This window comes from Lytechinus pictus, chromosome 16 (assembly GCF_037042905.1).
Source record: "Lytechinus pictus isolate F3 Inbred chromosome 16, Lp3.0, whole genome shotgun sequence".
Classification (NCBI taxonomy): Eukaryota; Metazoa; Echinodermata; class Echinoidea; order Temnopleuroida; family Toxopneustidae; genus Lytechinus; species Lytechinus pictus.
In genome coordinates, this window is record NC_087260.1 from 4,953,458 (window position 1) to 5,079,805 (window position 126,348).

At 35.7% G+C, this 126,348-nt stretch overlaps 3 protein-coding genes and 3 long non-coding RNA genes across 7 annotated transcripts; 3 read left to right on the top strand and 3 right to left on the bottom strand.

Annotated features, from left to right (window-relative positions):
• Positions 1-438: 438 nt before the first annotated feature.
• On the bottom strand, positions 439-5,950 carry LOC135157114 (uncharacterized). The gene is made up of 2 exons (XR_010296150.1): positions 5,822-5,950; positions 439-3,038 (listed from the first exon to the last, which is right to left on the bottom strand). It is a non-coding gene; the product is annotated as an uncharacterized LOC135157114 (long non-coding RNA).
• Positions 5,951-10,471: 4,521 nt separating this feature from the next.
• LOC129279052 (uncharacterized) lies at positions 10,472-14,474 on the top strand. Its single transcript, XR_008586294.2, has 3 exons — positions 10,472-10,656; positions 11,597-11,690; positions 12,257-14,474. It is a non-coding gene; the product is annotated as an uncharacterized LOC129279052 (long non-coding RNA).
• Positions 14,475-17,447: 2,973 nt separating this feature from the next.
• On the bottom strand, positions 17,448-29,821 carry LOC135156924 (uncharacterized). Its single transcript, XR_010295975.1, has 3 exons — positions 29,631-29,821; positions 21,851-22,170; positions 17,448-18,855 (listed from the first exon to the last, which is right to left on the bottom strand). It is a non-coding gene; the product is annotated as an uncharacterized LOC135156924 (long non-coding RNA).
• Positions 29,822-34,208: 4,387 nt separating this feature from the next.
• On the top strand, positions 34,209-72,353 carry LOC129279364 (uncharacterized). 2 transcript variants are annotated; one of them, XM_064110828.1, is made up of 11 exons: positions 34,209-34,339; positions 43,609-43,678; positions 49,969-50,196; positions 52,825-53,075; positions 61,016-61,281; positions 61,552-63,217; positions 65,030-65,324; positions 66,312-66,405; positions 66,935-67,117; positions 70,146-70,400; positions 70,759-72,353. In XM_064110828.1, exons 3-11 carry the CDS (start codon positions 50,092-50,094, stop codon positions 70,806-70,808), a joined length of 3,165 nt encoding a protein of 1,054 aa, XP_063966898.1. In that variant the 5' UTR covers positions 34,209-34,339; positions 43,609-43,678; positions 49,969-50,091; the 3' UTR covers positions 70,809-72,353. The 2 variants fall into 2 exon arrangements, with proteins under 2 accessions (XP_063966898.1, XP_063966897.1); XM_064110827.1 differs by having other exon boundaries at positions 34,219-34,363; positions 43,623-43,678.
• Positions 72,354-85,271: 12,918 nt separating this feature from the next.
• Positions 85,272-101,375, bottom strand: LOC129279362 (uncharacterized). The gene is made up of 9 exons (XM_064111238.1): positions 101,168-101,375; positions 99,933-100,165; positions 99,050-99,240; positions 98,092-98,208; positions 95,506-95,695; positions 93,667-93,847; positions 91,671-91,867; positions 89,877-90,040; positions 85,272-88,722 (listed from the first exon to the last, which is right to left on the bottom strand). Exons 2-9 carry the CDS (start codon positions 100,145-100,147, stop codon positions 88,580-88,582), a joined length of 1,398 nt encoding a protein of 465 aa, XP_063967308.1. The 5' UTR covers positions 100,148-100,165; positions 101,168-101,375; the 3' UTR covers positions 85,272-88,579.
• An 11,658-nt stretch (positions 101,376-113,033) lies between these two features.
• LOC129279360 (arginine and glutamate-rich protein 1-like) lies at positions 113,034-123,599 on the top strand. Its single transcript, XM_054915455.2, has 4 exons — positions 113,034-113,599; positions 115,061-115,286; positions 115,668-115,751; positions 119,579-123,599. Exons 1-4 carry the CDS (start codon positions 113,184-113,186, stop codon positions 119,750-119,752), a joined length of 900 nt encoding a protein of 299 aa, XP_054771430.1. The 5' UTR covers positions 113,034-113,183; the 3' UTR covers positions 119,753-123,599.
• The last annotated feature ends 2,749 nt before the right edge of the window (positions 123,600-126,348 follow it).

The following is a 126,348-nucleotide window of genomic DNA, read 5'->3' on the forward strand; positions in this document are numbered from 1 at the left end:
AAGAAAGAAAGAACGAAAGAAAAGAAGGAAAGAGAGGATCCTTTTTAAAAGTTTATTGGAGTTTTGAGTTTAGCATGTTGTTATTCTTGTGATATTCCTATCCCCTTACCTTCTCTCGAAACACATCTCTTCCTATGTATCTTTTTCTCCATCTCCTCTCACTCTCCACTTTCCGTTAATTTTTCTCTTAATACCTGACCCCCCCTCCCATTTCTCCTCTCTCTCTCTCCCTCTCACCCTCACACTCTCTTTCTTTCGTATTCTCTCTTTTCCCCTACTTGTCTCTCCCTCTTCCTCTCTGTTGTTCTCCCCTCTTTTTCCCTCTCCTTTTTCATTTTCCCCATCCACCCCTCATCTATTCTCCCCTTCCCACTCTCTAGCGCTCTTTCTGTCTCTTTGTCTCATTCTGTCTTATGAATAAAAAAACAAACAAGAAACTTCACACTTTAAATATTGATTTTATTAAAACTTTAAAAAAGAATACAAGCCATATCACCAGATGCATTCATAAATAAAAATTCAAAAATCCAATATCACAAAAGAAAATTGATAGATAAATATATTCTACTGCAAGTAGTAGCAATGGGATTGGTATTAATAAACGTAACCTCAGCCACCTCACTAATGGAAATTAGTTTTGATATCACAGATATCAAAGACATTAATTCAAAAATGAGAAAGACAATGGCGATACAGAATGTACTAGAAGACCACCGAGTTACATTTTCAGGAATAGTACGAAAAGTAAATACACCGGGTACATATTTACCAAGAATAATATTTTATAATTCAAAATCGCATTGTATGAAGGGGTGTTTTGTACATGAAAATCCTAAATTTTGATAATCATTTAATAGCTTCTGATGACACACAAAAAAAATGTCTTTGTAATTTAGATTCGAATTATAACTTAAACCCTAACTCTGTATGTACATGTATGTCAAATCGATTGCTTAAACCTTTTTTTCTGGGAGACGCTTTTGAATTAGATCAACGTTATCATGGCATGATGATAAGTTCACATTTTTGTGTAAAGTCAGTTGCATACGTTTTTTTCATGGCCGTACGCAAAAATTGGCTGAGGGCAGGACGTGTAAACTTTTTCTGAAAAGAAAAATGAAAGCGAGCATTTTGCATTTTGTAAAGTGATATTGAAGGATTTCATCCATACCTTTGGTGAATTTTGAAAAAAGAAGAATCAGTAAAAACAACCAAATGTATTCAAATTTTTTGACGGGTAATTAACCCTGCCCCCACCGCTGCGTACTGCCATGATTACTCCCATTAATGTATTTCATGTAAAATCAATAACAACTCTTTTCACTTGTACTGTAATATAACAACCTACGATTTTATATCACCTTTGTACGATAAATCAAGCAAATTGTTAGTATCTTGAATAAAATAAATCTATATTTAACAATCACCGATATAAGAAAATGAAGATTCTGCAAATAGATATTTCAGTAATTTTTCGATTGTCTTTATCATCCATCCAGAATGACTTATGTGCGTAAAAGTTATCAACTCAAGTTCAAATATCACAAATTTAAACCGCGTTTTTACGGTGTGCATAAACGAGTTGCTGAGGATGCAAACTGATTTCTTCATTTAGATCTTTTAAAGTTTTTCTCTGTGGAGAGTGAACTGCCCCAAAAGTAAACAAAATCATATTGTTTGAAAAATAATTTAAATTTTATGTCCTAGAAAAAGTTCATTTCGATGTTATCAATTACTTTCTAAAAGCATGATGCATGGATTTCATTACACGTTATGATTATTTTTATTTCCTCCCTTTCACATACTACCGATTCAAATTTACAAAAGAGCCTAATAAAAATGGAATATAGCCATAAAGTCTTAGAGTTTCATATATATTCCACTATCAAGGAATATCAATACACTTCGACACGTTTAAAGATTCATCATGAACAATACCGTTCCCCTCAACTCATTTGTAACTTGGTCAATAAATCAGGTAAAAGCTGACATAAAAAAGCTACGTATTAAAAGCTAAAATCAATAAGAAAATAAACCACAGCATGGCTCTATTAAACGGTTTTCAAAGTGGTGGGGGGGGCTGAGCCAAAAGTGGGGGGCTGACCATGCTAAAAATCACAATCATATGGTCATTTTTACATTTTTGTACACGGTTTGGAAAAAAGTGGGGGCCGAAGCCCCCCCCCCCCCCCCCGGTTCCGCGGCCCCTGTTAAATGTAAATTCAGATTACCAGCGGGGCTCACTCCACCCATTTCGGATTAGACACAGTTTTGCTCCACTTGATTTAAAAAAAATATCCCCCTAGTTTCATGGTCCCAAATTTAATATCTGAAGTTACAAAAGCATTATCATTGGGATTAAATTTTTATAGAAATGAGAACAACAAAAGACAATCGTGCAATGAATAGATTATTTACTCTTTATGTTTCTAGACTAGCAAGATACTTCTTGGTTGTTTTTGTGTTTGTTTTACTTGAGGATCAGACGATTTTTGTTGTCAAAGGAGTAATTTTTTCTCCGCCTGTTTTTCTTGTATTAGATTGAATCAGGAAATACAGAACGGATCGTATATATACAGACCTATATATTCAATTGAACTTAAAGATTAGTTGATTACAATAGTAAAGGTAAATGAAAGATGAAGAGAAAGTATAGAAAGATAAGTCGATTATACGTGATCAGACTCAATTGGAGTAATATGGTCGACGTATCAGGTTCGTCGCTTAATCTTCATCAGTTATCTCTCTCTCCGAAGTAAGTGGTTTGCCGACGACGTAATATACATATACAGACAATTTCCATTTTCCTTTCTTTTCTTTGGCGTCAGTAATATCGACTTTCACTGTGAATTTTTTAGGATCTTTTGATTCACCTGATCTCTTTTGATGAAGGAATATGGGTGGTGAGTGTTTACCCTCGCAGCTGGTAACTTGGGCCATCACATTCTCTCCAGTATAGTAAAAGCCGTAGAATTTTATCAGTCGCCGATTACCTTGATTCAGTATTTTATTGGCCTTTCCTTTGAAATATGGCTTGTCTGTAAAAGAGGACATAAAGATAGGTCACTCGCTTGCATCATGCAATTTGAGATCCGAGTGGCTCTGAAATAAGGCAGAAATAAAGGAAACTTGAGAGTATTACAAATTGTGCAACTGGTCAATTAAGTATTTAACTCAATCTGTTGAACAAATTTCAACAGATTTTTTTTATACAGCAGTTAATTTTTTGAGGTCCCGTTAGTACTTGGCCATGATATCCAAATAGAGGAAAGGCTTCTAACTTGAATACATCCAAGATGGCCATCAAATCAAATATTTTCACTTGGGGGTTCTTATTGAGCTTATTTTCATCAATTCATTCATACACATCTATTCATTCATACCCTACACGTAACTATTCAAATTATCATTTAATCAACCCTATAGGCTTATTCCACACAGATCTATAAAGGCCACCGCACACCTTACGACTGTTCGCGATCCGATTTTGGAATAAATCGCATTTTGCTCATTTTCTGAAAATGTGAATGGAACATATCATTTTATTTGAGGTTAATATTAATTGAAAGAATACTAGTATAACCATTTTGAAAGATTGCAAGCCTATATTTTGGAGTAAAAACCAAATTAGTTTCAAATCGTAGCCAATCGTAAGACTGCTATGACGTCATTACGACTAGATATTAAATTTGCTTTAATTCTAAGAAGGATAATAGCATAGTCAAAGATTTGAAGATATGTTTTCGTACGATGATTTCGAACACTACACAGTAAGATATTTTAAGTCTCAATATTAGCATCAAATTCTACTACGTTTATTCCAAAATTGAGTCGCAGACCAATCGTAAGATGTGCGTCGCCTTAAGACATAATGTTTCCGATTTATGGAACTCCCTATCAGAGTCAATAAAAAGATGCCCGTCTGTTCATTAAGGCAGACGTTGTATCCATGTTATTATCAGAACAATTGAAGTAAATTTTCTGTGTCAAATGTTTTCGTTTATCACGGAGGCATTCTTCATTTGATTTAATCATCACCATTAGCTCCACCCGCATACATTCGTAATTCCGAAGCTTTGTTATTCCGAAGATGCGGATATTCCGAAGGTTCGTTATTCCGAAGGTTCGGATTTCCGAAGGTTCGTAATTCCGAAGGTTCGTTAGTCCGAAAACGAAATGAGGTTCGTAATTCCAAATGTTCGTTAGTCCGAAAACGAAATGTAAACGAACCTTACTTCATTTTCGGACTAACGAACCTTCGGAACAACGAACCTTATTTCGTTTTCGGATTAACGAACCTTCGGAACAACGTACCTTATTTCGTATTCGCATTATCGAACCTTCGGAACATCGAACCTTATTTCGTATTCGCATTATCGAACCTTCGGAATAACGCCATAAATGATTAACGAACCCTTTTACGTTTTCGTATTAACGAACATCGAGTTATAGGCAATTTACGTGTTTCGGAATTACGAACCTTCGGAATTACGAAGTGTAACCAGCTCCACTATCACCATCATCATCTCAAATCGAAATGTAATGTTTGTTTTGTTTCGTGCAAGATTATTAATCATAATATGTTGGCGGCTACAGCAGGCCAAATTCCGTTCAGTATATTACTATATAAAACAATTCGTTTCTGCTGCTCTATTTTCCCTTTTACACACACCTCTACTTTCTATTAGTCAGGACAATTCAGGACCAAAAAAGGGCCTCTAAATTGGATGATAAGAATTTATGGCGTTTATACTTAACCGTTCGCATTTTTTTATTATGTTAGCCCTGAGGTCCCATACTAAAAAAATGGATTCTGGATTGGATTCTCAGTGACCTCTATGTATATATATATATATATATATATATATGTGTGTGTGTGTGTGTATTTATTTATTTATATCCCTCTTATCTTATGAATATTCATGAGTATTCTAGATAAACGATTGGTCAATTCGCGTTTATGTGACAAAATATAATTTCAATGGGAAAGCACATCACTGCAGTAGCTCTGTATATTTTTCTATATACTTTAATGGGAAGAACTGCGCATGCTCATGCTCGATATGTTCCCTCCTCAAGGTTGAACTGCGCACGCTCCCTGACCTGAGGACCGTTTCATCAACATTTTTGTCTGACAAGTTGTCAGATCTGACATCTTTCCTTGATTCTGATTGGCTGAGAGGCACTGTTACTATAGTAACTGTCGGATAAAATGGGACTTGTCGGATAAAACGTCCGACAAGTCCCTTCATGAAACGCTCCCCAGATATCTGCAAAAATAAATGAATACAATGAAATACAAGCTTTTGCTCAAATTACTTACCGACAATCTGGAAAAAAAACAGTGTGGAATCAAGTCTAGATCATCATGCAGAAAATGTAATTCCATGACGACCTTTCATACAGGATTATTCAAATAATAGGGCCTACCTAATGTCAGGATCAGATTTATAAGTTAGCCTGCGCGTTTACAATTTGAGTGCAACTGCAGCGGCGCAGCGGACTAGATCCGGCAACGATAGAATTGGTCTAGATTGTTTACACATCAGCAATGATGAGGTCTACAAGTCAAAGCGGGATATAAAACAAATATATCAGGAGTTTCTTTCGGAACGCCTGATGTGTGTGTGTGTGTAAGGATGTGTGTGTGTGAGGGTGTGTGTGTGTGTGTGTGTATTCATGTAGAGCAAGCATTTAAGGAAAACAGCATTTGGCATTTGACAAATAGTGACAAATCACAGCATTTTATGTACAAACTGACACAAATACTTCAACGAGTGCGTGAAATAGTCGCCCTATTATACTAATAAAAACAACCTACTCGCTCTTTGGTCAAGTTCGTCACGAGTCTCCAGCCATCCAGCAGGGCTATCATATGTATCCTTCCAGATAATTTCAAATTCAGAGCTTGTTTCACTTCTTTCTGCCATGATTTCAAATGTCAATTATGATCTATTTTATCTGCATACATGCATCTAAGTAGCACACTGAAAGACCTGAATAAAGAAATAAAGTAGTTCCGTTCCCACTAAATGTGATTGGATAGTTTGTTTTATTTACTGAAGTGTAAATGACGAATGGGGCAGTTCGTTGTCGTTAATTTTTTTTTCATTTCTTGCTATTCAGGAAAACCAACTCCAAGTAAAAACCCGCGAACAATTTGCAAAGGTTCCGAACATTATAAGCGCACGCGTGTTGCTGCGTACCCCATTCTCATGAAAGATACGTAGTTGGGCTTTGCAATTTGTTGACGTTCCGTCTATTGAAAAAAAATTCGCAACATTTCAGAGCTCCGAGAAAACTGGACCTTAATCATCCATTTGAAGCTTCAGAAGCTTTCCTTTTTCTGTTCCGTAGAGTTTTCGTTTTAATCATGTATCTAAATTTTGACTGATTTTAGATACACAGGTAATGATAAAGTAGTAACATATCAAACGTTAGCATAGAGCAGTAGGTATATGATTCTCTTTCGGCGCGCCAAGTAGATAGCCCCCACCCATACAATCTAAAAATATTGAGTAAAAATCTACCCAAAGTTGGGTATAAAGGGAACATGGGTGTCGATCACGGGGGGGATGGGGGGATATATCCCCCCAATATTTCAAGTGGGGGGGGATGGCCTGTATTATCATCCCCCCAATAATTCAGGGTAGAAAAATTGTAATAATGATGATGAAAAAATTCAAAAGTTTGAAAATGGTGATTATAATGATGATTATAGTATGCCATCAATCAGTTTGTTTCCCTCGCAATTTGTGTATATTGTTATTAAATAAAAACATTATTTTCCAGGACTTTTAAACAGATGGGTGGAGGTTCAAGATGAAAAAGAATGAAATGTTTATGTACCTGTTTTCAATATACTTCCTCGCACTTCGAATTATTATTTTATGTGCAATAGTATGCTTCTTTTCATGACTACTTAAAGTGATTGCCACATTTAAGGGTCTTAATATAAAAAATTTCTTGTCCGTGCTTATGTTCGCATTAGTGAGATATGTCTGCTCTCCATGAATTCCTAGAAACAGTCCTTAAAATGTCCCTTTTTCTGATCTCAATATAAAGAAATTTCAGGTCGCGCTTCGCGCTCGCATCATTTGGTTAATGAAATACGTATGGTCTTAGTGAATTCCTACAAACAAGCTATAGAATGCCCCTTTTCAGGTCAGAATTTCCTAAATTTTCAACTCGCGCTCGCAATATTTGATTATTGAGATGCGTAAATAATCATGATTACAATGACTTCAAGTGTTTCATGTGTAATTCTAACAAAATCAGCTAGCGCTTAGCACTCGCATTAGATGACTGTGGTGAGATATGTAGTGGACTGGATTCCTTAAATATAGTCTTTAAAATATCCCTGTTTGGGATCAATATATACAAAAATTTCAGCTCGCGCTCGCATTGTTTAGCGAGACAGGTACGTATCATGATTACAAAAAGTTGATTATCATGTCCCTTTTTACGTCCGAATATCAAAAATTTTAAGCTCGCGCTTCGCACTCGCATTATTTCATCTGTGAGATACATATCTGTTTAATATATGGCACTGTCCTTAAAATGTATATTAGGTCAGTATACCTGGCAACTGAGCGCGCTTTGCACGCTCATAAGTGACTCAAAATTTTTACTGGTGCCCCCAATTCCATGACCCACGGTACGCCACTGGGCTTACTTGTAACACAAATTGAATTTTTAAAAAAATTATATAAATACAGTACACTGCAACAATGAAGGAATTTCCAAGCATGCCAAGAGCACCATGCATATCAACCACTTCCAAATGTCATAACTTGTGATTTTAGTGGGGGTAATATTGAAAGATCCCCATCCACATGAATATTTGTGTCAATCATCCCCCCCCCCCCAACCAAGAATACCGATCGACACCCATGAAAGGGAATATGCATGTCTGCTGGATAGATTGTTTCAAGTTTACCCAATATTTGGTTAACTTTTTTTAGAGTGTACCGACTCCTTCTAAAGAGCAGTGGCGTACCTAGGATTTTCCACAGGGGGGGGAATCGGCCGCCAAAAAATGTGACAAGCAAAAAAAAGGTCTTCAAAAAAAAATAAAGGTTTTCGTACCAGAAAAAAAATGAAAAGCAAAAAAAATAAAAAAGGGCTTTAATAAAAAAATAAAGGTTTTCGTACCAGAAAAAAAAATGAAGAGCAAAAAAAAGTCTTCGAGCTCGTCAGGGGGGAATAAAGGTCTTCAAGCTCGTCGGGGGGGGAGGGGGCAATAAAGTCTTTTATCCATTATACTGTGATCCATTATACCATGAATATGTGATCCATTATACCATGAATCTGTGATCCATTATACCATGAATGTGATCCATTATACCATGAATGTTTTGTTATGTATATTTTGATGAAAAGGATCAATAAAACATGAATTACAAAAAAAAAATAAAGTCTTTTAAGCTCGTCAGGGGGGGCAGGTATATGTTTTTTGTATGGGTTGTGGCGCGTCAGGGGGGGGGGCAGAGTGCCCCCTGCCCCCCCCCCCCCCCCGTAGGTACGTTAGTGTTAAAGAGTGTTAGATTTTGAACACTGCTAACGCAGAATCTTAGCATGCAGATTGGAAGCAATAATTTCTATCAAATATAACGATTGTATGCCACAGCTTTCCAATGTGGGTAAAGTTCTTGCTGAAGGAAATCATGCCGTGGCTGGAACTCGAACCCACGTCCCTCTGATTAAAAGACGAGAATCGTAACCACTACACCACGACACCCCCTGTAATACCCTGTAAAGCTTGTGTAATTCGTTTTTGCTGCGAAACATGTCTATCGAATAAACCAGCGCTTCTCAACCGGTGGGCCGCGGCCCACTGGTGGGCCGCGAAGCTCTCTCAGGTGGGCCGCGAGAAGCTCCAGAGAAGAAAAAAATAGGGGAAAAATTATGGTATATTTAACATGTTCTATTTAACGTCCGAAAATAGTATGTTTGATCGGTCTCCGTTGGTCAAACAAAGCTAAAGGCACGTTGCGATATACATACACATTGTATGATGGTTTCGATCCAACTTTGATGTGAACCTCAGGCCTCATGTATGCATATTTTTTATGTAGTTAATTATCGCCCATTCACTGGACCTTTGAAAATGCATTTATTTCTCCAACTGATTGCTTCCAATGTGCTTAAGAGCTTTATGTTCAAATTTCATGAAACATACTTTCATCAAAATAGACCGTATTTTAAAGCGAAAGGGTGAGGGAGGAAACAAATCTACTGTTGAAAAGTCTTCAGAAGGTAACTAAGAAAATATGACCCTGAATACGTTAAATTTGTTTTTTTTTTGCAGTGATGCAAAACTAAAAGCAATGTGTGTAGAATGTGCTGAAGTTAATGCCAAATAAGTCGCTCAAACCGTCAGAGCTTCAGAGACACCTAAACACAAAACATCCGAAGAGTGCAGGAAAGCCAAGAGAGTGTTTCGGTAGGAAAAAGGCTGGATTTAATTCACAGCAGAACACTTGCGTACAGATAGGGGAAGGGGGCTCTTGGCCCCAAATATTTCAGGACCAAGAAAAAAAAGAGAAAATGGATAAGGGTGAAATATGATATTATTTTATGAATATTGTGTCAAAATCTATAACAAAATTTTGCTTGCTCGCCATGCTCGCTCGCAACATTTTATTATATCAAGCCCCCTCAATTTTCTGGTTCAGCCACTGCAGGAGAAGATCATAAAGTTACGCACTAATATGCTCTTTATTATTGTCGAGACAATCTTTGTGTCGAGAAAAGTAGTCATATCCTTTTTTTATTTAGTAGGTGGGCCTCGAAAAAAATCTGAGAGTCAAAGTGGTCCTCGAGTAAAAAAAGGTTGAGAAGCACTGGAATAAACCATTAAAAGATAATGAAATGGTATAATTAAAAACAAAATAGTGAATGATCATCGAGTGAAAATAGGTTTGCAATCAGTTTAGTGAGCCATCAATTCGTCTTCAAAATACTTTCTTTCTCAGGAACGGAAAGATTCGTAAATTAAAGCTGAAAAGAATACCTATTCTACAGAAAACATGAGACAATCTAAAATGCAATGCAAACGAATAGCCTTAAATTGTCCTCCTTTCCTGTAGCCGATTCGTCGATCGTACAGCGAAGATCGGGCATGTAATTAACATAAAGACTTTTCGCCCCAAAAATATAGTTCCAATTTTTCTCTTTAATGTAAATATTTAGTCCGCTTTATTTTGAAAATGATTTGTATTTATAGTACATTCCACGGAATTAGTACTTTTTCTGTGATTTATATTTATATTTATTTTTATATTCATTAAAAAAACCTTATTTTTGATGGTGATGATGGTGGTGAAAGAAATAAACCCCAGTAGATGAACGTCACCTTAAGCCACTCCCTTCATTCCTCGAATGGGGTGTGTATTATTTTCATCCAATTTGAATAATGATAAACAATACCAGCTCTAGGTATAAATACAAATATATTTGTCATTCAGTCATCACATGTAGCAGATGAGCGGGAATTGCACCATTAGTCAGTTATAAGATATATATATATATACTTTACGAAATTTTCAAACATGAGTGAGTGTCAGGAGGAGAAGGGTTGGAATGATGATTATTGCGGGCAGGATGACAGAATCGAGTTGGGCGAACCAACTCAGTCCTCCCCGTCTGCCTGCGGTGAGTATCCACGAACTAGAATAAACTGTATGCTATCTAATATAATATCAAATGTGGGGGCGTCGAGGTCTAGTGGTTATCACTCTCGTCTTTCAATCTGGGGGACGTGGGTTCGATTCCCAGCCATGGATAATGCCAGCTGTGGTGACTATTTCAAAATAAGCTGGTACAGAATCCAACCGAAAGACCGCCCAGATGTTTGTATGTATAAGTAAAGATATATGGGCCATAGTATACTGGAAGAAATTGAAAGCATGAAGTCGGGTCTTATACCAAGCAATATTGATACACTGTCCAACATGTGCTTAGTTATGTTGGTGATCTTCATTTTCTTTTCAGTTTAGATTTCATGATTCCACAAAGTTCGATTAATGCAACCATAGGCGGCGGAAGCGGGGGGGGGGGGCGGTCCCCCCTAAATTTTTAGTTGAGAACCTTTATTTTTCCTTGTCAATTACTTTCCTGCGCCCCCCCCCCATTCAGGTGGACCCCCCTAATTTTGCTTGATAACCTTTTCCTTTTTTGTCAAAAGATTTTGTTGCTCCCTCCAAAAATTTTGGTTTATAATTTTTTTTTGCTTGTCAAAGTTTTTTTTCCTGTGTCTATCCCAAAATTTGGTGGACCCCCCCCCCTAAATTTTTTGCCTTCCGCCGCCAATGAATGCATCTGTATATGATCTACTTTGATAATGTGACATTCAACCTTGGTTTTACAGACTTTCTCACGAAATGTGTTTAATGCAAATACCTTTATTTATCTTTAAACCGTGTTGTGTTTTAAGATTCATAAAAATATGATTGCAAATTAGGAAAATTGTCTGTTTCTCGATATCCGAAAAACCAACGACTAATTATTGAGGAGATTCGATTTATTTATTGCAGTCATTGGAGTTTTGGATGTGAAAAACTTTGCATTTCCATTTCTTTTCGTTTTCATGCAGCGTGTTCAAGGACAGAAAGGGGCATTGGGAAACCAGGCGATGGTTGGCTTAAACTTTTGATTGATCGGATGAGTGGTGGAGGAAAGAAATAAAGGTACACATTCCATATCTTTATCAAGTGAAATATCATGTCATTCCCATAAAATACCAATTGAATAAGATATAATGTTAAAACAAAACAATATAATATTTGAATCAGTTACAAGCTCTCCATTTATAATGCAAATCTCCTGCTTAATTGGGTTCACAACAATAAGGCAATAAATAATGTTTACGTTCGCACTTTTATGGATTATAAAAGTAAGTATTTGGCCGCTCATTGGGACTTTTCTTCTTGACCAGTAGAATATTGGCTCAGTAGGGCCTATCAACTTTTACACAAAAAAGAGACAATCTTCATCAACATTTTTTTATTTTTCATTTGTAGACAAGGGCAAAGTTTAGCAAACCGAATCAACTTATAGTAGATTTTGTTATTGAAATTGCTTTTATTGTCCCAGTTCTTGTTATTGCCATTTCCTGGGTGTCGTCGTCTCTAAACATGTACATTTAACATGTTTATTTTTTTTTCTCTCTCTTCATTATTAAAAACAGATAAATTTGGTGATCACGTTGAATCACAATTTAGATTAATTTTAAGGTGCCTTGTGTTTTTTTCAGATGGAGTTTCTTGGCCAAAGATCTGGACTCAGCTTTGCTATCCGTCTGTCCTGCTTCTGATCTGCATTGTATAGAATTATCATCTACCGTCCCAACCAAACCAAAGTATTCAAAGTGGAATCATAATGTCGTGGTAAATCAAAGAGGCCTTGTCAGTCGCGTGTTTGTATTATCTTACTGGAACTGAGAACAAGTTTCTATATTTCAATGTAGAATCAAGAGTAAAAAAGGGGTTAAGAAAATATCCGCACAGAAGACATCTTTGTTTTCTTCTTATTTTCTTTAAGGAAATATCAGCTTTAGACAAGGGGACACCAGTGGAGTGGTATGGGGGGGGGGGGGCTCAGCGCTCTCCATTATTCACCGTTTTCATCCTCAATAAATCAAAGTCTCTATCCTTTCGTTTACCGTTTCTTTTGGGACATATAGAAAATGTAGTATCCATCAAAACCGTGAATTAGTTTTTTTTTTGTCATTACCCTGTTAAACTTTAAACAGTGTACAGATATTTGATTTAAATCTTTCGCTGATGCAAGATTCTTTTTCAATTGATTTTTATTTGATTGAAATTGCCATTTTGCTGTCTTTACTACTTATTGTATAATATTTTTCCTTGAAATTCCGTTGATTCCGTGAACTACTCAGAAACCATCAGAATTGTCTACTTTCATTATTTCGAAATTGGGGACTCTATATAGTCGGCAGCCAAATGGCGTATTTGGTGCCGCATATACGGTACTAAAGACTGATGCATTGCAGGTAATTTTGAAAAAACTTGAATTTTTTTTTTTTTTTTAAATGATCTGTAATAGTAAAGTGAGTTTTTTTGTTATAAGCAGTATATATGATGATGTCACGATTATCTCTTAAAAAACGTTTGAATTTCATAATTAATTTTGCTATTATTTTAACAACGAAACCTACAGTCAGTTATGAGAACATCTACACAATATTGGCAAGTACAAAATTGTTCAGTCAATTTATCTTAAAGTTTGTTATGAAATGTCACTGAATTGTATGTATTATTTCGAACATGTACTTGTACTGTTACTTGATTATTTTGTTGAACGGAAATAAATAAATCTAAATCTGAAAAAAAAAATCCAAAATCGTCTAAGAAAAAAATGTGTTGGTACACAGAGACGTCGATCCTGGGGGAGCAGGGGGGGGGGCGATCGCCCCCCCCCCCCCAATGAAAATTCTTGGGGGCAAACATATCATTTTGCCCCCTAACGATTCCGATGTGCAAAAATAAAATAAAATTGTAAGGTTACACAGAAATCGACGAGCGACGAGCGAGATACAAAACTCGTTCTTTATTTAAATCTTGCTCATAATGTCCGCTTTTCAGATTGGAATATAACAAATTTCAGCTCGCGCTTCGTGCTCGCATCATTTCTTTATAGCAAAACTCCATACATTTCATAATTAAATAGGTGAATAGAATGTCCCGTTTTCTGATGTAAACCTCGAAAGAACTCCCACTTCGATTTGCAATAATCGCCCCTGTTGGTACATTAAATTTATCTGTGATATTGGACAATACAATTGGAAGGGTACCAATGTTAATACAAACTTTCAAATCTAATTTTGTTTGTATTTCCATATAAAGCACAAATGTACATGTTAAAATTGTCAATTAATATATTTTTTCATGTTGTATTGTAATCTATTTTATTTTTAATATTAATCTTTATGTACCGTTTAATAAATATGGGTACGTTTACCTATTTAGCATTGTTTTAAATTTGATTTTGATCAAAAAATCAAGGATAATACCTCCATAATCATGTTTTAATGACGTTAACTGGCAGTTGATTGTATGATTTGTCTTCATCCTTCACTGATTTCTAATGTATTTCACTATTTTTAAGTATTTCTATTTATTATGCTGGTGTTATTTGTTGTTGTTTTCTGGATTTTCGGTTGATTGAATTTTATCTGTATGTTGTGTTGTCTCTTTTATCTTGTATATTATTGTAATATGTTTGTATTTTAACAGGGTTCTCTTATAAAACAGTTTTGTACTGAAGAAACCACCGTGGGTAAATAAAACAAAATAAATAAATGAATATATCACTAATCTAATGTCACTGTTTGTAATTGTTGTAGGATCTAGATCTCACACCATCTGTTGGCCATTTTAAAATATCATCGCACAGAATATTTATCTAGTTATCAATAACAATCAATAAAACCCGTTGATTACTTTAGAATAGTTCCATGCTGATTCTTCTTGTTATTGGTGTATTTTTCTAAATGTATTGTGTGACTCTTGAATTAAAGTGAATTAGAAATATCACTAAGTTATCCATTATTTGGTAGTCTGATGACCACTGGCGTAAATCCAAGCTGCTAAACTATTGTTCAGGGGATGGGGATTATCTATTGTTTCACCCCACCCCCCCACCCCTTGAATAGTATAATGTCATGGAATTACGATGACAATGCATTATCGACACTCTTTTCTTTTACACTGTCCACGTTTGTGAGTATTTATTTTCCTATTTTTTATCATGCAACAAGTGGCAAATTGTGGCACATTGTGGGTGATCGTTTTGTCTATACTTGGATGCAAGTTGATTAGTACCATGTGTAGAACCGAATTTTATTGATTCTTCTGTAAATATTGCAAGTTTAAATCTACCAGTTTTACGAGTATTCATGCACTCAAATTACCCATAGTTCAGTGATCGTCTGTTTCATAATTTCCACACAAAATAATTATGAATATACAGCTTGAAAGAAGAATAGCATTGCAAAAGCAAATATATAGCGTAGTCTCCTATTTCATCTAAAATAACTTAGATTATTCCTCTTTCATGCATGAGTGAGCAAAAGCAATTCGAAGAAAGGATAAAAAAAAAAGTAACTCAGCTGGCAGTATCTGGGTTTGAAAAAGAAAATCACATTTTAAAAATGTTCAGTATCTGTACTTTGATTTGATACATCAATCACAGAAAATGATCAAGAAATAGCAAAGATCTGTCTATTTCATATAAATCCTGAATTTCAATAATTTCATAAAATAAAAAGGTTTTACAGGCTTACTCGATGCTCCTTTTTGTTGACGATCAGCCATGCATAAAGTCTTTTGTAAACATGCGATAGCGTCTGTGGGAAACCTGTGAGAATACGTTTGTTTCATGAAATTATGGAGATACAAGCATTGTTTCGGAGGAAGAGAACTTTGTTCTTTCTTGACCATTTTCTGTGATTGATTTTGGTATCCTTCTTTAATTTTTTTTACTCATTCATGCGTGAATGAGAATTCTTCTATGTCATACCAGATAAGAAAAGATACTCTACTCTTTACAATGATAGGTCGTTTGTCTATTGTATTTATGATTAAGTTATTTTAAATCATCAATATATATATATATATATATATATATATATACATATATATCTCCGTGGTGAGGATGTGGTGTGAGTGGGTGGATGTGTGTGCATGAATTGTGTGATTGCAGACATTCACTGTAAAGAAATCTTTTTTTTAATGTAGAATAATTGAAATTCTACATACATGTATCTGTATAATGCACGCACCCCCTGCCCACCCTTACTCTCTCTCTCTCTCTCACACACACACACACACATACTCTCTGTTTCTCTTTCCCCTCCAACACACATACACACATATATGTACAAAAGAAAAACCTTGACAAACCCATATACACACACGCCTAAATTAACAGAAGTACACCCTCACTCACAAACGCTGCCATCCACCCCACCCCACACACACACACCCTCTATCATACAGTTAAATACCACCTAGCCTACCCCAAACTGTTCATATACATAAAATACAACACACACGCGTGATATGTAGATAATCATTATCTCTTGTTTTATGTTTGTTTATGTATACCATACTGTATTCATTTTATGTTGCCCTGTATCTCGTTCGTCTAGAATTGATAACTTGGGCCCATTATTGTAACTGATTCTATTTTTTATGAAGAAAAGGTGATTTACTAAAAAAATATTCCTCATTCATGCATAAATGAGCAAAACCAATTTTAAGTAAGGATACCAAAATTCACTTGGTATGCTTGGCGGGCGGTATGTGAGTTTCATAAAGAAAATCGCATTTTGAAAAGTTCAATGTCTGCCTTTTAATTTGATACCTCACTTACAGGAAATGGTCGATAAATATGGAAGTTAAATGTATTTGAATTAGAATTTGAATTCTAATAATTTCATAAAATAAAAAGATTTTACAGATGAGCTTACACGACACACCGTTTTGTTGATGATTAGCCATGTACTAAGTCTTCTGTTAACCTTGCGATGGCTTCGGAGAGAAACTGGTGAAAACACGTTCGTTTAATGAAATTATTGAAATAAAAACATTGTTCCAAAGAAACAGAACTTTGTTATTTCTTGACCAGTTTTTGTTATTGAGGTATCAAATAGGAAAAGGCGAATATTGAACTTTGTATAGGCATGTGAATTTCTTTTTGAAGTTCAGATATACCTCGAAAATCCTCGTTATTCTCGGTATCCTCGTTACAAATTGTTTTACTCACTCATGCAATAATTAAAAATCTACTATGTTATACGAGCTAAAAGAAGTCACTCTCAGCATCAAAATATTGTCCATTGTATTTTTGATTAAGTTGTGATAATCATAGTTAAATCTCAGTTTTTCGGGAGGCACTGAAAATCAACGGTCTTGTGCAAGTAATTGCTTTGTAAAATTAAGCAGAACTTTGAACTGTAATAGCTATTTTATTTTAGGTTACAATTTTTCTGAAATGCTCTGCTCTTCTCATTTTAAAAACAATATCTATTATCATTTACGTCCAATTTTTTTAAAGAAATGCTGTGTTTTCTTTAATTATTTTTCTCCTTTTAAATTACATTCACACACGAACCCTCCCTCCACACACACACCCACACACACTCTCTCCCCCCCTCTCTTTCTCTCTCTCTATCTCTCCCTCCCTCTTTCCCGCCCTCTCCCAATCTATACCTCACTCTTTTTCGTTCTCTCTCTGTCTCCACCTTCCCCTACTCCCTTTATCTCTCACTCTTTTTTCACCCTATCCCCTCCCTCCCCCTCTCTCTCCCTCTCCCTCTCTCTTTCTTTCTCTCTATCTATAAGTCTCCCTCTCTCACATTATGCTATGTATCCGTCTGTCAATGCGTCATGCGTATACTGAAAAGAAACAAACGATTGATTCAGTTTTTATCGTTTTGCCGTTTAACCATTCAGTAAAGATAATTGATTACAGATAAATTCTTGAATACACAGTCTTTAAATGAAAGTTACATACGTATGACATATACATAAGAATTACGTGGCAATTACTTTTTAAAGTAGTCTATGCATTATAAAAAAAATGAATCATTATCATTATTTTAAACATTTCAAAGGAAAAATATCTCCCAGGGTATAATATGGAGGGGTATGTGTGACTGCTATATGTCGAAAATTGCAGAGGATGGTCTTTCTCTCATCCACTATTTCTTTTGATTTTCATTGATTGAATTTTCAGATTTGACAATAAGGATCAACTTGACTGAACACAAAATGTTAGACAATGGTAATTTCCTATGTTCAGGGAGGAATGAAATTTGTTTAACATGAAAATGAGGGGAAAATTCAACGCTGTGATATAGTTCACTATGGATTGCTGGTTACTACTATCATTATAATTATCATCATCATCATTATTATTATTATCATTTGACATGAAAATACAAAAAAAATACTTGAGTGGGTGATGATATCAGTCCCCTCATTCCTATTACGACCAGAAAATATAACCGTTTTATATCGGCAAAACTTTTAAATTTCATATTTTTCTTATTTTACATCCTATTCGATGAATTTTGTCAATGTCATGCTCAGCAGAATTTTTTTCAATTTGATTCAAATAAACTTTTTGGTAGGTTGGACTTGTCCTTTAAGCAATGCCTGATATCCTCATTCTACAGATTCAAACTGTTTCGCTTGTGACGAATGCATCCATATGGTTTGTTTTATTGTTCCATCGTAATAACTTCCATATTATTAGTATACATCGCTTTCATCAAACTGTCTGAAGAATTCTGTTAATCGACAATTTAATAATAAATGCCAAAACGTTAGAAAATAACTCGTTGTACAAAAATTCATTAAAATGATGTACATATATTTTTGCAGAAGGGTACTATCATCACAAGCACGAATACCATACGTTCAAACTATAATCATTAAAGGCACACGCGGTGTAAGCATTTTTATCTTTTAAAGTAATGTAATTACTCACTTCTTTCATAAACTTTTTTTGCAATTTATTGGTAAAAAGTACTGTTAAAATTTGATGTATACTGTTTTAGTACAAAAACTGAATAACTGATATGTAAATTATTCCCACCCCCCCCCCCTCGCAAATTAAACTAATGATCATAATCATCTACTAATATACAGCACGATAAAGATTACTTTCGGAAAACTTGCAGCTGTACTACACAGTTCGTGATTTCTAAACTTTATACATGATGCAAACTATTCAGTATATCCCATGCTGAGTGGAGTGGGCGTCGTGATGAAAAAATCACCCATAGAAGTTATCTTCCAACAGTCAATAAGGACCAGCCGCTACCTGAAAATGGTAAGAAATATTGATAAACATTTAGTGTTAACTTTTATGATAAATGCAGTTTAATGGAACCCATGGAAGAGCAGAGTAATCAAAATTTCATAAGGCATATGATTTTTTATATAGTCACGATACTAAACCACTGACTATAGGCATCTGGATAATAAACAGTAACAACAACAACAACAACAATGATAATAATAATAATAATAATAATAATAACAATAATAATAGTAATAATAATAATAATAATAATATTGCTCCGAAATGATAAAATCTCACCTTTAGCCAGGTAATTAATTATGAAAAGGTACATTGGCATAAAAAGTACAATGTGAGTTTAAAACAGGAAGTGCAATTTTTGATGTGGAAGTATAATGTAAAAAAAATCAGCTGACTAATATACGTCAGGGATCAAATACATAGGCAACATATCCAATTATAAGCCTGCATTTTATTCAATTGGGTTTCGCCTATTTGATGTATAGATGGCCTTTAAGAATGAAAAAAAAATTTGAAGCAGAAAGCGATCACCACGGTAAACATGATAACTGGTTATTTACATTAAACTTTGCAGAAAGCCCAAATGCAATTAAGGTGTTTAAATTTTACAATAAAGCGTTAAGGCTGTGCTCGAAAGTCATGGAGAATCTTGTTAGGAACTTACTGTAAATCTATAAAGTGTAAATAACGGTGATAATTTTCACGCTTTCTTCGTAAAGAAAAAAAATCGCTTGATGATTAAATAGGTGCTTAGAATGCCCCCAGTTCTTTTGATCTAAATCCCAACAACAATGCCCATTAGTGACGTACTGGCGCTTCACGTTTTGTTTAGCGAGGTACGAATACAGAAAGTATGTACTGAACGTCTCTTTATAAATCATCTCGGCCTGGTTACAAATTTTCAGCTCGATTTTCGTGTTTGCATTATTTGAAAATTGAGACACGTTTTCGTTGTTCTTATTCTTCCAAACCAGTCCTAAAAATATTTAATTTCAACATCTTGTTCATGATGAAAAAAATTGTACTTAAACCTCTAGCATTAAGACCCCCCCCCCCCACAGCTTTTAAGTCTTTGATCAGCCGATCAGTGAAAATGGAACAAAAATTTGTCCACCCCTCCCCTACTGGAATATCCTCGATCCTCATGTTATCATTTTGGAGGAAATCAAATGCTACTTGGCTGCCATGGCAATGGCTTTAGGTGTTATATTTACATTTACATTTAGCCACAAACATATCTTCGTTTAGCACCGTCCAATTAGGGAAAATGGAATGATGATCATATTCCACATTTTCATCAATATGTTTACCTTTTGCCATGGCAACGGGCCCTTTGCATCATTGATATTTTTCCTTTAATTCAAGCATTAACAAGGCAACATAAGTTTTTTATCTTTCTATGAAACTTATGCAGAAAACTTACTGTAGTCTTTGTTCAAATGAGTATATAGGTCAAACTTAAAAATATAGATTAAGTCAATTCTAATTGTAGTTTCAACATGTCCATTGTCTTATCAACTACGTTATTTTCGTAAATCAGATGATATTTGGTTACCATAGCAATGACTTAAGATGTTATTTATACAATAAAGCAACCAGCATAACTTTTTAGCATTGTGAAATAGGGGAATTAAAGTTAAATCAAATTCTACGTTTTTTAATAATTTTTTTAATACTTTTCTGGGGGAAAACAAACCGTCAGCATGGCAACGGAACTATCTCCGTGATAGTAAATATTTCTAAATTTCATATGTATTTATTTGGACGCTTGAAAATTATCTTTTTGGTCATCTATACCATATTTATTTACCATTAACATGGGAATGTATGTCATTTTTTTGATAAATTGATCCGTTGCCATGGCAGCGACCGAAAATGGCATTTATAGATTTACCTCCCATCTTTAATATTAAATCTTACGGCATTTACTAATAATTGTGAAATTCTCATGTTTTAGCTTTAGTCATGATAAGCACAATTGTTCGGCTCAACCGCTCAACTATGATATTGATCTTTGTTTTGGTTTTGTTGTTGTTGTTTTTCTTCTTCTGCTGCTGCTGTTCTATCACCTCTGTGTCTGTTTTCATACGCAATTCTACAATAATTATTTAGAGGGGTCCACACACAACAAGCATTTGCCTTTTTGTGGATCCCTCCATTTTCTCAGATCTTTGCAATGTTTTATGATAATTTGCTTACATACAATTCTATAAGACCTGTGAAGTGTTCCATATTTTCCTTAGATTTCGGATTAATATACATATATATTTTTATATACAAAGAAAAATGACGTCTTGGGAATTAACATAGAGAAAGTATATAGCATAAACATGATAAATGCAATATAATGAAACATAATATGTATATCGAACACAGATCATGAAGTAACTAAATGCATCTATAAATTATGATAGAGATATCTCTTTAGATAGCCTGAATCAAAGAGAAAAATGTAGTTGGTGTTAAAACTCCCCTCTCTTATTTATAATTGCTTTGATGAACCTACAGAAATTATCAATTATGTTTTCATTATCAAGTTTCTTTATGTATATAAATTTGTCTTACTCTTCATCGCTAAAAGATCTTTAAACTGCTGATACATTTCAGCTACTTTGTCAAAAAAATTATTGTATAAGTTTCATTTGCAAATGTCATGGTAATTATTTTCAACCACTTTACTTTAATAATAATAATAATAATACATAAGATTTATATAGCGCACTTTCCATCCTGATTAGATGCTCAAGGCGCTTGTTTTGTTAAAAATGAAATAAAACAAATTAAATTGATATCATGTATCCATATATTTGAAATTCGATGGCTATCATCAAAAGTTTTTTTTTATTCAGATCAATGTTATAAAGAAGTTTTCAGCCGAATGGGTTGGCTGGGTGTCCTCCTCTAGGAGAGATGTCTTGATATGCATGGCCTCAATTCTTTCTAAAAAATATTACAGACATGTGGACTGTTTCACTCCTTACTAGGTATGACTTACCTTTTACATCTTGACAATTCTTCTGCTAGTGAATGGAGCGCCATTTTGTAAATACCGAATGATCAAGTGCCATTCTTTTTTACTTCCTGCTGCCTGAGGGTCATATGGTAGTTTTAGCCACACTTTGACAAGCGCACGGGTGTGTCTACCGACAGTTTCCCCTTCGATAGGAAACTCTACCGTTTCTGTACCGTTTGGCCGGAGTACTCGGCCCATTATTTTCTTTTGACAATCGCCACCAACATAGAATTGGAGTAGCGTATCTCTATGGTAGTATAGGTTTACTACCTCCGGGTTGTCGCCGTAGAAGTATGGAGTGGCTGAAATATTAAGTCAGAAAAAATATTTTATAAATTGGTACTACTAATGGTGTATTGATAGTGAGGGAAACCGTTTAAATCATTTATCAGATTAAAATGGAATTGTTTTTACCTTCGTCCGTATCATGCATGATATGTGATAAATTAAACTAATCGACATATTTAATCAAGGGTTAACAATAATATGTACACCTACCATCGTCCTCGCCATGGTCTGTTCATTGTCCTTAATATTTATAGTCTGAATAAATCATACCCAGTCAATTAAGCAAATGTATGAAATTTGATTGTAATTTTTTTTTTTTTTTTTTTGTAATTGTTCTTTTTTTTCTCAGCAGTAGTCCTTCGATCTTGAGAGATTACTCAGTCTAACATCAACACTTGCAGAAGACCCAGATTGTAAAGGGGCAGCTCCACAAACAGAAGTCATAGCTTCAACACCTGCAAGGGAACAAGGATCGACGCAAGCATCTCCTCCTCAGGCAGGGCTTAACATAGACTTTTTGTATATTCCCTGAATTACGTGTTACATAATGGAATTTAAACTAGTCATTTTCAGGTAGAATTGGATTAAAGTTGAAAAAAATGTTTTATGTTTTTGTATTGGTTTGATGCAGATTAATGTTCTCTAAGCAGGGGCGGATCCACGATTTTCTAAAAGGGGGGGGGGGCAAATTTTGAGGAGGAAAATTTTGACAAGCCAAAAGAAAAAGTTTCAACCATAAATTAAGGATATTTCGTACCCGAACAAATTTGACAAGCAAAAAAAGTACGTATTTTTTCAAAAGGGGGTATGTGCCCCCTCCTGTGCCCCCCCCCCCTGGATCCGCGCCTGTCTAAGGTCTAGTATTTGTAAAAAAAAAAAAAAAAAAGAACAACAACAAATGTTTAGTAGATGGATACATGTATAGTTTATGTTACTCAGATGAGATATCTGTATCAAAATTCTTGATTTTTTTCCAATTATATTTCTTGATAATGCTCTGCACAAATGCAAGCTCAATGAAAAGAAAATAATGTATATTCATGAGTAGGGACGAGCATCGAGTTCAGCTAACCTTCGTTTTCATTCTCTACAAGAGATGGGTTGGTTTTAGCACCCTTGACTTGATTTTATGATAAATCATCCCAGGTTGTAAGTCACTCGATCAAAGAGCAAATTTCCGTGGAAATTTTTAGAAGTATTTAATTAAAAAATGAAAAGGCATACATTGTCCTAAATATTTAGTGGGAAACCTGTCTGATTTAAAGTGAGCCCAGTCAAGCTAAAGTTTACGGGCACATTTTTAAAAGCATGTAGAATCGCTTAATATTCAGATATTTTCTGTAAGAACGGAGCTATCCTGGTAGAAATGCTTTATGCCATCTCGCATACATTCGTAATTCCGAAGCTTCGTTAATATTCCGAAGGTTCGGATATTCCGAAAACGAAGTGATGTTCGTAACTCCGAAGGTTCGGATATTCCGAAAACGAAGCGAGGTTCGTAATTCCGAAGGTTCATTAATCCGAAAACGAAATTAGGTTCGTAATTCAAAAGGTTCGTTAGTCCGAAAACGAAATTAGGTTCGTAATTCAAAAGGTTCGTTAGTCCGAAAACGAAATGATTAACGAACCTTATTTCGTTTTCGGACTAACGAACCTTCGGAACAACGAACCTTATTTCGTTTTCGGATTAACTAACATCGAGGTATAGGCAATTTACGTGTTTCGGAATTACGAACCTTCGGAATTACGAAGTGTAACCATGCCATCTATCAACCATAGCCTTGGTTCTACTTAAATGCGTCTTTACACTTTATTGTGGACACAGTTTTGTAGTAAATGTGAGTTCACGTTCATATGAAGTACGGCTAGGTGAAGTTTCGTCTCTTTTCGGCAAGCAATTAACAGTGGCGGATCCAGTATTTGAGCGGCGCCGAAGGCGCCGCTTGAAAAAAATTATACACTGATATAATATTAGCAACAGTAAGGAAAGACTATCCCCCAGCAAAGCACAATCATATCATCTTCCTTATCTTTTCTTTTAACTACCCTTTTCCCAACAACTTCGCCGGTTAAAAATAATCAGCAGTGCGCTGCCTGCATATAAATGGTGCCAATCAAGAATAATCAGCGCCATTTGGTTATAAATCGACGCCAGTCAAGAAAAATCGGCACTGCCAGAGTCTTAACCGGCGCCGATCAAGGATAATCTGCGCCACCTCAATCTAAATCGGCACCATCTGGTTATAAATCGGCGCCAGTCAAGAAAAATCGGCACTGCCAGAGTCTTAACCTGCGCCGATCAAGGATAATCAGCGCCACCTAAATCTAAATCGGAGCCGGACAAGAATAATCAGCGCCATTTGGTTATAAATCGGCGCTGCCAGAGTCTTAACCGGCGCCGATCAAGAATAATCAGCACCACCTAAATCTAAATCGGCGCCGGGCAAGAATAAACGGCGCCATCTGGTTATAAATCGGCGCCGGTAAAGAAAAATCAGCGCTGCCTGAGTTCGTAACCGGCGCCGATCAAGAATAATCAGCACCACCTGGTTAAAAATCGGCGCCTCCTGGTTCTAAATCGGCGCCAGTCGATTATGAATTGCCGCTGCCTGAATCTTACGTGATGTCGGTAAAAATAATCAGCACTACTTGTTCTAAATCGGCGCCGGTCAAGAATAATCAGCGTCCCCTGGTTCCAAAATAGGCGCCGGTAGAATAATGAAGAAGGGCCTATTGCCAACCAAATCTAGATCGGCGCCGGTCAAGAATGATCAGTGGCACCTCGTTATACATTTTATTGTTGAATGGTCATAACAAAGCTTATGCGCATGCCCTTACAGAGTGGACTGGGGCGGGGCAGTTGCCCACAGATGTCATGAAATCTTTAATCTATTTTTAAAATCCCATAATCATACAAAAGCGTAGAGCAAATCCTTTAATTTTCATCTTATTTTCCAATGCTTTAATAAAAAAAGGTCAGTTACTTTTCTTCTTTACACATTCCACACTGTGCCAACTCTATGGCCTTTAGTGTAAGACAGCTACTATAGTGTTTTATGAAGATGAGATATTTTAGTCCAAAACTTTGCTAAAACCCGTTGCTAGTACCGGGAGTGTATAATTACGCAACAAGTCGTATATTGAGATGGAGCTACACAATTCGTTCTTTATTTAAAATCGTGCTCAAATTATCCGCTTCTCAGATTGGAATATAAAAAAATTTCAGCTCGCGCTTCGCGCTCGCATCATATTTCTGTAGCAAAACCCCAAAATTTTCACGATTAAATAGTTGAATGGAATGTCCCGTTTTCAGTTTTAAACGTCAAAAGAACTCCCGCTTCGATTTGCAATAATCTTTTGCTGGATATAATCTTGTTCTTCATTAAAAACGTCCATTAAACTGTCATTTTTTTAGATCGAAATATCAAAATTTTAAGCTCATTCTTCGCGCTCGCATCTATTGTTTTTTTTAAGATACACATCTTAATCATTGGTACTAAAAATGCATAGAATTTCTTATCAGAATATAAAGAAATTTCAGTTCGCCCTCGGCACTTGCATTATCTGTGTAGTGAGATATGTATCCTCCTCATGAATTACTACAAATAGTCCTCAACAGGCACCTTTTTTTTCCTGTTTTGAGGTCAGTATACTAAAAAATTTCAGCTCGCGCTTCGCGCTCGCATTAATTTGTTGGTGAGATATGTGTCTCGCATGAGTCATATATATATATATATATATATATATGCATTTGTGTGTGTGTGTTTGTGTGAGTTTGTTTTGTGTGATATCGAGCGCCTTTGGAAAGTTGATTCATCATTTTGCCCCCAAATCTGAAAAAAAAAATCGACGCCCCTGTATATATATATATATATATATATAGATATATATACATATAGTAAAAAAAACCTTGTATCTCTATTAATATACAAAAGTATTGGCCTCATCGCAATAAAAGGGTTCATACACGAGATTCTGAAATCGCACATAACATGTATAATTTGTGTTACTTGTTGCTTGTTTCTTTCTTTAATAAGTTTTTCAGTCTCTCTATATATGTTTTAGAGAGATTATATGTTTAAATTGATGTATATTTTCTGTTATAATGAGATATGTTTAAGTGGACTTCAGGGAATGGTCGTACGCAGCAAGGGGGAAGGAGGTGGGGGTGGCAAATTCGCGATCTGCTGTTGTGAAAAACATTTTTTTTCCTTAAAATTTCATGAAAACTATGAAAAATGTGCAAATGTGAGATGTGCACCAAATGTTCGAGTCTTGCCCCCCCCCCCCCGGAAATATTATCTGCGTGTGGAAATCCTCCATTTTGAAAAGATTATTTGACAGGGTCAGACTTTACCCCTTTTTCAACATTTTCTTTTATGGCGCCGGTGAAGTGCAAAAATATGTGCGCCGCTCGGCAGTGCGCCCCCCCCCCCTTTCGCCAAAAGCTGGATCCGCCTATGATTAATATCCTTTCCGAGACAGTAATTAGGGAAATTCTAAAAATGTTCAACTTTTTGTATTTCGATAAACATAATAAAACATGCTCAATACTCAATATAAATAATTGAATAACTGTCTTGTTAAATGCAATGATGTTCATTTGTTTCTCAATGTATAACTAGAAAATTATGTACAAGAGTGATTATTTGGTTCTCATTTGTTATTGATTGGGTAATTATCCCTAAATGTGTACAATTCAGACTTCTATTTCATATCATTTTTGTGATACTGTTCCAGTTGAATGTTTTAACCTGGGGATACATGTGTACAACTGTGTGAAAAGAGATGAAAGTGGTTTCAAAGCGACCAGTTTTTTAAGAATGCACTGAACTTGAATATTTTATACTTATTTCAAAGTTTGCTATGCAGTAAGATATGCATGGTTCTCCATATGCATAGTTCAGAAAACCAGATATATTTGTGGGGTTTTTTAAGAAAAAAAATCCTTTACAAAGACAGATATTAAAAGAATGTGCATCATCATTCAAAATTGAAGGTAGGATGACATGAATTCAAGAACAGTCTTGATTATTTTTTTATTATTATTATTTATGTCTAATATGGCATTTTTAAACATATGTTTAAAATGCTGCAACCTCATTTTTTGTTAGACTGATTTCAATATAAATTTTGTCACATGTAATAATTTTGTCAATTTTGATGAAAAATGTTGCTGTAATGCTCTAACTTGCAAAAAAGACTGAAACTTGGTGAAGGATTATGTCTAGTCCTAATAAAAATATGTTATTAAAAGTTTTATTATACGTGTTAAAGATTTCATCAGTTTTATAGGGGTTAATGTCCTAATGCCTTCACACTGATTTGTATTGCATAATTTGAAATGGAATTTAAATCTATACTATTGGTCGGTTTAGTTTCATATGTAAATAATCTCTATTTAACTTAAAGGTACCTACAATATGAATAGCTCAACTGAATGTGCATGCATTTATTTTCTTTTAAATCAATTTTGATATATATATAAAGAATATATTTGAGCTTGATTGTAAAGGAATCTGAAATGGATTACTTGCATTTTTTTTCAAATCAATAATAGAAATAATATTTTATTTAAATCAAAACCTCTATTTATTCATCATACATTGAAGAATTCATACATTTAAGGTGGCAATACTTGTACATTTACATTTTATCAAGCTGAATCTTCAATTAGTCTATTTAAGAATGTACTCCTCCATTCTATAGCACCATTGCAAAAACAGCATGGGAGAAAAAGATTTTTCATGTTTTATAGAATTTTTACCACTGAAAAAATGAAGAGGATGAAGTATTTAACTTGCAATATCAGCACAATAATTGTGAGTCAGATACTAATGTAAATGAAAATAGAATAATCCCGAGTTATGCCATTGTGAAGATATATTTTTTGCATATTTTGTGAATGTCACAAGGTTTATGCAAAAGTCAAGCATATTTCTTGCACAATTGAAGAATTGAAAACAAAATCATTTTGATAAAGCTTGAAAAGTTTCATGTAATTGCATTGGTCTGATGCAGTTAAATGTCATTTTAATTTAACAAAAAGAAGTCATCAAAACTTAACTTAAGGTATACTTGTATCTTTAATGGATGTCATATAGGAAGATGATTAGCAATCTGGAGTGAAAAGTTTGCATGTTTATGAAGAAACCAAGTGTGGCACATCAAATTATTTTTTACAATTGATAAACATGACTAAGGGATTTCAATTTACATTATAGTGAGTGAGGTTATTAAAAAGTGTGAATAGTATAGTTAAATTATTTTCTAACTATTCCCCCTGTATCTAAATTTGAAGTAAATGATTTTGTGTCGAAAATGATTTCTGTAGGTATGAGAAATTTGTCTGAAGGACCTTATTAATTATAGAAAGGATGTGAAAGAGCAAGTTGACAGAGAACGCACTACTAAAACTTTTTAAAGTATTTTAGATTTTGATGACATTTTCAGTATTTTGTTCTTTGAATTCTATTCTTATTTTAAGTCCGGACTTACCATTTATTTGGGAAATTAAATTGATAAATGACAGAAACTACTTTCAAGAAAGATTATAGATAATTTTATTTTACATATGAAATGGTACACTCCTAATATCTTAACGTAGTCTTTGAAGCTGGTGAAAAGTTGTTAGTGATCCAAACTATAATTTTTTAAAGGGGGAAGCTAACCTTGAAGAAAAGTCTGCTAAAATATACCAGAAAAAAGAAAGATATATTGGTTAAGGCTTGAAGAAGATCCACGAAAAATTTGAAAATTTATGAGAATTTTAAGCTTTTGATTTTTGACGTTAAATACGAGCCCCCATGGTTTTTTTTTTAATGGTTCATGACACAACTTTTTTTTCAGGAGCGGGTGTGAAATAAATTGTCTGTCTATATACTGAATATACAATCAAAATCATTTTCAAATTTGTGAGAAAATGACGTTTCGTATATTTATTTTTTCCCGTACGATATGTGGGGAAACTACTACTCGCACTATGACGTCACAATTAAAAATATAAAAATTCTAATAACTTTTTTAATCTTTGATGGATTTTCCTCAAACTTTCAACAATATATATTTTCGACAAATTTTTCAATGATTCGATATAAAAAAGGACGTTTGGATGTCCAATTATGCTCTAAATGCGTGAACTGAAACTACGCTTTTACGTGTTTGTAAAAACGTCGCGTACCGTAGAAACTCTTTTTTTTTTCGTTTTCACGAACCCGGCCAGTAGTTTGAAATAGACTTCCTTCTAAACTTTACATCTGAAAGTAAAAGTATTCATATTGTCATAATTATAAACTCCCGTACCATCTCGCTCCGAAAAAGTTTCATGCAAAACGTACGTTTTATACCCAAAATCAGAATTTGAGCGAATCAGAGTTTTCAAATGCGTTTTTCTCGAAACTTACTTTTTCGTTTTTCGCGCTGTTGGCCGACTTCGTGAAATTGGTGACGAAATGTAGGCTAATCATTATCTTACCTGGAGTAGTAGACGATTCTATCCCATATATAGGGGTATAATCATTTTGAACTTCAATGCAAATGTCTTGAATTTCTAATCTCATGATCCTATTAGATATATATCCTTGGCTCTGAAAAATTTGTAATGTCAACCTTTTGCTACAAGTCGTATCACAACAGTGAGATAATCGAAAAAATTCCATAATAAATAACCCGCGCATTGATATGTCTAGAGGAGGTATGAGAGCTGAAATTATCAACCTAACTACTACTCAATTTTATAAAAGAAGATAAGAGGAAGGGAGAGAAATTAGTTCCTTCCTATTTCATTTCCAGCGTTGCAGAACTTTATTTCCTCATTCTCTTTGAATAGTTATAAATCATTAAAGAATTTTCATTCAGATCTTATCCATTTATTTTTTCTCCCTCTCTCTACCTCCAAAGTTATAGCTAATGAGGTAGAAATGAAAAGCAGATAAGGGATACAAACGTACCCTTAATATACATAGATCACAAATCCATGGCATAACAATAATAATTCCATAAATGCACGATGTACATACCTTTAATGTATTCACTAAACTTAGAGATGTATAGAAAAATCCAAATTTCTGGGTGAAAATTGAGGAACTTGAGAGCCCTAAATTTTCCTCAATATGGTAGCTTTGTGATAAAATAGCGTCAGCTCTGCACGCTCTGCAATGATCGATCCTCAATCTAATATCAAGATAATGATATGTATGACCCCATTCACCCGACGCCAAATATTATAATTTCTACCACTTCCCTGTATACATGATGCGTGAAAACGCGCATAATAATAGTCTGATTCTGCTACCACGGCTGTTGTATGGAGGGGGCGGACGCACATACACAGAATAGACAAAAGGAAGAAATGGCGGCCAACAAAACGCTATTGGAGGAATCCAGCATAGAAAATCTTAAACTGATATGTGAATTTGCGACTTTACCTTCAAGAACAGAGCTATCTGATTCTTTACCTTTGCATCTTAGTGATTGTCATATTAACGGTGAGTGAATTACTTTTTATTTGTGACATTTAGAACCAAAATGCACATTAATTCGCTTCCATCACATATATGATATATTCGTGTCATACAGAGCGTGTATCAAATAACTTGTATTGCTTAATCATATTTATCTCTATTTGGATAGTCATGCAGAGCTCGTACATTGACTGTAGTGACTGATTAGAAATGATCTTTCTAAAAGAAAAAAAAATAACAAATAATATCTGCCGTAAAACATAGACGTATTCCGTTTTACGTGGTTATCAAGTACATAAAATACAAACTTAAGTCTAATTTTATATGTATATAAAAATATCGTGATAAATATTTGTTAAGGGTGTACGCTACTCTGTGTCGATTATAATGGAAATGGAAAACCACTTTACAGAACAATTGTAATAAATAACCGAAGCGAGCAGGCCTACTATAGGAAAAATACACTGGAATTAGTCCATGGGTCGATGTTATTTGTAATGCTATGCATAAGGAGATACACAACTGACAAGATTGGGTTTACTCTGGATCTCTCCATTATAGTTCAAAACACTGATGAATTTGCCACTGATGAAACTGCAACTTCGTTCTATCCCTGTTAGTTTCAAATCTAAAAATTGCAATATATTTTCATTTTGTATTACCTATATCTTATTTCAATATTTCCGTGATGTTTACATGTATTTCCACTCTATTTTTACTTTTTAGAAATGTCAAAAAATATTTGAAAATCAAATGAAAATGCATCAAAAAATAAAGGAATCGTGGAATGTCTTTGTGTGATTTGTTTTAAACTTCAGAATCTGCTACATATCTTTATTCTACCCCGTTAAAATGCTTCGTGAAGAAGTTTGTTTATCACATAAAGAAAACAAAAATTGCCATACAGAACCATAATATATACATTAGTGATTAGTTTATCCATCTTGTCATAATTAAGTGCAATTTTCAATAATCAGGTAATTAACAATACAAACTAATATTGTAGATCCGAATTCATTCACAGTATTAGCGGTATACTCCAGGCTGAAAATAATTATATCTAAATGAAGAGTAGAATTCTCTGAGTAAAATGTTGAATATTTTAACAAATTCTGATAGCAAATCATTATAACGAAGTTATTTTTTTAAAGTTTAGCAATACTTTTTTAAAGTGTATATATGCTCGTCATCATGAATATGTATTAGGTGAGTTGATATTTTCATGTCCCCACTTTCCCTTTTCTTATGTTTTGACATGAAATTATAATTTTTCATATTTCCATATTGTATGATATGTCACCCATGTGATAAGGTAATTTGCAGCAATAAATATCTAATGCATTAAATTAGTTGTGTATCCAGTCTTTTCAATTCTTGGAGGACAAAATTTAAATAAAAAATAATTACATGTAATAGAATACAAACGAACAAGTGGGTATATGACATCGTCAATTTTCTCATTGAATATTCATGAAGACATGCATAGAACTGTTTTACCGAAATAGTAGTATGCAAATCTATAAGATTTCATAACTTCATTATTCCTTGTTTTGATCGAATTTGCAGGGCTTTGTGTGTATACTTTTTATCACTTCAAATCATATTATTTTCAGCTTGGAGTACCCCTTTAAACAGACGACTAAAGAATCACTATAAAGAATCACTAATACAGTTTATATGATGACTCTTTTTAACATTAAGAAAATGCTTAGAATTGAATGTATTTTAGCATCCGGTCTATAGTACATTCCAATTAGAAATGGAAATGAAAAAAGGTATGCTTGATTTATAGCTTTAATTTTGTGTCTTAGCATTCCCTTATTTTATAAGCTGTAACGTTTTGTATAGGATTGAAAGGATTATTGAAAGGAATATGTTTTCTCTAATGAATTTCAAAATGCTACTATGCATCTTTGCCGTTAGCTATTTATAATGATTTAGCAATTAATTTTTTATCATAGAGTCTTAATAACACTGTTTGGTCATTCTTGTGAAACAGTTTCAATGAAGAATAACTTCAAGCTGAATTACATAAATTGAACCACATATTTTCATAAACCGTAGCAAATATCCTCCTGGCAATTCAAGATTACCAAAGAGATTGCCTCTTGATTATATAGGTGTTTTTTCAACTTATTTTACAAATTACCCAAGCTCTAAAAGTTATCGATTTCATCATGCAAAACATTGAAACTATGGTCAACGGTAAAGTTTCTTTTTGACAAAATGTGCAGGTTGTGAGTGTGCTGTTGTTGTTGGTATTATTATTGTTGTAAATTATGTTGTGCTTTTGCTATGTTTTGTCTTGTTTTGTTTTTGCTTTGACCAGAATATGATTGAAAATCCTCTTTTGATTCTTCTACTTCTGCTCTTCCTCCTCTCTCTCTCCTTCTTCTCTTTCTTTTTCTTTTTCTTCTTCTCTTTCTTCTTCTCTTTCTTCTTCTCCTTCTCCTTTTTCTTCTTCTCCTCCTCCTCCTCCTCCTTCTTCTTCTTCTTCTTCTTCTTCTTCTTCTTCTTCTTCTTCTTCTTCTTCTTCTTCCTCTTCCTCTTCTCTTTCTTTTTCTCTTTCTCTCTCTTCTTCTTCCCCCTCCTCCTCTTCTTCTTCTTCTTACATTTAGAGTAAATCCCTCGTTTAGAGTATTGCAGTACTTGTACAGAAAAGGTGCAGTCGCAGGAACATTCTGCTAACAATTTTTTTCAATTGATTTATTTTCCCCCAGATCTCAAAAAGGAATATGCTCTACAACATGACGAAGGGGGTTCGAATTCAGAGGAAGTCGACAGCAGCAACGACGCCCTTGAAGAAAAATCCGAAAATGAGCCATCGGAGAAAGAAGTAGTCAATATGGACAGGCCTGATACTATACCTTGTACATTGAAAAGCCATATGATATCAAGTCCTAAGACGAATGCGCGAGCCGCATTTTGCTATGAACCATTTGTGATGTTGGGACACCATGTGATGGAAAACATCAGAACTCTGTGGGAAAAGATGTGGATCCCGACAAGTGAAGATGCCCTGGCAAGCGGCTAAGTTAGGCAAGAATTCAAAATGCACAGCCCTTGAGTGAGGTTATCAGGCCTATTGTTTTTTTAACTGGGGAACCTTTACAGAACTTGAGATGAGCATATATATTTCGACAGCTGCTGTTTCATCCAAGACCTGCAAATATGTGTGATTTTTAAGTCGACTAAAATGGTCAAGGATTTAATTCGTATCTGTTTATGCAGTCTTTGTCTCCCAGACACAATAAAACGTGCGTCTTTAATGGCACGAGCGTTTGACCATCTGTCGCATTTCGGTTGTCGCAATTTGACTCGTTAAGATAAATGGGATGACCTGTTTAACACAGAAATTTGCATGTACATTATATGCACATGTGAACCCGCACATTCATATTATATTCCATTGTATCTCGTTTTGATCACACTTTAAGTCCCTTTTACATGAAGATCAAATTACCCAGTAAGATGCACCAGTTGATTTTTCAACTTGTCTTCAAATGTTACGTAATAATGCGCCAGCTTACATTTTCGTCTACTAAGATTACTTAGTGGAGAAGCCGTAAACGCTAGCAAACCAATGTACTGAGCATGCTCAGTGTGCAAAGCTTATCAAAATGGAGGACAAGATTTCTGGCCAATTTTTTTTATAATTTCAAGCTATTTCCTGTAATTGAAGATATTGACGCTTGCAAGATATCTGAAGTGGTAGATGCAGGTAGGATAATTAACTTTGATGTATGTTTTATATACTTATTAGTTTATTTTTGTCAGGTTTGACAAAAGAATGTTCGGAAAACCACCTGTGTCTTTAGCTGACCTGCCAATGCCCTTCAGTGCCCCGTCGTTTCTCAATAGACTGAATGACATTCCAGCTTTTTGACTCCGCTCTCGAAGCCGTAATAAAGATACTAGCTATTCATAAAAATTATAGTGTCATTGAACCCGAGCAAGGTCGGGATATATTTCTTGAAATATAGACAATCAGACCTTTTTTCTCAGCTTAGCCCATGCATTAGTTTCTTGGAAATGTGCTGTAAAATTTGATATGCTTTTTTGCTCGAGTTGAGCTAGTTGATGATCATGAGAGACTTGACTTGAGTCTTGAGACTTTATGCCACTTAGTCTTGTTCCTTGACTTGAATCAATTAATGAGATTGACAAAATGACATGATTGTTGTTTTTTCTTTGAGTTGACAACATTATTTCATAGTCTTGTATTGTGGTTTGGTTTTTCCTAGTTGGTCATTCTGGAGGGGCTTATGACGTTTACTCTTTACTACAACTTGTTAATCTTAAATGTCATGAATGTGTGGGTACAGATCTAACATGGAAAATTTCAAAAATCTGACCATGAAACAGACATATTGTAAAATGATATTTGAAATCTTATTAATTTTTTAGTATGCATGTACTTATATTTTACTTCACTCTTCAGTATCACTCTTGCAATGATATAATAAAAGAGAAAGTTCACCATACAAAATATATTCGTGAATGTGTAATTAAAATCCATCAAAGATTTAAAAAGTTATTAGAATTTAGTTGTGGGCAACAACAACAACACTTTGATTGTGGGCAACAACGGAAAGACAAGACAAGAATTTGTTATTTGTGTGACAATATTTGTAAGGAGCTTTCCATGTGTCATGAATAAAAAACCTCAATGAACTTCCATTTTGTTAAAAAAATAATAAATTGTTTTGTACCATATATCATCAACAGTCAAATCATTTCACTTCCACTCCTGAAAGAAAAAAAAATGGTCACCATGAACCATTTAAAAAAAGACATTAATGCATTTATATTACATAGCATATGAGACAGCTACTGGTATGTGACATCACAAATCTGAAGGTTAAAATTCTAATAACTTAACGTTTGATGGATTTTTCTCAAACCTTCAGCAATATTTTGTATTATTTTTTTCTTGCATTTTTACAACAAACTTTTCATCAGGGTGTACTTCCCCCTTTACTTTCATTCATGAAAATATAATGCAGGCAGAATTTTTTTTTTTTATTCTTAAATGTTATCAAACGATTTTTATTCCTTATTCATTCATAATTTTCTATATGTTGATTTTGCTCTGAAAAACAATGAAAGTTTTTAAGTCTACATCAATGACTGTTTCTAAAGTTATGGTCCCTTCGTCACTCATTCAGTAGGCCTATGTGGCATCAGATGTATTTCTGAATACAGTTTTAATTCAATAGTGTTGTTTCAGAAACAATGTACATGTATGTCAATGCAATGATTTATATGTTTCATATACCTGTATATACTAATTAAAATGTATCTGGTAAATGTATCTGGCATGTTGTAATTTATTATTAAAGGACTTTGTACATGATATTTCATGGCATTTGCATGTTCTAGTTAATATTGTTTAATATCTCTGCTTGCAACTCTCTCCCCCCCTCTCTCTCTCTCTCTCTCTCTCTCTCTCTCTCTGCCTTCCCCTCTGTCAATTTATTGAGCACAGTCAATACTAGGATATGACACCTACCTTCATTTTTTAATCCAAAATGCAAAGTCATTACCAATACCACCCCCCCCCCTTCAATCAACCGATTCTCATATTGGGTTGACTGGCATGGATACATTTGTAAATTGATAATAATGTTTAAAAAAAAGAAATTTTAAAAGAATGATGGTGGTGGTAACAATCATTATTGGGGTTGTGGTTTTTATTTTTAATACTATGATAAAGGGGACCTTTTTTCATATCTTTTTCTCTGGCTATTTTTCTTTATCATCTCACCAGCTAAAATTAGCTACATTATAGTCCAGTTATAGTAAAGGGGCTCTTCAATTTTATTTATTTATTTATTTATTTATATTTTTTTTTTTGGGGGGGGGCATTTTGCAGGCAAATCAATCCCAACCTGTATATTTTTCCTGATATTGTGACTAGTGCTTTTAAAGGTGAGGACCACCCCAGGAAAATGATGATTTGAATAAAAAGAGAAAAATCAAACCAGTCTAATGCTAAAAAATTTCATCAAAATCGGATGTAAAACAAGAAAGTTATGACATTTTAAAGTTTTGCTTATTTTTCACAAAACAATGATATGCTCGACTCGGTGATGTGCAAATGAAACAGCAGATGATGTCCCTTGCTTACTATTTCTTTTGTTTTTTTATTGTTTCAATCATACAATTAATTTTTTTTTTTACAGATTTGACAAGGACAAATTTGAGTAAATCATATACCAGTAGTAATAAAAAAATGCTTATTCCACATGTTCAGGAAGAATTAATCATTGTCTCACTTTACATTGAGGAAAAAATTAGAATATTTCATAATTCATAATAAGATACAAAAGAAATAGTGAGTGGCTGATGTCATCAGTCTCCCCATTTGCATACCGACCAGGATGTGCATTTAACTATTTTGTGAAATTAAGCGAAACTTGAAAATGTCATAACTTTCTTATTTAACATCCGATTTTGATGAAATTTTCAGTTGTATGCTTGTTGGATTTTTCTCTTTTTATTCCAATCAACTTGTTGTTGGGGTGGACTTGTCCTTAAATGATGATGATGATTATGATTAGCCTATGTTTATTGTAATGGTGATGGTCCTCAGGATGACAATGAGATAGCTAATGGCAATGATTGAAAAGATGAGGATGGTCAGCGTAATAATGTTGATGATAGTGACAATAATGATAATGATGATGATGGTGGTGATGATGGTGGTGGTGATGTTCATGATGATGATGACAATGATGATGATGATGTTGATGATGATGATGATGATGATGACCAGTGATGTTGGTGGTGATGATGATGGTGGTGTTGGTGGTGGTGGCGGTAATGAAAGTGACCAATATTCATTATAGCCACTGATGATTGATGAAGATGTTGATGATGATGATGATGATGATGATGATGACGATGATGTTTATCGTAATGGTGTCATTGGTGAGGATAACAATGACTATAGATATTGGCAATGATTGAAAGGATGAGGATGATCAGCCTGTTGATGATAGTGACAATACATGAATAATGATAGTGATGAGGATGATGATGATGATGATGATGATGGTGGTGGTGGTGGTGGTGGTGGTGGTGGTGGTGGTGGTGGTGATGATGTTGATGATAATGATGATGATGGTGGTGGTGGTGATGGTGATGACGATGATGATGGCAGAGGATCTTGTACATGTATGTAACCATGCACATTTCTTTTCCTAGTGTATGTGTATGTGTATAGAAATCTCATAATTCAGAATCAACAGAAAAAGTCCATATCGTGCTCATAAAAATCACCTCTAGGACAAGATAAAGAAATCATTGAAACTGAAGCTTTATCAGACATGAATAGACGAAGCTCCACAATTTTTTGAAACCCCAAACATAGTATGATACTCATCACATTTCAACACAGTCTTGCTTTTTGCGTTCACTTAAAAACATTGATTTTTCGACATCTTTTAGGCAGCTCCTCCCTCTAAAAATGGGTCTCCTGCCTCTTCCACTTTTGTCTTTTAAATCTACTCTTGTACAGTACTATACAAAATTATCTTTTGTTTAAAAAAAAATTATGTACAAGTCAATACGATAAAACAAAATAATACATGTATCTTCAGATTGTAAGAGGATCAGGTGTGATCAATTATGATTTACATTAAATTTTAATTGTAACTGAAGTTGATTAATTTTATTTAAATTATATTTCTTGTGTATAACCACCAAATTCAATGTCATTCAATGCTCGGACAGTCCTCCCTTTTTCTTTTTTGTGGACACTGAATATTTGAGCTGGTTGACTGTCCCCTTTAAACTCACTGAACACATCTGTACCTTTCTTTTGTGTAACCACCAGATTCATTATCAGCCAGCACTGAAGATTTCTTTGTTAAAAATTGTATTATTGAAGTGCTTGTTCATGAATTCCACCTTGTAACCAACAGCGTGTGTTTGCATATGAGTACTATCAGGCAATGATTTAGAACAAGTAGTCTTGCAAGCAGCCCTCAGACCTTTCATTATCTGTATTCTTTTTTAATATAAAACAAATGAAGCTAGAACATGATTTCAGAGGAGAAGTAGCAATAATCTTATAAGAAATGTAAATAATGCCCTCTCTGTAAAATGAAAGAAGGGTAGAAATGAAAATAAAATAACAAAGTTGAGGGAGAGAGAAAGAAAAAGAGAGAAAGGGAGAGGGATACATGTAGACCGTATACTGTTGCATACACCAGCACAAACACAATTGCACCAGTACTTCCATTGTACAATGTGGAGTACATTGTGTTCTTTTACACTATGCTATTGGTGTGCTCGTTGTACACATTCACCCAATCTAGCTTTGAATCTTGTCTCAAAGTGATCCAGTGATGGAATGTCGAATCATGTTACGACCTCCAAAATAAATATAGATAAAAGTAACAATAAAGAAAATATGGGTTTTGCCAATTTTATTCAACAACAAAAAGATGAGGGAGTAAGAAAAAGAAATGAACTACATGTATTGCCTGAAAGTCAATTGACAGATCTGTTGTACAGAAACCTGAATACTTTGAAGAAAAAAAATATTTTGAGGAGGTAAATTTCTTGCCCTAGTATGAATAATGAGGTTACACTTCGTAATTCCGAAGGTTCTTTATTCTGAAGGTTCGTAATTCCAAAATATGTAAATTGCCTATACCTCGATGTTGGTTAACCCTAATTCTCCCGGGGGGGGGGGGGGGCATAATGGCCCCCCCCTCGACAATTTTCGCGATATATCTGCTGCGAGAAATTTTTTGACCTCGCCGCTCACTGACTTTTTACTTTCAAGTCTCGCGCAAATTTTGAGACCAAATTTGTGACGCCCGGGTACGCGGTTACGACATTACGCAACATTATATAAGTGCATGTCAGACCCAAAATTGCTCATAAACGTGATTTCATGTACAAATCTAATGCAAATAGTGTATTTAGCCAAAATTCATAAATGTATCATTATTTCTACTTTTACTGATTAAACTTAATTAATTTTGCCTTGTTTATGATCAGAACTAAGCCTGGAACGATTTCCATTGAAAAAACAATAAAAAACCAAAAGTAAAAAAACAAAGAAATACATAAGAAATTCATAAAACAATAAAATACATAAGAAATTGATTTCCAAACCGAAGTTTTTTTGAATTGCGATTGTTAAGAATGCTACAAAGAATATTTTTACCAAAAATTAGCATTCTAGGAGCTTTATTTAGTGAATTAGAGCAAAAAGTATGCTTTATGCATAAATTAGCATAATTAATTCATATAAAATAAAATCTCAATATTTTGGAAAATTTTACCATACAGCCTTGTAGATTACATCACACACTACCAGCGTGCAAATTTTTGCGTCGCTCGCGCGATCGGCGGCCGAGATCTTAAGGGGGGGCCATAATGGCCCCCCCCCCCCCGGGAATGACAAGAATCAAAATACCCCGGGAGCTTGAGGGTTAATCCAAAAACGTAAAAGGGTTCGTTAATCCGAACATTTGTGGCGTTATTCCGAAGGTTCGATAATCCAAAAAACGAAATAAGGTTCGATGTTCCGAAGGTTCGTTAAGCCAAAAACAAAATAAGGTTCGTTGTTCCGAAGGTACGTTAATCCGAAAACGAAATAAGGTTCGTTGTTCCAAAGGTTCGTTGGTCCGAAAACGAAATGAGGTTCGTTAATCATTTCGTTTTCGGACTAACGAACCTTCGGAATTACGAACCTCATTTCGTTCTCGGATTAACGAACCTTCAGAATTACGAACCTCATTTCGTTTTCGGACTAACGAACCTTCGGAATTCCGAATCTTATTTCGTTTTCGGATTAACGAACCTTCGGAAATACGAACCTTCGGTATAACCGAACCTTCGGAATAACGAAGCTTCGGAATTACGAATGTATGTGGAATGATGATATGACAGCTCAATCAAGAAAAATGAGAAAGGAAAAACAAATTTCTGTCTGTTGAAATCAAATTCTGAATGTCCCATCATCTCTAAAACACATCGCTTTTCATAGGCTGCTGCCATGGCATAAAATGTGAAAGAAGAGAAGATCTATGCTGATCTGTAACAGATATTGGTGATTTAAAATGAAATTCCTTCACTGCTTGTTGTGGCAGGAAGACCAGCTTCATTATCTAAATTGATTGAAAAACATCAAGCTTAATTTTTACTTGTTTATTTCTTCTTGTTTAAGCTGTAATAAGGGCAGGAAATAGGTTTTCTCAAAATGTTATTTCACTTTGAAAATCAGATACTGCCTATCAAGTGACATACTCTCTCTCTTCACTCATTTTTGTACTTAAAAAAGTATGCATATATAGTTCCATCACACAAAAGAGGAGTAAGCATTAATTGAATTCGATTGATCAAAAAAATTATAATAATTCTCATGAATTTTTTTCGAGGATTTACTAAGAATAATCTGACAATGTAAAGACATGTATGAAGACCTCTTTAGCCTTCAATCTTTCAGCATACATGTATTCAGACCAACTTCATTAAAAAAATGCCCGTAAATTTATTAGAATTTGTGTAAGCCTAAAAAAAACAGGTAATTTTTCTTTAACATTCATTACGACTGGAAGCAGACCTTCTCAGGCTAAATTCATAAAGTTACAAAAATTAACGGTGGGGTGTGATTAGCAGGCGGGGCATGTAATTCAGAATCGAAAGCGCCTATGTAGTTGCTAGGTTGAGGAAGTTCTCATCATTTGCTTGAACACACTTCAAGAAGACCTGCGAGAGTTTCGTAATTTTGACAATGAAGTTTGTACTATTTAGGGGGATATTTTCTTGGCCCAAGCCTGGTATTTTTTGACCGAGGAAGGTCAGGGTAAATTTCCTGATCAGAAAGTTCCTGTTGTTCTCAAATTTGTAGTCGGTCTGAATACATCTTTCATTCAGCTGTGCATTAACCTAGCCTAGTTTATTTTAGATATATATGCCTTCCCTCCTCTACCACTAAAAGGCAAAATTGCTTGTGTGTGCTTGGGATGTTTATGTATTGTGTGTGTAAATATTAGCATGTATACACAGAAGATGTACCGGTAATAATTCATACACCACACACAGAGATGAGAGAGAGAGAGAGAAATGGAGTAACAAGCACATGTACTGAGAGAGTGATAGAGGGGGGGGGGACGTTCTGTGCTTGGCTACACATATACATGTATTTTGGCACAAGCCATGTGAAGCACATTGCGCACAATATAATTTGCATGGAACAAGGAACAAGTGCAATAAAACCTGTTTGTGTTGTGCTACTCCATTATAATGCAAATATAGGTCAATGGGATCAAGGGTTTGGTGCCATTTATTTCCAAACTTGCATAGTTATATGTCTGCTCATTAGGGCTACTATGACAAGTGGTAGGGACAACTTTCCTACATGTATATAGACCATGTACTAATTATCCGGGATTTGTGGTTTTCTCCTAAACACATCTACATATATACCATTGGACAAGTTGTACTACATGTATGTCCTCATGAAAGAAAAATACATTTTTTTTATTTGAAGTAAAACTTATGAGAAAAAAAGGCATTTAGAACTTTATTTTATGTATTGGGGTACGGAAGAGTACAAGTCCTTGTCTCTTATAACTATGGCATCACCAATGCTGCTGATTTGAAGTCTATATCTGTGTAATACAGTATACACAAAAGGGATTACCACTTTTTTACAACTTTTGAAAATTTGTAACTTTCTTTCTATTTTTCTTATATTCTTAAAACTGTCACCAGATCCACTTGTCTGATTTTTCCATTTTTGTCTCACCTGTATAGCAGAGCAGGACTATAGGCCAGGGATTCTCAAATGGTGGCGCGCGCGCCACTTGTGGCGCACCGAGCCTTGTGGAGTGGCGCTTGGGAGCCGGTTAAAAAAAATATTTAAAAGATAAGGAAAAATTGGGGAGAAAAAATGTATCTACAAGTAACATGAGGATTTGGTGATCATTTTAATACAAAGAGAAAACAAAAAAATCTTTACTTGAAACTTAAGTACTTATTGATTTCCTCAAATTTAGCACTTGATAATCCCTATGATGGAGGATCGATGGTGTTCTTTTTATTTATTCTATGCTGTACAAAGTTTATGTGCCACACAAGTGATTTGAAAGCTCCGCTTGTAGGATTTTTATTTCTACGGCGAATAATTTTGCATTTCCAGAGTATACGTTTTGGTTAAGAGTTAAATATCAAATAATATGATATTCAAAGGACATCCTGATTACGGTATAACAGATAATGAATTAGGGACATAATAAGCAGAAACTTTGTTTCCAAAGCCGATTAAAATCCAAAGTTGTAAAAGTGAAATATGCTCGATGTATTGCCTGCCACGATTGCCTGCATGCACTCTTGTTCAACACGAGTTGTAGAGAAAGAGGGTGAAGTTTTTGGCGTTAGTGCAGTGCAACGCCTAATTTTCAGCCCATGGAAAATCAGGGACTGTAAATGCAGCCACTGGCATACAGATTGGGGTGGGGATTGGAGCCCCCAAGTGTTTCAAGGACAAGTGGGAAAAGGGAGAAAAGGAAAGGGAAAGAGTGGAATATTATATTATTTTCTTAATATTATGTCAAAATATATATTTTTGTATTGAAAGATCAACATTTGCTTCAGCTGCCATATCTAGCCCCCTCACTTTCTTTTTACTCATTACGCCACTTGCTTCAGCCAATAGATCTGGTGCAGAACAGTCTGAACTAGTTGTTTCATTGGTATGTTGTGAAAATGTCACTAATCATTTTTCTTTTAATAAATATAATGTGTAGTTTGTTGGCATTCGTATTTTCTTCTGTTGATATTGATTAAAGCCCCTCTGGGCAATTCAAAAGGCCTAATATTGCAAAACTTCTGGGGGCTCTGCCCCCTTGACCCCACCAGGGGCCTCTAGACCCCTTCTAAAATACTTTACTGGTTTGCGTAATGGATAGTGGCGCATTACAGATTCTCAACAAGAAATATGGTGAATTCAAAAAAGTAATTGAGAATGGCTGCTATAGGCGCTGCTTTTCCGACGGTGGCAGCGTCGTCGTCAAAACCAAATCTTAACCAAAGGGTAAGATTTTGAAATTTCATCATAACTTCGAGAGTGTATGGTCCTAATTCATGAAAATTTATAAACATAATGTTATCAAGTATTACTGAACTTTCTGTCAGAGTTTCATGTCACATGACCAAGGTCAAAGGTCATTTAGGGCCAATGCACTTTGGCCATGTTGGGGGTATTTGATGATTTCCATCAGAACTTTGCATTACGTCAAACCCCCGTTTGCAGATAGACCGCAGTTCAGATTGCAAACTGCAGTATTTCACCCCATTTTGCATTTGAAAATCTAAAACATTTCTAAGCCCAGGGGGCAGTTTCATAAAGCTGTTCGTAAGTTAAGAGCGACTTTAAGAATGACTGGTGATCATCCCCAATGGTGTGTACCATTTACCGCAAGACAGGATCACCAGTCGCTCTTAACCAACGAACAGCTTTATGAAACACCCGCGTGATCAACCCCACTTGGCCAGGTAATCCCTGCTGTTTCAATTTCACCTCCACAGGCCAGATTATGAGCTTTGAGCCAAGGACGAAATGATAAACAACAGCTGTGCTATTACGTAAAACTTCTCTGCCTGTAGTAGGACCTTAGGAATGAAATTATTGTATTTGATATTTAATCACGTTTTCAAAGGCATATTGTATTCAGAAATTCAATGTTAGTCCATTTTTAATTTTGAACGAAGAAAATCAACCTCGAAATAAGGAAAGTAAGTGAATAAAAATGGCGGCATGCTTTGTAAGGACCGCAGTCGGGCTGTTGCGTTATCTCCGGACCGAGGTCAAGAAACAGGTGTTTTGATACTTATATTGCTTGCTTGGAGCAGTAGGGTTTTTCGTACTTGGAGAAGAGAATTGATTGCAAGGGAAACTGGGGTATAGTGTTCTCAAATGGAGGTTTTTCGTCATGGATAGTTTATGGACCTGATTCATAAAAATTGGATATAAGAGTAATCAGGTATCACCAAACATCCTGTGCGAGTTTTAGGTCACATGACGGTCAAAGGTCATCTAAGGTCAATGAATTTTGACCATGTTGGGGGTATTAGTTGAATTACCATCATAGCTCTGAAAGTGTATTGTTCTAGTTCATAAAACTTGGACATAAGAGTAATAAAGTATCACTGGACATCCTGTGAGTTTCAGGTCACATGACCAAGGTTAAAAAAAACTCATAAAATGTCTGACAAGTCCTTTCATGAAACGCTCCTGAGAGCACAGTCTAAAGAAAGCAAGTAATTTTTGAAATTAGTAGGGGATTAAAAGAGGAAAAAAACTGAGCAGAATTAAAGTTGAAAAGGACTCTGTGACTATTTTGAAGGAGCCTTTATGATTAAATCAACAAAAAATGAAAACTTGGTCATCTCAATTTGAAAGGGTTTTCCAGTATGGTTCATATTGAAAGTTTATGAATAGCTCTCTGTTTTATGTATGGTGGCACGAATTGTTGAGGATCTGTATGGAAATTGAATTTCAAATTTTTTATAAAGTACCGAAGTAATGACATGACAACAAAATTTTGCATTTCAGCATTATTGTCTCGCCTGCATAGCAGATTGAGAAATAGGCGCCGCTTTTCTGGCAGCGGCGGAGTCGTCACCATTGAAATCTTAACCAAGGATAAGTTCTTGAAATGTCCTCATTACTAATAAGAAAGAATATGGACCTTGTTCATGAAACATAGGCATAAGGGTAATCAAGTATTACTGAACATCCTGCCCGAGTTTCAGGTCACATGACCAAGGTCAAAGGTCATTTATGGTCAACGACCATGTTGGGGGAATCAATATCAAAATCTTTAACAGCCAGAGGCGTTCCACTTGTTTTTACCATATGATACTGTAATGATAGTAAAAAAAGCATGTCCCATAATGTATTACAATAACACCTTGTACTCTTGCACATTACATAATTTGTACATATACATGAGCTGGTTTAATAAACTCAGTTTAATCAGAGAGCACCATCCAGCCTGGCTACAGGTTGGTAGACCATGCTTCCACTTTGCCACAATGTCCAAGCTTTCCCTTAATACTGCATGCCCATAGTTGATGGCACTAAACCATGAATCCCAAAGAATGATTCTTATTAGTGGTGGGCTATAGAATGTTGATGTTTCGGATCACAGAGAGGACCAGCTCCATCTTTGCAGCTTGTACTCCTGAGGATTTTGGCACCTTTTTCAGAAAAATAGATCAAACATTGAGGGGGTGCCACCAAAAAAATGATTTTGGGCAAGAAGGTTGTTGACCCTAACCTATTATCGTGAAAATTGTATATCTCGGCTTCTGCATAAGCTATTTTAATGATTTTTGCATCAATTTTTATGTTGTTTTGTTGGACAAGGAATTCACTTTTAAAAATAAAAAATTGCATAAATGCTGTCCTTGAACTGAAAATTAAATCCTTAATTTGGGTGTGTGCCTATTTGACCTCCCCTTGACGAATTCATCACAACACGACCGCAATAAATTTTTTGGGCTCGCCGCTCAGTGACGTTTACTTTCTAGCCTTGTGGATCTTCTGAGACCAAAGTACAATATCATGACAATATTGAAATACTTTTCATGAACAGTCACAGTGGATTAAAATCAGAAATAAAAACAATCATGCAAGGTTCAGTGTGAAAGCTCCCAGAGCCCTGGAAAATTCCAGTTCACTGCAATGTTAAAGCCTATCCAATGATTCAGATTAAGAAACATGTAGTAGGGTGTGACAAGTACATGTACATGTAGCCCCCGAAAATTATAAATCGACTGCAGATACATGTAAAACAACTAAACAAGTGTCTTAAGGCCTCTTAAGTGGAGCATTGTGGCCCAGTAGATTAGTCTCCGGACTGTGAAACAGAGGGTCGTGGGTTCGAATCCCAGCCATGGCGTAATTTCCTTCAGCAAGAAATTTATCCACATTGTGCTGCACTCAACCCAGGTGAGGTGAATGGGTACATGTACCTGGCAGGAATTTATTCCTTGAAATGCGTGTGCGCTGTAATCTTAGTAATTACGGCAGCCAAGCTACAGCTGGGGTAATGATATCCAAGTCCTTTGGAAGCGCATAGAGACATTATTCATAATTGTGATATGCGCTATACAAGAACTGTTTATTATTATTATTATTAAGGCCACTGCACACCTTACGTCCTTACTGGTCTATGACTGGCTAGCGACTGAGTGAGGGGAGATGTGACATCACAGCTCTTGTCAGCTTGAGAGTCGCAGACCGGTCAGAGACAAGTCGCAAGGAAAATCGTACGGATATGACATGTCAAATCCTATGACTGGATCGCAAGCTCAATCCAACTTATAGCCAATCAGACAGCAGAGTTGCACAATGCTTATATGATAAACAACGCGCAACCGCAGTAGTATAAGCACATTTTCTCAGTTGCTATGGCAAAAAGCCAAAAGCGCATGCGTGAGTCACAGACAGCATGGTAGGCAGATTGCAAGGTGTGCGGTGTCGAGGCTTATGACCATCCTGCCATTCATCCCCCCCTCACTCAGTTGCAAGCCAGTCGCAGACCAGTTGGGCCGTAAGGTCTGCGGTGGCCTTTACTCATTTCATTTGAAGTAATTACCCTGTTTTTCTGGATGTGTCCTAGTCCTACATTTTGGTTGACATTGAAAAAGATGGTCTAGATAGAGCCAGTGGGATGGACATGAGAGAGAGAGACATTCTGACAGGAATAAAATTATGCAAGGGCTCAGGATGAATTCGTCCCTGAAATGCCACAAAGAGTCTTGGGAAACTTCTTGTTAAAGCCCCTCATATTCTCATTTAGGGTTTTATGCAGCTGTAGCAAATTTTGGCTGGTGAGGTCAAAAGTAGCCCCAATTTTTTTTGTCATTCATCACCTGATATTCTGTGAAATATACTGTACAGTATGTATAATGATAAACTCTGAGTTGCATGTATACTTTTATCATGGGGAAAAGAATGGTTTCAGGCAGCATGGATGATTATTTACCCTTTGAACCCAAAAAGTCAGAATACCGGCTTCAAGTCATGTGATTCGAAAGGCAAGGGTTTTAGATATTGGATGACCTTTAAAATTGACGTCATTCAAGAGATATACTGTCGATAACTTCAGTTTATAATTTCATTGTTGGTTGGCTTTCCTTTAGGTTTAAGCATAAAAAAATGACCAAAATATCCTACTCTACCAAGGATGCTCATGGGATAATGCAGGGCAAGTCTTATACGTACTACACGTAAGCTATTGTTGAATTTTCTACCGTCAAATTTTTGAGATAGAATTTGAGATTATCATTATCGTTAGTACGGAAAGCTAAACAACATCAGCTGGGCCAGGCCGGTAATCAGTGGATTATATTAAGGTGCCGCTGACATCCCTGGGTTAAAATCCTTATATGAGATCATTTATATCAAGTGCTATGTATTCCTTGATAAGCTTGATATCTGCTTATAATTCAGGGTGAGGGTCGTGATCGTCCCAATTAATTCAGGTTTCAAAGGGTTAAAAGTTAAAGTGAATTTATTACGTGTGTATGACAAAAAAAGAGTAGCTGCTCGCATGTGATGTCACAGAAATTTTGTCTTTTCACCAGAAGTTTCATTCGTGTTATGCAGATTTATCATCATGTTTCATTCAAGCCTCCTTGAAAGCATGCATTTATGATTTGACTTTTCTTAGTTTTCATGATATTGATAAGGGCAAGTCCAAGAATTTACGCGTGTTACGTATGGGACATTTCAGAGGCTTTAATGACCTGAAAAATAGTGTTAATTGACTTTGATTAGATTGAATACCCTCATGATGGTAGACATCTAGGAGAAGAATAATCAAGCAAAAAATGGTGACATATGACCTTGACCTTTTAGAGAGAAAAGATGGGCCGTTACGTATGGGATGCAGAAAAAAAATACAATTTTTAACACATTTTTTTCAAGTTGAGAATTCTCTGAAAGTATTTCATTTGACAACTTGTAACTTAGTGTGATAGAAGTCACAATACTCTAGTATACCTAAGGCAAGTTTCATGTCAAAAGCCAAATCCCTCTAATTACAGACTCTAATTAAACAAATTAATGACATGTTACGTATGGGACATTTTGTCCTCATAGAGAACGTACACAATTTTCCCCATAATTCAAAAAATTGAAATAATTTGAAATATGGAAATAACAAAAGAGTTTCTGTATTTTAAAATGTTCTGTTGAGACATATTTGATATGACTGAAAACAAAATTAGCCATTTCAACATTTTTTTTCTTGTTTTTCATGGTTACATGAATTTCTTATGTTTTTCTATTGTTTTTTATTTTTTTCATATTTTTCCATTTTCACAATTTTTTCACTTCAATTGTTTTTATTAATCAGTATTCATAACAAACTAAAGAAAAGGTAAATAATCACTTTTTAGAGCACTCTTGAAATTTGTTTTTCTCCATTCACTTTGTACAAAAATCTCCCCATTGACATTATGTGTAAATTTCCCATCTGTAACATGTTGTCCCATACGTAACAATTTTTTGATTAACTTTTAATTAAGAAGTAAACTCTATTTTTGAAACTTTTTGGGGTATAACATTTTCATACTTAATAAATTAGAACTTCCCAGAGATGCAACAATACAAGTATTGTACTATGAGAAATAACTTCAAAAATCATCCTCAAAATGTTACGTATGGGACATTGCATCCTTGGACAAGACCTAATTTGCATAATTAATTAGATGACACCACTTTTTTCCCCCAAAAGTAATAACATGTTAGGGGGTCCATGTCCCACCTATGACTTTGTTTTGTTTTTATTTTCTTTGAGTTTTTATGATGCCCCATACGTAACGCCCATTTTACCAATTATGCAAATTAGATGCCCCAAATTAGCATAAATATGCATATTATCAAATTTTTCTTAATGAAATTTTAAAATTCAACATTTGGGCTTTCTTACCCCACCAAAGATAACTTCTTAAATTAAAGATGAAATTTTGCCTTCTAGGGTGACCTTTTCTTGGCCTTGCCCATAGGCATAATGACATGTACAGTGTAAAAAAATTTGTCCATGGTGTTTAACCTTGTTACATATTTGAATTCTCTGTTTGAAAAACGTACCAATAAGTCTCTTAATATTCTTTTTCTCAAACTTTCTTAAACTTTTTTTACTTAATTTTTTCCTTTTACAAAAACCGACTTGATGTCAGAACAATTTGGGCTTTCTCTTAAACAAAATGAGAAGCCATTCACTGAAAGATTCATACATTACTTTTTTCTTTTTGAAATACATTTTAGAGTTTAGACCACACCATCACATTTTTTTTTCATTTTTGCAGGATCACAAGGGAAGGGGTACTCACTGGCACTCACAATCTTAATGAGTTACATTCTGCATTACCCTTGCAACAACCAGCTGTAGTTCTTTGACAGAGGAGGAAATATACGGCAAGGATACCAAGATGTCTTCAGACCTGACCTCAATCAGCAGATTCCGGTGGATGATAGTTTTGCTTGCTGATGAATTTGAGAAAACTGACTTGGACAGGGCTAAAAGTCTTGTCAAGGTAGATTTTGTGTAGTTGGATAGGGGAGAGGATCGATGAATTTGCCCTTTGTTTTGATACCCCCCTTCTCTCTCTCTCTCTTTCTTTGTCCCTCTCTCTCTATTTTTTCACTCTTGCTTTTATTTGATTCTTTTCTCTTCATTTTGAATAGTTTTTCATAGTTTTCCACATGTTTTTTTGTTTTATAGCTATTATGGCCCATGGACCTATAATTTTTGATGATTTGGTGTTCCACAGGGTTCTCTAGTCGGGCCTTCATTATTCAACATTATGTCTTCAACATAACGGCTCGAATTCACAAAGGTGGTTTTGAAAACCCACGGTTGAGTCCACGGTTTATGCAGATTTCCTATATAAATTACGCTTAATTTAGCGCGTATCGGGCGCGTGTATGAAAAATGTCCAATCCTGATGCACGTTTTTGTCAAGTTGACGCCTGTTGCCGTGGTAATCAACGCTATTTTATTCATGAGTCCGCTGTTCTTATTCATGAGTCCACTCTTCAAACAGTGGACTCATGAATAAAATAGCGCATCTAACCATGGTAACAGGCGTCAATTTGGCGCACTGTGACAAAAGCGCGCATCAGCATTGGACATGTTTTATACACGCGCCCGAACGTGCTAAATTTATACAGGAAATCTGCATAAACCATGGACTCAACTGTGGGTCTTCAAAACCACCTTTATGAATTCGGGCCAATGTCTTTAAAAGGTACCTTTACAAAAGTCTGATCAACATATTTTGGCACAAATCCTAGCATACACTGTACATCCGGGATCGTTGCTTTAAGTTATTCCCCGTTGTGTTTATACTGCACTGGACGATTCAGAGAGGAAGCAACTCCTAGCATGCTTCCTGCAGAAAGACACTTTTCAGACTGTTCGTAAATGTAAATTTGAACAAAATTAAGCAGTTGTATGACAACCAAAGTGCTTTGATCAAGAAATAAACAAATGTGTCAGTTGATCCCAGTAGAAAACAAGTAATTTGCTGGATGTTATTATGCAAAATACATGTAACGATGGCATTTGTGTTGATTTTGCAAGTCTGGTTTTTGTCTCACCTGCATAGCAGAGTGAGACTATAGGCGCCGCTTTTCCGACGGCGGCGGCGACGGCGGCGGCGTCAACACCAAATCTTAACCTGAGGTTAAGTTTTTGAAATGACAGCATAACTTAATATGTATATGGACCTAGTTCATGAAACTTGGCCATAAGGTTAATCAAGTATTACTGAACATCCTGCATGAGTTTCACGTCACATGACCAAGGTCAATGGTCATTTAGGGTCAATGAACTTTGACCATGTTGGGGGAATCAACATCAAAATCTTAACCTAAGGTTAAGTTTTTGAAATGTCATCATAACTTTGAAAATATATGGACCTAGTTCATGAAACTTATACATAAGGTTAATCAAGTATCACTAAACATCCTGCGTGAGTTTCACGTCACATGACCAAGATCAATGGTCATTTACGGTCAATGAACTTTGGCCGAATTGGGGGTATCTGTAGATTTACCATCATAACTTTAAAAGTTTATGGATCTGATTCATGAAACTTGGACATAATAGTAATCAAGTATTACTGAACATCCTGTGCAAGTTTCAGGTCACATGATCAAGGTCAAAGGTCATTTAGGGTCAATGAACTTTGGTCAAATTGGGGTATTTGTTGAATTACCGCCATAACTTTGAAAGTGTGTTGGTCTAGTTCATAAAACTTGGACATAAGAGTAATCAAGTATCACTGAACATCCTTTGCGCATATTAGGTCACATGACCAAGGTCAAAGGTCAATGAACTTTGGCCTAATGGGGGTATCTGTTGAATTACCATCATAACTTGGAAAGTTGATGGATCTTTCTCTTGAAACTTGGACATAAGAGTAATCAAGTATCACTGAACATCCTGTACAAGTTTCAGGTCACATGATCAAGGTCAAAGGTCATGTAAGGTCAATGAACTTTGGCCACGTTGGGGGTATTTGTTGAATTACCATCATATCTCTATAAGTGTATGGGTCTAGTTCATAAAACGTAGAAATAAGAGTAACCAAGTATCACTGAACATCTTGTGCGAGTTATAGTAGTTTTCAAAATCAGCACTGCTGCTATATTGAATCACGTGATGCAGGTGAGACGGCCAGAGGCATTCATCTTGTTGTATAGATTGAAACCTGAATATGATGTCAATTTTTTTTTAATTTGAATGATACAAGTATTAAAGATTTTCTATTTTACAAGAAAAAAATCTTATTAGTCAAACTTTGTCTATCTCGCCATTACTTATCTAAAGAAGTCTTTTTAATCGACCATGTCTCCCAACCAAGTTACCTTTTTTGCATGTACAGTAGCTAGTAATTTACAATTTTATTTTATTTAAGTTTCATTTTGTATGAACATAACAAAATAATTCAGAATAACCCCAACCCCAAAGAAATAGATATTCTATGACAATAGACCAATCTGACCTAGAAATTTATTTTATTAGTCATGTCCCACTTCTTAAATCTCATGTACAGACAGACCTCCAGTCCTGAGGCAATCGCCTAAAGAAGATCAGACTGTATTGATTTTTCCTAACTGAATTATTTCCGCTTCTTGACCTACATGTAACATAACAGGATAGGCTGGGGCCTGCATACCAGAAGATAGATGAGCCTCTTGCATTCTTTGATGAGCTGGAGAACCAGAACCTCATACACGATGGAGACACCAACTACCTGAAGACGTTGCTGGAGCACGTCTCTCGCAATGATCTGATCGAGCAGGTGGAAAACTATGAGAGGGAGCGCAAGGTGGTGGTTCGCCAAGTCTTCCGAAACCCTTCGCTCTTGGAAGGGCCCTTCTTTGGGCGGAAGGAGATCATGGATAGGTGAGGTCCCACAAATGATATCAGGAAAAACTTCTTCAGAGGGCCTGCATTATCCCAAGGCAATGAAGGCCCTGGGTGCCAAACTTGGCAGACCTGCAGCCCCAAATTTTCCCCATTACTGACAGTGGTTTAGTAGCATTTTATTCTATAAAAAATTACCCTGTCCTTCCGAGGGCTTACTGTGAGGGCTGTTTCTTTGGTTTTGAACAGCCAACCTGCACCAGATCCTGGTGTGCCCTGCAGACAGCCCTTTAACATCAACATTTTTAGGACATGCCCACATTTATATATGACAGCACAAATGGGAAAACTTAGAAAAGGTACAAACAAAATTATAAATGGCCAATGAGCAGTGCATCTCACCAAATTAAGTGTCCTTTAAAAAGTGCCTACGTTGAGAAAATTGCACTAATAAGCACACACATTTATCAAAATATGCTTAAGGGCTTAATTGATACTGTGGTTTGAGATCAGCGTTTATCGAAAATCGATATATACTATTGGCTTATGCAAATAAACCTTAGGTCTGACACTAAAGCAACAAACATAAAATGAGGGCATTTTTACATAATCATGTCTCATTTTTATACCCACCGACAAAGTTTGAAGGGAGTATATTGAAATCAGCTTACGAATGGGAACCAGACATTTTCTTCAATCACAGGTTATTGCTAAAACCAAATGAAAATGAATTTTAAGATAAACATAAATTCAGGGAAATAAGTTTATCAAGTTGTTAAACTTTTTATTTTGTGTCGATACTAAATCTTGCTGAAAAGTGCATGGCTCAGTGGTTTTGTAGTGTAGCTTATAGTCCTATTTGCAGCTGATTTTTTGTCTCACCTGCGAAGCAGAGTGAGACTATAGACGCCGCTTTTCCGACGGCAGCGGCGTCACCACCAAATCTTAACCGAAGGTTAAGTTTTTGATATGACGGCATAACTTAGAAAGTATATGGACCTAGTTCATGAAACTTGGCCATAAGGTTAATCAAGTATTACTGAACATCCTGAATTAGTTTCAGGTCACATGACCAAAGTCAAAGGTCATTTAGGGTCAATGAACTTAGACCATGTTGGGGAATCAACATCAAAATCTTAACCCAAGGTTAAGTTTTTGAAATGTCATCATAACTTAGAAAATATATCGACCTAGTTCATGAAACTTGGACATAAGGTTAATAAAATATTACTGAACATCTTGCTTGAATTTCACATCACATGACCAAGGTCAAAGGTTATTTAGTGTCAATGAATTTTGGCCAAATTGGGGGTATCTGTTGAATTACCATCATAACTTTGAAAGTTTATTGGTCTAGTTCATAAAACTTGAAAATACATGTAAGAGTAATCAAGTATCACTGAACATCCTTTGTGAATTTTAGGTCACATGACCAACATGTAAGGTCAATGAACTTTAGCCATAATGGGGGTATCTGTTGAATTACCATCATAACTTTGAAAGTTTATGGATCTGATCCATGAAACTTGGACATAAGTGTAATCAAGCATTTTTGAACAGCATGTCTGAGTTTTAGGTCACATTATCAAGGTCAAATATCAATGAACATAGTATTTTATCATTATATGAATGGTGTTTTTTGTGAATAATTATTTTAGTAGTTTTCAAAGTCAGCACTGCTGCTATATTGAATCGTGTGATGCAGGTGAGTCCGCCAGAGGCATTCCACTTGTTTAATGACTATCCTTTAACTACAAAATCCAGAATTTGCTCCTTTTAAATACTGAACACCTGTAAACGCTGTTATTTTCGCTGGATTAATTTTTTGCGCGTGGCGGCTTCAAAACATATTTGCAGGTTCTGTAAAGTGGCATAATTCAGCACTGTTTTGATCCAATCATGAGCTTTTGTGACAATTAGCGCAACTTTTCTTTGAGAGGCGGACATCAGGGAAGGCAAAACGGAGGTGCTGCTGGCCTGGTATGGATGGTCGAGCACCGGGTAAGGACTGGGGGAATTACGGCTGTTCAAAGTGCATTGGATCAATCAACAAACCTAGGCGATCGACAAGACGTCTTCTTAAACACTAAGCAGATCAAAACACCAATCAAACAGCAAAAGCAACTGATATTTTAAGCAACATAATTGAAATACCGATAAGTGACTTTAAAAAAAAATGATCGCATTGAAACAAATTCTCGCGAAGCATATGATTTTTGAGCTCAAGCTTGTTCGTTTATTAAAATGTTGCCATCTATAGGTCTAATTATGCAGTCTCTTTGCCAAAACGATACAATTAAAACTTAAAATTAAAATAGATGCTCATTAATTTATGTGTTTTTAAATTTGCGCTCGCCGATCTTGCTCCGAAATTCGCGAAAATTCCAATTTTACAGTATTCTAATTCATGTCAGGGTTCGTGTGAAAAGGAAACTGACTACATGACGAAAACCTTTCATTTGAAAACACTATACCCCAGTTTCCCTCAATCAATTCTCTTCTCCAAGTACGACAAACCATAACTGCCCCAAGCAAGCAATTTAAGTATCAAAACACCTGTTTCTTGACCTCGGTCCGAAGATAACACAACAGCCCGACCATAGCATGCCGTCATTTTAATTCACTTACTTTCCTTATTTCGAGGTCGATTTTCTTCGTTCGAACTTGAAAATGGACTAACATTGGATTTCTGAATACAATATGCATTTGAAAACGTGATTAAATATCGAATACAATAATTTCATTCCGAAGGTCCTACTACAGGCAGAGAAGTCTTACGTAATAGCACAGCTGTTGTTTATCATTTCGTCCTTGGCTCAACGCTCATAATCTGGCCTGTGGAGGTAAAATTGAGACAGCGGGGATTACCTGGCCTAGCGGGATTGATCAGGCGGGTGTTTCATAAAGCTGTTCGTAAATAAAGAGCGACTGGTGATCCTGTCTTGCGGTAAATGGTACACACCATTGGCGAAGATCTAGCGCGCGAGAAAGGATCACCAGTCGTTCTTAAAGTCGCTCTTAACTTACGAGCAGCTTTATGAAACGGCCCCCTGGGCTTGGAAATGATTTTGGGATTTACAAACGCAAAATGGGGTATAGAACCGCAGTTTGCAATCTGAACTGCGGTCTTTCTCCAAACGGGGGTTTGACGTAATGTATGAAATAAATCTCGATCTTTGTGTGTCCACTAAGTTCTGATAGAAAATCACATAGATACATGTCAACATTAACCCTGGAACACCCTTTTAATGATCCTTGTGGCAGATAATGAACAACTTCCATATTGCACCGAAGCTAGTGAATAACTTCCTCAGTGGCCCATTTAGTAATGAAAACAAATTATGAGGTGTAATGGCATTGACAGAGAGGTATTCTCCCAGGGGGGCCACTTCCATTGACCATGGGGTCTCGAAAAGCACCCTAAACACGTAATTTCCATATTCTGAAAATGCACCCCTTAACAAGTATTGGCGTGTGAAACCCTACCCTTAACAAGTATTGGAAACAAACCGATACTCTTGGCAAATATTCCCCGAAATGAACCCCTAAACAAGTACAGGAATGTTTTATTGTTACGGGTTCTTCGTTCGTCGGCTGTACCTTATTTGGTTTAGTACGACCCCACCTCGCGCAAATCGGACTCTAAACACAAAGTGTTGGGGCAAAATGGACATCCTTTATAAAACATTTTAATTTTGTTTTATCATTCCCGCAAATTCGACCCTAAACACGTAATTTTCCTAGCGAAATAGACACCTTTTTTTCATTATTTTTGTGTTTTTGATACACTTATCACGTTACGTACGTAACGTGCCCTATCGTGAAAAGGACATCCTTTTTACGTGTTTTTTTGGTCGCGCATGGTATCCACTCGTCAATGTAAGTGGCCCCCCCCCCCCCCCCCCCGGGGGGTATTCTAAAACAGATGGGACACTGCTTGATGCTTTAACTCACCAGAGACATTTGTCTTACATGTACCATGTCGCTGTTAGATCATCTGCCAAATTTTAGGTTTTGGGGTAAGAAAATGTCATTTTCTTTGATGCTTAGAACAATGTAGAACAATAAATTTGTCAAGTTAGGTAAGCCAAAACCATGGCAAGCAAAATCCATCATTCAATTTTCTTTTGAAAGATTTGATGTAGCTTAGGTTCATATGGTCCTATTTAATGTAGAATTCATAGGGATGAGAAGGAAAAAAATGATTGTACCGGTAGTTCAAAAAGAATGAATTTGATTTCGTGAAATCCCAAGGGCCGCGGAAGCGGGGGGGGGGAGGGGGGGGCTTCAGCCCCCCACTTTTTTCCAAAACCGTCTACAAAAACGTAAAAATTACCATAGGATTGTGATTTTTTGCATGGTCAGCCCCCACCCCCACATTTGGCTCAGCCCCCCCCCCCCTGAATCCCTCATAAGAACTATAATAAAAACCGCTGGGATTCCCATTCCACAAAGAGTAACTTAAGGATGGTTGCAGATTGTTTTTTTCTTTTTAACTCGTATCAATTGGCGTGAGAACGAATAAACAGGCAATTTTCATCCTGGGTTTTCCCACACAACAAAGAAAACTATTGGGAAGCGATGGGGCATTCATCTTGTTGTCTAAATTCCCCTTCTCGTCACGGTATTGCAAAATGCCTTCCTCTTACCTCATAGAAATCCCCAGCTTGCGTGTCTTTTAAAGGTAAAATATGGACTTTGACAATTAAATGTAGATGGAGAGAGATTCTGAATCTATGCTGAAAGTGCTGGACAGATTTTAGAAAGTCATACGGTAGACTGTATATTCAGCGCTAATTTGCTACATGTATGAAGCCATATAGATAGTCACATGCTTATTTTCAGGTCATTGCCAGCCATTCTGGGTGGCTTTTTTCTGTATTGAAAGCTGAAATTCAAAACTGCAGACCATGGTCCTTTGTTTCTATCTTGATTGAAAGGAACCCATAAATGCTGTCTATATCATGAAAATAAAGAAATTTATTCAAGACTGTACTGCTCTCTCTTTCATATACATGTAGTGAGCATATGCAATTAATTCCCTGCATTTTGGTTCATGAGTAATGTCAACAATGCGTTCGGTACACCCTCACTGGTTCATGAACTCGTGTGTTCATAGAAATGATAATGCTATTCACCTGTCGTCGGAAGCAATTTAAATGTGCGGTTCAGTTGTCTTTTCTTTGTTTTAATTGTGGATCAATTTGCTGTGTAGATGGTTCTCTGTTTCTGTTAAAGGTACTGGATGGACTTGTCAATCAGAAGCTTTTCTTGAGACTATCTTACAGAAACTTACGTTATTCTCTTGGTCTAACATGCTATTCCTAATTTCTTTCTCTCCCAGAAGCAACAGGTACGTGGTGGGTTGCTGCGATTCCTTCATTTTCATTTCCGATTTAAGTGGAATACAAATATTTTTGCTCTCGTTTCTTACAAAACGAATCTTATTTGATGATGGAGATGCATTTGATTTTCATTCATGGGCATTTGAAATCCTATTCTATCAACACCAGATGCGACACCTGTTCCTCTTTCAATTATACCAAGAGAGGCTTACATATCTTACCCATCCATCGTTATCCTTGATATAATCATCAATCCATTTAAATATATTCTACTGGTTCTTTTTGTAAGTACCCTTTTTTTAACAAGTGTTGCTTACAAAGCAATTTAGAAAATGCATGCTCCTGTTCAAAAATCCAATCTGCTCTTTAAAGTTTGGAAAATCCATTGGAGAGCTGCCAAAAAAACGTGGAAAAACCCATAAAAATCACGTGACACTCATATTCTAAATCAGCGGAGGGATATCAAAATGAGACGGTGAAAAGGTTCCACTGGTAAACCCACTGCTAGGCTCCTCCCCTGTGACCCTGAGGTCACAGAAAAAGATGCTTCCAGAAACCCCATTGTCTCCTCGGGGAACTGATGCAATCTGCATGGAGTTGCCGTGATACAGCAAAAATTGATACGTGTACCTGTTTCATTGTTGGATACAATGTACAGTGTTATTGGCATTGCTTGGTCAAGAGAGGGCAGTCTACTCAATTGGACCAGCCAAGGGGTTCATTCAGGGAGGGTGCCATATAGACACCATGGATGAAACATCATTAAAAACATTGTAAAAAATGACCTTTAGGTAAGCTATAGATGACCCCTACTGACCCAATGTTAGGAGTCATTATGATTACCCTCTAAAGATAACAGACAAAGCTTGATACCAGTGCCATTGGTCCCAATCCATCTTCCCATTTGTACTACAAGACACAGGGTCTGCGCAAGTAGACTAAGTGAAAATACAAAAAAGGGGTTTCCCCATTTTAAATATGCCTGAACTTTCAACACGGTCAGGTTGATATTGCGTGCACGTGTGCTGCATGATGCGGGATGTAAGACATTGAAATTTGTGGCTCCTTATGTAGATCAGAAGTCAATGTACAATTACCCGTTATCGTCCAAGATATGGTGTAATTTATGGTTGGTCCAAGATGTTGTTTTGGGGGGTTGGTCTAAGATATGTTTGATCGTTCAGGACTCTGCTTTACCTTTCAGACAAATACTGAGAGAAATCTTGCTTAAAAGCGAGTCCTGCAGGAGGGGTGGGGGTTACAGGAATTCCTGTTGATTAAGGTGATGGAATATCTTTTCACTTCCTAGGCTATATAACATTACAGTAGGTCAGTAGGAGTCATCTATTGCTTTTTTTAATATTAAGTAAACTACCACTTATAGGAATGATGTATATTTATATTGCCATAAAGGCATAACATGATTATTTGCTTTATTATTTCATGCCAGATACAACTTGAATACTGAGAGGAAGAGATATTGAAAAACAACAAATGAACAAGTCACATAGACCCAGACAACTTTCAGTAAAACCAAACAGTCATGGGTATTATGCTTATTGAGGACGAGGCTGCACTATACTAAAAAAAATGCAGTGTGTATCGATTGAAAATATATGGTGATAAGATGCATCCTTTGCGGACTCCTATCCCCAGCAGGAAGCCACTTATTATTTCCAAAATCTATCCTGACTAGTGTTATTTGAAAAGGCCCTCAAATGAATCTGATGAGAAGCTTTGGTCTTCCCCTCCATCTTTCTCCTTTTACCTAATCCATAGTAGTTAAGGGGTCTTAATTACTTTCTCAATCTTAATTGGATAGTAGAAGTAAGACATATGTGCCAGTTTTGCAGTAGCAGCAGCTGTATTAACTTATATCTGAACCTATGATTAAGTTGGTTCCTCTGGAGATAAGCATAATGAAAACCTGCCATTTCATGAAGTTTGTCAGTTAGGCCAGTCCTCACCGGGGGACCGTTTCATCAACATTTTTGTCTGACAAGTTGTCAGACCTGACATCTTTTCTTGATTCTGATTGGCTGAGAGGCACTGTTACTATAGTAACTGTCGGATAAAATGGGACTTGTTGGATAAAATGTCCGACAAGTCCTTTTATGAAACGCTCCCCAGATGTGAATTATCCCCAGCAATAGTGATTGCATACAGGTTTAGAAGTCATTTACACAAAGAATCACACTCACAATCTTCTATCAGTGATATACTATTGAGGAGGAAACCGGGTTGTACAACAAAAATGCACAATGTACAGATTAAATAGGTACAGCGATAAGATGCATCCCTGGCAGACTCCTTTCCCCAGCTGGAAAGAACTGTTTGAAAAATCTTGCCCCAATAGTGTTTGCTGGTTTGGTATGGCCCTCTCGTTTACCTAATGAAATGCTTTGATATTCACATCTTCCCTAATCTCTTCGCGTAGCCCACACTACTTCATGGTTTTTTCTTTAATTTTCAGTGTTTATTTTGATCTGTCCTGTCTATTAGAAGCAAGACGTACGTGCCACATTTGCAACAGTGGCAGATGCATCAATTTCTAAATCTCAACAGTAAGCTTTATGGTTTTAACTGCTGTGACAGTTAATTCACCACTTCATTCTATATTGTTGTTTTCTACAGGATTGTAGGCATACTAGACGAGACTTACGATCGAATTCACTGCATAGGTATCAGTGGAATGCCTGGTTCAGGGAAGACCCGACTGGCAAAAGAGGCCACCTATAGGCTCATCCGTTACGGACAGGTCATTTTCGTGGATTTGAGAGAGCTCCCGATGGTAGAGGATATCTTCTTTGCTATTATGCATGCTCTAGGTGTGGAGTGCCGCAGCTACGAACCTGATATGCTCTATGCTTACCTTGAGCACTACGACCCAAAGAAGCACTGTGAGTTTCCGCAGTAGGGGTAATCATTCAGATTTTGTTTTAATGGTAATATTGATTCATTACTGATTTCATGAAAAGTGACGTGACTGAGAAAATTTCTGAATTTTTTGCATTTTTAAAAAATCAATCACTAATAACTTAAACATCTATGTGGAATATATCTCAGGATATATAGTGCATTCAATATTTTATTATAGAGGTTGATATTGAGCCTTTAATCTTTTAAATTCGTTTTTAAAATGGAGAATTTTTTTAATTTCTTTTTTACAGCTGGGGCTGTTATTATCCTGGATAATGCTGACAAGCCCTTGGACCCTGGGACTGCAGAGAAACCCAATCAGGCATATAGCCAGTTTGTGGACTTGATAGACAACATGCTCAACCTGGCTAATCCGAAGGTCAAAGTGGTCATCACCTCAAGGATTGGTCTGGAGCATACAAGGATTACCAGCCGTCACCTCCATTGTTTCCGCCTGGATGGGGAGAATGACCTGGACATTGAAGCCGCTATGGAGATCATCAAATACCATGCTGGCAAGACAGAAGTTGAAAACGAAGATGCTCGTACATTGGCTGATCTATGTGGAAAGATCCCTTTGGCTTTGAAGGTTGTGGCCAGTCGCTTCCAGGATGGCACCGTCACTCCCAGAGACATGATCAAGCATTTGTCACGCCATGATGATGTTCAAGCCCAGAGGCTTGTTGGAAGCCTTACACACCTTGGTCTGGCTAAAGATGATCAGCTGGCCTACAGCCTAATGAACACTATCCAGAAGCTGCCAGAGGCATACCAACGCAATCTTGTGAGGTTGTCCGTGATACCTGGGACATTTAACATGAAGGCAGCGCAGGATATCCTGGAATATTCGCACAAGGATCGGGTGGGTCTCAAGCTGGATCTACAGGCCTTGAAGTACAGGAGCCTCCTAGAAAGTGATGTGGTAGAGGTAGAAGGAAAGAGCAACACAGGATCTGCAAGATACAGTATTCATCTGCTTCTTAGATCCTTTCTCCAGCAGCTATGCACAGAAACCGATAATCCATTGGCGGTAGAGTATGAAAAGGGTGAGGATCGATTCATGAGTCACTTTGGTAAGAAAATAAAGCGTACAGCAACAATTTTCCAGAAGGATTTTGTGAAGGCACTGTCTGCAAAGCAAGATGAGAAGGCCAACTTCATGCATGTGCTTGAGTGCTTCAAGTTGAAGAAGTTCCCATCAGATGAGGAAAATGACTGGCTCCACATGGCTGTGGAGCTGATGATGGTTCCCAAAGAGAGGCTTTCCTTCTATAGAAGCTGCAAGGACAGGGCAGAGAGAGAAGGAAAGAAACAGATGTGTGCAGAGTTCTGCTGCCATGAGTCCCAGCACCTTGTGGATCTTGGATTTGATGTTGAAGCCATCATGCCTCTCTTCGACAAAGCTGAAAGTATCCTGAAAGAACTGCCAGACCAGAAATCTTACTCTGTCCAGCTCAGTTACGCCACACTGTACCACTTCAGAGGCAACGTAATAACTCGCCGTCTCAATGGAGAAGATGCACTTGAGCAGCTGAAGAAATGCCTGCGGATACGCAAGGAGATTCTAGGGGATCACTTCCTAACGACCCGGACCCTGAACCTCCTTGGTCAGGCCATGCAGTCTGCTGCCAAGACAGAACGGTACGGGTACATCCACGAGGACATGCTGAAAGCCATTGACTACTTCCGCAGAGCTCTGGACATGTGCACTCGTATCACAGGATCTGATAGACACGTTGATACTCCAACCATCCAGCTGAATATTGGAGCATGCTTGCATGAGCTGTCTAGGTATGGACAGGCATTAGAATTCTTCAAGAAATCTCTGGAGTTGGAACGTCTTCTTGGAATGGATGGAACACCAGGGACTTGCATTACGCTCAAGAATATGGCAATGAGTTACTTTGCTCAAGAAAAGTAAGATTACAAGCTTTGTAAATTGATTCTGTTAGATTTTTTAGTTCTGAGGTAGACTTGAAGTTTATTGAATGTAAATGATAAATGAACCAATGCCACCCAATTGTGTTATAACTAATATACAATACTTCATTGACATTTCCTTGACCATGGTTTACAAAGCTGGTAATTATGGTCCATAATAACTAAATGTTCCACAAAAATCTAATATAACAAAAAAAAGTTCTTGCACTGTAGAACAAAAAATATTCTGTGGATTGGTTCCATGATATTTAGGCTATAATTTACAACTGTTCCGATTCAAACATGTTTAACCCCTCAATTTTTTATTGTCCTCCTTTATTCTGAATGGAAAATCCTGTTATAAAATCCCTAGCCCTATATTTTATCAACAGGAATAATAAATGGAGTGTCATAGAAATCAATTTAACACTTGGTACTTGTATTCATACTGTACTTGTAGTTAAAACGGTTTTAATGGAATGTGGAAGACTTTCTGGGGAAGATTTAATAATATGTAAAGACATTTCTGGCTACTACCTAGTGAATAAGATTCAATTTTCTTATCTTGAAATATGTCAGATTAAATGCATGTCAGAATAACATCAAGAGTGGATGAGAATTTTGTTCCTATTATGTTATGACTGTGACATTGACCAGCAATGTCCTGGTGATAGAGTCGCTGCCCGGCAATCAGTAAAATTGTTTTATTCTCTCAGTAAAACCTTTACATAAAAAACAAATATAATACATAGTTAAAATACATGTATTACAAATCAGTGTAAAAGACAGTCTAAAAATTGCATTATGATTCAGAATCATACTGAGGGGTGGCAGCCAAAAAGGAAAAAAATCCTTATAATTAGGCCGACCCATTATTAAAACGAAAAGGTGACATAGAAAATGCAATAACAGGGATATAGCAAAAACATTTCTAAAAACAAACAAAATAACTTAAAAATACACATAAACAATGAACCAAGACATAAAAAAGTGCCATGCCCTAACATAATATTACAATAATAATAATAATACAAGTGCTATACATAAACTATACATCATTCAGCCACTGTATTTCTCAAGAAGGTATCTTTTGAACTTTGTTTTGAATAAATTAAGTGTTTTTGCATTGCGTATTTCATCTGTTAGTGAATTCCAAACTACAGGACCTTGATAAATGATGGATTGTTGAGACAGTGACGTTCTGGATGGGACTGACTCACACAGTTGTGATTATGTTCGATACTACTTGCCACTAATTCAGATGAACCGTCAAGCCATAAAATCCGTAGTTGCAGTTCCAAGTGCAGAATATGAATTACTCACATTCTAGACAAACATTCCAGATATTAAGTCCAGATATTCAACATTTGAAGGATAAAATCAAATCAAATAGAGAGAGTGCAGTTATCTTCCGATCTCCGACTCGCTAAATGAATAAAAAAATGATGGGTTCAAATTCCAATGGTCTCTAGATTCTTTTTTTTTCTTTTTTACTTATTTTTCAGATTGAACAGTTGATCATACATGTAGTCACTGGGTGATAGCCACATATCTCTCTTTACATTGACTTTGCACACCAAATTGTGTTTTAGACCAATTTTGGGTCTGACATCATGCACCAATGTTGCATAATTTCGAAGCGAGGTACTCGCACGTTGCAAATTTTGTCTCAAAGGATGCGCGAAACTTGAAAGTTAAAATTTCAGAGAGCAGCGTGGTAAAGGAATATTTTGTAGTGAAACAGTCATGGAAAATGTTGAGGGTGGGTTAGTTCATTCTTTGAAGTACAGTTCATTCTTTTTTCTTTAGGTATGACAATGCTCTTCCACTGGCGTTACGCGCCCTTCAAGGCCGTCAGGCGCTTCAAGGAGTGCACCCCAACACGGCCCGCAGTCTCTACTTTGTCGGTGCCATCCACCTGGCATCCAAGAGATACCGGGATGCCCGGTGCTACTTTGACAGGGCTCTGGAGATGGAGGAGACACTCTGGAGCAGGGGGATGCCTCATAGTCCAGACTGGGAACACCTCAAGGATCGCTTCAATCGTCTCCTTGTCATCCAGGGTAACAACCAGGCCATCCAACGATACCGCAAGAGATTCAAGGTGAATGATGCCTTTTAACGGAGAATGAACCCTCGGAACAAGTTTGCTTGATTAAATCAAACATGTTTCAATTTTTCCACACACTTGATAGGAAAAATGGCTATGTACATAAAATGCAATAAAATGTAAAGCTCAACTTGCCAAAGATTCCTTCCCCCCCAAAAAAAAAAAATTGATCCCATACTGCTGAAATTTCAGTTACAGTTTTAATGTAGTGTGAAATTCATTTGTCAAATAATCAATCTAACAATAAACAAAACAGAATAAACATCATAAGAAATGTTTTGATTGTAAATTATATCGTAGGAAACTGATCAGTACTTGTATATAAAATGTTGTTGCAATATACATTTATATTATTAAACAAATTACAGATTACAAGTAACATATGAAAATTAACATGAGGGACATTTTAAACAAATTACAGATTACAAGTAACATAAGAAAATGAAAATGAGGGACATATTAAAAAGCAGAGCTTGTTTTGGTAAGCCACTATGGACAAAAATATGTATGATCCTAATCACAGGTAATTAAAAATAGAGAGCACTGTACTCGTGATCATTATACGAAGAAGAGCAAATTAGGTCTTTGAATGATAAAGAAAAGAGAGAATTTTTATTACATAAATTATAACAGAAAAGAAGAGAATGATTAGAATTAAGAGAAAAAAAAGCAATGTGTCCAGCAGAGAAAGGGGAAGAGAAATAGGATCGAGAGTCAAAGAAAAAAATGTCCCTCACTCTCTGAAGTTCATGAATGTGACTTCAGGTCAGGTGACATGAAGTGTCCTGACTTGAGGTCAACTCTCAGGTGTCCATTTCCATTGCTGCATAAAATCTTCGCCTGGAGGAGAAAGTAACCTTAATGAAGAAAAAAAACACACTGAAGAAAAGATCCAAGATAATTTCAGACACTGAACGAGATCGAACCGGAAACCTCTGAAGTGTCAAATTATATATTTATTCATATATTTTTTGTATTCAGGAAGCAGAAAAGGAGCGAAATCGAGGCGAGGTTAGTGGCTGGATCGACAGAGGAGAGGATGATTCAATTTCGACATCATCATCAGGATCTATAGGTTTGTTTATTAATCACTATTTCAGCCTAAACAAATAAAATTGAATAAACGAGTAAGGTTAATCAGATAATTGATAACAATGCTTGGAGAATTTAGAACTTTGCCTCATGGAGGTGAAAAATTTCTATGTGGAAGCAATTATTGATGATACCTTCCCGTTCTTGTCTGGCCTGCGCAACAGAAGAGAGACATTGGCACCACTTTTTCGACATCTGAAATTTTCACCAAGTTTTTTAATTGTCATCATAACTTTTTCATGGAACTTGGGCATAAGGGAAGCAAGTCACAGATTATCGACCTGAGTTTCACGTCACATGATATAGGTCAAAGGTCATTTAGGGTTAATGACCTCTGATCATGTGGTATTGGTATAAAAAGAAATAACCAAAATTTACCTTGAATGATTTTTGGTTTTAATTTGGTTTGGTTACAAACTTTCACCTTTCTGCTTGTCTGACTTTTCTGTTTTCTCTAAAAAAATTATTTAATTTGTGCTGAATTACCCTTTAAATGATTGTTATTTGTGTAGTTCTTCCTGCTAAGAGAGCAAGATCCTCCTCTGATAGCGGTACAACAACTTCTTCAGATCACAATGAAGAGATGAACAGAGGAGGGAGGAAAGCAGAAAAGGAAAATGTACTCCTGCCTGGTCGAGATGAAGCTGACAATACAAGGGAGCCTCAAGAAGGATGTATTATAGATACAAATGATGGTAAGTGATTGGAACGAAGGAATGAAGGGTTGGGAGGGATGATGATTACAATCACATTGAAGAGATGAACAGAGGAGAGAGGAAAGGAGAAAAGGAAAATGTATTACCGCCTGGTGGAGATGAAGTAGATAACACAAGGGAGCCTCAAGAAGGGTGTATTATACATGTAGATACAAATGATAGTGATTGGAACGAAGGAAGGAATGGTTGGGAGTGATGATGATCACAATCACATTGAAGAGATGAACAGAGGAGGGAGGAAAGCAGAAAAGGAAAATGTACTCTTGCCTGGTGGAGATGAAGCTGACAATACAAGGGAGCCTCAAGAAGGGTGTGTTATAGATACAAATGATGGTAAGTGATTGGAACGAAGGAAGGAATGGTTGGGAGGGATGATGATTACGATCACAATGAACAGATAATGGAGGAAAGCAGAAAAGGAAAATGTATTACCGCCTGGTGGAGATGAAGTAGATAACACAAGGGAGCCTCGAGAAGGGTGTATTATACATGTAGATACAAATGATGGTAAGTGATTGGAACGAAGGAAGGAAGGATTGGGAGTGATGATGATCATGATTACAATGAAGAGATGAACAGAGGAGGGAGGAAAGGAGAAAAAGGAAAATGTATTACTGCCTGGTCGAGATGAAGCTGATAATACATGGGAGCCTCAAGAAGGGTGTATTATAGATACAAATGATGGTAAGTGATTAGAACGAAGGAAGGCATGGTTGGGAGGGATGATGATTACAATCACATTGAAGAGATGAACAGAGGAGGGAGGAAGGGAGAAAAGGAAAATGTATCACCGCCTGGTGGAGATGAAGTAGATAACACAAGGGAGCCTCAAGAAGGGTGTATTATAGATACAAATGATGGTAAGTGATTGGAACGAAGGAATGAAGGGTTGGGAGGGATGATGATTACAATCACATTGAAGAGATGACCAGAGGAGGGAGGAAAGGAGAAAAGGAAAATGTATTACCACCTGGTGGAGATGAAGTTAATAATACAAGGGAGCCTCAAGAAGGATGTATTTTAGATACAAATGATGGTCATGATGATAAATATTGGGAACGACGGAAGTGTTGGAATTGAAAGCTAGATGATGATGATGAAATGGACCCCACCCCCTCCCCCCACAGAATTGATTGAAAGAGGGAGAGGAGGTGCCCTGACAAGGGGACTGTTTCATGCAGCAGTAGATGTAGTCATAGACTGATTTGATCTGAGCCAACCAGATGCAAGGATTTCAGTAGCTTATATGTGAAAATCACTGACTCTTGTCCTACAACATCTGCAATAAAACACATGGCATACTGATATTTATAAGGTTGGTAAAAGTTTTAGCATTTTTTCTATCATCCCTATTAACCAATGAAAGGGTTTTTTGTCTCACCTGCGAAGCAGAGTGAGACTACATGTACATGTACATGTATAGGCGCCGCTTTTCCAGCGGCGACGGCGGCGTCAACACTAAATCTTAACCAAAGGTTAAGTTTTTGAAATGACAGCATAACTTAGGAGTATATGGACCTAGTTCATGAAACTTGGCCATAATTTCTGTTTGAGTTTTGAGTCACATGGCCAAGGTCAAAGGTCATTTAGGGTCAATGAACTTAAACCATGTTGTACGAATCAACATCAAAATCTTAACCTAAGGTTAAGTTTTTGAAATGTCATCATAACTTAGAAAATGTATGGACCTAGTTCATGAAACTTATACATAAGTTAATCAAGTATCACTGAACATCCTGCATGGGTTTCACGTCACATGACCTAGGTCAAAGGTCATTTAGGGTCAATGAACTTTGGCCAAATTCGGGGTATTTGTTGAAATACCATCATAACTTTAAAAGTTTATGGATCTTATTCGTGAAACTTGGACATAAGAGTAATCAAGTACCACTTTACATCCTGTGCGAATTTCAGGTCACATGATTAAGGTCAAAGGTCATTTAGGGTCAATGAACTTTTGCCAAATTGGGGGTGTTTGTTGAAATACCATCATAACTTTAAAAGTTTATGGATCTGATTCATGAAACTCGGACATAAGAGTAATCAAGTACCACTTTACATCCTGTGCGAATTTCAGGTCACATGATTAAGGTCAAAGGTCATTTAAGGTCAATGAACTTTGGCCAAATTGGGGGTATTTGTTGAATTACCATCATAACTGAAAATTTATTGGTCTAGTTCATAAAAGTTGGACACAAGAGTAATCAAGTATCACTGAACATCCTGTGCGCATTTCAAGTCACATGACTAAGGTCAAAGGTCAATGAACTTTGGCCATAATGGTGGTATCTGTTGAATTACCATCATAACTTAGAAAGTTTATGGATCTGACTCATGAAACTTGGACATAAGAGTAATCAAGTATTACTGAACATCCTGTGCAAGTTTCAGGTCACATGATCAAGGTCAAAGGTCATGTAAGGTCAATGAACTTTTGCCAAGTTGGGGGGTATTCGTTGAATTACCATCATAACTTTGAAAGTTTATTGGTCTAGTTCATAAAACTTGGACATAGAGTAATCAAGTATCACTGAACATCCTGTACAAATTTCAGGCACATGACCAACTTCAAAAGTCTATGAACTTTGGCCATGTGGGGAGTATCTGTTGAATTACCATCATAACTTTGAAAGTTTATGGATCTGAGTCATTAAACTTGGACATAAGAGTATAACCAAGTATCACTGAACATCTTGTGCGAGTTTTAGGTCACATGACCTTTCAAAGTTTATAGATATAGTGTATGAAATGTGGATATAGGGGTATTCAAGTATCACAGACAAGTTTTAGGTCACGTGATCAAGGTCAAATGTCAATGAACGTAGTATTGTATCATTATATATGAATGGTGTATTTTGTGAATAATTATTTAAAAGCAGTTTTCAAAGTCAGCACTGCTGCTATATTGAATCGCGTGATGCAGGTGAGACCGCCAGAGGCATTCCACTTGTTTAAAATAGCATACTGAGGTTCACTAAGACATCTTCCTCTTTAAATCTTCTCCAAGGTATCCTGGATTTGGGTGAGGGGGCTATTCAAATTGAGACGTTCTCTTTGTCCTCTGGTGATACTGGGTACTCCGGGGCTCCGCCTATTCCCATCAGATTTGGCCAATCAGAGGACAGGACCGATGATGGATCCAGTTATGACCATGATTCTGAAGAGGAGGAGAGGAAGAGGCAGGCAAAACGGAAGAGGAAGGAGAAGAAGCAGAGGGAGAAAGAAGGAAGGGATTATTCTGATGGTGGATCGCAAGAAGAAGGTATGGATCATTATATTTTAGTTGTATATTATGTTGCATTCCTACTCATACAGTACCACCACCAAACCATGTTCGAAGGGGGTTATGTAAGAATCGGTGTACAGTTGGGCTGGCGCAGTGAGTAGTTTGCAAGCAGAGACTCACGTCCCCCAGATTAAAAGACGAGAGTCATAACCACTAGACCACAATGCCCCCGTATTCAGGGGAGTTGGTGCATTTTGAATGTCGATCTTGATCAAACGATTTCAACTTTTCTTTGTTCACAGCAAGGATGATTTTTCATTTCAGCAAAATTTTATGAATGCATGTAACTTGATTATGCATTTTTCCCTTTTTCTTTTCACTCTCTCTGATGTAGGTGAACAAGACACATACAACTGGGATAAAAGCCTGTGCAGAGTCATGTGATGCATCATGTGACTACTGAGAGTGTCAGGTGACTGATCAGCCACTAAGATAACCAAGTCTTCAAGCTTGTCTAGTGAGGGATTAATCATGTTTATCTTCCTGAAAATACAGATGCACTTTTACTTAATAATAATAATAATGATAATAATATAGAGTATTTCTAAAGCACCAAATCCACATTGATTATGTGCTCAAGGCATTTAGATACATACTTGGTATATTATTATTACCCCGGCTGTAGCTGAGAGGCCATATAAGCGCTAAAGCATGTTCAAGGAATAAATCCTACCGGGTACCCATTCACCTCACCTGGGTCGAGTGCAGCACAATGTGGATTAATTTCTTGCTGAAGGAAATTACGCCATGGCTGGGATTTGAACCCACGACCCTCTGTTTCAAAGTCCAAAGACTAATCCACTGGGCCACAGCGCTCCACGTTCCACGCTCCCTTTAGCTTAAAGGGGGAGTTCACCTTGGTATCAAAATGAGTTTAATGAAAACAGAAAAAATTAAAGAATCATGCTATTGTGGGTTTGTTAGAAATCCATAAAAGAATAACTTACTTATGGGCAGGGTAGTTTTTATTATTGACCTCATATACAGGTACAGCAATCAACTGCTGCATATGTCGTGTAATATAAGGTTCCATAAATTCCCATTTCCACTGGTTCATGATTCTGAGGATATTTTTTTCCTCAGAGAAAGGTTTATAAAAATAATGTGTGTCTGATGTATTGAATACACCGATAGAAAAAAAACATTTTATTAAAGGGAAGCATTGTGGTGTAGCGATTCTGACTCTCGCCTTGTAATCAGAGTGTCGTGTGTTTGAATCCCACTATGGGCTAGCGTCCTATTATCATTACATTCTTGAAATTTACTTCAGAAAAGCCAAAGTGTATGAGTCTGATTATGATTTTTAGGTTGAGGACAAGGTTTGATGTTATCATCTATTCAGTATTTTTGTCCTCAAGTTTAATTGTGTTCTTCTTTTGGTAATATCAGATAGAGTCAGTTCCATTTTCTTAGAAAGCAGGGTAAGTAATTTGTATCACTTGACATATAGGGGGAACTGCGCATATGTGACATAAAAAAATAATATCGCAATAACCTGATCATGAATATTTTGGGAAAAGCTTTGATGAACTCTTATAGGTAGAAAGGTCATAGTTCTTTAACCCTAATTCTCCACCAATTTTCGCGATATATCTGCTGCGCAAATTTTTTTTACCTTGCTGCTCACTGACTTTTTACTTTCAAGTCTCTCGCAACTTTTGAGACCAAATTTGTGACGCCCGGGTACGCGGTTACGACATTGCGCAACATTATGTAAGTGCATGTCAGACCCCAAATTGCTCATAAACATGATATCATGTACAAATCCAATGCAGAATGTGTATTAGCCAAAATTCATAAATGTATCATTATTTCTACTTTTACTGATTAAACTTAATTAATTTTGCATTGTTCATGATCAAAATTAAGTCTGGAACAATTTCCATCGAAAAAACAATTAAAAAACAAAGAAATACATAAGAAATTAAAAAAACAATTAAAAAAATAAGAAATCAGTCTTGGTACCAGAATTTTTTTTATTCACAATTGTTAGGAATGCTATAAAGAATATTTTCACCAAAAAATAGCATTCTAGGAGCTTTATTTAGTGAATCAGAGCAAAAAGTATGATTTCATGAATAAATTAGCATAATTAATTTTATATAAAATCAAAATATATGAATTCATTGAAATTTACCAATGCAACTGCGTAGATTACGTCATTCTCTACCATCATGCAAATTTTTGTTGTGATCGCGCAATCCGCGGCTGAGATCTTAAGGGGAGCCATAATGCCCCCCCCCCCTGGGAATGACAAGAATACCCCGGGAGATTAAGGGTTAATAGGAGTAAACAATGAGCGTAGTCATGTGATATCAGCTGAGCTTATAATAGCAATTCTTAGAATAAGCCCGCCATTGTTTAAAGTGATTGGTTAACATTGGTTTGACTTTTAAAAAATCTGAGCGAGAAGGTCACACTTGTCACCTGTGTCTGTGATATGTTACAAAAATGAAGCCCAGAAAAAATTGTGTTCGAAAATAATTATTTAGTGCTTCAAAAATTGAAATATAAAGTGACCGGAAATACCATCTTAATTTCACCCCATACACTTATGTGTACTATTTAGGTGTCTATAAGACGCCTATTTACAAAATCGGGGTTTGCCTTGTAGTTTTAGCTTTTCATTCTCAATAATGGTTGTTTTCAGCGTTTATTAATTCTAATACATGCACTTGTACTCATGTTTCATCTGTGTTTGAGAATTTTTTAAATCGGCTGCTCACAAAGTTAAACAATACCTTTAACACCATTTCTGCATAGAAGTTACAAAACTAAATGCTGAAATACAAAACGAATTAACCCCTGCACCAAGAACTTGCCAACTACAAATGTTAAATAATAATAATTATAATAGGCATTTATATAGCTCCATCTATTTAGAAATATTCTATTCCGAGGCACGATGTTATTATTATTACCCCGGTTTTAGCTTGAGCTGCCTTTCAGCGCTCATGCATTCAAGGAATTAATCCCACCGGGTACCCATTCACTTCACCTGGGTTGAGTGCAGGACAATGTGGATGAATTTCTTGCTGAAGGAAATTACACCATGGCTGGGATTCGAACCCACGACCCTCTGTTTCAAAGTCAGAAGACTAATCCACTGGGCCACAACGCTCCTCTGGGAATGATATACAGAATATTCTCACCAAATGAGCTTTCATGAAGTATTATGTAACGATGTGGAGCAGGAGGTTGGAAAATTGTACGTTGACTGTGTTCATGCATAGTAAAGCTCCGTAAATCTAATGACAGCGACTGGTTCGTTGTGCAGATGACAATGTTATCACGTGATCGCCAAAATAAATCAGGCTCGAAGCATGAGATGCATTGATCGCAATACGATAACCGGCCACCCCGTCTATGCACAGAAAATTTATAACTGTTATTCTTTGGTGGATTTTTATCAGGGTTGTTTGATTTAAATCATGTCGATTTAAATCATGATTTAAATCGCGATTTAAATCACTTGATTTTTTTCAAAAAAATCACTGATTTAAATCAACTTTTATGAAAAAAATTAGTTTTCTCTATTTTCTCTTCTTCTTAACAGATACTTTCAATGTAATCATTTTCATTTCTGTTCCACATGCTTTAGACATACTTTAAAAGAATGATACACCCTCATGGAGTCTGATTTAACACCATTGTTTTATTTTCAAATTGTAAAACAAGCAAAACTGATGAAAACAACAAGTTTCTAACGAAGTAATGATAAATAACTCTCTGTATGTACACCAAACTGTTAAATCTTCAATAAAATATAAAATATTCCCAGCTAGAATTCCCAAGGGCAGTATAGGAACCCTAACAGGCCTTTAATAATGTCAATTTTGTTGGAAATTCTCAAGTTCTTTGAGTACTTCATGCATTGGAGTAACACTTCGGATGTTTTGAACTGACTGATATAAAAATTTCAAGAGTTTAAATGTATACATAATACATAACATTACTTGGGCTTCCATAAAATGTCCCTCTCTATAATGCAAATAAATAAAAAAAAAATAAATAAATTACCTGTATATAAGTGGATTATTGTGTCAAATAGTACAATACACAATGTTCAAAAGACTACTTGACCACTATTATTGGTGTAAAACAGTTTAAATATAGTTTAAAACTTGTTAAGTGTGACCATTATTTTTCGTTGGAAAAAAATCAAAAAAATCTGATTTAAATAAAAAAAATCCGATTTTTTTTTTTTTTTTTTTTTGTTTAAATAAAAAAAATCAACAACCCTGATTTTTATATAACTTCTTGATATGTATGTCATTATTGGTGTTTCAGTGTGGGGGGGGCTGCTTTGCTTTAAAAAAAAATGATATTGGGGTAAAATTCAAGTGAACTCGTTCAACTCAACTCTTGAAGATTTACCCATTCATGAGTGCCGCCCCCAGATCGGGGAATTGAGTATCATTTGAAATAAAAAAGAAAACAACATCACTAGAGAATTTTTAACTAAGAATTAACAACTCATTTGCTTGATTTAGATTATCACAGCAGCTACTAGCTCTTGCAGTAGAATAGAATGAATACAATGTATGCATATAATTATTGCTCTATATACTTAATATTATTACAATGTCTTGCCTGCAGTATATTTTATTATTTTATTGATTTTACATGTAAGTCCCTTCATACTGCAAATCATAATACATCAATATATATTCATATTTTTGTCCCAATGTCTTTCTTGTCACAAAAGCTATTGATTTTTAATATTGTATATTGTTATATTTTTGTTAATTGTTGTAGTTCAACATCTTTAAAATGTCTTTTTCTGCTCATGAAAACCCAGTAAAGTCATAAATGTAACAGTTCAAAAGTATGCTGAATCTATAAATGACTGAAGATGTTTGGAATAAAAATACTTAATAGATATGTTTTCTTGTATTAAGGTATTCCGGCAAGACATCAGTTTATATTCTACTCACTTTAATCATCTGGGGACCCTTTTTAAAGCTTCTCTTTGCACTTTAAAGATTTATTTTAACTGTGTGCGTATGATTTTGGTAATAATAATGACCTCAAACAACATTTATTAGCAAACATACTATGTACATGTATGCCAATAAATCAAAGTATGGGTTTCTTTTCTTAGCATTGTACAGACATTTGTAAATGCCTGGCACAAATGCTTGCCTCACCTTGTGAATATTTATTGTGTAAGTACTGATTTTGTACTTAATAGCCATTGTATTTACGCATGTACATGTATATCAATGTTTGGTATAATTAAGGGTGAAAAGAAGCATTCGGTGCACACATCAAAATTTGGCTTAATAGTTGCAATTTGTCATTTTCTTTAACTAATTTGATAATGACCGTCACATTGATAGACTTTCACCTTATAAACAATTCAAAATATATACACTTGTATAAATTTTTAAAAGTGTCATGAAAATTATTTTTAAAAACCATTTTAACTATTAGAATTAAGTCCATCATGTACATGTATTGGAAGCATCATGTGCAACATGAAGTTTGTTTAAAGAATATTTTCATTTTGTCACTAGTGTTTATTTTCCTGATCTTTGATGCCGATTCAGATTCGCAAGCATTTTGATTAATTAGCTAATTTTAAAAATGCCGGTACATTTAACTTGCACATTCATAAAGCCATTACAATAATTATTGGTTGGTATATTACTTCAGAGCACCAGCAGTGGAAGATTTCTGTTGCAAATTTTCTAAATCTTATAATCATGCATTTTAGTGTAGCTAAAACATCATCAGAAGCTAATGTCTACATATTTCTAATTCTAGTGTATGCTTCTTATGTAGAAGTGTTTCTGTAAATATATATTTTAATGGGCCAACAATCTTTCCATTTTCCCCCTTTTTTTTCCCCCAAAGAGAGCTTTTTCTCAATTCAAATGCTGATATTATTATTACATTCCTCCGTAGTATGAAGTATGTGTCAAAGCTTAATTACATGTACATACCTGTGGGTACTAAACATGATCAGAAGTGATTTTTTTTTATAGAATATTTTGTATTCATGTGTAAACTTCTTATAAAGTAAATATTTGTAAATATATACTTAGAATGGGGAATGGTCTTTCTTTTTTTTTCAAAAAAGCTCTACAAGAGAACTTTGCAATTTAAATGCTGAATGTATATACCAAAGCTGAATTACCTAGTTAGAATCAAATTAGAAGTGAAACAGTTTTTCAAAGGCTACATTTGTATTCAAGTGTATTTAGCTTCTTATAAAGTGCATTTGTAAATGTATAGTCAGAACGAACAACAATCAAGTAATGCATACACTTTACAATGTTTGAGGTTGGAGATATATTATATTGATATCATTGTGATAGAAATGATTCCTATACATTTTATTTGTTTTATTTAATCAAGAGCAATGAAATATCTATTGTACGAAATGTGTATGGTTAGAATTATAACATTGTGTATCTTGACCAAGTCAATATGATAATGATAATTCATTTATATTTTTAATCTTGTAGTGTATAAATCACAAGTGTATTTAGCTTCTTATAAAGTGCATTTGTAAATGTATAGTGAGAACGAACAACAATCAAGTAGTGCATACACTTTACAATGTTTGAGGTTGGAGATATATTATATTGATATCATTGTGATAGAAATGATTCCTATACATTTTATTTGTTTTATTTAATCAAGAGCAATGAAATATCTATTGTACGAAATGTGTATGGTTAGAATTATAACATTGTGTATCTTGACCAAGTCAATATGATAATGATAATTCATTTATATTTTTAATCTTGTAGTGTATAAATCACAAGTGTATTCAGCTTCTTATAAAGTGCATTTGTAAATGTATAGTCAGAACGAACAACAATCAAGTAGTGCATACACTTTACAATGTTTGAGGTTGGAGATGTATTATATTGATATCATTGTGATAACAATGATTCTTATACATTTTATTTGTTTTATTTATTCAAAAGCAATGAAATATCAGAAAAATTAAAGTTTGTACTATTGTGTTAAATGTGTATGGTTAGAATTATTGTGTGTGTATCTTGACCAAGTCAATGTGATAATAATAATTCATTTATATTTTTAATCTTGTAGTGTATAAATCACAAGTGTATTTAGCTTCTTATAAAGTGCATTTGTAAATGTATAGTCAGAATGAACAACAATCAAGTAATGCATACACTTTACAATGTTTGAGGTTGGAGATATATTATATTGATATTGTGAAAGAAATGATTTCTATACATTTTAATTGTTTTATTTAATCAAGAGCAATTAAATATCACACGCATTGTGTGTGTATGTTTATCTTGACCAAGTCAATATGATAATAATTCATTTATATTCTTAATCTTGTAGTGTATATATCACAAATGTGTATTTTGAAAATGGAAGTTTGTCTGTTACCCCAGAAGTACTATTGTAGAAGTTTGATTCTGTGTAATTCTTGTACTCTGCAAGAAATTATACCCAAGAAACATCTTTGTTTCTTGACCAGTGCTAAGAGATAGATTGATATGTTATGAGGAAAGGATTAAATTGTAAAGGATAGAAGTTGAAATAGGAGGCACATTGCCGCTAGCATTTCCATAAAGTCTGTCTCTCACTATGCAATTCATTGCAATCCGATTTTCAAATTAATTGTGATAACATTTGATATGGATATTCCACTAATAAAACATTGCGGATCAGAGTTCAGAAAAGTGGTAGGACTACTGAAATCAAAATTCAGTCCAGTTAGAGCCTCCCTGAATGAATAAAAAATTCAATTCCAAATCGTAATGACGTCATCATCGGCTCCCGGGGGGGGGGGGGGGCCACTTCCATTGACGAGTGGATACCATGCGCGACCACGGGGTCTCGAAAAGCACCCTAAACACGTATTTTCCATATTCTGAAAATGCACCCCTTAACATGAAGTATTGGCGTGTGAAACCATACCCTTAACAAGTATTGGAAACAAAACGATACTCTTGGCAAGTATTCCCTGAAATGAACCCCTAAACAAGTACAGTAATATTTTATTGTTTTGTCACGGGTCTGTCGGTCGACGGTTTTACCTTTACACATCATTTGGTTTAGTACGGCCCCACCTTCCACACCTCGCACAAATCGGACTCTAAACACGTAGTGTTGGGGCAAAAAGGACATCCTTTATAAAACATTTTAATTTTGTTTTATCATCCCCGCAAATTTGACCCTCAACACGTAGCTTTATTAGCGAAATAGATACCCTTTTTTCATTATTTTTGTGTTTTTGACACCCTTATCACGTTACGTACATGTACGTAACGTGCCCTATCTTGAAAAAGACATCCTTTTTACGTGTTTTTTTGGTTAATAATAGTGGTTATTTGTATAGCGCACAGGTCCACATTAAGGTGCTCATGGCGCTTAGGAAAAAAAAAAAAAAAAAAAAGGAAAGAGAAAAAGAAAGAATAATAAAATAAAATATCTCCTGGACAAGGCAAATTAAATTATTAAATTAATCATTTCAGGGGAATAGATAGGTTTTTAGTTGGGATTTGAATGATTCTGTAGAAGACAACTGTCGAATTCGTAGCGGGAGTTCGTTCCAGAGTTTTGGACCCATGACAGAGAAAGCCCTATCCCCCCATGTGTGTCTGGTTCTTGGTATCTTAAGCAACAATGTATCTGATGAAGAACGAAGACTTCGTGTCGGGCAATATCGAGAAATTGAGTTGCACAGGTATAAGGGGGAAACAGAGTAGACAGAGTGATGAACTAGTAACAAAATTTTGAATATAATTCTTTTATCAACTGGTAGCCAATGGAGAGATCGGAGAATGGGAGTTATTGAATCAGACTTCTTTGTCAGTGTCAGTAGGCGTGCTGCAGAATTTTGTAGTCTTTGAAGTTTTATTATGTCCTTCTTAGGTAAATTGCAGAACAATGAGTTGGCAAAATCTAAACGGGAGGAAATTAAAGAGTGAATGAGGATTTCAGCCGCAGGTTTGGAAAGACACTTTCTTATGAAACTTAGATTTCGAAGTTGATACCTGACACTTTGTTGAACATATGTTAGATGATGGCGAAAAGACATGTCCTGATCGAAAATAACTCCCAAATTACGAGCTCGATCTGATGGTGTAATGGAGGTGCTACCAATATTGAGACGACAAGATCGATAGTTGATCTTACTTAACATCTTTCTTGAACCTAAAAGTAAAAACTCTGACTTGTCATCATTCAGTTTAAGACCATTCAAGGTGAGCCATGATTTTACATCTTTTAGACATGCTTCAAGTTTTCCAATAGCCAATGATAGAGAAGATAAAGAGGGTTTAAATGATAGATAGATTTGTATGTCATCTGCATAACAGTGATAGTTGATATTGTGTTCTTTAAGTATTTGACTGATAGGTTGAATATACAAAGAGAAAAGCAGGGGGCCTCCAACTGAACCCTGTGGTACACCATATTGTAAAGAACTTTTGCAGGATGCAAAATTACCAATTCTGACATACTGGGACCGATCAGTAAGATATGACGTGAACCAGTCCAGAACAGTACCAGAGATACCTAAAGATGTAAGTCTGTGTATTAATATAGCGTGATCTATTGTATCAAAAGCAGAGCTCATATCGAGCATGACAAGAGCAGTTATATTGTCACAATCTAATTCCCTGAATATGTTATCAGTTAAATTGACAAGTAAAGTTTCTACACTATGACCAGGCCTATAGGCAGATTGGCGTGGGTCAACCAATTCATGTTCCTGTAGATATGAAGTCAGTTGCGAAAGTTGTCAGTTGTTTTCTATTAAGTAAATTATTAGCAACTTTATATAATTTCTTTGCATCTTTTTTGCAGTCCTCAACTTTCTTTGAATGATAGTTTGATTGAGCTTTCTTAATTAACGCATTTACGTGTTGCTTCTGAGTACGATACATTTGTTTGTGAATCTCCAGTTTAGTGGACCTTGCTCTCCTTTCTAATTGTCTACGAAGGAGTTTTGCTTTTGCTATTTCTTGATTGTACCATTCAGTATTAGGGTGAATTGTTACAATGAGCTGCTTCTTAGGTGCCAGCTTATCAAGTGCAGAAGTAAGTAAAGAATTATACAAATTCACCTTTTCATCAACACTTTTGGCACAAGAATGTGTTAATATGAGCGAATTAAAATGAGTGTCATTTGCAAACTCTTTTGGATCTAGAGATTTAAGGTTACGTGTAGTAACAAGCTTTTTATTGGAAGATCGTTTGGGAATGTTGAATTCACACATTAATACTGAATGGTCAGATATACCTTCCTTTACATGAATCTTAAGTAGTTGAACAGTATTACACTTTTGAGTAATGAGTAAATCTAATACATGACCACGATTATGGGTGGGCTCATTTATGTGTTGGGTCAAATTGTAGGCAGATAATAACTCAGAGAAGGAATTAGATGTGGGAGTTGAAGAATCCATGGGTATGTTGAAATCTCCTGTGATGATTAAGTCAGAAGTCTGGAGAAGGTGTCTATCAAGAAGATTGGAAAATTCATCGAAGAACGTCTGGAGCTGTCTCTGACCTGGTGGACGATACACAGCAATCAATCGCAGTGACTTCTGTTCATGGTTCAGTGTCATCTGAATCATCTCAAATGAGGTTATATCTGGGTTATCGACGATTCTGACATCAAGATGACTTCTGAAAAGCACAGCTACTCCTCCCCCTCTTCTACCTACTCGGGGGACATGCTTGAAAGTGAAACCATGAGGTGTCAGCTGGCCAATCGGAGAGGCGTCATCAGGTGATAGCCAGGTTTCACAGACAGCAATAATGTCTAAGTTGTGTTCAATGATGTAATCAGCGAGTTCAGCAGTTTTATTCTTTACTGACCTAGCATTCAACAGAGCAAATTTTATGTTCTTACTCAAAAAGTCATTGTTCAGGTGCATGTTTTTCTCTGCTTTCTCTCTCGTCTGTTTACCTGCTCTCTTTCCTCTATGAGTCTTCTTCACTCTATTGATATGTAGTGTCGTGATTTGTTTCCATGTTGCTTCACTGACCCGAAGATTCTTGAACCTTGAGTGGACATTGTATGGGTTAAGCTCTAACAATTTTGGAGTACTATACAGATATTTTGTGTTAACACTTCTACATATAGGCCTATACAGCTTATTCTCTGCTTTGACATTGACCTGGCCATCATTATCTGGGCCCGGGTTACTCTCAACATCCCCACTAATTAGCAATGTAACATTAAAAGTAGGGATTGCATTGTTATAGTACAAAATACGTGCATTTGAGTAGCCTTTTACCTTTACAAGCATTTGTTTCCAAACATTAATACATGGTAAACTACAAGTACGAATACATGAAGTTGTACAATGGTAGTTTGAGAACATGAGAAGAGTCAGCATTAGACTCACAATAAAGAAAGGTCTCATTCCTTCCATTGTACTGAACCTGACAACTATAAGCAGCAGGCCTAGACAACAGTATTAAAAGCTTAAGGTAGCTTATACAGACCATGTAAGCACATCACAGTAAGAAAGATCAACTCAAACCAGTAGACAGTTGAGTGCACAGATGCTGTACATGAAGGACTATCAGTATGGAGACTGTGCACTAAAATAGCATAGAGAAGATATAAAAATCTAAATCCAATATAGCTGAAATACATCAAAAATTCAGAATTATACAACACAAAATTGGTCCAGGAGATTCACAAAGTATATGAGATATAGCTGATGTAAAAATAGAAGACTGAAAAATTAAAACAGCACTAGGAATAGCAAAACTATAGAGAACTGAGTGGAAGGCAGCCACGCAGGGCGCTCACTCAGATAAACAAAAGAGAGAATGCGCATGGTATCCACTCGTCAATGTAAGTGGCCCCCCTGGGCATCGGCTGCCACTTGAAGCCTATTTGGATTTTACTCTGATTCTCTGACCATAGGCCTCACTGCAAAGTGAAAATATGATTTTAGTTTTCCTAACAATATGCCAAACTTTAAACAAAATAGTTTTACTTCTTGGAACTTTCATATTTAATGCAAATAGCGATTTCTTGAAAAATCGTGTCACATCGGATCGCATAGTGTGAGATGGGCTTAAGAGATTGCATTTCATATTATTGGTCACAAATGCATTGGGTTTCTTTTTTCCTAAATGACAGAAGTAAATCATGTAATAACAGAAAATAGTAGTCCTATTTTTAAAAAAAAGTGCATGCCTGTAAGCTTTGTATTTCAGTAATTTTAATTGTTACCCTGACAAACAATGCACTATCCACAGGGATATACATGTAAGATATTAATTAATGTGTATCTTGATGGTTGTGAAAATTAATGTAGATCAAATGAACATCAAATTTCAATTGATTTCAACTATAAATTTCATGTAAATTGGAATAAAAATACAACTTAACACAATTCTTTGGCACATCTTGAAAGCTACGGCTTATGTTATGGCCCAGCATTGAATCATACAGTTGATATGAATGTCACTTTTTGTCTTACCGTGTTTATTACTCCAATTGATTTTAAGGAAAGCTGAGTTCCATTAGTAGGAGAAAATGTACATGTATGTTTATTTATAGAATATCAAAAAAATTATGTTCTCCCAATTAATTTGAAAATTGTTTTTGTCCCACCTGCATAGCAAGGCATGACTATAGGCACCACTTTTCAGTTTCTGCACTTCTCAATTCAATTAATTAATGGTTTATTCAAAGTAAAATGAGGACATGATCTTACAGCCAAAGGCTGAAGTTCAACATGTTTACGATTAACATTGAAACAATGGATTTATATTTTGTAAAATTATTTACTCAGAGTTAAGCAATATCATTGATTCAATGTGTTGTATGAAATTCTTTCTTGCATATTTTGTGAATTTATATATCATGTGTGAAAGCTGTAATTAATAAACTGTACTCAGATGCAATCAATTTTGTCAATAAGCATGTGATAATTATCATGTTATAATGCTGTTATATAACAATTATTGTGATTATAATGGTGACAATGATGATGATAGGGATGGCAGCTGTGGTGAAGATGATGATGATGATGGAGATAATGATGATGATGGAGATGATGATGATGATGGAGATAATGATACTGATGATAGTGATGATGATGATGATAGCGATGATGGTGACAGTGAATATGATGATGATGGTGATGATGATGAAGGTGATGGTGATGATGGTGATTGTGATGATGATGATGATGGTGATAATGATGGTGATGATGGTGATTGTGATGATGATGATGATAGTGATGATGGTGACGGTGAATATGATGATGATGATGATGATAGTGATTGGGAGGATGATGATGATGATGGTGATTGTGATGATGATGATGAAGGTAATGATGGTGATTGTGATGATGATGATGATGGTGATTGTGATGATGGTGATTGTGATGATAGTGATGATGATGATGATAGTGATGATGGTGATGGTTAATATTATGATGATGATGGTAATGGTGGCGATGGTGATGGTAATTACGATGGTGATGGTGGCGACGATTTATATTTGTATTTTCTCTTTTCCACACCCCCCCCCCCTTAATCTGCTTCTACAGGTAATCTGCCCACGTAAAATCCCTTGGGACCAAAAAAAATGTTTGATTTGGACCAAAGTCTACATCAATGGTAAATAATGCATGTTTTTCAGTCTGGTCGAAAAAAAGCATCAACTTTCGCAACAATTTACCTAGGTCAACTTACGCAGATTCAACAATACTGTACTGATTTGATATATCTGTTGTACAATCTCTGCCCCATTTTCCTCTCCGAGTGTATCTCTGTCATTCCTCCTCTTTCTCCAATCGAATCTGGGGCACTTGTCACGGAAGGACCTGTCAGATGTTCATCCCAACAAAGTCAGTTTTCGGACACCATACATGTACTTTCTCAGCCAATCAAAAGGAAGGAAAATCTCAATCAATTCTCTCTTTCTCCCTAACTCGAAACTATACGCTGGCCTCTTTTCTAAACCATTCCAACCACTCTGACCAATACACGGCCCCGTTCCATGAACGTTTAACTTTGCCATCCAATGTTAACTGCCATGGCATGCATGATGCTGATCAACAGCCAATCAGAATCAAGGATTCCATGCAGGTTACCATGACATGGCAATTTTACCCTTATGGTAACTTTCATGCACAGGGCCTAGGCCCTTGCCTCTCTCCTAGCCATTGATCTCCACATTCAGGCAGTCATATTAAAATCATGTAATAATGGCTGCTTGCATTTGATTGTAGTTTAGATTTGCATGTACATGTAAAAGGGAGTCACACTCAATAGGGAAAATGTTTTATTAAAAAGAAAGATCCGAGAAGCAGGTATGTGAAAGTTTGATCAACTTGTTCGGAAAATAAGTAAGGGATGAATTTCCAAAAGTTGTAAAAAGTTATTTCGAAACCAATACAGATTTTAAATTGGCTGAATAAAGTATGTCATTGTGACATACATGTAGGGTCGGAACAACTCCTTCATTTACTCCAATGCACAAAGTGACCCTCTATTAAAAATAATATTCTTCACAAATTGTACCCCTAAATTCTTTGTTTCAAGGACAATGTGTGATGCAATGTATTTTGATTATCGCTAATTGGATGAAACTGCTTAGGAGAAACCACAAATACATGCACTTGATATACATGTGAGTTCAACACATATGGGAAAGTTTTCCTTACAACAATTTACAACTTTACCAAATTGCCAATTGAAGTTTACAGCCTTAGTCATCTCATTTTCTTTAAAAAATTATGAATTTTTTATACCTTGCTCCATTTCTTCCAAACTTTCACCATTCTACTGTCCTATTTCTTCCGCTCTTCCAAGATTAAACGAACTAACGGTGTCAACTTAAATAAATACAGTGTATATAATTATAGATCAAAGAATTTGATATTTAATCATAAAAATAGCTCCATTACACTATCAATGTAACATAATTTACATTTCATCAATGCCTTCATATGTAAACTCTAATGAGCTCCACAATTCAATTAATAAAATTAAAAACAGATACCATACTTATATTGCCATTTGCAAACAACACACACAAATTCTAAAATATTACACACAACTGGTTAATAAACAATACGCATAATGTATACTATACCTATGATATGCATTAAAAAATTCATGGAGAACAAGTAGGAGTTTCTTCATAACAGATACAATACTAAATATACTAAATTGTAGGTGGGTCAAAAAACAATGTTTTCACTTTTATATTAGACATGAAAAGACAAAATAAATGTGCTGTAGTACAAAGTCTTAAATAGGATTTCATTTTTGTACAAAATTAATAAGTTCCGCTGGCCTTGGAATGATTTTAAAAGAGGAAGAGGGGGCTGAGTCTATAGTGGCCATGTGATGGTCAATTTTATGTTCCTGAACGTGGTTAATACTGAAAAGGGGGGGTGGGGCTTAAGTTTTCCGGTTCTACGGCCCCTGTTACTTGCCTGCATATCTTGAAGGGGCATGTAACAACACGCTTGCAAACGATACCTCCTACAAAAGAGCATGAGCATATGCCACTCAAAAACTTGGTATTGACGAAAGCAGATAAATTTCTTTATTCAACTATCCATTACATTTTTCATTCCTGTAATCATGGAGTTTCATTGAGTCAGCATATATAATTTTTTTTTTGTAAATCACCAATTAAAACTGCTTGCATCACCATCATTAAAATTGCTAAGATATAAATATGACGAATAATAACATGCACAATTTATAGAGCACTTAATACAAATTCATTCAAGCATTGCAAACTATTACCTCCACTTGAAATTTTGCATTGGTAAAAAAAAAATTCTCTCCAATTTGAGTATTTGACCTAGCTTAAAAACTTTGCACCTAAATTCAAATTCCTTCAAACAATTTGAAAATCAAAGATTGATAGTTATTGGTCTCTCATCTCAGTACTGATCAGGGTACCGTTTCATAAAACTTGTTATAATAACTAATTTTCAATAACAGTTTTAAGCTACCAAAATCCTTCAATCTGATTGGCTGAAAGAAAACCTGTTGTAGAGACTGTGCATTTGTTATTATAACAAGACTTGATGAAACGGGCCCAGGCACACACTTGGTAAATTCAGCACAATTCATGTATTATACATGTATGCATCTCTGTAGCACATAGTAGAGGTACAATGCTTTCATAAGCTATAATCTGTTTAATTGATCCTCAAATTGGCAACAATGCCATTCTTCTACTTATTTTCATACTTTTATAAAATGAATACATGTGTCATATCATATATGACTGAAAATTATTGTACATGTAAATCAAAATTTGTTTCTAAAAATTGCCAACATGCAATTTAACAGGGATTTATATGTTTTAATTGAAGGCATAATGCTTGTAATGAAAGATAAATTCAACATTGATAGGCTGCAAAGCAACTCAACAGCTCAAAAACATGTTAATTATACTCGTCAAAGCTACTGGTGACCATCGTGAAGTTAGATCTACAGTTTGAAATGCACGTACCGCCTTCCCCCAAATGCCTTATCTTAACAATAGGATATCATTTAAAAAGGAACTTGAATTGTCTTTATCACCGGGTATTACATTTCTAGAAGAGAAAAATAAGAATTAGAAATTAGAAATAATTGAAACATTTCAAACGTTTTGAGGAGCCAATAAAATTGTAGCAAATTATCAATCCGAGAAAATGGTGAAATATAAGACATGTTTATTAAGAATTTCGCATAATCATATGTGTACATACAGTACATATGCTGTAAATGCCAGCATTCTAACAATTTGAAACATTTTCATGATTTACAATATATATAGATAAATGTACAAAAAAGAACAAAAATATAAATTATTAATAACTATTACCATCCTCAAGATATTGCAATTCAAGTGTTTCAGAGAACATGCACCACCGATAATGATTATCATGAAAGTGTCCTTTTCCTTGCACGTCAACAAAGTTTTTATTAACAATGTACATGTAGGTAGCACGTGCCAAACATGCAAATACATGTACATGTAGAAGAAGAAAAAACATCCAATCATCAAGGAATGTGGAGTATTAAACCCTAGTTAGCAAGTGGGGTTGAGAAGAGACTGGCTGTTTTCATCGTGGGATGAATCAGAACAGCGCGAACCCAGGAGAAATTAGGGCCTGTTTAACAAAGAATTATGATTGATCCATTAACCCAAAATGTATGGAAATCCATAAATGTCATATTTTCTTTACAGGAAATTTACACGTGTCCTTCGTTAACAAAGATAAGCATGCTAAATTTTCAAGAAACCATTGAATGTATGAATACAAAGAAAAATTAGAAGATTTTGTCAAAATCAAGATTTCCACATAACAATTGTATGCACATGTAAGGCTGTTGATATGCGAATGAGAAAGCTGATGATGTCATATTGTACATTCACCATTTGATTTGCATGATTTGTTGTCGATTTAACCAGTAGTAGCTCCTGATTGAAATGCAACAATGACATATTCACAAAGGAATAGTGAGTGGGTGATATCAACAGTTTCGTCACTTGCAATCCTACCAGGGGAGCGTTTCCCCGAAAGGACTTGTCGGATGTTTAATCGGACAAGTCCTGTTTTATCCGACAGCTACCATAGTAATAGTGCTTCTCAGCCAATCAGAATCAAGGAGAAACGTCCAAGATCAGGGGCCCATTGCAGAAAAAGTTGCAATAAATCGCAACTCTAAAAATCCTGCGCAACTTAATTTTCAACAGCGCGCATTTGGGACTTGCGATTGATTCTTTGACATGCGTTTAAACGCAACTCTTTCTGCAATGAACCCCAGATCTGAAAACTTGCCTAGCAAAAATGTCGATGAAACGCTCCTCAGGATGTGAAAGTTCAAAGGTCAAATCCAATTGGGATGAACTGTCCAGCAATATGTTTTGCCAAACTTGATTTTTTATTCAAAACAAAATTTTGTTTTAACAGGCTTTACCTTAGGGCAAATCCATAAAATAGTCGACCTTTCTGTTCGTCCGACCCCCATTTTTCTCAAGTTTTACTTCACTTCATAAACTGACTGGTCATTTGAGAGCATTATAGACTGTCAAAAGAACAAGAAATCAGAAACAGAAAATTTCATTAAAGTCCCACATATAGGGGGTCGGGCATACATATTTTATGGAATTGCCCCTAAAATAATTTTTCCCTCCCCCTTTCTATCTTGAATATTCATCACCATGATTCGACTACTGACTGTATACCAGGCTTTAGAATGTTTAATCCAGATTTGAATCTATCCGGTATCGTCTTTCCCGTCCGTGCTGCTTCCGCTCCGAGAAGAGCCCCAAGGGCGGCGCCTCGGTTGCAGTTCTCACCTGGAGTTAAGAGAAATAAGGAATAAAATCCTGCTTAAATGTCAAGTCCACCCCAGTAAAATGTTGATTTGAATCAATACAGAAAAATCAAACAAGCATAGCAATGAATCGGACATAAAATAAGAAAAATTTACTACATTGTGACTTTTAAAGTGCATAAATATCTTTATGAAGATAAAACTTATATTGCCACCCTCCCCTCCTCCCCCTAAAATGCCCTTATGCATGTAATGAATGAAATAAATTAGCAATTATCACAAAATAAAAAGCATCCAATAGGCTAAAGTAAGAGTTTAACTTGAAAATACAATGTATAATTCTTCCAATCTAAAAGACGGGTCTGTACTACTCCAAAGTGGATACTGACATACTGAATGTCAATAGCAATTTTTTTTTTAAATATGTTATCAATATTATGATTCTTTTAAAGGGAAATCCAACCCAAATGAAAACTTGTTTTTATAAGGAAAATAAAAATCTGACAAGTTGATAGGTGAAAGTTTGAACAATATTGGACAAACAACAAGAAAGTTATGAATTTTTAAAAGTTGTAAATCTTGGTAATCACTATACCCATGGAGACTTCAAATTGGCCGCATATGGGATGTCATAGTGATGTAAGGCAAGGACTACTCTTTCATGTACTCCAATACATATTATGGCTAAAATGTCATTATTCCTAAAAGTTTTATTTTAAATTATATTTTTCTTTCATGAAGACATAAAACAATATACTACCTGGGTTATATTTAGATTACTGCCCCAGGGGAATGGGTACTTAGGAGAAAACCACAAATCCCTGATAATAAAGTACATGGCCTATGGGAAAGTTGTCCTTGCCCCTTGTCATAATTTACTTCCCCAGTTGCCCATTTGAAATCTATATAGTATTAGTGATCTCAATTGTAAAACAGCTATAACTTTCGTATTGCTTGTCCGATTTCTTTCAAACTTTCACCATTCTGTTTAATTTATTTTTCTCCTTCCCAACACAACATTTTATGGCCAAGGCTGGATTCCCCTTTAAATGATTTTAAGTCTTACAAGTGTATAATGGCCTGTGAAGATTACAATGTATACATAGTAGTGAGAAACAAGTTGCTCGCAACTGAAATGACAAACGGAAACAGAAAAAAATGGAATGAGAGGCTTACCTCCGCAGTTTGTGTTCGCTAAAACACCACCTTCAAAGTCGTCATGGAATTCATATGCTAGGAAAAACATGGATGTCATAGCTCCTTTCATGTAGCAAGCCAAACCCAACTGACTAACAACAGACTGGTAGATTTGTAACCTCTTCTCTGAGCCCTTCTCATACCTTATGGATAGATAGATAAATGATTTATCAATAAAAATCAAAGTACTATTGTGGCAAAAGCTGAATTGTGATGAATTCACAAGGTCATAATGACACAAAAATCTTTCAAGTGATAACACAGATTATCAATTATTAAAAAATATAATATGGTATCAAAATTGGTTGTCATCGTGGGATTTTGGAATTCAATATTTACCCCTCCCCTCAAAAAACCAAAAAGAAATAAAATGTCTGGACTGGAAAATGGGTTATGGTTATGCTGCTATAGCATATTCAATCATATCTTAAAAAATATATGGAAATATTCTACCGTTTAACAGAAAAATTAAACAGTTTAATAAAAGGTATTTTTCAATGACATGAAGATCAATAAGCAAAAGTGATTGAAGTATTTAACATGTGCAGGTCTATCTCACAGATATCTTGAAAATTCAAGATTACTAGCATGTTTATAATTACGAGTTTATGAAAATGTGGACTGTTGTCCACATTTGTTGTCCACATACATGTACGTGGTATTAATTCATCCAGTTCACTGGATGAATCAAAATCGAGAATATGTTAAAGCCAGTCTAGAGCTTAAGTAATGATTCAATAATACGATACTCAATTATCATCTAATATTCCAATCTTACATATCAGAACGTACAATCCTTAACCCTTAACCCTAATTCTCCCGGGGGGGGGGGGCCATAATGGCCCCCCCCCATCGACAATTTTAGCGATATATCTGCTGCGCGAAATTTTTTGACCTCGCCGCTCACTGACTTTTTACTTTCAAGTCTCGCACAAATTTTGAGACCAAATTTGTGACGCCCGGGTACGCGGTTACGACATTACGCAACATTATGTAAGTGCATGTCAGACCCAAAATTGCTCATAAACGTGATTTCATGTACAAATCTAATGCAAATTGTGTAATTAGCCAAAATTCATAAATGTATCATTATTTCTACCTTTACTGATTAAACTTAATTAATTTTGCTTTGTTTATGATCAGGATTAAGTCTGGAATGATTTCCATTGAAAAAACAATAAAAAACAAAAAGTAAAAAAACAAAGAAATACATAAGAAATTCATAAAACAATAAAATACATCAGAAATTTATTTCCAAACTGAAGTTTTTTTTAATTGCGATTGTTAAGAATGCTACAAAGAATATTTTTACAAAAAATTAGCATTCTAGGAGCTTTATTTAGTGAATTAGAGCAAAAAGTATGATTTATGCATAAATTAGCATAATTAATTCATATAAAATAAAATCTCATTATCTTGGAAAATTTTACCATACAGCCTTGTAGATTACATCGCACACTACCAGCGTGCACATTTTTGCGTCGCTCGCGCGATCGGCGTCCGAGATCTTAAGGGGGGGCCATAATGCCCCCCCCCCGGGACAGAATTCGCCCCTCCAACCTCTCAAACATTTTTGGTGACAAAAAATTTTCAACCGTGCCTCTCGCTGACTTTTTAATTTTAAGTCTTGCGCAACTTTTGAGATCAAATTTGCGATGCCCAGTCACGCGGTTACAAAAGGTACAATCATACGTGAGTAGGTATTTAGTAATATCAATATTGTAATCGTCAACACAAATGATCTTGAGAAATCCTGTTTGACCTTTAACTCACTTTCTTGCTTTCTTGGAGTATTCTTCAAATAGCGTCGGCAGCCTGAAATTACCAACGGGAGGCGACAGAAGAGCTTCATTGATTTTCTCTCTCAGGCTTTGCCCATTGAGGACACCATGAAGGGTACGAGCATAGACATCAACGAAGGGATCAAGGTTGTCAGAGGCATGGGTCATGCGGGTCAATCTCACAGCTTGCTGAGGGTAAGAGGTCATAGGTCATAGAAACAAAGGTCAGACTACATAAAAAGAGCAATATCAATTTCCTTTTTATGGATATATTTGTACATTGTACATGCTATTGTACATTTGCAAAAGAAAGACAAAGGCACCCTACTCTTAAGCTGCAATACATACTGCGAATGACAGTGTACAAAAGACTTCTATTTTTGCTTAATTTTTCTCAAATTATTATTTTTTTAGTCTATCAATGAAACTCCTGCCTTTCCTGTCTCAAACAAACAAATCTCTGGTCAAATGTATTTACAATAGCTAACTTTCTAACAGGATATACAATACAAAGGAGATATGTAGATTTTTCACGACTTGGCAAATAACTTTGTGCAAACTCAAATAATGAGAAATTACAGGGAATAATTTTCCTGGTATCCCATCGCAATTCGCTCCACATTTTTAAAGACTGCTACACATAAAGTCTTTTGTAAAGCATATTTTTTACATAGGAATTTACCTTACTTAGTTGAGAGCTTTTCCCTTATGACCAAACATTCTATTCAAATTTGTAAAGCAAAATTATTCCCTGAATTATAATTTGTTAAGAGTCTATCCATATTTCAAGCAATTTATAAATCTTCAAGAGTTACAGCAATGATTATCAATGACAACTGTTATAAGCTACCAGGATCCTTGTATCTGATTGGCCCGGAACAAGGGCAGAAATCTGTCCCCAAAGGTAGGGAGGACCAGGGCCTGAAAAATTTGACGAGCAAAAAGAAAAAAAAGGCTACCACCCAAAATGTAAGGTAATTTTAACCCCCCCCCCAAAAAAAAAAAAGGTTTTCACCCAAAATGTAAGGTCATTATGTCCAAAATACATATATTATTTTGATTGTGAAGTGATGTATTTTTCTCCATCATAAAAGACCAAAAATAGTAGAGGGACATTTGATATTGTGTCCCCCCTACTATTTTGGGTAGGGGGGATGCGTCCCCCTGTCCCCCCACAGGATTCCGCCCATGGCTCGGAATGAAGATCAAAGTCAGGGTGCCTCATAAAACTTGTCAGTCAGCTTCAGTAAAATCAAACTTTTCAATGACTGAGAAACACAAGTATCTGACAATCTCTACGGTAACTGCCATAGAATGGCAATTTGTCTGTGGTGAAATGCTGCATAAAGCAACACCAAAACCTACAGAAAAGTTCTGCGAAGAATTAATTATCACAGATATGAAGTTCTGCTATTAAGAAGAAACTATCTGAAATAGATTGGGATATGTTGATTATAATGCACGGATTAGTATTTTGGGGGGAATGCCCAAACTGATCAGTAATTCTATTTTGTTGAGAGTCACAAACACTCCACACAGAAACACATATACAGGACTACAAAGAAATGTTTATTCCAAAAACAGCTGTTTTGGTCATACAAATATGAGGGCATCCGAAAAGCTATTCTTTAAAAGTGGACAATTTAATATGAATGATATTCTTCATAGAAAAAGATGGACTCATGATCGTGATACGAGTTTGAATCCCCGCTCAGCCACTATCTCCATTTTAACTAAAAGAAGGCCTGAGAGTAATTTTGGTCGTCTATGTCAGCCACTCTGGCTGATTAGCTTAGACATAAAATATTTCCTATAACTGGCCATAAACCAGCTTGGCATTCATGGGGCAGAAAGCTGCTCTGCCGAGTTCCTACGGGAGTTACTTCAACAGGAACAGAACAGAAGAAATTATTTTGTTATTTGTCAAACAAGAGGAGTTCCCCGTTTCAAAATCAAAAACTCTCCCATGCACCTAAAAGTATCCTTACCTTTGCGGCCACATCTAATGGTTTGTTAGCATTCTGGATGATAAGAGGGATTGGCTGAACCAGGGCACCTATTCCATCAATATTGTGATCAAGATGTTTGTTTTCGAGGTCTTTTATCCGTTTGTCCACAAATGACATCACTTCCTCTGGTTGGGTGGGGCCACCAGCAGCATCCCAGCTCCTGTAATCAACACAGGACATTGTCAACTACAATAATGGTCATTCCATCAGGTAGGGTCCCTTTTTTGTGACATACTAGAACTGACAGACCCATGTCTCATTTAGACGAGGTAAATATCATCCAATGATCACTTCAGCAAAAAAATTGGTGTCCCAATAATAATAATGATGATAAGGTTTATATCGTGATGTAATGCATTTTTTGGTAAACATGTTGATTTAAACTACAACAAATCCAGAGAAGATTTCAAGATCAAGCAGGAATTTCTGGCCTTCCTCACAATGACACATCTGAATGAAATAGAATAGTCGATACCTATGTTACATGGACAGCTTGTCGTGTTTTTATTTCTAACCAAACCGGATGGAACTACCCCAAAGGCAAGCATTTCAAATTAAGAAATAGATTATTGAGGAAAGGATGGGTTTTTAAGGGAAGATTTGAAGCCAAGAATACTGAAAGCCTTCCCCCATTGGAAGAGCTAGGATGGCACTCCAAGGGGTTGTTACAAGAAAATATTTGCTATCTATTGCAAAAGTTTCAGATGCAATTTAACAAGCCATAGATCAATTTGATCTCAATCAATTAGTTGTTGATGGAAGATGCAGACCTTCAATCAATGGCAAATTTGCAATGAAATGCATGACTTGCAATTGATTTTGTGACCTAAAATATGGCTAGCAATTTAATGCAAGTTCCTTGCAACACCCCACAAGTATTAATAGTAACTGCTGCACAAAAACGTTTTCGGCGGATGGGAGTTTTGACAAGGGAATGCAAAGTCTACACGTGTCAGAAATTGAACAGAGATTATGAGACTGTGCGTATATTTTGATGGTATCATTGAGATATGATTGATACAGGAGTGTTCAATGAATATGCATACTTTATTGAAACACCGGATTATTAGTCTTCAGCCTAATATCTAAAACCCTGTGGCCCGTATTCTGAAGTCAGGTTTAACTTAGACCATGGTCTAACTCTGTGCTAAAATTATGGGAAGCCAAAAGTGTTAAAAATTTTATGAAGTTGTATGTTTCTTATATTTACTGTGCCCTTGCCTGATTCTTTAATGGTAAAGACAATCATCTATTCATACTTCCTAGATAACTATGAATGATTTGAGAGCCATATGAGCAGAAATATGATATCTCTACTGTTAGTGATTTATGTAACCATTGGCTATCCATACTTAAACCACAACTTTAAACCTGAGTTTAAGTTAAACCCGACTTCAGAATACGGGCCTGAATGTTTTCATTTGTTGAATATTGATAAGCTCTACTTCCATGGATTCATGTGCCCAAACATTATTTTATCTGAAATTCCTTAGCTCTTGTTTTTTTATAGTTTTTTTTAAGGGGGGGTGGTGTTGTCCCAATCCCTCTGTGCATCAAATAGTTCACCAGACAGACGTTGCACAAGAATTATGAGTTTATTATGATTATCATAGTTATAATTATAATATAATGTAATATTATAATCATAATCATAATTATAATTATAATTATAATTTTTATACCGGTAATTATTATTATCATTATTATTGTTATCAGTATTATTATTATTATTATTATACATTGTATTTGTTGTATATTGAATTTAATGTTCCCCTATATCAAGTAATATCATGTAACTTTTCCTCCATCCATACTCACTTGAAAAATTCTCTGTGGTAGGATTCTGCATAGGTGTCGTTGTGGGTGTTGGGTGTGGTCATGAAATGGACGTAGTCCGTCATGATGGAGGTTAAGATAACATCATCTGACCCGTCCGTGTCTTTAGATGCTTGGATTGCTGCCCTCAACGCACAATGAACGTTTAGTGTGTTATCACCTGCTGCCATTCCTACAAGATCAAGATAACATAATTAGAATGGTGAAATGGAATTGGATTTGTGGTATCTGAAAGTACTATAACTAGTGCTGCGACTGCTACTACCAGTACTACTTCTAGAAGTGGTTCTATCACTACAAGTAGGACTACTGCCAATAATAATAGTAATAATACTTGTTTCTATAGCCCTTACCACTGCTTCTATAGCCCTTAACACTTACTTAATCAGAAGTAAAGTGCTCTACAGTAATGCAGCAGAATTTCCCTCAGCTGGCTTTACCAGAGCTGCTATTATGCGCTCTTAGTTTCAAGGATAAATTCCTACCATGTACCCATTCACCTCACCTAGGTTGAGTGCAGAACAATGTGGGTAAATTTCTTGCTGTAGGAAAACACGCCATGGCTGGGAATTGAAACCACTCAGACTGGAAAACGAGAGTCATAACCGCTAGACCATGGCTTGATAGTAACTGCTTCTCCTACTACTACTACATCGACTACTGTTTCAAGTATATGTACTATATCTGCTTTTCCTGTTAAAATACATGGCACAGACATTCGTTAAGGCTCATGGACATCTGAAAATCAACTAATTGAAAGTCAACTGAAAGAAAAAGCATATTCTTTCTTTTAGATCAGCAATTCTAAGAGATTGGTGATTCTATGTTCTAAAGAAGCTGGTCAGGAAAAAAGGCATATCTTCATAATATAAAACGTCAGTTCACCCCCCCCCCCTAAAAAAATATATGATTAAAGTATTAAAATAATAAGGGGTATTCATGTTGCACATATATCCACATTGTTAGGGACTCCAGGCAATCCTACATATATATTACATCAGCTAAGCTAGGCTAATGCCTCCAGTGCTCGTGGAGCGTTGTGGCCCAGTGGATTAGTCTTCGGACTTTGAAACAGAGGGTCGTGGGTTCGAATCCCAGCCATGGCGTAATTTCCTTCGGTAAGAAACTGATCCACAATGTGCTGCACTCAACCCAGGTGAGGTAAATGGGTACCGGTAGGAAGTAATTCCTTAAAAAGCTGTGTGTGCTATGAACGCCTAGCTTAGCCGGGTAATATAGGAGTGCCTTGAGCACCTAACAAGGTGGATATGTGCGCAATATAAATACCCTATATTATTATTATTATATATTCAACCAAATTTCTTATCCCAATTTGTGACAGGGAAGCACGATTTCGATCATATCTCCAACACTGTGGCTGAGATTGTACTCCACCGCCACGAATACCAACAACCCTCCATAATGCTGCCACAATGGTTGATTTCAACTACGGTGTTGAAATTTGGTGTTTTTGTTGTGAAAACACCATCACCGGGCACAATACCGTATTTTAAATGAGGCTGGTGTAGGGATTGACCTCGGAAAATATGTATGACGTGTTCCGGCAATTCATGTTGTTCGCTGGTGTTGAATGTCGTCTGCTGAACCGAGCATTATGGCTAATGTTGAAGATCTATGAGTAATTTCCCAACTAACCAACACCAACCCCAAGGGATTGGGAAATCATGATTTCAAGCTCGTTAATGGTGATGGTGTTGATGATCTAAAGCTCACAAGCAGGCGGCAAACAGAATGAAACATCCCCCCAAAATTTGTTTTTTATGGATATGATAAGAGCAAATCATTAGAGTTTTATACATTGTAACGAAAAAGCATTATACTCTTTTGGATTCTTGCAGTGATTTTTGTCTTTGCAATTCTAGATTTTTCTGCAATATCTCCCTGATTTCACTTTCGTCATTGAGACTACTCATTTTAAGCTGAGATGAAAAGCAGAGCAGCGCAGAGACATGACGTCATAAGCTATCGATAACTTGATCTGTTTCCTTCTTCTGATCCTAGCTTGGTGTTGGAGCTCAGTTCAGCAGCCTTTTCAACACCATCAACAAACACTGTACTTGAAATCACCCAACTCTTGATTATTAATCAGCACGCAACACTGGCACTGGTCCGATGGTCCCAGACCGGTAGAAATTGCTGTCGGGCCAGTAACTTTTCAGAAATAGCCAGATTTACTGGTTTGACATGACTAGTAAAAATTATATCTAACTGATACAAATGATATTTTCTTCTCTTTTATAAATTATATTTATAAACATGGCTCTGGCGTCTCACAAAAATGGCTCAATAAAATTGATAAATGACTCGCATGAATTATGTTGTGTGTGTGTACTGTTTGTTTGGTTGGGGTTTTTTTTTGGGGGGTGAAAAAAATAAGCAATAAAAGACAGTTAAATACACTGAAAGCCTTTTTCTATGTTTTTCTTTTTTTCTTTGGACCAATTAATTTTAAGTTTGGACCAGTGAAAGTTGGAAAAATTGGGTATCTACTGGTCCAACATGATCAGTTCGGACCAGTAGAAAAAAAGGGTTGGTATGGAGTCCTACCTTGATGATAATGGATTGATCTGTCATTCTTAGTCCAGTACTGCAGCTTGCCATGTAAAATGATATCACCAATAATACTCTTCTGTTTCCCACTAAATGTTGATCTCCCGGCACCACCTATAAAAAAACATCAAAGTTAAAGTAAGTACGGTATCCAATACAGGTTCTCATACAATAAACTGATAATTAATCTTCAAAGGGCATCTTGACTTGTGCCTGATTACAGTCAGAAGAAAAGGAAAGATTACATTTATGACAAGAAATGGCCCATAAATTTCCAGAGAAATCATTAATAAACCAATAGATGAAAGTTTTACAGGTAAACCTGTATACAGACAAGAAATTAATTTCTAAATTTGGCAAATTGGCAAGTTAAATTGAAATCCATACATGGAATATTCTTTAATCATGCCACCTTTCGATCAGGGGGGTGTTTCACAAAGATTTAAGTATGACTTAGAGTCGCACTTAAATGTCTAGTTGCGTGCGTTATAGAAGGCACGACCGCATTGGACGGATCATGTGAAGAGGATGCACACAATTGTGTTTTGATCAATAAGATTGCACGTTGCATACTGTTGGAATTTAAGCGCGACTTTAAGTCATATTTAAATCTTTGTGAAACACCCCCCAGGACTACAAAATGTATATATGTACATTCCGAATATGACTATTATCAATTGCCAAAGAGATTATTATTCTTCTTTTTATGCATTCGGCAAAGAAAATTACAAAGAAAAATATATTTCAGTAAGAACAATACAAGATAAGATTTAATACACAAATGAACTATTCCAAATCACATTTTCCACACAGAGATGAGCACAAAACTTGCTTCAAGTTCAACGGTGCAAGTTGGAGCAGCCTATTCAACATCGTATTGTTGAATGAACTTTTCAACTTGCACACTTATGTAATATTTGGAACAATCACGCTTATAAACATTGAATATTTCTACCTGTTGCTGATATGGTCAGGATACTAGTTGGATGTCGTTTTCGAGGAGCTTCGAAACCAGTCAACCACCCATTAAAATCTCTCTTGATATTATCAACATCATAATACCAATGGACAGGCATTGATAGAGAATCGCCTATGAACATGCCGTATAGGGCTTCCTCTCTCTTCTTGTTCATGTTCGGCATGGTACTGAAATCGATGAGAACAATATTTAAACGTAAATTAATAGGGTAGCCATGAATTGCAAATTTGAGAATAACTTCTCAATTGAAGAATAACTTTTCATTAACTTTAAAAACTGGTATTTCCTTCATCTATGTACATGTATTTACATTAAAACTGTGCAAATATGAGACTGTAACGAAATAAATAAATTTGTTTTACAGAATATTAGTATACGTATGTTTACCAAGTGCTTACTGAGGAGACCTCTAGGGCATGGAACAGGCCCAAAACGAAAGACAACAATTCACTATATCTTGAGTTGAACCACTATAAATAACAAATTCATCCGGGGATGAAATTCCTTGAATCACTTAGTCATTAAAATGACAGCCAGAACAAAAGCCAGGGTTGCAAAGGCCTCTTTCATTTGTAATTCACATTTGGGACTCAATTGGAGTCAGTATTTGATAGCTAATCATTTCTTGGAGATCAAAAGATATTCGAATGAACTTAACGTCAATCACAAGATTTGAGTCCTGACAAAGAGTATGTGCTCGAAACGTCGAGAAAAACAGTTCTTTTCAGAGCTACTATCAGAAAGATTTAACCAACAGTCCTCTTGAGGACTAACCTCCGTGATGTTACCGCAAACCTCTCCATTCAGTCTTACCACCATGCAAACCTTCAAAGCTCACAAGATTTGAATGTCGGCCTACCTGTCTGAATAGGTTGATTTCTCTGATGATGTGTGGACTGAGGATGCCGACAGTTGGTCTTGGGTCTTCGGGTGCAGGTTTGTTACCACGAACCAACCAAGGATGGAGGCTGCAGCAGTGAGGGTGACCCCTGGCAGTAATCTCCGCTGTCTGGTGAAATGGGACAGGCCTTGGAGCAGATGAGTTCCCTTCCTCAAGATGGTCTTCGAAGACATAGACTTGAGTAGATGGAACTAGTATGTAAGAGAAATAATTTATAAACAAAAAGTTAAGATTAAGACAAGATATTTGTTCCAGCAATTAAGTCACCTTCACATCAAGACACCTGTAATCTCAGTATTCTTTGGTTGTTGCTGTACATGGTTTAAATATTGGCAATCTAGTCATTTTTTACTATTGTTGCCTTACTACAATGCTGGGGGGGTTCTTTTCACTTAAAATTTATTTGTTAATCCGTGGGTCTAGCATTCAATTAAGACAAGTAGCCTAAAGGTTCCAGGAAATCGTGCAAGACCTCTAATATGCAAGGTGATCAATCTTTTTAATGGTTTCCTTTTTTAATCCTTTTTTCTCTTAATTTTTCTTTCCCTTAAGTTTTTTTTTGGCTGTCATTTAAGTTTGTTTCTACTTGCTTTCCTTTTTATTTCCTTTTTCTTTTCTTAATCTTATTATTCTTATTCAATATTAATTCTTCTCTTTTTGCTGCTTATTATTTATCTTCATTTTTTCTCTTCGTCTTCCTTCTGTTCTGGTTCTTCTTCAGTTGTGAATTGTGTTAGGATGCTGAGCATAATTATATTCTCCAGGGACATTCTTAAAGGTATGCAATATATGTTAACCATATTCTACTAGGGGCCTAGCTCTCTGAGACTCTCCCTTTGTTTCCTCTTCTTTCTCCCCTTCTTCTTGGCTTGCTCTTCATTCATCATTGCTCTTCTCCTTCTCCCTCTTCTTGTCTTCTCTTCTCATTCTTCTTCTACTTCTCCTTCTCCCTTCTTCTCCTCTCGCTTCCTCATTGCTACAAAAGCAAGTAGCTCTAGATCTATATATCCATATAAGACAATGACACATTTATTCTCTTACTTCAGAAGTTCAGTTCAGTTTCGTCAGCTCAGGCAGAATTCAACACAACAAAGCATACACAAAATACAGCGTGTGGGACTGATTCCAAAAGAATCGAACTACATAACGATCTTATTCATAAGAATCAATGAATAAATGCAATGACAACATACCTATCAATGTTCAGAAAATCGTCTTTGCGCGACTTCTCTCAAAACATTCCAAATAGATATGACAGAGTTTCGCAAGCTTCGTAAAGTGTTCCGTAATAAACTAATAACTTCACACCTTAACAGCCAATGTTATGAAACCTAAGTGGGCGGAGCTTGCATAAGGGCTGGCAGTGTTGGTTACATGGCCATCTCTATGCGGTCTTGTATAATAGTCTCAGCGCAGCAGCTCAGTGGTCAGAAGTGTGGCAATAATTTTGGGCTGTGATTGGTCAACTTCTGTAGACCAGTCAGAAACCACCTGGGACCCGTAACACAAAGGTTAACGATTAATCGTGTGCTTCATATTCACGATTCATTGTAGTCAATGGAATCAATCGTAGAAAAGTTGAAGGGTTCAAAAATCTTTGTTCATGATGATCTGACTCCCACTACAGAAGCTACTTTTCAATGTTCGTCACTCACCGAAAGTTGAGCGGTCTTGGAGCAACGATGGAAACATTTTCGCTGGACTTAGGAGGCGGACTTACGAAAACAATCATCACAAGTGATGATGATATTTTGAAGCTTTGAATTGTAATTTATGTCTATTGTAGAATATCATGTTGACCTATATGCCCACTTTGAAAGAAAAAGGTTATTTCCTTGCAAGCCAAATCCCATGATAACCCAAAGTTACTTCTTTTTTTTTCCATTCAACTTTCCTTTTTAATTTCCATTTGTGTTTTTTTTCTTTCATTGCTATTTCTATTGCAATCTCTAATCATCTTTTTCTTTTTTTCATTTGCTTTTGCAATTATGTACATCTTATTTCATATACATTTTTGTATGTTTTTCTCTTATATATTATGTGTGCATCTTGACAGTCTTCCTTTTCATGCTGACATGTTCTTTATGGCGCAAACAGTTAGATTTCACTTGAAATTGTATACTCAACATCCAAATGATTAAGTATAGAAGAAGCCATTTGTAGCTCCTTAGAAAATAATTCAAGAATGCTAGAGCTTAGTGATACTGATGATTTAGGACATGCTTCTGCAATTAACTGTCAATACTATTCAGAAAATCAGTTTATTAATAGTTTTCGAGACAATCTTGAAATTGCTACTGTCTTGCATTTAAATATGAGAAGTATGCCTAGGAACTTTGATGCATTTAGTACACTAATTGAAAAATTTGAAGATAGTAAAACAGTAATTGGAGTCACTGAGACCTGGGGGGCGTTTCATGAAAGGACCTGTCGGACGTTTTATCCGACAAGTCCCATTTTATCCGACAGTTACCATAGGAACAGTGCCTCTCAGCCAATCAAAATCATGGAAAGATGTCAGATCTGACAACTTGTCGGATGAAAATATTGATGAAACGCTCCCCTGGTTCTCGAGTGAGAATGACTTAAATCTTTATCATATTCCTGGTCATAATCTTGTGTCTAATCATAGATTAGACAGGAATAACCGTCGTTTCTGGGGATTTATTCAACAATTTCTGACATTTTACTATAATCCCCATTTGGTGAGTGAGCCAACGCAGTTCAGCGGAACACCCAAAATACAGAGACTGAAGCTTTTGGTCTAATCATAGATATGCTAAAAAAGGAGGTGGAGTTGCTTTATATGTTCCAGATTCAGTGGACTTTCAATTAAGGGATGAGCTAAATATGATGGCTGAGCATATGGAATCAATATTCGCAGAGTGCTTCACCCGGGGTGCTTCATTCCAGGAAAAAGAAATGTTTTATTTGGAGTTGTGTATAGACCCCCTCAGAGTAACTTAGAGAGTTTTGTGAACGAAATGCATAGTATTCTTTCAAACCCACTTTTCGTAAACAAAACAATTTTCATAATGGGTGATTATAACATAAACCTCCTTCAGTGTGATGAAAATTATCATTATGATGCGTTTATTAATATGATGCTGTCTTTTTCCTTAATGCCATTAATTATTAAACCAACAAGGTTAACTGAAGCTTCATCTACGCTCATAGATAACATTTTCTGTAATAGACAACCTTTTCCATCCTCAGGGATTATTGTATCAGATATTTCAGATCATTTCCCAATCTTCGCTCGTTTAAATTTGGATATAGTCTGTAAACAAGAATCCAAATCAATTCGGAAAAACACTTCCGCTAATATCGCAAAGGTGCGGGCAGCCTTGATAGAAACTGACTGGAGTTAAGTTCTTAAAGAAAATGATGTGAACATATCGTTTAAAAGGTTCTTACAAAAATTCATGTCTCTGTATAATAAAAATGTACCAGTTGTAAAGCAAAGTAGAAGAAATCGTAAAAATGTTCCTATTATGCCATGGGTTACTTAGTGCTTCTTTGTTGAGATCCATTAACAAGAAAAACAAGCTGTATTATTCGTATAAAGTGCGTGGTACCGAATCTTCACGTAAACGTTATGTAAATTATAAAAATACTCTTACTTCAGTCCTTCGTACTGCAAAGAAATCATATTATCGCACCCAATTTCAAGCAACAAGAAACGATATCAAGGGAACTTGGAAAGTGATTAAGAAAGTATTCAAGTCAAAGGAAAAGATATATCATGTAAAGAGTATTGAAATTAACGGTCATGTGGTGGAAGAATGGAATATTATAGCAGACAACTTTAACGATTACTTTTGCAGCATTGGTCATAATCTTTCACGGGCAGTGCCACTTTCTCAGCAGACTTACAGAGATTTTATGAAAGAGCAAAATAGTAAAAGTTTATTTTTCTTTCCAGTAGTTCGGGAAGAACTGCTTACCATTGTGAAATCTCTTAAAAACGGGAAAAGTCCTGGTTATGATGGGGTTACTAACAACTTAATTAAAGAAATTATCTTAGGAATTATTCAACCTCTACTTCATGTCTTCAATCTATCAATGTCATGTGGGAAAGTTCCTACTGACATGAAAATTGCGAAGGTCGTACCCATTTTTAAGAAAGGAGACCCTCAATGCCTGAATAATTACAGACCTATTTCTCTATTGACTGCATTCTCAAAGATTCTTGAGAAAGTGATCTATGTTAGAACTTTGAAATTTTTCAACAAGAGTAATATATTTTCTAAATTTCGGTTTGGCTTTCGCGAGAAACATACCACCACCCATGCCTTGCTACATTTTATTGATAAAGTATCACAATCCATAGACAAAAAGATGCATACAATTGGTATATTTCTTGATTGTTCGAAAGCTTTTGACACAGTAGATCATGATATTTTGATTGGCAAATTATTACATTATGGTATCAGGGGTACAGCATTGGACTGGTTCAAGAGTTACTTAGCTGACAGGAAACAATTTGTCTTGATAAAGGATGCTGAGTCAGGTTTACAGAATGTCCCTTGTGGTGTTCCCCAGGGATCCCTCCTTGGTCCGTTATTATTTATTGTGTATTATTAATGATTTTCACTATTCCTCTGATATTTTATCGTTCATTTTATTTGCAGATGATTAAAGTTTGTATTATTCCCACAGAAATCATGAGACCCTTTTAACAGTTTAAAAACAGTTAATAGTGAACTGAGGAAAGTCACTTTGTGGATTCAAGCAAATAAATTATCTCTAAATTTGCAGAAAACAAATTATATGCTCTTTAGCAACACGATTAGAGAAGTTCCAGGTGATGTTATATTTAATGATGTGTTAATAGATAGAGTAAAGACGACCAAATTTCTGGGGTTGCATATATATAGATGAAAAACTGATTTGGAAAACCCAATCATCTATGTAAGACATTATAAAAAAATAGTGGTGTAATATACAAATTGAAATCCTTTTTCTCTACTGATATTCTTTGTATGATGTATTCAACACTAATTCTCCCGTATCTCAATTACGGTGTTCTTGCATGGGGTAATTCTCTTAAAACCAATCTAGAAAGGATGTACTTGATTCAGAAAAGAGTTTTAAGAATTGTTTGTAATGTTAACTATCGCTCGCATACTATATACCCCACTTTTTTATGAGCATAGAATTCTAAAATTACAAGATATCTATGATTTTCAACTTGGTACTCTAATGTATGCATACAATGCAGGCATCATGCCACCAGCTCTGGTCACAATGTTCATGAAAAATAGTGACATACATAACTATTATACACGAAATGCTTCTGCTTTCCACTTACCCAAGTTACATACAAGTTTTGCTTTTAGGACAGTTGTAAATACAGGACCCAGGGCCTGGAACTCTCTCAATTCAGATATAAAAATATCGGTAAGCATTTATACTTTTCAGCGTGTACTTAAACGTTATGGTTATCTTCTTAATTGTTATTTGTGAGTTGCTCTAGCCTCTAGGTTAAGATATGCTTTTATATACTATGTTGTTTTTTAATTTTGGAGCCTTAAAAACTATATAAGACTGAAGAATGTTATGATATATCAATATATATTTATCTTGTATCTTGTCTAACTGGTTTCTTCTGCAGAGGGTCAGCCCATGTTTTTTTTCCTTTCGATTCTTTTCTTGTGTTTCTTTTACCTTTGTCATGTTTTGTTTTTTACTTTACTATTATTATTATACATACGATCTTCCTCTTTTTTTCATGCCATGTTATCCATACTTATTTCTCCTTCCATCATATATCACTTAATTGTATCATATTGTTGTTAGTTTATTAGACTTCATAATTGTACATTCAAGCAATGTATTATATTCTTTTTAGTGTGTGTTTTTTGTCATTGATTAGATTTAGTTTGTCTTTTTTGTTTTATTGTTGTTGCATTTTTTAAGTTGTTTTGTTTCTTTTGTATTTCTAAAGATATTACATGTACACACTGAATACTATTCAGTCATGTACTTGAAACAAAGGAGACCCTAGCCTTACAAGCCTTGCTTTTTCACGGGTTCTCCTTGTCTTTCTCTCAATACGTAATTAGTTATTTGCTGTGTTTCTTTTTTTCTACTGTAACAATGATGTATGGTTAATTGATTTTCATTTGTAGAATGTGAAATCAAACTTGTAAGATAAAATGTATGTGCAGAAAGAAAGACGAATAAATATCTTATCTTATCTTATCTTATCTTAAAAACGTTCTACAATCATTGCTAAGTTTTGTGTTACGGGCCTCTGAATTATTTACGTAATTTATTTTATTATTATTGGGGACAATGGTACCCCCGAGTCAAGGGCGTCGATCCATTTTTCAGATGGGGGGGGGGGCAAACAAATCATGAATCAACATTCCAAAGGCATATTGAACATTTTGAGCAATGTCTGTGATCCTGAACAAGATGCGTATATAACTAAATAATTACTGCGAGCGCGAAGCGCGAGCTGAAAAAATTTGTCACCCCGACCTAAGAACTGGACATTCTAGCCACTTTTTGTAATCATGAACAGGATATAGGTGTATAACTAAGCAATTGATGCGAGCGCGCAGCGCGAGCGGGAAATAATAATGATAATAGTAATAATAATAATAATAATAATAATAATGGTGGCTAGTTATAGCGCACAGGTCCACCTCTCGGTGCTCATGGCACTTCAAGAAAAATAAACACAACACACAAACAACAATAGAAAACGAAAAAGAATACAATTTTGAATTCTCCTGAATAAACACACTATTAAACTGTTAATGGGAGATAAAATAAGTTATCAACTGGGACTTGAATGTTCTGTTGATGAAATTTTAGCGTAATTTGATAGGCAATTGATTCCATAGCTTTGGTCCTATCAGAGAAAGCATGGTCCCCCCCCCCCCCCATTTGTGTTTTGTTCTGGGTGTCTGGAGCAATAGAGCATCAGATGATGAGCGGAGACTATATACGTGCACTGCTGATATTTTGAGAAAGAGCTGCGGAGATATGTGGGGAAGAGAGAATAAATTGAATGATGTATTACGGTAAAAGAATTTTGATGGTGATTCTTTTATCAACAGGCAGCCAATGTAAGGACTGGAGGATTTGCGAGAATCAGATGGAGTCATACGTTTTAGTGTAGGTTAGGAGACGGGCAGCAGAGTTTTGTAGACGTTGAAGTTTTGTCAAATCTTTTTGTGGGCGGGTTACAGAACAATGAGGTTGAGAAATCTAAACGGGAGGAAATCAAAGCATGGATAAGTATCTAGGCTGCAGCTTTAGACAGTGACTTTCTTATGAAACTTAAATTACGTAGTTGATATCTGACATTTTGTTGGACTTGAGTGATATGATTGCGAAAAGTCATTTCCTGATCAAATATAACCCCAAGATTACTCGCTGTTTTAGACGGAGTGATACAAGAGTTGCCAAGATGGACGTGACATGACTGAAAATCAATTTTCCTAGGCATAAACTTTGATCCAAGTAAGAATTCTGATTTATCATCATTCAGTTTCAAGCAATAATATACAAGCCATGTATTAAAGGACAAGTCCACCCCAACAAAAAGTTGATTCGAATAAAAAAAGAAAAATCCAACAAGCATAACACTAAAAATTTCATCAAAATCGGAAGTAAAATAAGAAAGTTATGACATTTTAAAGTTTCGCTTAATTTCACAAAACAGTTATATGCACATCCTGGGTGGTATGCAAATTGGCAGACTGATGACGTCACCCACTCACTATTTCTGTTGTATTTTATTATATGAAATATGAAATATTCCAATTTTCTCCTCTTTGTCAAGTGAAACAGAGTTTTATTTATCCCTGAACATGTAGAATTACCATTATTTTAACAGTTTATCGTTAAGTTAAGTTGGTCCTTATTGTCAAATTTGTAAAAATTAAAATATTGTATTATTCAAACAATAAAAAACAAAAGAAATAGTGAGTGATGGACATCATTGTCTCTCTCATTTGCATGTCACTGAGTTGTGCACTTAACTATTTTGTGAAAAATTGCGAAACTTAAAAATGTCATATCTTTCTTATTTTACATCCGATTTCGATGAAATTTGCAGCGTTATGTTTGTTTGATTTTTCTCTATCGATTCAAATCAACAATTTTCTGGGGTAGACTTGACCTTTAATAAGACAATAACATTTTCACGAATTCCTGATAATTGTCCTTTTTTCAGATAGGAATCATATCGACAAGCTTTATCTCGCACTTATCATGCGTATGAAGAGGAATAGCAAGATATTTTCATGATGGCACAATGTCCTTAAAATGTCCCGGTCCTAGATCAACATAATAATTATGAAAACGTCAGCTCGCGCTTAATGTAGGAACCTAATTAATCACCTGCCCTTTTCATTATTTAACATGAATAGAGTCTCCTAACTGTTTTTAGGTCTAAATCTCATTTTCCCCGCTCGCATTAATAGGCCTATACCTATTTTGTACAAAAAGTGCTTAGAATGTAAATTTTTAGGTGAGAATGTCAAAAAATTTCAGCTCGCTCGCGTTTCGTGCTCGCATTTATTTGATTGTTAAAATATTAATCGTCTTCATGGCTAACTGCAAACAATCAAGTCCCTTTTCGATCAGGCCAGAACGTGTATTAAAAATTTCTACTCGCGCTTTGCGCTCGAAGTAATTATATACGCATCAGGACAGAATCTATGAAATGTCCTAACAATTTTAGATTATTATATATTTCATGTTGTTCAAGATAGCTAAGAAGTGACTATAATTAGGACTACCCCCTTTAAAGAAAAAAAATCAAAAAGTTTGAACGGCCGATCGGGGAAAATATGGGGTGAAATTTTGTTCTCCCCCCTATTAGCGAAAGCTGGATCTGCCCCTGTTATAGTAGATATTTAACTGTGAACAGTCTTATTAGGTCCAATTTTCGGCCAGGTTATTCATTCAAAATTTTCAGTTCGCATTTTGCACTCGAAAGGAATAGGGCCTATTTTCTTCTGTATATACAAATTTTCTACTCTGTTTTCCGACTTGAGTTAACGAAATTTTATGTGGATAAACTTTTTACACTAAAATCTGATGTGACCAAGATAGGCATAATTGTATAATTTCTGTTCTCTAGCTATTTTTATAAGACGTTTGAAGCTTCCGCGCTTCGCGCATTATTTCAAATTATCAAATCTTTTCCCATTTTGGTGGGAGCTCATAATTTCTTTCGAAAACAATCTTTTTTAATCAATAAAATAATCGGGACTATTTCCCGGGGACTATTTCCAAACAATTTTTAAAATCTATATTAAGTCTGAATAATAAGAGATCAAATCGAAGTATAAATCTAGACCTAGAGGGTAATACAAATTTGCAGTCTTGATTCGAAGAGTGCCTCAATGATTAAAAGCGATAAGCCTTGGCATTTTTTTTTGCATATAATTCGGGATATAGGCCTAATTATAACAGCGTGAATCGGTGACCATTAAAGAAATCGGAAAGTTGTCTTGATAACTCTATGATTTGAATTACGAAACGTAGTATTATTTTCAAAATGGGGAACCCTGACCACCACCTCCCCTTGATCGTTTTTTAAAGAACTGCAACCATCAGTGCTATCCACATATAAATGTAATCTAGGAAGACAGGAAACTGTACTCCATCGTCTCCGTTTTGGAGTCGCTGGTCTTAACCAAGATCTACTAAGATTAGGGATCCATCAAACAGGGTTTTGTGATAGATGTGCTGAGGTAGAAACTGTCAGACATTATCTTTTACATTGTCCAAAATATATAATTGAAAGATCAATGCTCCTTGTAGAATTGAATGAATCACAGCCAGGACAAATAATGGAGTATTTAAAAAAAGATGACCCAGGGATACAGAAAGAATTTTTACGTTTCGTTTCGAGAACGAAACGTTTTAGTAAGGAGTGATGTACTATTATTATATTGTATTGTTTATAAGAAATATGAAAGGATATGCTTGTACAAGTCTAATGTGAAAACAATATATATATATACATAATAATGTATGATATAATATATATATGATATGTTCTTCACATAATATAACTTACAAAGCCCACAAGTGTTTTCGCCTTGTTGTTGTTGTTTAAACAAAAAAAGAAACAAATTATTTTAATGTTTAACCCATCTGTAAGCACAGGTACATTAGCGCCCCCTCGTCTATGCATGGGTGACCTAGGCATTTATGTCCGAAAAATCGGCACAATGCATGTACCGCGCGTGCCCGGTATGATTCCATCTTTGAAAGGGCAGGGCAAGCGCAATATACACAACAAAAAAAGTAAGTCCCCCCTTAAACAAACATCAATAATTTCCGAACCAATGCGAGTTTTTGATATATTTTTACATGAGCGTGTAGGTAATTTTATAAGCTACCCTCTGTGTAAACGTTATGGACGTATTTTACTTCATGCTTCAGTGAGCACCGTCAGAAGGCAAAAAATTTCACTTTTCAAAAGTCACAATTAAGCCAAATATCATGACTTTGATTCCATTTTATTAGAACTAATTCCACATTCTCATCATGAAAAATAGTCAGAAGGCTTGTAAAAGGTACTCTCTAAAAGACGATACAACTTTTTTGCCTAAATTTCACGGTTGAATAAACACAAGTCCAAATTGGCTATAATTGGATTTTTTACACATTTATATCAATAAAAATGATAGAATATGGTGACAGTTATTTTTGGAAGAGTTTCTTCAACAATATTCATCGTTTCACGGTTCAATGAACATTTATTGAAAACAAAAAATACGATTTTTAAATAACATAGGCAAGTATTGGTTCATTTTGGGAACTGAAAATGATCTTTTCTCAATTTTTTCGTTATGTTCATGACCAATTAACATGCTTCAATGATTCAAAGGCGTTTAATTAAATATCCACGTTTGAATGAACATGTGGAATGCGATTAGCTCTTTTGTACGTTATTGGAAAAAATGCAATTTGTTACTATGGATCCGGGCTATGGATATCTGTCACAAACGTCCTTGCATAGTTCATTTGATTTGATTTTTATGAAAATCCCGATGTTTAATGCATCAGTGAGCACACAATATTCGAAAATTATGCAAATGAGAAGAAAGTTCAAGGCCTTGGCCCCACCCTGTGTCGTATCGAATTGTTATTTTGGTGTGCGCGCCTTTAGGATAGTGTTACTCTGAAGCCATGTACGAAGTTTCATGAAATAACTATTGGCAGAAGTAACAAAAACCGTCCATGGAACAAACCCTCATTTCATTTTTGTTAAAATTTTGACTTCGTCTCTCATAGACTTGTGTACATTATGGGTGCACATGTTTAAGAATAAGTAACCCCTTATTCAATACGGTGGAACTTTTTTTCACGGCTGTCTTTAGCAATGTTATTTGGCAGTAATGTTTATCAACCTATGGGCAGAATTCTGTGCAAAAAATGAAATCGATTTGTTTATTTATGGATGAGTGAGCACGCATCAAAGTGGGAAAATTTGTATTTTCAATGTCACAGACTCATTTTAAAGGGTAATAAAGTGAATATTGGGGGCAAATTCGGTTTCAAATAAGACTTTAATTGCTATTGTTTTTTATCATCCATCATTTCTATCACCACACACTTTCCGAACTTTAAACATTTTCATGGTTGAGCGAGCACATTTGAAAACTTAGGAATGAATACTCTTTATACTGCATAAATGTATTCTTTTCCTAACAATTTCTCATGATCAGTTCAATTTATGGACAAATCAGTGGTGGGTCCAGAATTTTAAAATGGGGGAGGGGCCTATAATCGGGGGAGCCACCAACATTTTCAAATTTTAAAATGATCTAACAAGTTGTAGAGGATACTACCATAAACCCCTAGGATGATACGTCACAATACAGGGGCCGGGGAAGGGTTTTCAAAGTGTGGGGGGGGGGGCTGACCGTACAAAAAAATCACAATCGTATGGTCATGTTTACATTTTTGTATGTGCTTTTGGAAAAAAGTGGGGGGGGGGGGACTGAAGCTCCCCGCCCAGCCCCCCCCCCGCTTCCGCGGCCCCTGCTATACATTGTGCTCACTCAACCATGAACATATGATATCAAAATTGTGTGTGGAGTGGCTATATGATGGATAGTTAAACAGCATAACACCATAAAATTCACCTAAAGACAACATTTGCCCAACTTTGTATTTGCACAATCTGAAAAACGACTCGTGTGACTTTCAAAAATTGTCATTTTTAATTCAATCTTTAATTACTCATGCATGACTCAACCGATTAATCTTATTTTTCCCCAGGAGTTGCTTAATGAGTGTAGAAAACCACCTACGGAATATCATATCTCAAAATAATTCCGTTCGAAAGTTACAGCAATTTGATTTAGGGGGGACTTACTTTTTTTGTTGTGTATAGTTGGAACTGAGCTAAAGATAGCGGTTTGTTTTTGGTGCAGACTTGTTTATATGCCATTTTGACAAGAGTTACGACAAACTTTTGTACATATTATAATTATCCTTTTTCATATTAGAAGGATGCACAAGAAAAATATTTCATATATATGTATACGTATCATATTGGTAACAATATCATTATGTGAGAATTAAGTGAGATTTTTTATTATTAACAGAGTCAATGGCGACAATAGTCAAATATGACTAATCGCCACTCAAACCAACATAAGAAGAAGAAGAAGTTTCCCCCTCCTCCCCGGCCCAGGCATGCGAACCAACATTTACCCCCCCCCCCTAAAGAGTTGGACGCTTTCTCTGACTATGCCCCCCATAATTATATGATTCAGTACATTTCCGCTTTTGCACCCGATTGAAACAAGTCGTCCGAAATCTAGTTCGGCCTTTTCTAACTCACAAACATTGCTTGTTGTTTCGGTATAATACAGAAATCGCATTCTAAAATGCTCTAAATAATTTAAAATTTCAATGACATTTCGATCGGTGTTATACTTGATATTTGTATATAACCCCTTTTTTTAGTTCCTTGATTTTTTTTTCATTTGAAGAGTAGAATTCATTTTGATTAAATGGCAGTTTTAAGAGAGCGAAAATTGATTGCGAGTTTCGTGGCGCGAAATGCGTGAGCGGAAAAACTTGCGGATTTGCAATTGCGTACGTTTGATATTAACCAGCTTCAAAAATGGCCAAAAGGTGACCCATGTTCTTGCAATTTAAAGAACTTTGACGTTAAAGTATCGTTTATAAACTGTAAATTCGGAATCAGAAGATATCATGCCTCGTTCAAGAAGCAGGAGCTCATCAACAGAGCGAAAATCTAGCAAGAAAAAACGATCTCACACTCGTTCAAGATCCAGATCAAGATCGCGGTCAAAATCGAAGGCGCGGGAGATCAAAAAAGACAAACATGACAAACATGACAAACATGACAGACATGAAAGAAAGGACTCAGACAGGTCGACAAAGGACAGAGAGCGGTCGGAGAGACACAAAAGTAGCAAATCATCTCGTCGTTCAAGATCAAGATCTCGAGAAAGAAGGAGACGGGAAAGATCAAAATCAAAACGGAAAACGCCAAGTCCTGAAATTGATATTTTCGGCAGGGATTTGAGCAAGCGAAATGCTCATGAAGAAGTGCAGAGGAGACAAGAAGAAGAAAGGAGGGTGGAACTGGAAAGACAGAGAAGAATGTGAGAATAAGTTGGGGTTTGTTTTTTGGCGCTAATGCAGTTTCGCACCGGCTGAATACCAGCATACCTCATCACCAATACTAGTAATAGTTAATCCCAAAATAATGTCATATGGCAAGTCTCTCAGTCACATTTCGAGGTCAATATACCCACCTCTTTTCCAAATATCGAGAACGGCTGTATTTCACTTTCAGCTTTGATCTCGATGTCGCGTTGTTCGAATCCTCAGACATCACTTCGCAGATCGCTTGGATTCGCCGTGCGCCGTAATGTTGATATGGAGTGAAGATATGCGACCAAAAGAGTCGCCTGCAGCATGCTGGCAGTTTGTTCGCCACATGTTCGCATGATTTGGTTGGTAACTTCAGTCCATATCAACATTACGGCGCACGGCGAATCCAAGCGATCCGTGAAGTGATGTCTGACTCTGAGGATTCGAACAACGACATCGAGATCAAAGCTAAAATACAGCCGTTCCCGATCGCGATATTTGACCTCGAAATGTGACTGAGAGACTTGTCATGACATTTGGGAACAAGTATTGGTGATGAGGTATGCTGGTAATTGGCCGGTGCGAAACTGCATTAGCGCCTGTTTTTTTTACTTGTCATGAAGTTCACAATTTTTCGTCGCAAAGACAGTTTGCAATTAGGGTCCTAGCCTCTAGGCCTAACTTTAGTTTGTTAGACCTTGGCTCAAGACGTAATTCGTAAACTTGAAATCTTGGGCTTCGGCTAACCGTCGGCGCAAAGATTAGACTTAGACTTAGTTTCAAATTTCATGTTTTTTGGGGGGCGAAAAAATTGTGAACTTTTTGACTGAAATTGCAAAGTCTGCAACAAAAATCACAAACTTCAAGATTGAGGTAGTGACCGTAGTGTGCAATCAAACTTCAAAGCAATTGACGCTGGAGGAAATGTTGCATCACCAAAAAAGAAAGAAGAAGATATTTGTGGCTGTGTAGGGAAAACAAGTCAAAGTGACTTAAGAGTCTGGGAAAAGACGAAATAGTTGTCCAGTTTGACTGTATATTCAAGCTGATAAGTGATATTGAGACGTGTTTGTGATTGAAATTTGGGGAAAGGTTGTTGAAATATATCTGGTAAAATTGTCAGATGAAAAAAAAAAAAAACAATTAAGGCAGAGTAAGATGTAGGTAAGCCTATAAACCCCCCTTATCTGTACACTTAAATACTGTAACATGGATTTTTAAAATGAATTATTCTTTGTGAATTGTGTAGAACATCGGAATGATGACTACAGTACGATGTAAGTCCAAGTGCTTTGACAGATGCATGTATTATCATCCCTGCGATCGGTTCAAGACTTTCCTGCATGAATGTAATGCATGTTCTCCACTCCCTGGAGAGTATTCCAAGTTCTGAGGCAAGTATTCAGGCAGATGGTGATGAGTGATCTTTATTGTTCATATCCTTTTTTTTGTGTTTTTGTTTTTACCAGACGACAGCAGGAAATGGAAGCCAAGCTGATAGAGGAAGAGGTGACTCGGAGAGTGGAGGAGATGGTGGCCCAGAGGGTGGAGGAGGAATTGGAGAAGAGGAAAGATGACATAGAAGAGGAAGTGAGAAGGAGGGTGGAGGAAGCTAAGAAGATCATGGAGAAGGAGATGATGGAGGAGATGGAGAAACAGAGGGAAGCTGAATTGGCAGCACAGAAAGCTAAAGAGGTCAGTTGAAAATCTTTAATATAAGGCAATACAACCAGAACCACATTGATAATATCTTGTGCCCTGACCTTCACAAACAGTTCCTGGTTCCTTACGCACAGATGCAGTACTTCACTTTCGATATTAACTCTTGATGATGATGAACAATTCTTTTATAGGGCATATATCACAAAGAAATCATTTTACATTACACTTGCTGTAATAAAATCCTACTTATGTTCACGAAATACAGGTAATATAATGAAATGAAAGAAAATGTTTATTTGAATTGAATTGAATCTATCACTGCTTATTCATTACATCTACAATATGAAGCCAGTTTAGGTGAATATTACACTGTACTGTATGTGTACTTCTTTCTCCTTGTTGAACCTGGTGTAGGAGGAAGAACTAGAGAAACGAGAGGCCCTTGAAAAGATCATGCATGAAAATCAGCGCAAGATTGAGGAAGCTCAAAGAAAATTGGTGAGTTGTCGATGTCTAGTCGCTGTGGGAGGTTGAGAAAAAGACCCAAAACACAGCAAAGAACTTCAAACAAAAAAAATATCTTGATAAACTGGAAAAAAAAGACGGGAAAGAGAAATTAGTTTTTAATGCAAACAGAAAGAGGAAGAAATTGAGGGGAGGGGAGCAAATTATGAAGAAAGGACTTGATTTTATTTTCTCCTGACGACCCAGACCTTCTCATCCTCCCCACAAGTTAACATGTTTGATTTTCCCTCCGCAGGTTTTTCTCTCTATTTTTTTTTTGTGCATCTACACAATTTCTTTACATTGCATCATGTAATTTAATTTTGTTGCTTGTTTTTCCCCTATGTAGGATAACAAACAACCTCATGCATCTATATCTGTATGATATTATTTTTCCTGCTTTTCTTTGATAAATCATTTAAATCCATCCTATTATCCAATATATTTTTATGTATGTCATGAAAGGGTCCAGTAAACCACATATCCAGTATATTGTCTTTGGCACTGTACTCTGATTTACTATGAGTTTTAAAAAGAGAAATCTGGTTACATTGATGTACTGTACATATAGATTACAGAAAATTAGGATGATGATTATTGATTAATCCTTGTTTTATTACTTGCACTCATTTAGATTTCACTGTTGCACTCAACTGGAATACAATATACATGTACCACCGGCCATATTGCAGTGATCCTAATTTCCTAAAGTGACTTTGATCAAATCACCAAACAACAAAATCTTTCAAGTTATTTTTTTCATCAACCAATTTATGGTTATCATTCTTGAGGGTTAAACAGGACCCATTACCTGACAATTCCATACATTCTTGTCAAATAAAAGGCCAGTCAAACCAAAATATTGCATTTTCAGATGCCAGTTCTTGGTCTACAAGAAATTAGACACCCGTAAAATGTACAGATATACTAGTAATGGATATTGAAAATAACCAATGACATCAAACTGTGAATGAAGTTTACTGGGCCATATGTTTATGTATAGTATGTGTTGTGTGTCAAAAACCATGATATGTAGAGATACATGTAGGGTTTTAATAGGTATCAATTTCTATCAATATTCTGTTTCGGGGGGAATCTTGCATACATGTACGATATTTGAACTATTTGCTGAGAACTCGCTGGAAGATATACATGTAGGGAATAAGAGTAAAGACAAAATATATCTAGGTTGATTTGTGGTAGTGGATTTGCCCTTTTCCTTCTGTCTTTGAGAAGGAAATGTAAATAAACGTTTGGAGTTGAATAAACAATGAAAGGCTACGTGATAGTACGACAGTTTAATAGTTGAATGGGGGTATTGCATTTTTGTATTATGACACCAGTAATACATTGTACTGAGTTCTATTGGGTTTGATTGTTTTCAGCTATTTCACTTATATATGTTTGTGATTTGATTTCAAAGTTCTAACAGTCCATTTTTGCATGATACTAACATTTTAAGAAATTTTAAATATGCTGAGGCTATGATACATCTTCCTTTTCCTCCATTGTTAATGATATTGAGAAGAATTTTAATCCAAATGAGATAGAGGACTTCAGGATATTAAAAGGATAAAAAAACCTGAATGATTATAAAACGTTTTTGTCTTCTTAATAAGCTAGCATCATTGTGTTTCTTGTTGTGTGTTCATTATGTCGTTAGGGCCAAAATAAAATGCATTTATTTAATTTGATTACTGATGAGTGCAATGGATATGTACATTATTACCATTCCATACTGTAGTACTAAATAGAAAATGCCCTTTCTTTCATCTACTATGCTTTTTTTCAACATTCTCCTTGCCTTATTATTTATAAAAATTAAGAATGTGAACTGGGGAAATTTTCTTCCTGCATACACCTTAAATAAAAATATGGATTTCTTAAACATTAAATTTTGATAATATTGACTTTAAACTTGGTAAAGTTTTCCTTGCTCTTTTACTCTTACTTTCAGTAGACAGTAAACCTTCCCTGCCTCTATATATTTTCTAACTGAAAAAATAAATGTATGGGGAAAAATATGCCAAAATATTGTACATGGTCTGACAAATTTATTTCAATTTCCTTTGTTTTTTAATGTCTTTTTATCTTTCCTATGATTGAATTGGGCTTTGTAGATCTAGAGCTTGGATTCATAAATTGATACAGATATATATTATTCCCTTTTTATTTTTCTTTAATTAGTAATGTTAGTTCCTTATTTTCCTTCTACATAATCTGTACATATAGATTCACTGGTGAATGTAATGTATAATGTACAAATGTATGTCTTTACTGTTTCATATATTCATTTTGGTTGGTGATCTATTTAATGGAATTCTACCTCTATATAGTAGGCGATATTTGAATATAAGCTGACCATTCATTTTTCCTCCACAGCTAAACGCTTTAGTGCCAGGACTAGGCAGTCCATACAACTGCCTTGAAACCATGTACTCGCGTTCTAATGACATTTTCAGACACTCGTGAGCCTTGTTGTTTTTTACAATTGATGCTAAAAATAAACTGGAGGTACAGGAATTTTACAGTTTAGATTGCAGTGCTGTAAAGCCGGAATCCGCCAAGAAAAGGAGTTGGAAAGTACCCGCTGATTGATGGCTTGCTGGTTTAACTTGGTTTGTTTCCCCCCCAACACGGTTGCAACCGGTCCCAGAATACACCGTACAAATGCCCACGAACGTCTGGGACCCTTTTGCACAAATATTGTGTGCACCCAATCCTCTGAAGTTACTCTGAACTCCCTGAACATTCATGGAGTGCATTCATGGTCCAAAACTGAAGTAGCTGATTAGTTTCAATCTTTAAGCTCCAATCAATTAGCTTTTAAATCTCTGTTATGCCCCTTGGTCCCCTGAATGTTCTTATCATAAGCTTTAAAATAAATCACATAAAAATCCCTGAATGATCTGCACCCAAAATCAAAATACACCAAAAATTTTTTGATTAATATACAGCTTAAGTTACAATAATAGGGTAATACTTTGGGAGAATATAATACTGCTAATGCCTGACAGTATACTAGCCAGTGGTATACAAAATTGGCCAAAGTGTTATTTTTTCTATTTTTTTTTCAAAGACAATGTCTATAAAAATATTAGGAAGAAAATGGTTATTCTTGCCCCTGTCATGATGGTTTTCATCAAATCGTGAGTATTTACTGATTGTGCATTCATGCCATGAATTCTTTACATGTACGTAAGATGCTTTTGTACTAACATTGCAAACAATAGAACATGCTGCAAGCGGGGGAATTCCTGAAGATGTGACATGTAAACTATTAGTATTTTCAATATCAGTTTATCATTTTCAGTGCCATACAGTTTACTGTCATGATAATGATTTCATTAAACAAGAGTGCAGTATTTATTTAATGGGTATTTTCTTTCCCTTTTTTTTCTTCAGTTTCCCCCTTTTCTTTGTTTCTTTTTTCCTTTTCCTCCCCTTTACCTTGACTTTTGGATGAGGGGTTGGTTGGTAATTCCTTGCACTCTTTAATACAGAATTTCTTTCACCGATAGAGTAAATTGCTGAAAGAAAAATGAGATCATTATCATGAAGGGTATCTGTATTTCTTTGGTTACATATCTTATACTTGAAAGGAGAAAAAAAAGGGGTCTAAATTCAATCATGTACACTATGCTAAACTATACACGTAAGCCATTTTTGCAAATGAGGAAATTCAATTTTCGGTAAGTAATCAGATTTGTTATATAATGTAGATCAGGAACCGCTAAAAGGGATTTACCTCATTTTGCGAGAAAGAAATGTATATCTTTTGGACTTGTATTCACATACTTCCCTATCTATCTGGTTTCTAGGCCGAGGAACGCTTGGAAATGGTCGAGAGGCAACGCAAAATGGACGAGGAGCGCCAGGCGTTTGAGCGCGAGCAAAAGCGCCGTCACAAGGCCGAACAGGAGCTTATCCTGAACAAAAAGAGCAGTCGCCCGAAGCTGTCGTTTGGCTTCAAGAAGACAGACCCAACGACCTGAGAAGAGGGCGCCCTTCTGAAAGTCGATCCTTCGCTTTGAATTCCGAGCGGTGGATAATCGGGTGCAACGAGCGGGTGAACGGCTCTTGTGAGTAGTAACGAGTTGTGTAAACAAGCGATCCTATAGGTCGAAGTAACACATTAAGCAAGGGGGGGCAGGGGAACAAGTATAAAAACAGGGTTATGTTAGTAAGGATTTGAGTATTTGGGGATTGTTCAGTTATCCATCTTTACCAAAAATTGTAAGATTAACCAGAGTAATGTACATATTTTGCATGGAGAGGTCTTTATGTGAAGTGGGTAAATGGAGACAAGTGTTTGACTTACAATATGATAGCAGGCAATTATTTGCTTACCAAGTTTGATTAGCATTTTTGGTCTTGAGAAAAAAGCTCTTTAATAAAGTTCTGTGCAGTCCTATGTAAAAATCTGCTACACGAAAGATGTTGTGTTATACTACATAATCTACATTACAGTCCGAATTTCCCCTATGGCGGCCGTACGGCGAGTAAAAAACAGCCGTTTTATTAATTTTCATTCAAACCACCTATATGTAGCTGGTACAAAAAAATGTTAAAACGGCTGTTTTCGACTTGCCGTACGGCCGCCTTAGAGCAAATGGGACTGAGGTATTTACCAGTATCAAAAATGTAGTGCACATTGTGATGCGATATGAGGAAAGTTATTATCTGTGATTGGCAATTATTTTTCTTTTATCTTTGTTTATTTGCTATTGACATGTAGTTTGGATTGAATTCAGAGATTTTATTTAAACCATTATTTTTTCTTCAGTTTTCATAATTTATTTAATACTCATAAGCTGTAGTTAGGCTGGTTTCATACTTATACATGTATGGAATACTACAGTATCTCTGTACAATGGACTGTATGCTCTGATTGCTTGCTGACAAATATGATTCGTTGACATCCAATGGAATGTCTGAAATTCAGGCAGTTATAAAAAAATGAACATATTTTCTAGAGATCTGTAGATAAGGCTGAAATTTAGATCAGTGAGCAAGTTTAATTTCATGGTTAATCATGCATGTAGTTTCGGTGAAAGTTGATGAGATTCTGTCGTACATGTGTGTATAGACTATAAAATGCAACCTAATGCTAGTGCTGTGATGCTGTAATTTTGAATAACATTGGAACGCTATACGTGTACTTATTTGTACGTGTCGGTCAAAGATACTGTAGCATACAGTATTGAAAGTACATGTAGGTGTCTAATCGAGAGCAAGAATACCACTCAAAAAAATTGTTCATCTATTTAAAAAAAAACATATGGGGAAGAATCGTGAGAAAATAAATGTTGATTTTAATATTTCGCCACTGCTATTTCTCAAGGCAGATTAAAACAGCATACATGTACATGTATTTAAATGAGACTGTTCATGTCTGAGATCACGTCATACAGTATGTACATGTACATGTAGATTGACTTCTTTAATACTTTTGACCTCTGGAGACATTTATTTGTACATGTATGTTGAATTCTGAATATGGTGGCTTAATATATGTCACTGTAAAGTGCACGTTGCTATTGCTGTGCAGTGCAAAATCACACAAACTAAACTGGAAATAAAATCAGTTTATTAGGAATTATAAATTGACACCAGTAGGGTGAGTTTATCTCTTTTTCTTAATCTTTGCAAATTTCAAACCTTGCCCACTAAAAATTTCAGATTGATATTTATTACAAATTATACTTTGTTTGGTATGCTACAATAAAGTGCATGTTGTTTTCGTCTGTTTTATTTCCAATGATGTAAGAAATTAAATGAATCCTTATTGTTGGAACTTTATTGCTGGATGATGCTTCAGCTCCAAGAAAAAAGAAGATCATTAATCCATCATATTTTGCATTCCTTAATATGTTACAAAAGGAAATCTGAATCTGAAAATATACTGTAAAATGATGCATCTTCTGTTTCATTCTGACTATTTCTTGATAAGATGAAATTGCAGTGGAATATCCTTTATACACAGTTACATAATTGATTTTCCTGATAGCTGTATTGATGCCAGATCCTTCACACAAATGTAATTTTTTCAGTTGTATACATGAAATTAGGCTGTTGTACATGTGAACTAACTGATATAATATAATTTTGTCAATTTTTCTATTTGATCTGCTGCACAAATTTTGTTTCTTGGTTGAAACCAATTAAAAAGTTGAAGTTGAATTGGAAACTAAAACTATTTCAAAGTTAAGGATGTTGGACCGGGGGGGGGGGGGGGGGGGGGGGGTCATTTTGCAAGTTGATTCTCATCAGCATGAATGTTGCCAGTTTAGGAGAAAAATTATTGTTTCTGAAATTAACCAACTATAGATAATCTCTGAAGTTAATCTTGTACTGTATGTAGTGTAGGATTACACATTGAAAATTGAGTATTAAAACCAACAATAGTGTGTCTCATATTATTCATATCAAGACAGGTATAATCCAGTATACAAAATTCAAATGCTGCTCCTGTGTCGTATTTTGTATTTCGATTCTAATCTGTACAAAGCCTATGAGTATTGTACTGCGGGGCTACCTGCAAGAATGGCTTAACTGCCATCAACAGAAAACACTGATAAGGGGGGATGTTATACATGTATTTATGTATGTAACGGTAGATTTAAAAAAAATCAATGAATTTTGCTGACTTATTTTACTCTAAACTTACCAGATACAGTGATGTTGGTGGTTATAACAATAGCCAGTGAAAATTAATGACTCTGTTTCATGAAATGCTCTGAGTCCCCAAGGCCCTGTCTTACCAAGAGATGTAATTGATCCAATCAACCATAACTATGGAAAGCCAGCAGGATCAACATCTAACACAGGTATATTTTCAAAATATTTTCTAGATATGATGTATCATGTTCATGAATATATGTTTTCTTGAAAATTTAGTGTGCCTTTGTTTTAATACAAAGGACCTTGTGCAAATTTTCTGAAGAAAAAAATACGACATTCATGGATTTTCATACATTTGAGGTTGATTGGATCGATCGTAACTCTGTAAGATGGGGCGCTGGTGTTGTTTTAAAGCCTTCTTGCTGGAAAACAAGTACAAAATTTTATCCTGCTTTGTACTTTATGGAATGAGAATATACTATAGTTGCCTCTGATGATACTAGTATTATGCAATGCGCTCTGTATGCATCCACTACTTTGGCTATACATTTAGATCATAAGGTATTCTTGCTTTAATAGATTAAATCACTGGTAAAATAAGGAATTGCGTACATGTAGTTTGTTTCCTGTTATACACATGTACGTGTAAATCCAATACATGGACTGTACATAGTGATGTAGAAATTGTACATATATATATATTCCCAAACTCAATTGTCCCTAGTCCTGATTTTTATGTTTCCCTTGTGTTGTATTTTTTTTATTTTTGGCTAGATGTACATGTATTGTGGAAGCAAATCGCTCTTAACAGTTGTTCACTAGACCTACATGTAAAGGTACACGCACATCTGTTTCTCTCTCTCTTCCATCTTTTTACTTTTTTCTCTCTCTCTCGCTCTCACTCTTTCTGTTTGTGTCAATCTCTCATTCTTTCATGTTTTTTTCCTCTCTCTTTCTCTCTTCCTCTTCTTCTGTGGTCATATCTTTTGTATTTGTACATGTATATTATGATCTTACTTTAACCATTGAATCTCCCTTGTCCTAACTGCATGCATCTAAGATTTTGGCTAATATGCCTGTCTGAAATTACTATTCTGAGATTGTTAATTTTGATTTGAGATGGTTCTTTTCAGGGACTACATTTGTACATGTAGTAGTTTTAAAAAGAGTGCATTGAAATGTTCCTTCCTGATAATAAATCAATGATTCCAACACGAATATATTCTCTTCCTCCTCTTCCTCTGTTCAGTAGAGAGTGATGATTGGTAGGGAAATTTTCAAAGAAAGGGTAAAAATGGTATAGTGGAATATCTGGGGCTGTGGGGCAAGGCGGTTGCTGAAATCAATCTCCTTTCTGTGTCTAGTCTGGAGGTGCATACTCTTGCCACACAGTTCCATGACATGTATGAAAATATGAAATGATTATGATATCAAATTATCATGTGATAACATATTAAAAGGAAAGTGGGGGAGTGACATCAGCCCACCTAATATTCATGATGATGTGCATTTAACTGTTTTCACAAAATATTGCCAAACTTTAATATCCGATAACTTTGTTGTCAGATTTCGATGAGACTTTCAGCCTCTTGCTCAGTGAATTTATTTATTTTCAGCCCAGAGTACCCTTTTTAAAGGGATGGTCCGGGTTATAAGTATTTATATCTAAATAAATAAGAGTAAAATTCACAGAGCAAAATGCTGAAAATTTGATCAAAATTGGATAACAAATAATGAAGCATCATGAATATTCATTAGGTGGGCTGATGATGTCACATCCCCACTTTCCCTTTTCTTATGTTATTACATGAAATCATACCGGTAATTGTTTCATTTTTTCATACATGTGTAAATGATGTGTCTCCATTATGATGAAATAAGTTGTGGCAATAATCAGTTGTCAATTCCATTGTTTTGGTTCTTGGTATAAAATTTTTGAAAAAACCTTATTTCATACAATAAAATACAAAAGCACAAGTGGGGATATGACATCATCAGCCCACCTAATGAATATTCATAAAGACATGCCTAAAACTGTTTCACCGGAATTCGTTTATGCAAATCTTTGAAATTCAATAACTTCGTTATTTGTTATCGGATCCAATTTTGATCATATTTTCAGCATTTTGCTTTGTGAATTTTACTCTCTTGATATAATGTAAATATCTTCAGCCTGGACCATCCCATTAATAACTGTACATACAGTTTGTCCCCATTGGTTGGTGTTTCATAAAACTGTTCATAAGTTATGGATGACCGAGACCGGTAATCCTTTGTGCTAAATGATATGTCCCTGTTTAACTGACCTAGCACCACAGAACATGTTCCTGTCAGGTGTAAAATCTTGCATAATGGTTCTAAGAAATGCCCACCGGTTACCTTCGGGTGTTTCATAGGTGACTCAACATCTGCTCCAGTGACAATTGCTCCAGGCTTGTATTTCTTCTAAGATATAGGGTTAGGGTTTCAATAGGGTTTTATGTAAGGTTTAGGGTTGGGTGTAGGGTAGGGCATAGTGTTAAATCCAGGGTTAAAGTTGGTCATTCCTTTTAGTGTATGGAATTAACAGCGGAGCAAGTGTCGGTGAAGCAAATGTCATGGAACCGTTTCATAAAGCTGTTAGAGAGTGTGTCTATGCATGACTGGTGACGTGTTCTTGTACCAAGCAAGATGCCCCAAATTTTCCCTTGAGTTGCAACGAAATTGGACTGAATCCGATGGTTCCATGACATTTGCTCTGGCGACAATTGCCCCACTGCAAATTTCACACATTAATGGAATGTTCACCTTTAACCCTGGATTTTACACTATACCCTATCCCAAACCTAATATAATAAAACCCTATTGCAACACTAACCATAGACGAAATAAAGTCTGGAGCAATCGTCGCTGGAGCAAATGTGTTCCCGAATCCTATGGAGTACCGATGTGATGACGTCACAAAAAACTTAGCATTTTAGCGTTTTTGATACCATATTTTGGTAGAGCATGATGTAAAACCGCCACTACCAAAATTTGGTAGGAATCGGTCCATTGGGGCCTGAGATATGACCTCATGAATACATAATTAGCCCCATTGAAGTCAGTGTATTATTGGCCTGGTTCTAAATGTTAGGAACCAGGCCAATAATACATTGAGTTTAAAAAAGTGAAAATTGATGACGTCACACTTCGGTACTCTATAACCCTCGTCGAATTTTTACTTTTGTTGAGCATAGATTCATTTACCTATACATTTAATCTACAAATTCAGATTTCATCTTAGCTGATGGAGATTAAAAATAATTGAGAATCTAACTTCGCACCCAAGAACATGCACATCTGTATGAAACACCCTTGGTAAAAAAAACAGAAATCTGGAAGCTGAGTGAGATACACACAGACACATACTGCAAAAATCTACATTCACAAGTACTCCCTTTTCTAAATCTTTCATCTTTCACACCCCAGCTTCTCTCTTCCTCTGTTTTCTCTCCTCCCGTCAGTGGACCAACCAAGAGTATGGGGGGGGGGCATGGTGAGCATCCCCCCTGAAATTTTCAAGATGAAAATATTTCTAGAATTGATTTCTATTTTCTTTAGCCCCCCCCACTTCGCCTTTACTGCTTCCTATACCTATATAAATTAACTTTTCATTTTCACTGAAAAAATAGTCTTCTGATCTAGATTAATTGCATGTTTCGATTTATTAATATCATATTCACATCTTTCACTTATTTCCAAAAATACCATGAGAAAGAAATATCATGATTACATTTGCAATTTAATATACATGTATGTGATAATCACATTATCATCAAATAGAGAGAAAGAGATTGTCATATATATAATATATATAAGTGTGAGAAATTATACGTGTACAACAGCTTAGACAACTCATTATTTAAGAGTAAAATGTTGAAATGTGAATTGTTAATCTCCATACTCCATTTCTTTCACATTATACAGGGTAGATTATGAAGAAACG

Bases quoted from the DNA above. Each gene is read 5' to 3' on its own strand.
- LOC129279364 (XM_064110828.1), top strand. From the start codon at position 50,092: ATGTCTTCAGACCTGACCTCAATCAGCAGATTCCGGTGGATGATAGTT. The intron at 61,282-61,551 runs GTGAGTTTCCGC...TCTTTTTTACAG, and splicing joins CTACGACCCAAAGAAGCACT to CTGGGGCTGTTATTATCCTG. The intron at 63,218-65,029 runs GTAAGATTACAA...TTTTTTCTTTAG, and splicing joins AGTTACTTTGCTCAAGAAAA to GTATGACAATGCTCTTCCAC.
- LOC129279362 (XM_064111238.1), bottom strand. From the start codon at position 100,147: ATGTCTTCGAAGACCATCTTGAGGAAGGGAACTCATCTGCTCCAAGGC. The intron at 98,209-99,049 runs GTAGAAATATTC...GTTTTTTTATAG, and splicing joins CCTGACCATATCAGCAACAG to GTGGTGCCGGGAGATCAACA. The intron at 90,041-91,670 runs GTGAGTTAAAGG...TCTATCCATAAG, and splicing joins TACTCCAAGAAAGCAAGAAA to GTATGAGAAGGGCTCAGAGA.
- LOC129279360 (XM_054915455.2), top strand. From the start codon at position 113,184: ATGCCTCGTTCAAGAAGCAGGAGCTCATCAACAGAGCGAAAATCTAGC. The intron at 115,287-115,667 runs GTCAGTTGAAAA...AACCTGGTGTAG, and splicing joins CAGCACAGAAAGCTAAAGAG to GAGGAAGAACTAGAGAAACG. The intron at 115,752-119,578 runs GTGAGTTGTCGA...TCTGGTTTCTAG, and splicing joins AGGAAGCTCAAAGAAAATTG to GCCGAGGAACGCTTGGAAAT.